General features: G+C 40.9%; 1 protein-coding gene across 1 annotated transcript; it reads right to left on the bottom strand.

Moving 5' to 3' along the window:
- Positions 1-23,150: 23,150 nt before the first annotated feature.
- LOC149445015 (putative cation-transporting ATPase 13A4) lies at positions 23,151-142,405 on the bottom strand. Its single transcript, XM_089654308.1, has 30 exons — positions 142,340-142,405; positions 137,433-137,606; positions 130,025-130,159; positions 126,937-127,007; positions 123,136-123,216; positions 122,952-123,021; positions 120,468-120,602; positions 106,541-106,610; positions 98,609-98,740; positions 93,863-94,033; positions 92,696-92,853; positions 85,623-85,811; positions 84,640-84,701; positions 82,235-82,385; positions 73,864-73,950; positions 70,133-70,289; positions 67,969-68,086; positions 65,982-66,106; positions 58,343-58,506; positions 54,319-54,435; positions 51,039-51,118; positions 50,433-50,475; positions 48,148-48,257; positions 44,335-44,431; positions 43,513-43,585; positions 42,297-42,471; positions 31,522-31,694; positions 29,055-29,143; positions 27,185-27,265; positions 23,151-23,626 (listed from the first exon to the last, which is right to left on the bottom strand). Exons 1-30 carry the CDS (start codon positions 142,403-142,405, stop codon positions 23,378-23,380), a joined length of 3,603 nt encoding a protein of 1,200 aa, XP_089510434.1. The 3' UTR covers positions 23,151-23,377.
- Between the last annotated feature and the right edge of the window lie 1,774 nt (positions 142,406-144,179).

Raw genomic sequence — 144,179 nt, 5'->3', positions numbered from 1 at the left:
ATACTGTACCTCATGACACGGCAAATAAATTGACTTAAATAGTCAAGGAGGCACCAACCAGGGGCGGACTGACCATTTGAGCATTCGGGCACTGCCCGAGGGCCCGGGCTCAGTAGGGGGCCCCATTAGATGCCCCTGGTACCTTTCATTGGCTTTTTCATAGGCTTTTTTGGGTTTGGGCAAGGACACAGGGGCCCCATGATCCCCTATTGCCCGGGGGCCTCATGAGTTGTCAGTCCGCCCCTGGCACCAACTAAGCAGGCAGCAACAATTTGCCCAATTTGAAGCTCAGTAAGCTCTGACCTGATTCTGTACTACTAGCAGCACACGCAGTGAATGACGAAAATGAGGCTTCCCTCCTAATAGCTAGGACAAGGGTTTCAAAACATTAAGCTATACTAGCTATTAAAAAAGAATACGGTAAAAATTATACATTTTCATTCCTTACAAGGAAAGCTGCATTTTAATATATAATTGCTATAAAATCACTTTTTATACTTTATCCTGAACTTTATTTTTTTAACAAAGCATCTATTTAGAAGAAGTATATAATATCGTTTTTAAGTGTACCTTCCTTTATATATTTCAAGTTAATTTTGTTTTTAAGTGATAGCGATGTTCAAGAAAAGGTCTAATTATTAAAACATTAGGCCTCATTCACATCTGCGTGATGCGGCAAATTTTTTTATGCTTTTGTTTTCAATGTTTGTTGTGCGACAGTATAGGGCAGCCTATTCACTTGAATGGGCTGTCCTATGTGCGACAAACAAGCCAGAGTAGCTCCTGCAACTTTTTTGGCAGTGAGCCTCATGCGTTTTTGCAGTGCAACAAAACACACATCTCCAATTACTAATAAAGGCACTGCAAGTGTGATATATGCTTTGGTGCATTTTTCACACATTTCTTGGAATGCCTGTTTCCAAAATGCAAAGAAGTGAATGGAGCCTTACAGCTGTGAGACTCTGGCACTTTATCAATGTCATACTGTCACTCCTATACATTCAAAGTCAACAAAACATTGTTATACTGACTTATTGTAGAAAAAAAAAATATTTAAGCCACATACTGTAAAACACCATTCTGAAATATAGTGGCAAGAAAAAGTATGTGAACAGAGACCGCATGTGAGGGAATGAGAGCTTATCTGTGCAGGATCACAGACTGTGTTTATATATTGTGATTTTTACAGTGTCCTACCTGTCATGCAAACCGTTGCAGCCACATTAGAGCCCTGATGAGCCATGTATCTCATCCAAACCAGTGCAGCCACATCTGAAACCTGATCAGCCATGCCAGTCATCCACACCAGAGCAGCCTCATCCCTGTCCTGATCAGCCATGCCAATGCAGCCATGCCAGTGCAGCCTCATCAGTCTCCTGATCAGCCACGCCAGTGCAGCCTCATCAGTGTCCTGGTCAAGCATACCAGTGTAGCCATTGTCAGTGCCCTGATTCAGCCACATAAGTCCCAGTGTCACTATCACAGCAGTATGGTGTCACCAGAGCCAGCCATGTCCAAAAACATTTTACACAAGTAAGAAGCCATTTCAAATCCTAACCATGACAGATGAGAGCAGTAGGGAGATTTCACTGTCTGATTTGGATTAAACCAAATTAAAAAGCTCCGACTGAACTCCGACAGACCCAACCCCCCTTTCAAATCCTGGCAAGACCACCCCTCAATGTTGCGTACTCCAATCAGGTAAGTAACCACCCCCCCCTTTACCTCCTGCATAAACTCCCACCCAAAATACACGCTCCGCCTCGTCTGCACGCCCAGTCATGCTGGCCCTCCCTTTTAGCTTCGCTCAGTCCATGCCTTGACTGATGAGAGCAGTAGGGAGATCTCACTGTCTGATTTGGATTCTGAGCACAAACCCATGGAATGCCATACTCAGGAAGAGTAGCAGAATGTATTTTGGTGTGTAATTTTTACTATGTCCATGCTGTGTGCTAGAAATATCTTATAACTTGACAAAAAAAAAAAATACGTTTTCATTTTCTTTTTATATTTTCCAAAAGCTTGTGCAAAAATTGACATTTTCAAAAGACTCATTATGCCTCACAGGAAATATCTTGGGGTGTTTGCTTGAAATTAGACCAATATTTTAGGCATAATGTATGCTCATTGAAAGCCCAAAGGTGCTCCTTGGATTTTGGACCCCTCTATGCATCTAGGCTGTAAAAAAAAGTCTCAAACATGTGGTACCCCCTTATTTGTAAGGAGTAGCAGAATGTGTTTTGGGGTATATTTGCATGTATGCCTATGCCATGTGTGATAAATAACTTGTTAAAATGACAATTTTGTGGAAAAAAAATACTAATTTTATTTTTTTTTTATTGTAATTGTTTTTCCAAAGAACTGTTGGAAAAACAATTACAACTTCAAAAAGTTCACTACACCTCTTACTAAATGCTTTGAGGAGTCTACTGTCCAAAAGGGGTCATTTGGGTGATATTTATACTATACTGGAATTTTTAGGGCCTCAAGAAATGAGGTAGGCAGTCAGTTGATTTTCAAATACTGTATATATACTGTAGCTTGTAAACTCTATACATTTCACACAAAGTAACCAAAATGCACTAATGTGGGTTGGTTTTTACCAAAGGAAAACAGCAGAATACATTGTTGCTTAAATTTATGAAGAAAGATTAATTATTTGCAAAATTGTAAAACAAAATGTTTTTTCAAAACATTCAATATGTTTTCATTTACAGTATATAGCAATAAATTAAAAACCCGGTGGTGATTAACTACCCCCAAAAGAAAGCTCTATCTGTCTCAAAAATGTAAAAAGTTTATTTTGGTTGCAGTTTTGCATGCCCAAGTAATTGTCATTTAAAGTGTGACAGCAATGAAATCTGAAAATTGGCCTGGGCAGGAAGGGGGCAAACGTGTCCGGTATTGAAGTGGTTAACCACTTGCCTACCGGGCACTTTTACCCCCTTCGTGCCCAGGCCAATTTTCAGCTTTCAGTGGTGTCGCACTTTCAATGACAATTGCGCAGTCCTGTAACACTGTACCCCTATGAAATTTTTATTATTTTTTTCACACAAATAGAGCTTTCTTTTGTTGGTATTTAATTGCTACTGGGTGTTTTATTTTTTGCACTATAAACAAAAAAAGAGCAAAAAGTTTTTCATTGTTTCTATTATAACATTTTGCAAACAGGTAATTTTTCTCCTTCACTGATGTGCGTTGATGAGGCTGCACTAATAGGCAGTACTGATGAACACTGATGAGGTGCCATGGACAGGCAGCACTGATGGGCACTGATAGGATTCACTGATGCGGTGGCACTGATGAGGTGGCACTGATGATGCTGCACTGATATGCAACAATGATGGTCACTGATAGGTGGCACTGATGGACACTGAAAGGCAGCACTGATGGGCACTGATGGGCGACACTGATGGGTGGCGCTGACCGGCAGCACTGACTGATGGCACTGACTGGTGGCATTGCTGGGCATTGATGGTCTCCACTGATGGGCACTGATAGGCGCCACTGATGGGCACTGATGGACGCCCCTGCTGGGCAGCACTGATGGGTGGCACTGATGGGTGGCACTGCTGAGCACTGATGGGCACTGGTGCTAGGCATTACTGGGCACTGGTGGGTGGCACTGCTGGGCACTGGTGGGTGGCACTGCAGGGCACTGATCATCATTGTGGCATTTACTCTGTGACAGCTGCCGGTTATTGGCAGTACTTTCCTCATGCTATGACAGCGTGAGGAAAGTGCTGCCGATAACCGGCAACTGTATTTACTCCGTGATCTGCTGTGTCATTGGATACAGCTGATCACGTGATAAAAGACCGCCGTGATTAGCCTTTTACCTCATCACGAGATCAGCTGTGTAGGACAGAGCAATCACGGAGATCGCCGGGTGCATGCCCAGAACTGGGTAACTGCACTGTAGCCGTCATTTGGCTATAGCACGGCTAGCAAGTGGTTAATACTGTGGCTACTTTTCCTAGAAGTGAGTACCCAACCAAGATGACTCTCAAGGCACAATGCAGAATCCTCAATGAAGTAAAGAAGAACCCACAACTAATAGCTGAAGGCCTCAAGACATCACTAGATCTGGCAAACATCCCTTTTTCATGAGTCTACCATACAAACGGGCAAGGTATCCATAGTAGAACACCGTGAAGGAAGCCACTACACTCCAAAAAAAAAAATTGCTGCAAGTCTGAAGTTTTCCAAAGAGTACCTTGGCAAACCACAACCCTACTGGGAAACTGTTTTGTGGACTGATGAAACAAAAGTTGAATTGTTTGGGAAGAATACTCAGCACTATGTATGGAGCAAAAATGGTACAGCTTACAAACATCAAAACATGATCCCAACTGTGTAGGGAGCATCATGCTTTTTGGGCTTGCTTTGTTGCCTCAGGGCCTGGACCACTTGCTATCATCAAAGGGAAAATTAATTAATTAATTCATTACCAAAATACTCTACAGGATAATGTCAAGGTGGCTGTCTGCCAGCTGAAGCTTAGTAGAAGTTGGGTATTGTGGCAGAACAATGACCCTAAGCATCAAAATAAATCCACCACAGGCTGGCTACAGAAAAAGAAAATGCACCTTTTGGAATGACTCTGTCAGAGCTCAGCTTTAACCAAATAGAAATGCTTTGGAATGACTTCAAGAGAGCTGTTCACACCAGACATCCTAAAAATGTGTTTGAACTGAAGCTGTTTTGTAAGAAAGAATGGTCAAAAATTCCTCCTGTATAATAATTTGCTTTAAGTCATTGCTGCTAAAGACGTTTTGGCAGCTATTAACCCCAAAGGTTCAATTACTCTTTCTGCAAATATTTAATGGGTGTGTTCCACAGAAAAGGCTTACAGGATAGAGACTACGAGAAATGGATGGTCCAAGGTGGCCTCTCAATGAATAATCAAAAATACAAATATATAAAAAATATCAAAAAGTATATTTAATAAATTCTCATAAAAAATATGTACCCATACAAAAAGGGTTTACAATCAATGTGAATCATATGACCATATACACAGTAAAGACGTAATATGTACTGTATATAAAAGCAGTAATTCTTAGGTTACACTATCAACATGTTTTGCAGTCAGACACCACTTCTTCAGGACCTCGTATTCCCATATGACATATTAAACATGTAATTTTTTGGTTGATTAGAAACAAGGATTAAGCATGAGAAAAAACACATAAAGGAGTGTCATCACATCTGTCCGGGCTGTGGGGAGGCCAATGGAAACCAATGAGGAGAAATGAACACGTTCCATATAATTTAGAACCGATCAGGCAATCCCAGTCTGCACCAGGAAAAGAGTCAAATCCTCAAATGCCATCAATTGTTCATATAGCAATGGATCAAATGAGAGACTAGGATCTTTCAAATCAATATGGCACATCTTAATGTATCCTTAACATTAATAGGAAATTCAAAAGTTGATAGATGTAATGTTGGGAGATCTCCAAAAATGTTCCACTTGCATATCCAGCCGTTGTTATGATGGTATCTTAGAAAGAAGTAGCATGGACTTTCCTTTCATATCAACACATAGACTAAACACCAGCCAGCCATTTCTAAAGAACAGGCACACTTTACTAGTTTACACTATTTAAGTTACATGCAAAACGCAAGTGAAAATTCTTTCTCATTAGTTATAATACAAAAATGGTTTGTATAGAGATACACAATGTGATCTGGTCAAGGACAGCCATGAGAAAAAGAAGCAGATTTAGGCCTCATGCACTCTTTTTTTTAACTCTCTTAGAAGCTTTCCTCCTGGCAGCAGAGTTTTTGCAGAAAAAAAAAACCTACCACTTGTACTAGGGTCTAATGCTTTTACAAGGTTTTACGTGCGTTTACAGGAGTCAATCTCTTAGGCGTTAATTTGTTTCATGGGCCACATTAATAATTGAACCTGGGTTTATACTGATGTGGTGCGGAATTTGCAGCGTTTTCTGTGCAAATTCCGCACCGCATCATAATCGCACCCCGTTCATGCGAACCACTGCAGGTGTGTATGTTAAGTTAACAACACCCCGAAATTGGTCTGCAAACCGCAGTGTGATGTGCAGAATTGGATCGCATGGGTGGGAATACCCATGTGATCCAATTCTAATGCGGACCAGAAAAAGGGTCTTGCACCTTTTTGGAGCCATACAAAATGTATGGCTCCAATGGCACCGCACACAATTCGCATGTGATTTGCACAGGAGTGCAGTGCGATTCCTGTGCGAATCACATGCAATATACCATACCACACAAGTGTGAACCCAGCCTTGTTCTGGCCATTTAATGAATTAGCACTGAAGTACAAAACTTGCCTGGAATTAACACACATTTACAAACATCAAGCATTTTTTTCTGCCAAAACGCTGCTGCTCCTGAACACACTGACAGTGGAGTTTCTTTCTTACTTCTAATCTCTCCTGCTATTAAAAACTCCTAAAAGTCTATGAGTGCATGGACACATAGGCTAACACGGAGGGATGTTTGAAAGCAGCAATGAAAAACCTGACAACCCTCAGAGGCAGTAAAAACTTCCTGTGTGCATAAGGCCTTAAAGGACGGAGGAGTTAAATGTAATAAGTTTTATGTTATAGATCAGCCTTTTTTGGCTGTCACTTGAGCCCGAGCTCCCTATCCCCAGCTGCACTGTACATTAGCACTGGGAGCCGTCACACAGCTGAGCAAAGTGAAAGCAAAGTGAAGTGTCTTCTGTGCTCTCTGCCTCCCCCTAGAGTGTGTGATGGAAGCTAAGGTACTTTAACTTTTTATAGGGCTGTATACGTGTGTGTGTGTGCGTGTACATGTGTATATGTGTGTGCAGGGGCGGACTGACAATCTGGAAACTCAGGCACTGCCCGAGGGCCCGGGGTCAGTAGGGGGCCCCATGAGATGCCCCTTGTACCTTTTTCATAGGCTTTTTTGAGTTTGGGCAAGGACACAGGGGCCCCATGATCCCCTATCACCCAGGGGCCCAATGAGTTTTCAGTCCGCCCCTGTGTGGTGTGTACATGTGTGTGTGTATACATGTGTATGTGTGTGTGTGTGTGTGTACGTATGTGTGTGTGTATATGTGTTTGTATGTGTGTTTGTTTTTATATGTGTGTATATGTATTTTACTTTTAATCTTGACCCCCTATTCCGGTCCTTTCAGAACTGCTTTATTAGGACTTGTTTGTAATAGCAGCAAGGACTGCTGCTCCTCTCAAAAGCAATCCATGCTCAGATTGCAGAGGCATTTGATAGGTGGTAAAGAGGCAATATGTTGCCTCCTCACCACCTGGTTTAAAAAGCAGCATCAATCACCACACCACAACTGCGTGTAATGTGCAGAGTGGTTGTAGTTCAACCCCATTCACCTGGAGGCAGGGGCGGACTGACAACTCATGGGGCCCCCGGGCAATAGGGGATCATGGGGCCCATGTGTCCTTGCCCAAACTCAAAAACTCAAAAAAGCCTATAAAAAAGGTACCAGGGGCATCTCATGGGGCCCCCTACTGACCCCGGGCCCTCGGGCAGTGCCTGAGTTTCCAAATAGTCAGTCCGCCCCTGCCTGGAGGTATACTTCCAGCTGCGGCAACAACATGTGTATTTCCCCAGCTGCTGTTTCTGCAGTAGGAGGTAGTAAAAGCAGCTTAATTGCGTGGTTTTACTGTCCTCCAACCTCACAGGTGAACAGGCCCTTACTTCACATCTGTGTGGCTGTTTGTAGGGCAATCCATTCATTTCAATGGGCTGCCTTACCTTCAGAAATGCAGGGAAAGTCGTCACTGAACTTAGTTTTAAAATTGCACCACACCAAAAACACCCAGTGTTTGCCAATGTTTGGGGAACCCCTAAAGAGCAGAGCATTTGTCTGCATATCAAGAATGAGCGTGATTTTGTGTGCGTTCTGCGACACACAGTAACGTGAACCAGGCCTTGGACAGGGGTGCCTTATGACTGAAAATACTTTTCAAGGGTGCCCAGACTGGAAAAAGGTGGAGAAACACTGATAAAGATGATGTCCCATACATGTTAGTGTTAATTCAAGATGCAGAGAAAAAGAAAATAGATGAGCACAAAACCTGGATGGTCAGATGATGAACCGCATTGAATTATTCTGATATAATGATAAATGATATGAAACATCCAGCCTGATTGTGGATACCTAGCTGATTGTAACATTTAGAAGAGTACAATAAATAATCCCCCTTGTCAAAGCAGTAAAATGATTTTATATGCTGAAAAACATTCACTAGAATCCAGTTTCCTTATCCTTGATCACACTTCATTACTTCATTATTTATATGAAACAAAATGGGAGGTAAGGCAATTGGAGAACAACCAGCAACAATTGCAAATGTATCAGACTGCTTGTTAAGTACCCTCTGCAGTAGTAGTAACAGAAAATCCCAGATTTTAGTCTTTTTGGAATTGATCAGCAAGCACTGTCTGTTTATAAAACAAACTGTCACAAATAATACCCGTAGCATTTGTAATATGTGTGAAGTGTCAGTCTGTAATTGTTGTCTTTTGAATGGTGAATGTAACATTCTCTAAATATTTCCTTAGAGAAAATAGCCTTAAGAACAATTGACCAATATTGAAAATTGTCCTATAACTATACAGATAAAAGTAAATGGTGAGCGCTACAGAGTTAGGAGCAACTTGCACTAAAAGAATGTGACAAGTCTAAGTGCATATATAAATAACAAACCAGTGCAGCGCATAAAGTGTCTATCCAGACATGTATACCAAACCCATATTCCAAATCAATGAGTAAAAACATGCAAATAAATGTTTTCCAAAAGTGCAAAAGCATAAATATATATATATATATATATATATATATATATATATATATATATATATATAAAAAACAATTCTTCCAGTGTAAATTTGTATGCTTGCAGTGCCAACCAAGACAAACTGTGTTCAATCCCACCAAGTGCTCCTCTCCAGTGCAGGGTCCTCTACCACCATGCACTCACCAGAAAGCTACTTGGTCAGTAGCATATACCTCCTCATTAAGGGATCCTGATTATCCACTCTATAGCGCTGTTTCAGACCCGGCTTGGACCTTGGAAAAAGATGCTCACAGCTCATAAAAACATTACATGTAAAAGAAATATTCCACGTGGAAGAAAGTTAACAATCGTGGTCACACATACCAAAATGGACACCGATTCGATCCACGGATCCCATGGGTGTGCCCCTGAGGACGTGCATGCGCACGAAACGTGTTGGATGAACTCTACTTGTCGATGTCACGCTGCCATGTCTGTGGATCAGAGAGTTGGCCATTTTGGTATGTGCGACCGCAATTGTTAATATGTGTTCCTTGATCACCTATACAGTGAATGAAGATAGAAGCAACAATGATTTTAACACTTCCGGTTTCAGAGCTGTCATTTCCTGGCTGATGCAACCAGGGAAGCAGTTAACAAAATATGATCTGTGCTTGGTTAGCTACTTTGAAGGACAAGGGAAATATTGGGAATCTAACATACCCCAATGCCTCCATAGAGAGTTCCAGTCATCTGCTCAATGCTATCACATGGAGCTTGTGGCTTGTTAAACCCCTTGTGATAGCAATAAAGTTAAATTTAAACAAATAAAAAAATTATTGTGTAATAAAATGTATTTAAAAAAAAACAAAAAATAAACAATACTCTTGTTGCCCTGCACACATCCACAAATTCAAATTCAGTACAGGGTACACTGTAAACTAGGATTTCATCACATGTGTATCACACAAACATCAGACTGAGAGCAACAATTCTAGTGCCATAGATCACAGTTAAAGAATAGGTTAATCCTTACCTAGTAAAGCAACCAATTCAGTTTAAAATAGAAATGATATGCAAAACACTTATACAAAAAAAATTATATATATTTTTTTCCTTTTTTTCCTTTTTGTATAAGTGATCACATTCCCTCTGTCCTCAGCTGCTTTAAGTGCTCAGGGAGGAGAAACAGCAGCACATTGAAAGGCTGGGCAGGGGGATGTGTCAGGACAAATCTGATCATTGGAGGAAAGCAGACTGAGGGAACTGACAAAGCTGTGTTCTCCTTCCTAGTGTGGTCAGTTTTCAATAGGAAAGCAGACAGGTTGGCAGGAACACCAGGTATTTCACACAGCAATACAAAGAGAACATGACACTTTTTCATACAAGTAAGTGGTACAGCAGGCACATACCAGGAATAGCCAGTAGGATAATTGGCACTGAGAGGGAACTCTTGTGATAAGATAAAACTGGATAAACAAATGTAGCAATAATAGGACAACAATAAACCATGTAAAAATGTATAAAAGGTAAAAATATCACATGAAGTCCATAAGGTCCATTGAGTCCATATTGGAGGCACTAGCAATGGCAGCTCCCCTTAGAGCAAAGCAATACTCTGTAGGAAATATAAAAGGACACAAGGGAATGTCAACCTAAATACAGAGGATTAAAATAAATTATTACAAAAACAATAGCCTATAGCTACTCACAAAGGTAGGAGAATGATAAGCAAGTATGTCAGTCCTCAGCTTGGCCAGTGGAGGGCCGATGGTGACAGTCAGAGCCCTGGTCCCTTGGGATAGAGAGGGATGGCAGCCGTCAGTTGTCAGCTGTTGGAGAACAGCGCCATAACCAGTATAGAGCACACAGAAGTCCAGACCAGGCGGGCAACCAATGAGAAGGCAAGGATGGGTTAGGTGACTCATTTCAAAGCACCTGCTTCTTCTTCAGACCTGATTGGATGTTGGGGATGTCACTCTCTTAAAGGAGTAGGACCGGACAGGGCGGACTATGCGGATAGATGGACAGTGGTGAGCTGGAGGCAGAGTTAGCAACACAGCTCGGCAGACGTGCTTGGGAAACAGCAATGTATATAGTGCACAGTAATAATGACAAATTTAAAAAACATAATTACAGTCACTGATCAAGAGACATGAACTGCGGCAGACATATATAAACATTGGTGAGTGGCAGATAATATACTACTTTGGCAGTTTCAAAGACCATAATAATATATAGTATATAGTACAATGTCGACTGAGATTGGCTATTCACAGAAGAATATACAGTATATATATATATACTGTATATATATATAATGCATAAGATAAATGCAGTGCCAGTAAGTTGGAGCTTTATACAGGTATATGAATAAATAAAGGTACAAGTGGGCACAAATAAACAAAGAATCATAACATGGTATGGACCTCAATTTCCTTATTTAACCCCGTGGGGGCCAGTGTATCTAGGGTATATATCCAAAAAGATTCTTGCCTGCATATTCGCTGAAAACATTCAGCTGTAGAATATATATCAGGTATGGAATCAATAATCCATACTTGGAGATCATGGATGGATTTATTATGAATTTCAGAAAAGTGTCGTGGGACGCTATGTTTGGGTTTACCACAGGGACGGAAATTTTTATTTACCATATTTCTCCAAAAATTACGGACACATGAAATTTTAAGACTTGACATGTTTGGTGTCTATTTTTTGACATAACCTCATCTTTTATATTTTGCAAATTATATTATGTACATTTGCACTAAAATGTATTTAATTTCATTTTTTTTCCTTAAAATATGTGTTTGAAAAACATTTGCACAAATATCATTACAAAATTGCAACTACCATCTGGTATTCTAAATGGCCTCCGCTTTTGGAAAAAAAATATATACTGTTGTTGGAGTTTCAAGTAATTTTGAGGAAAAATAATATAGATTTTATATATTTGCAACAAGTGAAAAAAATGCTCTAGAGATGGACTGGTTTAACTACATGCCTGGGGGATGTCCTAATCCTGCCTGTGACGGGACACGTATCTGTGCAGTACAGAATGTGCTGCAGCAGCACTGACATTTACAAAGGAAAAAAATATTTAACATTGATTGTAAATGTCATTGACAATTTCTTTGTTTTTTTTTATTTTTTTTTTAAGCAACACATCTCTATGGCTCTACTATATATTGTGGGAGATTTTGAAAGGCTTTTTTTCTTTGTTAATGGCATTTTTGCTGTAGAACATCCTACAGCAAGAATGACAAAAAGTCATTAAGGTGTCCGTTTATGAACCAGCGGTAAATGATCGCTGCTCAGTTCTCTGGCATTCTTGGAGAACACAGTTCTCCTGTGAATGCCTTTTATGAAGCAGTGTAGATCAGTTCTCCGAACAAAGGGAGAACGGTCTACAAACGCTGGAGAACGGTCTACAAATGCTGGAAAACGGCTGATTTTACTATAATCCCACGAGATTACAGTAAAAGATCAGTTTACTAAGCAGAGGTAAATTATCGCTGCTTAGTTTGCGGTCCCTCCGATTCTCCAGCTCTGGGCTGGAGAATCTGGAGGGAGAACACAGATCTCCAGTGAAGGGCTGAACATGTTCTCTGCTGATCTCCTGAGTGTTATAAACTGTGAATGACCAGAGAGTAGGTGTGATCCTCAGCTATTCTCTGTGTCATAAACGGACACCTGTGTGCCTCAAAATAGATATAAGAACCCTTGAATATTTTATGGATTTTAGGAGGGTACCCCATGCGGACCTTTTTGGACCTAGTACAGATTTAAGGGGGACTCCAAGCAAAAAAAAAAGTGTGAGTTTCTCCTAAACAGCAGACACTTAACTGGTTGGCCAGGAAAGGTATGTATTGCAGACAGTCCTTGGTCAAAGCTGATTGTAACAAAACAATACAAGAAATAATCTCCTTTGTCAATGATTTTATTTTCTATGTTGAATAGCATTCACTGTTATTGAGTTTACTTATCCTTGACAACACTTCCTCATTGGCTTACTGGCTGTGATTGACAGTAACAGGAGGCAAAGGCTACTGCTGATGTCTCAGCCAGTGAGGAAGGAGAGGATGGGGCTCAGGTAAGTTTTCTTTTTTTTTTGGGGGGGGGGGGCTGCACACAGAAGGTTTTTTACCTTCAGGTATAGAATGTTTCAAGGTCAAAAACCTTGAGCCTTTACAGCCACTTTATGGTAAAAAAATCTTTTGTGATTAGAACAACTTTAAATCTGAATGTTCCCAAGGCTATTTTCTCTTAGGAAATGGTTAGGGAATATCACATTCATCCCGCAAAAGGCAACAAATAGAAACTGACATCTCACACATATTACAGATATTCATGGCCAGTACTAGACTATTTACACCCTAGGCAAGACCACCTACTTGCACCCCTATAAAACTTCAAACAAAACTCTACACAGAGCTAATCCTTGCCAACATTAGCTCCATATGGAAGTGGACTGGGGAGCTGAGAGGAAGCACGGCTTGTGCAGCACCTCATTGGCTGGATATCAGGGGCAGACTGACCATTTGGAAACTCGGGCACTGCCTGAGGGCCCGGGTTAGTCAGGAGCCCCATGAGATGCCCCTGGTACCTTTTTCATAGGCTTTTTTGAGTTTGGGCAAGGACACAGGGGCCCCATGATCCCCTATTGCCCAGGGGTTCCATGAGTCATCAGTCCGCCCCTGCTGGATACCTATTCTTCACAGGTTGGCTGAAGTTTGCAGGAGATGGCTTAGTCTCCAATTAACATCATCCAATCCTGTCTGGGGACAGTGATACCAGGACCCAGAAGTGAGGTTTTACAAGTTGTTTCTGGGTCATTAACAGGAAAGGGAGATCAGTGAACAGGTGTTTGCTGATCTCCCTTCCTTCTATTGGTGGCACCCACCATGCAGGTCCCAGGTTTCCTTTTGGGAGTGCAGAGCCTGGGAATCATTGCAGGGCACATGGGGGTTGTGGAAGTGATCTGGAGGCTGCACAGCTATTGGATCATTTACACCTGACAATCAGCCTGTCAGATTTATACACACTCTATGAGATGCTTCTTGTTCTTATTTACACTTGCATTTGAGGGGCATTAAAAATATGTGGCTGAGCCACATTTTTACTACCCCCAACCACTCCCCATTATGCTGCAAAGGCACTGCCACTGTAGTACGGCAGCAAGGAGTTCTCCACAACATCCCACCACTATTACCATTCTATGGTGGCAGTGCCTTTGCAGCATAATGGGGAATGGTTGGAGGACAGTAAAAGTGTGGCTCAGCCACATATTGTTAATGTCCCTCAAACTCAAGTGTAAATAAGAACTAACAGGAAGCATCTCACTGTGCTTATGTGATCATCATCATTGACATGATGATAATCACACAGTACAAAAGGTGCTGTCTGTCGGTTTGTCAGCATCTCTGTCTGTGCCTCAGAAAACAGAAATTGTGAGCTTTTCTTTGCACTGGGTTCCCATTGTTCCCTGTGCCCTCAGCAATCACCTACTGCCAGCGGGCTACAGCCTTCACCTACCGACCTCCAGAGGAGGAAGGGATACTCACTTTGGCAGTGAAAGGCTGTGAGCATCGCAAAACACAGTGCGACTTTAGCCCCCTGTGCCCAAAATAAATTAAAAAAAGAGTCCATGCCTCCTGGGCCCCTCTGGTGAACTGATGGGGCCCAGGGAAAATATATTTAACCCCTTGACACTGACAGCACACAACTATGCAGCCTCACGGAACTGGGCTTTTTTCCATGGGGCCACATATTTGCGTACCTGTCTTTGTGCTGGGAGCGCGCCGCTCCCTAATGTTCTAACGATCGGGATCCGGGACTCCTGATTCCGGGTCACATGATCGCTGTGATAATCTCTGATTGGCTATCACAGTGATCAGTCACTGTGCAGCCCGACCCCTTGTTTTTTCTCTCTCTATGAATGAGGAAGAGAGATACATTGTATCTCTCTAACTCCTGACATAGAGAGATAAAAAAATGATTGTAAGAAAAAAAAAAGAAGATAAATAAATAAATATTAAAAAATAAAATAAAAAATAAAGAAAAATACCTAGATCAAGGTTTGATCTAGTTCAGTACCAGGGTTAGTGTTTGGGTCAAGGTCAGGGTCCAATGTCAAGGTCAAAGGTCAGGGTCAAAGGTCAGGCTTTAAAAAAAATTGGTATCAGTGTCAGTTAGTGTTAATGTCAGTGTCAATGTGTTTTAGGTAAAAAAAAAAAAGACAATAACAAAATGCGCACTATTGTTTCTGGGCTGTACTATGGGTACAAACAACAAATAACATACAAATATATGGTATCACTGCGATCGTCAAGAGCTGGAGAATTTATTTTGGGTTGTTCTATGGAGGTAGGTTATGGTCGTAACAAGAAACACACAGCTAAATTAAAAAAAAATGTTTTTTTACTATTTTGGACCAGTTTTCCTTTGATAATAAAAACAAAATTAGGAGATATCCATTACCATTTACCACCAAATGAAAGCCCAATTTGTCCTGAAAAAACACAAGGTATAATCCACCTGGATGTACAAAGTAGTTGTGATGATATGTATGGTTTTACTAACACATGTCAACCTTGCAAAATTGTGCTTAGGCATTTAGATTTGTTTTACCCTTTGGCGTGAAGGGGTTAATGTTACAGCAGGGCCAGCTGTACTGCCCTCTCGGGCGCCCCTGGCCATCCCTGCTCCCTAGACAGCTGCCTAGTTTGCCTAGTGGTAGCTCTGGTCCTGCGGATATTATTTGTGACTTTTGTTTGAATGCTGAAACATTTGCACTTCAAGTCTTTAATAAAAATATCCCTGTGTGAAGCGTTGCCATGCTTCCTCCTGTGAGGGTGTTACCTGCATCCATTCTATCTCTTTTAAGAGTATTGATACACAAAGTGATACACAAAAAACAATTATATGCCCTTTTCAAACTATATGAAATTATGGTACCTGAATATAGAATGCAAAGTTGTAGGAGTATAACACAAGTGTGGTACGATTTCATAAATGTTTTTTTTGTACACCAGTACAGTTACTCTATATGCCACTGCTTCTTTCTGACCTCTTTCCCCAGCAGATGTATACAGTATATACAGTAACTCAGATCTATGAATATATCTCATGTAAATAACACATGTTGTGGTTTTGAAGTGGTATACTGGGCTTAACGCTAAAGCTATCAATATTTTTTTTTTCAGCAGTCGTTTCCCTTTCACATAAAAGCGATCCGAGTGGTTAATTAGCGAGCCCAGGATCTGATCCAGCGGTTGCGACAGCTAGACACAGAGGTGAGGCCAGAGCATCTTTCCTCACCTTTATGATCTAGGAGGACCAGCGTGACGTTGTGACGTCACTTACGGTCTGGGCCAGATGTAAACATTTTTTTTTTCCAAACATAAAATAAATCTTTTTTTTTTTTTTTTTTATCATATGCTATTAAAGGTAAAGGAGAGATGTTTGTATTCCTTGTGATAAGAATAAAAGTGATTAAATAAATAAATACATAAGGAGACAGTGTAAAAAAATAAAATAAATAATAATAAAAAAAGCACTCCCATCCCTCTGTGCTTGCGTGTGCTTCTACTTGTTGCAGACCAAAGTCTGTATCATGGCTCTTCCTTTTCCATCTCTTCCATGGAACACCTTTCATAATATTTGGGCAGAACAGTGGCCGATTGATTAGCACTAGACATGTGCAGAACAAAAAAAAAATTTGTTTTGTTTTGATATGTTATGTAAATAATTTAGTTTCTTTTAATTTGTTTAATTCATTTTTGGAATTCGTTTTGTTCCATTTTGTTTTCGAATTCAATTTGACCGAATTCAAATTGGCATTTATTGGAATTTGAATTCTAATTATTCAATTCAAAATTCGAAGTTTGGAAGATGATTATATTGTTTCATTCTATTCTATATTTTTTCCATTCTATGCTCTTATTTTCTATTCTTTTTTATTCTATTCTTTTTAATGTATCTGTTCCTGGGAGATTGGTAATGACCAGCTGAATGCTGAGAAGGATCATGGTCTATAATTTAAAATGGCAAATGACCCTCCTTTTGCAGTGGGGTCCATGATATAAGGTGAGGGGATACCCATGAAGTGTGGAAAAGGGCACGGTGGTGTTTGTTCATGCTAATGGAAGTCATATTGCTGTTCTGACAAGATAACGTTCTTTAGTTTTTTATGCTTTAAGAGTTATATATGTATTTTTTGCACATTTACAAAATGATACTGAATACTGGACTGATCTGTTTATGATTAAGGGTATGAGGATATACGATATTTGATTAGTCATGTCATATTGGAAGTGCATCACCAGTATTTAATTTAGATTCATTAATACAGTGGAGTGATTGCACAGTTGGGTGGCAGCTGTTTTCCTGATTCAGTTTGACTTAAAGTGTACTAAACCCACAACAGTAAAATCAGTCTGTATATGCAGTGAAGCATGATTATACTCACTGTGGAACCTAAGGGGTTAATCCTCCACATTATGTAATAACACTGTTTGATCCTGACTTCTCTGATCTTCCCCTTCTTCCAGTGCCCCCTTCTTATCTCCTGATACGACAGATCATGTGGAGTCACTCTGCACATGCTCAGTTTGATGTGTATTGCTAGAGAGTTTTTTTTTTCTTGGAAGAGTGCATGTGATCAGCACAAGGCCAATCAGCATTGTCCAGCCATATGCCAGGGGTCCTGCATCCTCCTAGAGCAGAATGAAAACTCCTCCTACAAGTTTTAACCAGTGCTCAGCTGGACACTGATAGAAATCACAAGACTGCTCTAACTGCTGATGAGAAAAGGTTTTTAGCAGTTTACATCTACTAAAATAATTGCATTTCCATGTTGTGTTTACTCTGGGAGACCAGATTTAGAGAATGCAGGGTCCTGGGTTTAGTGACACTTTGATTTGACTTATTTATTTATAGTTGTTTTTATAGAGTACTTAGCCTCGGTTCATGCCACTGCAACTTGGGTTCCGACTTGTGAGACCCGAAGTCGCATGACATGTGAAATCCCATGTTAGTCAATGACAGCTGTCTTAATTAGCACTACTGAAGTCGCTTTGACTTTAAAAAAGGTTCCTGTACTACTTCAAGGCAAATTCTATCAGACTTGTGCCCATAGACTTTAATGGAAGTTGTCTTCAAGTCGGATCCTCGTCTATATTGATGTGATTTGGATTCGATATCACAGGAATATCACCCAGGCATTCCCTGAAAGTTGCTTCGAAGTTGATTCAAAGTAGTACTCAAGTCGCTTAACAAAGTCGCACTGTAAGTTGCGCGACTTTCAGGTCGTAGTAGTGTGAACCAAGTCTAATAGCATGTGGTTTTTTTCTATTTTTATTTTGTATCTACACACTCAACGCTTAACTTATTACCCAACTCATGTTGGTTAGCTAAATAAATATTGTTCTACCCTTACCCGACTTGTCCTACTTCTCCCTCCATGTACCACACAAATATATTTTTGAAATCCACTAAAGATACCTTAAATCCATATTTCTTCTTGCCACTGGTTTTTAGTACTGTTGCCCTGTCATTAGGTGTCAGCCCTGCTCTCTTCAGATTTGTATTGTGAACCAAGGCTTACATGATGACACTCCCTCAGGAGATGAGTATGGCTGTAAAAGCTGTTTTGTTTGTTTGTGTTTTGCTAGACTAATCATTTTAGTTTATTTCCTAAAACTGGATTTCTCCCTGAAATATAATAATTTCCATGTAAATATGTATTTGTGCAGGTAACCTAGGAAGTATGGTAATAAATATGCAAATAAGAAGTTGCAGCTTCTCATTAAAGTGTGTAGCTACATGCCCACCGGCTGTGTGAATACCCAACTGCCCCCTCCCTCGCTACTGTACTACTTGTAGAGCAGCTCATCCAGGGGCTGTGTGTGCCTACTCGCTCTCTCTCTCTTCCCTTTTCATGCTGCACTGCTGGCTGTGAGTGTATTGGCTCTGTGTGAAATTCTCTCACTCCTTTCTTTACTTCCCCCAATAGCAGTGGCAATGAACCAATCAGTGGGAGATCATTGGACATGTGGTCCTTAAAGGAGTGTTGTTGGAGGCTATGGGGTGGCAAGCTACAAGGACCAGAATTCTCTGTATGCTGAGAAGAGAGGACAGAACTATTCCTAGGCAATTTACCAGAGGTCTGGGCAGTCTAGTGAGGGGAGCCAGAGGGTGCAGAGCCTGCGTGGAGTCAGGGGTGCCTTTTCGGTGTTCTGTGCGACTGGAGAGAGAGTTGACTTATTGCTGTGATGGCTGTGTTGACATCAGAGACAGAGATACTGAAAGTTCTCCTGCCTTGCTGGGACCCAAAGCTGGAGGGACCAGTTACTATATGTGCCTACAGCCAGCGAGAGCCTGATCATGACTGCTGAGCCTACTGTGTCAACCAAGCATATAGGACTGCAGCTGTGGTGAGCGGAACAAATACTGTCCTGCCCACAGTTAATCTGTAGCCACCCATCAGCCATCTATTGGGTACAGTCTTTAAAGAACATGCACCACCTTGCAGATAGGCCTCAATGATAGTTGGCTTAGTTTTGCTAAATAGATGTGTACAAAAAAGCCAATAAAATGGTTCCATCGTAGTAATCCATTGTCAGTCACGTCATCCAGCGTTGTCACGATGACGCTGACTTGCCAAAAAAAAACGTTGCCGGCCAACATGTCCACACACACCAAGCACTCGCTGCAATCTGACATTTTCTGGTCAGATGTAATCAATTGGGCAAAGCATGAGGTGACGTCATCGCTAGCTCCTCAGTTGTGCTGTGATTGGCCAAAGTCAGGTGCGTTGTTTTGGTCAATCACAATGCACTGTGAAAGCACTCTTCCATTTGTGCGTTCGCAGGACACATGAATGGTCAGCCATCACTACTGATGGACAAGGAGAGCGGTGAGCTTAAGTCTGCTGAACTGAGAGGTGAAAGGATCAGTGGTGCTGGCTCTTTCTGCTATGCTCTTGTAGATGATTTTCAAGTGAGTATTTTAATCCTATATTTTTTTCAAATAAACAATGGTGAGCTTATGTTTTATATGTGACACACCTGGTTCATATCCTGAATATTGGATGGCTCTGAGGGATCACTGTAAAGGCTGTATTGGTATCCTTAATTTCCCTTAAAGGGATACAAGCACTTTTTACCTCTTTTATGTTATTAGGTCGGGATTCAAAGTGAGCAGCCTATTTTACCACTATTTTATCATTGGTGGTGGTTGCACTAAGGATGTATGCATGAGAAGAAAGTTTTTTAGTTTATGGTAGCGCTGCACTATTTGGGTAAAGTTCGGTTGAGTGCGTGGGCACTGCCCTGGGGAATATGTACCAATGCAAAAACCTTTGGCCGGGTGCAGTGATTTCTAAATGCTTTAAGTGAAACATTGAAATGCCTAATTCCTTCAAATAATGTGCCTGGAGGTTGTCTTCTTCCTGCTTGTGAAGGGGCACATCTTTGTTATGTACATATGCCAATTAATCCAAGCATGCAATCTGGTTGGCCAGGAAAGGGGGGGGGCACAAGCATGAGCCTCTCCTCCTAAACCATACCAGCTCATATTCCCTCAACATGTTGGGGTCCCATGTTGAAGAAGACAAGGACCTCATCTCCGCAGCCCTGGCCGGTGGTCGTTGGAGTCTATGGGAAGTGGGTTTATCAAAATGTGGAAGCCCCCTTGTATAATGAAGGAGCACCCAGATCACACCTCCTTAATGTGAATAAGTATGGGGTATATAGTACCCCTAGTTAGTAATAAAAAAAGATGTAACTAGACATAAAGACCACTAACTGAATGATAGTTCCCCAAACTGTTACCAGCTATATAAGGGAAGGAATGGTATAGTGGTGACATCATTGTCAATGTCATTGCCCAAATATGGAAACTGGCCATATTTGGTGATAATGTTACTACTATCCCCTTCCCTTTCAGGGTACTGTTTATCAGTGCCCTGGTTATTAGCGCAACCCCAAAAGTGCCCATCAGTGCACAACAGTGTTGCACATCAGTGGTGCTGCTAATCAGTGCCCAACAGTACTGCCCATCAGTGCCCAGTGGTGCTGCTCATCAGTGCCCAGCAGTGCCGCTAGTCAGTTCCATCAGTCAGTGCTGCCAATCAGTGCCCTTCAGTGCCGTCTATCAGTGCCCACCAGTGCCCCCTATCAGTGTGCATCATTGCTGCCTATCAGTGCCATTCGGGGCCACATATCAGTGTAGCCTCATCAATGCCCACCAGTGCCGCCTCATCAGCACCCATCAGTGCTGCCTATCAGTGTCCATCAGTGCTGCCTACCAGTGCTTATCAGTGCAGCCTCATCAACGCACATCAGTGACGGAAAAAATATACTTGTTTTCAAAATTTTATAATAGACAAAGAAAAACTTTTTTAAAAAACATTTTTGGTCTTTTTCCTTTTATGCAAAAAATAAAACACCCAGTGGTGATCAAATACCACCAAAAGAAAGCTCTATTTTTGTGCATATTTTGTATATGGGTACAGTGTTGCATGACCGAGCAATTGTCATTCAAATTGCGACAACAAAAATTGGCCTGGGCAGGAAGGGGGTAAAAGTTCCCGGTAGGCAAGTGGTTAAGTTTCTCTAGTCTCTTTTCTACTTGGTTTTCAGTCAATCAGAGTGGAACCTTTGGTGAAACTCTATTAATATTACTGTTAAGACTATAAAACCCATCTTTTTGGACATTGAAAAAAATTTCTAACACATCTTCCTTTTCCTTGTTGTTTGTGACCAGCTTGCTGAGTTCATCTGTTATGAAGCTTATCTGTTCTTTAATAACCTTTTGCAATGAATATTGTACAGGATGTGTACTAGAAGTCAGGTATGTTTCCCTGTTATTTGGGTTGCGGTTCCTATGGGTGGGAAAGAGCCTCTAATTCTGATTACAGGGACTGATTTTCAAAGGGTTACCCTGTCTGGAAGGAAGGCCTGAAAGGAAGAGGAAACATCCAGCAGGTGTCTGTGAGGTAGTGTGGAGTAGTTCACAGCTGTGGGGAAGTGTGGACCCTTTGGAAATGGAGACACAATTTTGCTGAGCTCCTGCAGCTTTTGCAGTACCACCAAAGCACATAGGAACCCTAAACCCAAGTGTGGGACTGGTATAATGGCGGCAAGCTATTATGTTATCTTAATTAAACCAGGATTATTGACTGTTTGCTTTGTTTTTGCTGAAGAAAGCTATTTTTGGTCTGTTTGCTTTGAGGTTCCATTAATGACTGTTAATTTTACAAGTAGCTGGGTGGTGATCTTAGGCTCTCCATATTACAACTTGTTTTAAAAAAAATGGCATTTGTTTTACTTGCTGTAGCAATGTGTTTCTTTTATTCCTCCCTGATTGCGCCCTTGCATTTTTATGTTGCATTCATTGAAATCTAGAATGCCAAGAGTGTCCTTTCTACTTTGTACTTTTAAAAAGCCTGTGTTTCTTTATTTGTTTTTTTTACACTAGTATTTAGCCAAACAGGGTTTAATTTTGTTATTTTCTGCTTGTTACCCAATAGAATACAGTGACTAATACACTTGTTTAATTCACCTTTAAAACACTCTTTCTTGCCTTGTGTGCTCTTCGTTGCAAATATTTGGTCCCATTGAATATTGTGCAGTAAGGACCTCAGCTTATTGAATTTCCTTTTGTTGAAATTAAGAGTTCTTGTCATACTAACATGCTTCTCTTTCCTGTAACGTATGTATATGTGATTATACCATGATCACTATTACCCAAGTTGTCACTATTACCCAAGTTGTCCAACAGAGCATTTTTTCATGCTGGGGCTTCCACCCCCTGTTCCATGAAACTGTCCTGCAATACATTTAGGAAATGGCAAACCTTTGCTAACTGTGCAGTTCCATTTGCCCAATTAGTATCGGGATAGTGAAAAGCACCCATGATATTAAAAACATCAACCTGCTTCCCAGCCATTTGAATCTGTGAAAGGAGCTGAACCTCTTTCTCATTATTTATGTTAGTAGACCTATAACACACTCCCACAAGTAATTTACTATTTTCTGTAGTGCTATCAGCTCCAGCCAGAATGACTCTGCACCATCACAGTTCTCGTTAGTGATATCATCTCTCAAACTCACCTGCAGTTACACACTTTCACATACATACATACCCCTCTACCTTTTCTGCCAATTCTGTCCCTCTGCAATAGAGTGTACCTCCTGATATTATCAGCCCAGTTGTGTGAGCTGTAAAACCATGTTTCCGATATTCCAATAATGTGCTCCTTGGACAACAGAAGTTCTAGAACAACAGTAGTGACCAGGAGTTTCCCAATCTTTTTTTAAGGATGGCAACAATGCACCTATATTGTCATACTTATACAGAAAAGACATGCTGTTTCAGAAAATATTGCTTTATTTGTCACTATCCTATTATTTTAAAACAATATGTGTATTGATCATTTGCTGACTGGAGATGGGATTTGTTGCTTATTTTTTTCTTAAGATCATTTATAAAACAAAATATGCATTTATAACTTTTAGAAAACAATTGTGTTTTTTGTAAGTCCAAAGATGAAAATATTATTTTTTTTTTACTAATTTGTTTTTGTCTTTTGCTTACACTCATAAGTCTCTATCACTAATACAATTTTTTTGCTTTTCTGTTGCTTCATCAAATGCTGGGTTTTCGTAAGTTTGGCTTTGTACATCGGTTTGACACTCCACTTGGTCAGAGTAGATAGTTTCATTTATAGGTGGCCATTTTGGATCATTTTTTACAGCTCTTTCTAGATTTCTGTACTGGCTTTTTGAGTGGTAGTTGAACCATGTCTTCAGTAACAACCATAGCTTTCTGTTTTCGATAAATCCTTCCTGAAACACAATAATTAGTATAGTTGCATATGTAGTAAATAAAGGTAACAAACCATTTAAATATTACAATTTCAGACCATTACAAAGATTTAGCATTCTAGATCTGAGTTTTAAAATGATTTATAAAGTGCAGAAAAGGACCTTAAATATGTGTAGACTGCATATTTATTTTTCTATGTAGGCTGCTGTGAAGAATATGATCTCTGAATAAAATGTGTAATAGTTCTTTTTAGTTTTCTGATAATAAAAAAAAGGATAATAGTTGAACTATTACTTATTTAATACTGTAACAGAATTATAGTGGCCATACAGTACATCACCTGTTTATTATTGATTGATAGCCAAATAGATCCTTATCCCTTCTAACTTCTGTATCACTCTCTCATACACATATAAAGTGTAAATCTCCCACCTTTTGTACGTCTCCCCAATCCCTCCCTTATACCCTGACGGTCTGAAAGCTTCTCCGCATTCTGTACTGTTATTTTCTATTGTTTATATCAACATTTTGCTTCGCAAGGCCCAAACAGCCTTATTTTTTATTCTCATCTTTCTAAAATAATTATTCCTCTGTATAAATATATTTCTATGTGCACATACACTGCATAGCAATTTTCATGATTTATCGCACAGTTTCGTCTGTACAATAACATACAATATATAGCCATTGGCAGACTACGTAAACATTGAGCCCCTATAACCATTTTTTTGAGCAAAGAAGATCAATAAGACCTGAAATAACAGTCACATGGCTGAAAGTAAATTAGTACCATAATTAATGTTTAGTGAACTGAATCTTTTATTGCCAGATAAAATAATGAATTATAAAACTTCAGGAGTTAAATTCCCTTTCTATGGAAAAAAACTATTTTAACAACTGAACAAAATTTCTGTTTGCAAACAGATTATTTTAGGACTAAATAATTATGATAAAATAAAAACTAGAATTAGAATAAGTGATCTTAATCAGGCAATTGCTTTTGCTACATTAATGGTCAGGGTAAACACTCTGTTTACATTATTGGTCAATGTACATACCCCACTTGCATTGTTAGTTAGTGTAAATCTTCCCACCCTTTACTTTGATGCTCAGCAAAAATACCCCCATAACATTTGGTTTAAAGTAGAACTATAGGCAAAACTTTTTTTTTCCATTTTGGATAGAGTAAAGGAGGGTTATATCCCCTGTCAGATTTTTGTCATCTATATCCCATTGGGAAGTTTTACCATCATTTCCTGTCACACAGCCAAACAGTAAATGAGAGGAAATCTCTGCAAGTTAAGAGAATCCCGTGGGTCCCCCCAGGTCACCAGAATTAGTTTCCCCATTGGAAGATTTACCCTCTATTACTTTTCTGGGGACAACCCAAAATCTAGGATTTTCTTTTACTTACTTTTTTACATGGAAAATATAGAAAGTGAATCTCCCTAATGGGAACACAGGCAATCAATTAAAACCTAATAGGTGTTCTAATCCATCTCCACTTTGTCCAAAACAAAAAAAAAAGTTTTGCCTTTAGTTATGCTTTAAGTGTAAATACAATAAGCATACAGAAGGGACTCTGATGCCATTCTAGCTCCACACTACAACATTGTAGGCACCTTCACGTAAGTCCACAGTCTGCCTATTATGGGCCTCAGAACCTAAAGGCACCAGCATATCTGATATATCTGACCTGTGGTCAGACCCCCTTTTTAAGCTGAGACCTGTCTGTATCAGGTGAAACTGGTACAGAAAGTGGGGATTTTTCTCCGCAAATAAAGCAGTATCTTTTTTCTTCAGAAAAATGGCTCAATTCTGCTGGCTTTTTGAAAGGTGATTATCAGGACAGTAAGGCAGTCCTCAAGGGAGATAGAGTTAGTAGCAAAGACCTGACAAAATTTCTAATCTTTACCCATTATATTTAGAAATAAAACTATTATATGAGCTTACTGTAAGAGAGCAAATCAGATCAGGATTTTCTGACCCAATCTAACATTTGTTCCTTTCATTTGGCTATTTCACAGTTTCATGAAATAAACTCTATGCTGTGGCCCAAACTGGTCTTTTAAACTCCATGCTCAGTTTGTACCTTTTATAAATGTGCACCCAATGACTGATATATTTAACTAGAGATGAGCGAATTATTCAAAAATTCGATTTGGCTGATTCGCCGAATTTGCGGAAGAAATTCGATTCGATGCGAATTTATTCGCTGCAAATTTAACTTATTAAAAGGGTTTCTAGGCTTCAGAGAGCCTTTATATTAGTGCAGAACACTATACCTTTAATTTAAATGCCCTTGGAGTCTGCTGGGGAAGAGAAATAATACTGTCAGTCAGTATGACATGCAGATGAGTGCCGTCGATCTTAGAATCACCGCACACTTCACTCATTTGGGCAGTCACGGGGCACGACGAAGAAGAAGAAGAAGAAGAAGAAAGAAGAATGAAAAGAAGAAGAATGAAAAGAAGAATGAAAAGAAGAAGAAGAAGAATGAAAAGAAGAAGAAGAAGAATGAAAAGAAGAATGAAAAGAAGAATGAGAAGAATGAGAAGAAGAATGAAAAGAAGAAGAAGAAGAATGAAAAGAAGAAGAAGAAGAATGAAAAGAAGAATGAAAAGAAGAAGAAGAAGAATGAAAAGAAGAAGAATGAAAAGAAGAATGAGAAGAAGAATGAAAAGAAGAAGAAGAAGAAGAAGAATGAAAAGAAGAAGAAGAATGAAAAGAAGAAGAATTCCAGTACAGCAAAAAGTGTATCTGCAGAGAGCTCCGCTATTTCTGACAGTTCTCTGACAGTTCCTTCACATTTACAGCGGTTGAAACATTGTATCTATTTGTTTCCAAATAAAAACATCTGTATCCTAAATGGAAACAAATAGATACAATGTTTCAACCGCTGTAAATGTGAAGGAACTGTCAGAGAACTGTCAGAAATAGCGGAGCTCTCTGCAGGGACACTTTTTGCCGGCTGTAGAAGGGATGAAAATCGGCCGATCGGGAAAAATTCGATTCGTGCATCCGAAGTTTGCTAATATTCGGATTCGGTGCAAATCGAATTTTTCCTAATATTCGAAACGAATTCCACTTCGCCAAGTTCGATTCGCTCATCTCTATATTTAACCTTTAGATAATGATATATTATCATGAAATCTCAAGGAATTCCAAGGAAATAAATGATATGTTATTAAAAAATAGAATGATTCTGTAGGCTAACAAAAAAAAAACCTGCGATTGCAGAAAATGTTTTCGAAACAGAATATGGACACTCTTTGCACTGCCTAAATAAGTCTGCAGTTCTTTTTCCTTTTTTGTATATGTATGAGTAGGAAACCCTATTCAAAGCTTAGATCAAATGGGTGGAACATGTTCTAGGGTCATGCAGGGTGTTCTAGATTCATGTACATGTTGGGGTTTGTGGAGTAAACAATAATAACATCAGTACTTGCACAAATCAGACTGTTTCTAATATCTAATAAAAAAGAACGAGACTAAATAGAATCTTTATGCCTGCTTTTACATATATGTGAAAATATTAATAAAATCTGAATGTGAAACATAATTTCATGAAACATTACCTCAGCTAGGTATGAAATGACAAAAAGCACGGCCACCATAATAACAGTGTTCCACCTCCAGTAATATGGTGTACAGACAAGCTATAAAGAAATAGAGCAATAATAAAGAGAAACATTACTAAGATTACTAAGAGTTAAAGTGGTTGTAAAACCAGAAAGGTAAAAAATCTTCTGCATGCAGCTCCACATCCCCCATTATACTTACCTTGGACTGATCTCCATCCAGAAATGTGCATGATTGCAGCAGCTCTCTTCGCTCTCTTACTCCTCATTGACTTAGAGACAGCAGCAGGAGCCATTGGCATTGGTGAGAGGGCAGCAGGGGGGGGGGGGAGGGCTGGGCAGAGTCGCGCTCTGTGTGTCTTATGGACACACAGAGCAGGGCTCTGGAGTGGGCACTCATGAGTGCGCCAACAGTAAGTGGATTTTGGTTTATTTTATTCATACTTATGTAAATTAGGGTTTATACAAAAGAAATAATAATAGTACACGGGGGTACAGTGCATTTATATAAACATATTCAGTTGTGTGTTCTCTTGCATTCCACTTTGTATGTGCACAGTTCATTTAACACAACATTAGAAAGGGAAAGATGCATGATTAAGCAAGTTCAATCATGGAACAAATGTTGATGCCAGATGTGGTAGTAGTAGCATTTACAAAGCTGCTGACCTTTTGGGATTTGTATGTGCTAGAGTTTACAGAGAATGAGATGAAAAAAGATCCAGCAAGCAAGAATTCTGTGGATAAAAGTACCTTGTTAACAAAGCAATACAGAAGAAAATCTGTTGAAGCTCAAAAGAGGATCATAGTTTAAAAAAAAAAAGTAAAATGTTTGTACTGTGTAAAATATGTACAATTTTGTTTATACGTGAGACAAGATGACTTTTTACATGGAGCAGTTTTTTTTATTAAATAGAATTCTACCTATGCTGTGATGAAAATGACTTTTTGTAATTGGAATTCTATCAACAAATACTTAATCTTGTCACATATGCGGGTGCGTTACCTAAAACTGGATTTTATATGATAAACTTTGATATTTAAGGACAAAATCTTTTTATGTATCTCTTTTCTTCTTGAAAAATCCCATATTTTGCATTGAGCACCGCACTGCCCATGTGTGTTTTTCCTCACTTTATATTGTATACTGGAAGCAGCATTTGTGATTAAAGATTTCCACTGGTAAGTGAGCAGCTCTCTTTTTGTATTTTTTGGAGTTCCACTGGGGTGATCTTCCTACTACAGTTTCTGTCTCAAAGCCCACCTACTAAGTTTTCTTACTGTTTCTTCTACAAAATAGATGTTCCCTCCAGAATTTCATACAGAAAGGGTGGGCAGGTAAGTGGGCAGACCTGAGAGGTCAAACACAGAAGTCTTGACATCAGAGTTCGTGAGAGTGACAAAGAAATGTTAGTAAGTTTTATTCTCCAAAATCCAAGTAATTGGGATATTGGTTTTGAATGAACTGACTGCCAGTTCACCCAAAATGTTATGCGTGGGATTCATCTTCTGGATTTGTGTTTTTCCTGGGCACTACATGAATGAAAATTTCTTGTCAAAATATCTAATTTTTTTATCATATACCACAGACCGTTGCTCCTGCTTATGCATAAGAGGATTGTCGCTCCTGTATAATGAATCATAATTGCAAAATCTAACAGGTGAGAGCAACCCCCTTGGATTATTTTCAGCAGGCAGGCAAAAACCAGAAACTCAGCTACAGGAGTCTGGCAATTCAGTTGACCAGGGCATGTAAAAAACTAAAAATGCAGCTTTATGTGGATTCAAAAAAAATCTCATTGTCTTTACTAACCAACCTCAGATGTTTCTTGTGGTATTATTATGTCTATTTATGTGGCAGACTTACCTCCATAATACGGTACACTGATTCAATATTAGCAAAGTACACAAAGAGATATGCAGCCAGTTGTGCAATAAGTAATATAGTAAAGACATCTGTAAGAAAAACATGAAAATTGACTTAAGATCTCTAGAAATGAAACTATCACCATTAGTAGCAGTAAACGCAGTACAAAAACATATAGTTAAAAAAATACAATAAGAATTGCATTCCCAATTTGATTTAAAGTAAATTTGTTCTATTAGGGTCATTATCATCATGGAGATAATGTTTTGTCTTTCTCTTTCTGTATTTTTGTTCTGTTTCTGGGTAAAAATCTTTCATTAAGCCATTTTTTGTTGTTGAAAGTCAATTCCCAAGTACATACATGCTAATCATTAAGTATTTGTTGAGTGCTGCGGAGTATATGATCTCTTTATAAACTATTCATAAAAATACCGATAACATATGTTGCACTAACAATATAACAAATGCCAAAAAATGTGTTGTGCTATCACTTTAAAAGGTCATACAGCCAAATAGCATAGATATCATGCAATGGTAAACATTCAAAACAGTGCAAGTGCGTGCCCAGTGCAAATTTCTTAGTAGGCATTAATCTATATTAAAAAAAATTGTGAAAAATGTTCACTTTCATGGAATTAAAAAAAAAACTGGTGTAAAATACAGCCAGTGCAGCTCTCCTCCACCAACATGAAATAGCATGCCTCTTACCGGAGATTAAGACCCCTTAGTTATAGGAGGTCTGATGCGCTTCCCCAGACGATGGGTGAATAAAAATTGCAAACAATGGTAGGTTCCTCTTCTCTGCTAGTAACCTCTACAATGTCAGATTATGCAATAGCCATATTAGGAGAGAAAAGGACTCCACATAGTGTAATACCGTAAATAACTCGCAGATTTATTAAAATTATGGATACTCATGAGCAAGGCAAATGAACAAGCATATATGAAAACGTTGCGCCGCTCAGCATGTGTGTACATTCATGCCAGATCATATGTTCTTCCCAATGCATTTCATCAGAATTGACATAATCAGAGGCTGAACTAACTCATTATAAAAGGCATACAGAACCATGGAGAAGCATGCCTTTCTCCTCAGTAGTTCACATAGAACAATTAGGAAGCAAAGCCTCCTAAAGGAGGTGGAGGATCACACAAGGTGTGGAGCAAAGAGCCACAACAGTGAGTGTTGAAAGAAGTTGTATAGCATGGAACACTATTGTCTGTAGAGTACTGGATATTCTTTAAGCATGAACACTTTATTAAGCACAGACACCTTTTTAAGCATGGACCCTTCAATATTTGTAATCGCAGTCATTATTTTTGCTATGGTTTGAATATATAGCACTGTATGTATAAGTTGAGTTAAGACACTTTTTGTGTTAAAATACAGCAGCTGTAAATTATTTTTAGGATCCGATCATGGGTGTGTTTGAGATAAGCTATATAGAATGTGTGTTTAGGCAGAGACACTGATTGGCTGGATCAAAGGCAGACTGACCATTTGGAAACTCGGGCACTGCCCGAGGGCCCGGGGTCAGTAGGGGGCCCCATGAGATGCCCCTGGTACCTTTTTCATAGGCTTTTTTGAGTTTGTGCAAGGACACAGGGGCCCCATGATCCCCTTTTGCCCAGAGGCCCCATGAGTTGTCAGTCTGCCCATGGGCTGGATAATCAGCTTTCTCAAAAATTAACTTAGGTTAGTATTTCACAGGATTTTGAGCAGCTATGATGATGAGGGGTTATAAAATAGGGTAGACTTAGTGTTTAGTTATGCTTTGCATTTTGATCAGATGGAGTGTTTTTAACACTGGGCAGCTGTGTTGAGAAATGAGGTTTAGTCTGTGGCAGGGCAAGGCTATGCCATTGTGTAAACTGACAGTCTAGGTCAGAATTTGCCGAGAATAAGCACACTAATGGTGCAGGTGTGTGCTGAGGTCATAGTAGAATCAGAATCAGATTTCAGTGTTCCACTCTATTGGCAGTCAGTGAGTGTGTCTGCAAGGAAGCAGAGAGGTACATATCTTCCCCAGGACAGAGACAGGCCCAAGCCTAAAGAACGTAGCAGCAGAAACCTTCAGGAAAAGAGACAAGTTGACAGAGGTACAGCATTTGTGCATGAGCACTGGACATTGTGTTAGATGGTCAGGAGGACCAAGTTATGAGCTGCAGCATTGCCAAAGAGAGCCAGGAGGCTAAATACTATTTTGTTCATTTTGATGGTGGAAGCTGTGTGGGCAACTGATATATTTTGTTGAACCTTTGAGTTTTAAATAAAAGTGGAAACAAAAAGCTCTGAAAAGACACTTCTGGCGTGGGATAAACTCTCTGTTATGCACAACCATTGAGTTTAAACAACCCCAAGTTGTCACAAGATACTGTATATAGACATTTTTAAGAACCTATAGAAGTTGTTCTCTATTTCATGCTTTGCAGGAGAAAATAAGTCAAGAAAGAATATAGTACTTACAGTTTGTATATATTGGCTTTCTGAAAGGCCTTCCTTTGCAGAACACAAATTCCACAATAATAAGATTGATTCCACTTACAAACCACAATGTAGTTGTATTAAAATTTCGATTAACTAGAAGTTCTTCACTTATTGTGATATTTGGAGCGCTGTGATTTAGTGGAAGACATCCACTGCAGTAGACAAAATAAAGTAAAATTAAAACTGTGCCCAGCTTTACTGTGCCAAAATACAACATAAATACAAAACCTGCTTAGGTTGAATATTAAACATTTCATTCAAAATGGACTTGTTTTAAGCAGAGATGACAAAAATGCTCATAATATTTTTTGTCAAGCCATCAACAGTGCATTAAAATATAAAACACATAAGGTGAATACTGCATTGTGATCTTGAAGATGTACCCCCCTACAAGAATTACTGCTACACTTCTTTGATATGTAAGTAATACCAAAGCTGTATTTGTTTAAATAGAATATAAAAGGGTTAGAAATGGTGTCTGTTTTTTATTGCTGTTTGTCTCCAGTGGAAATGCCTATCATTTGACCTACAACAGCTTGTCTTGGTGAATAGATTTCTTCTGAACGCATACATTAATAGTTGCAAGACTACTAAATAAAAGCTATTCTGTCATAAAACAGTAAAATAGATAGTAATTTAGGAATGAGCCAACCTATCCTGGGTTTGGTTTGAGTAGGGTTTGGAGAACTTCATGTTTGGATGCCAAACTCAAGCCCTGCTGAGCTCAATGGGAGCTGAATCCGTCCTATATTGATGGGCATGTTCCCCACAAGCCTGGCTGGTGATTGTGAGGGTCGATGTGAATGAGTGTGGGAGGTACATAGTACCCCTACTCAGTCACAAAAAAAGAATTGTAACCTCAAAATAAAAACACCCAAAAAAAAGAATTGTAACCTCAAAATAAAAACACAAATATTTAAAAAAATAAAAATCCTCAAAAAATGTTCCTCATTTTCAATCCATTGTCAATCACAATGCCCACCAACTCACCAAAGAAAAAAACACAGAATTTGGTGCACACAACTTATCCTGATGGTACTTATAGCCAAATAACAGATTGCGGACTTGTTATCATAGCCATGGCCATATTTAGATAAAGTCATTGCCCATATATGGCCAGTGAGCAAAAGTTCAAACATTTGTCCGAATGCCCAAACAGCCAAAATTCAGTCCTAACCTAGGTTGGGGACAAACAGTCAGCTCATTCATTATAGCAACCAAGCCCACAACTCTGAAACTTAGAATTTAATTCAAAGTTTATTATAATTTGAAATAGTTCCATTATATAACTTTGCAGTTGCTGTGTGTGCTTTGGTATACTGTAGTAGCATTAGCTACATGCAATGTGCAATGCTGTGTTCCACAGCAGTATAGGTAACTTTCCCCTGGAACTGAGTCAAGGTGAATGCGTCTCCTCCATTGGTTTCTTCTGATTGGCCAAGGTGTAAATTTAGATGTCATCTGCCCACCTCTCCCCTTCGGCCAATCAGAGGAAGCATTCATTGCTAAAAATACAAAGATTCTCCTGACAGATTCTCCCTTGGACACAGCTCATCATTGATCGTGGTAAAGAGCCGTTGGCTGCCGTTCATTACCACGTGACAGGCTGTGTATTGTCAATTACAGCCTGTCACAAATGTAAACACAGAGCAGTAACTCACTGTTACCAGCTTCCTTTCCTCACACACAGATCTTGTGTGAGGAGAGGAATCTTCTAACAGAGAGTTACAGCTGTTACAGTGCATACACATATTACAGCCCCTGTTACAGTGCCCATTAGTAAAACAGTCAGACATCAGCGTAGCTGTCCCCATCAGTATACCGGTTGCCCATCAGTGTACCTGTCGACCATCAGTGTACCTGTCACCCATCAGTGCCGATCAACAGTGCACCTTTCACTCATCAGTGCCCATCAGTGTACCCGTCACCCATCAGTGCACTGTCACCCATCAGTGCCCATCAGCATTGCACCTGTTGCCCAGCAGTGCACCTGTCACCCATCAGTGCCCATCAGTGTACCTGTCACTTCGACCAGCAGTACACCTGTCACCCATAAGTGCTCATCAGTGTACCCGTTGCCTATCAGTGTACCTGTTGCCTATCAGTGCTCATCAGCAGTGCATCTGTCACCCATCAGTGGCCATCAGCAGTGCACTGATCACCCAGCAGTGCACCTGTTGCCCCGTAGTGCCCAGCAGTGCACCTGTCACCCATCAGTGCCCATCAGTGTACCTGTTACCCATCAGTGAACATCAGCAGTGCACATGTTGCCCATCAGTGCCAATCAGCAGTGCACCTGTCGCACATTGTCTATTATTGTCACCATCAGCAGAGTACCGACACACGGCCACAATCAGAGTACCGTCACACAGCCACCATCACCAGGGTCCCAATCCTACAGCCAACATCAGCAGTCTACCTGTCCCAGTGCCACCAGAGCCAGCTATATCAAAACAAGTTTACACCAGTTCAAAATCCTCAGTATGACAGATGAGAGCAGTAGGGAGCTCTCACTGATTCTGATTTATTGTATGAACTCATCGAAAGCAATGGATCAGCGACTGAATCGGATGAGGAAAGGGTCCCTTCTAAAAGGATACAGTGCTCTGAAAATGAGGCAGCCACCAGCAGCGCCATACACCCCAATGGTCAATCTGCAGATGCCAATGGCACTAAATTCATAGATGAAAGACCCAGTACCAGCACTAGAATATTCCATCAACCCTCAAGAATCAGGGTCTAAACATACCTCCCAGATGTTCTTGCCAACCCATTATGGCTGCCCTCCAACTCCAGAGCAGCAAGCATTCCCCCTTTCACTGCACAGCCAGGTGTGCAGGCCAACACTGAGAATTTTTCAGAAATTGATTTTTTTTAGTTTATTTTTGCCCAACACATTACTACAGTTTATTGTGGACCAGACAAACCTTTTTGCCCAAAAATTCATTACTAACAACCCCAGTTCATGCTATTCCTGTCCATTTGAATGGAGACCTCTTACATTAAAGGAATTTAAGATTTTTTTTGAGCCTCACCCTTAGCATGAGACTTACAAAAAAAATGAAGGACATGCATACTGGTCCACACACCCAATCCACACATGCCAGTTTATTCTGCTGTAATGCCCAGGTCACGCTAATAGATGGACATGCGTTTCTTTGATTTCAGTGACAATACCCAGTGCCCTCCCAGAGATCATCCCAACTATGACAAATTATACAAAATTTCCCACTTCTTATTTTTTTTCCCAAAGATTTGCTGAACTTCTTGTCCCTGATAAAAACGTATGTGTACACGTATACCTTGTCCACTTCACTGCCCGGCTAGGAATTAAGCAATATAAATTCAAGTAAGAGGGCGAGATATAGAGTAAAGCTGTACAAGCTTTGTGAAAGAGCCACGGGATATTTGTACACTTTCCACATATATGAAGGCAAAGATTGCCAGCTCCAGCCCCCTAAGTGCCCAACCTACATTGAAACAAGTGGAAAAATTGTCTGGGACCTGGCTTATCCACTTTTACAAAAAGGCTATCACATTTACATGGATAATTTCTATACCAGTCTGCCCCTTTTCCGACACCTGTACTGTGAGAAAACCTTGGCCTGCGGTACTTCCTGAAAAACAGGAAGGGCTTCCCAAAATCTCTAGTGAATACCAGGCTACAAAGGGGGGAACCAACAAGCCTAAGAAACAACAAAGTGCTGGCCCTGAAGAGGAGGGATAAGAGAGACATTTACGTCCTGTCCACCATCCATGACACCTCGGTGGAATTTACTGTAAGACAAGGTCCAATTCAAAAGCCTGCGGTTATCCAAGATTATAATCTCTATATGGGGGTTGGATTTTAATGGTCAGATGTTGCAGCTCTTTTTAGCAACAAGAAGGTCTCATTTATGCTATAAAAAAGTTGCTATCTATTTTATTCATTTAGTTATTTATAATGCGCATATCACCTACACCAAATCCACAGAAAGACCCAATGCCTTTCTCAGATTTATAGAAGTTGTCACCTCCCTTATCTATCAGCAAGGATCCCCCCCAGAAAGCATTTGTTCTGATTCTGTTGGCAGACTTCATGAGTGCCACTTCCTTGACAGCAATCCACCAACAGAAGCAGGTTGAAGATGCCAAAGACTGCTTCCAACATTTTCACGTTACTAAAATATTAGCCCATATTTCAAACAGCCTGCCATTTCCTGTTTCAATTTCTCTGCTGATCATTTGACTGCTGCCTCAACCAACCATGCCACTAACTTCTACCTTAACTGGCCCCGGCCTTTTATCGACTATGCTTCTGCCTGCCATCTGAAATATCAACCATGTTTATTCCTTTTTCCTGGACTGACCTCAGCCTGTTAATGACCATGTTTTTTGCCTGCTGCTTGAATTGATATTTTGCTCTTCTATTGTAGTAGTAGGATTCAAGATAACGCAGGGGTCTCAGATATGTGAGGGGCTTCAGAGTAGAGTTCTGAGTAGGGAAAACCAGTTTTTTGTTTTCTCCAGGTTTTGTAATTCCCAGAACATGGTCTGTTTGTCCAGGGGCTTTGAAGAGATTAGGTGGGGCAAAGCTTCTGCCCCTGCACCCTGGTCCTACCTGCCCGAGGCCCTAAGCCTGATGTTCCTGCCTGCTGCCTGGCCCAATGCTTTGGCTGTGCTGACAATATCTCTGCCTACTGCCCGTACTGACTAAGGACCTTTTATGGACCTTGTTCCTGCCTGCTGCCTGGACAAAAACTTTGGCTGTGCTGACCATATCTCTGCCTGCTGCCTGTAATGACCCAAGACATTTTATGTACCACATTCCTGCCTACTGCCTGGACAAATACCTTAGCTGTGCTGACCATATTTCTGCCTGCTGCCTGTAATGACCCAGGACATTTTATGGACCATGTTCCTGCCTGCTGCCTGGACAAATACTTTGGCTGTGGTGACCATATCTCTGCCTGCTCCCTGTAATAACCCAGGACATTTTATTGACCATGTTCCTGCCTGCTGCCTAACCATACTTTGGCTGTGCTGACCATATATCTGCCTGCTGCCTGTACTGACCCAGGACTTTTTATGGACCTTGTTCCTGCCTGCTGCCTGAATGTCAGCCTGCTGCCTGTACTGACCTGGACTAATACTCTACTCATACCACAAGTAATATTTTGTTTAAATTGTTTTCTATACAGTATTTGTTAATTTTTGTGTTACACTTGTTGCAATGTTGGGCACATAATCGTATTTGTATTTTGATGTGGGAAAAATGAAATGTTCAAAAGACTCATTATGCCTTTTAGAAAATACTTTGTGGTGTTTTATTTCCAAAATTGGGTCATTTTGTGGGTGTTTCCACTTTCCTGTTGCTCCAGGGGCTTCAAAAACGTGATAGGTTGTCAGGAAATTAGATATACAATTTTTGCCCCTAGAAGGGGCCCCTAAAGGTGCTTCTTGGATGTTGGGCCTCTCTATGTGGTCAGGCTGTGGAAAAATGGCAGACATGTGGTATCGCCATAATCAGGAGAGGCAGCTGAATGTATTTTGAGGTGTAATTTTTGGTATGTACATACTATGTGTAAGAAATATCTTATAAATGGACAACTTTGAGTTAAAAAAAATACATTTTCATTTTCTTTCCACATTTTCTTAAAACTTGTGGGAAAAGAAGACATGTTCAAAAGACTCACTATGCCTCACAAAAAATATGTTGGAGTGCTTTCCAAAATGGGGTCATTTTGTGAGTGTTTCCACTATCCTGGTGCTCCAGGGCCTTCAAAAACATGATAGGTTGTCAAGAAATTAGATGTGTAATTTTTGCTCCTAGAAGGCCTAAAGGTGCTATTTGGATGTTGGGGCTCTCTATGTGGCCAGGCTGTGGAAAAGTCTCACAGATGTGCTATCCCCATACTTAGAAGGAGTAGAAAAATGTATTTTGGGGTGTAATTTTTGGTATGTACATGCTATGTGTTGGAAATATCTTATAAATGGACAACATTGTGTAAAACAATATACATTTTCATTTCTTTCCACATTTTCCAAAAACTTGTGGAAAAAAATGACATGTTCAAAAGACTCATTATGCCACACAGAATATACATTGGGGTGTTTTGTTCTCAAAATGGGGTCATTTTGTGGGTAATTCCATTGTCTTGGTGCTCCAGGGCCTTCAAAAGTGTAATAGGTAGTCAGGAAATGAAATGTGTAATTTATACCCCTAGGACATGTCATGGTTCTCCTTGCATGTTGGGCCTCTCTATGTGACTAGGCTGTGAATAAGTCTCACACATGTGGTATCCTCATAGTCTCACACATGTGGTTTCCTCATCCTCAGGAAAAGTAGCAGAATGTGTTTTTGGGGTGTAGTTGCAAGTATTCATATGCCGTGTGGCGTATGGAGAAGTAACCTTTTAATAAGACAATTTTGTTGAAAAAAATAAATAAATCTTCATTTTCAGAAGAATTGTGAGCAAAAAATTACAACTTCAAAAAACTCACTATGCCTCTGACTAAATACATTGGACTGTCTACTTTCCAAAAAGGGGTAATTTGTGGGGTATTTGTACTATCCTGGCTTGTTAGTGTCTCAAGAAATGAGATAGGACATCGGTAGATCAGGTGTGATCAATTTTCAATGATTGGTGCCATAGCTTGTAGACGCTATAACTTTCACAAAGACCAAATAATATACACAGATTTAAGTTATTTTTACCAAAGAAATGTAGCAGTATAAATTTTGGCCAAAATGTATGAAGAAAAATTACTTATTTGCAAAATTTTACAACAAAAGCAAAGAAAATGTGTTTTTTTCTAATTTTTTGGTCGTATTTTTTCATTTATAGCGCAAAAAAATAAAAAACCCAGGACAAAGGACAAAGATTTCATATGGGTACAGTGTTGCATGACTGAGTAATTGTCAGTCAAAGTTTGACAGTGTTGAAAGCTGAAAATTGGTCTGGGCAGGAAGAACCCCACAATCACCGGGCCAGGGTTGTGGGGAAGAGGCCCACGCTGAGGGCATGTGGCTCGGTAAGCTGCGGAGAGGGGGGCGCTCAATCTTCCCTCCCTTTCCTGCCCTGCCAGGCCTATTAGGCATTTAGGGGGGACCCCCCGATTCCCCCTTCCCATTTTTGGGGGTGAGTTTCCTCTTAATAGGCCTACCAGGCCTAAAGGTAGACCTGTGGTGGTGAGTCCCCATACCCCTTTTATGGCCAATAACTTGCATATAAACCTTCAAAATGGGTAGTTTTGAATTTACAACTTTGAGGGCCATAGACTTGCATTGAGTTCAAAGTTCTCATTGAACATTCATTAGGTTCAAATGTTAGACCACGAACCAAACATGGGGTGTTCGGCCCATCACTGTTGGGGATACCAGTTTCTGCTTCCATCACAGGTTCCACCACAGGTCTACCATTACCTCTGCCATATGGATGCCCCTTAAGATTTAAGGAATAATATTTAAGGAATATTGGGTGTCAATAACCCTTAAGGAGTTGAACTGGGTATATACAGTACTCAGGGGCGGACTGACCATTTGGAAACTTGGGCACTGCCCGAGGGCCCGGGGTCAGTAGGGGGCCCCATGAGATGCCCCTGGTAACTTTTTCATAGGCTTTTTTGAGTTTGGGCAAGGACACGTGGGCCCCATGATACCCTATTGCCCGGGGGCCCCATGAGTTGTCAGTCCGCCCCTGACAGTACTACCAGACGCTAATAGCTTTCTCTCATCATGCTTGTTCATCCTCTTTTCTCTGTCTCCCGTCCCTCCCAGCTCCCCCTTTTTCCCTTCTCTCTCCCCTGTTCCTGTAACAATAGATAGCTTTTCCTACTACTTATATTTTGCCCTTTTGTAATTGTTGCAGTTTACACTTTCTACTTCACAAACAGTCTCCTTTTAATCTTCACCTTTACACAGCTCTGTATCCACCCTGCACATTCCTAGACAAATCTCGGAACCTTGTCAGCTGTGAGCCTTTTATAAATTCCTAGCATTGCACAGATGGGTGTTTCCAACCTTGATCTTTGCATTTTTTTTCTATAAATCTTTTGAGTGACCGCTCTCATTCTAGATAACAGAATTTTTTTACCTACTAGTTTGGTTTTGATTTGTGCGACCTTCTCCTCTTTCCCCTTCCTGTGGGGCTTCTTTGATATGGCATCATATTTGCCCCAGGGAGACCCCTTGTTAGTGTCCTGTCCACGGCAGAAGTTCTGGAAGATCTGGCATTTCTGCCAGTACTCTGCATGGCCGCAGAAGGACACATCAGCCTCAGTTTGGTGCCAGACGGCCTTTATAAGGAGGCTCATCACTTCCTCAAGTTGCTGGATGATCTCTAGCTCCCCGTACCCTGTTCCTGTTTCCTGTGACTTTGACCCATGCTTTCCTGTTACCGACTTGGCTTGCTCCTAGACCTGTCTACTCTTCCTTACTCCTGATCTGATCTCGGCCTGGCATATGGATACTCTCTCTCTCTTGCTCCCCTGTGTATGACCTCGGCTATCCCATCTGACTATGTCTGCTCTGATTCCCACCTGGTACCTGGCCTTGGCTTGAACCAATCTCCAGACCTATCTCCATGCACCATCTGTGCTTCTGAGTGGACCACCAACCAGCACTCCTACAGGCGACCTGTGCAACTTTGGGCCTGACTCCCGCTGTCCCACTCTCAGGGTGGCCGCAAGGGAAGCCCTCTCTCCATTGGCCTACATCACCAGGTACGTGATAGTATCATCCAGCCAGTATGTCCGAGGCCGAGAGAGGCACTTCCGCACTAGAGGCCCTGTGCCAACAGATGACGGCACTTACCCAAGCGGTGAAGGATCTACAGCAAGGATACTTCCAGCTAGAAGGGCGTCTTCACTCCCTCTCTACCTCCGTGGACCAGGATCCCTCCGCCGGTTCCAACCCAGTAGCCGCACCTGCCAGTCAGTCTCCTGCCACCACTCCTGCTATCGTGTTACCACCTCTGGAACCCAGAGTTCCTACTCCAAAACATTTTCTCAGGGATCAACGTAAGTTCAGAGCTTTCAAGAATACCTGTGAATTATATTTTGCTCTGCAACCCAGGACCTTTTCTCTGGAAGCAGTAAAGGTCGGGTTCATCATCTCCCTCTTGTCTGAAGAACCTCAGTCTTGGGCACACAGTCTTCTGGGACAAAAGAGCCCAGCACTCAACGCAGTTAGTGAATTCTTTGAAGCCATGGCTGCCCTCTATGATGATCCCCAGAGGACCTCCACTGCTGAGTCCGCCCTCCATGCCCTACTACAAGGTCGGCGGCCTGTGGAGGACTACATAGTGGAGTTCTGTAAATGGTCTGCAGACACCAGTTGGAACGATGTAGCATTGAAGTACCAGTTCCGCCTAGGCCTGTCCGAGTCCCTCAAGGACGAGTTAGCTAGGGTGGAAGCTCCCTCCTCCTTGGAGAACCTTATCCTACTCGCTACTCAGTTGGATTGGCGTCTACGGGAAAGACACGCTGAGCGTACTCAGACCTTTCGGCCCACTTGGGTTCTGCCAAAAGTTCCAGGACCAATGGCTCCTGCCCTTGCTCCACAACCCATCAACAATTCAGAGGTAGAACCTATGCAAATCGGCCTTCTCCGACCTTGCCCTAACTCCGCAAGAAAGGCTGCGCAGACAGCAAGGCAACCTCTTCCTTTACTGTGGGACCACTTCCTGCTTAACTGCCCAGTACACCCAAATAAGTCCATCCAGCCCCATCCTTCGTACCTTCAGCTTTATTCCCACCTGGTACCTGACCTTGGCTTGAACCGACTACCCAGTAAACATCTAAATCCTGGAAGGGCTTGCATACCACGTACAGGCGCCTCCTGTCTGCAGACCTATCTCCATGCCCCAGCTGTGCTTCTGAGTGGACCACCAACCAGCACTCCTACAGACGACCTGTGCAACTTTGGGCCTGACTCCCGCTGTCCCACTCTCAGGGGAGTCCGGAACTTAACCGCAAGGGAAGCCCTCTCTCCATTGGCCTCCATCACCAGGTACGTGATACCCCTCATTGTGGATTTTCCCACCTGGGTAACCTACAGCCATGTTTTTAGTTAGTCCTGGGTGACACATTGTTGCATTAATTGGTCTATACTTCAATACTTTATATCTACAAATGTATAAAATGATTTAGATAGATATATTTATTCACTATTTGTTTGTCTAAATATTTTGATCCCCCACACCTCCTACCCTCCTGATGAAATGGTTTATTATTCAAAACATGTTGAGGAACTTTGGATCCCCTTAACAGCTTCTACAATGAAATCTTGATTCCAGAAATGATACATAATAGACCTTTGTGTCTCAGTGGATCAAAGATGACATACATTGCTGATTACTGGGGACCCGTTTATATCTGAGGAGATTCATTTTGTTTTTCTTTTGTATTATTGCATTAATGCTATTGTATTTTATTGCCTTGAATTTATATTGAATGTATTTGTTATATTTTAACCATACTTTTGTGTTTGTTCTATTGGTACCTAAAAAGTCCAGTTATTGCATGAACACACACAATTTCCTATATAGATAATGTATGTAAGTAGGACAAGACATTTTATTTAAAATTTGATGTGCTTGCTTAAGTCTAGATATCTGATCTAGACAAAAATAAAGACAAAAGGAAGGTGACTGTAATGTGTAGTATGCTAAACCTGCAAATCATTTTTAAAATAAATTCTGTAAAAATAAATAATCCAATGCAATATATTTTATAACAAGAGTCCTACAAGTTATATCCTGAGACAGAATTACCTGAATACATCATATTCATCATACCAAGGCTGCTGTTGAACCTCTGTGAAAGCCACTGTCTGCACAACCAAGGTGAATATGAAATGAAAAATCATTGACAGTAAGAGAGGTGGTGACATTAGCTGTCCAGATGGTCTGTATGGAGCCAGTTTAGGTGATGGACCAGTTAAACTCACTTTAAAAATAAAATAAAACACATATGTTAATAGAGTTACACAGCTTTAAGCAAAGTAATATGAAATGTGCCCATTACAGAATTACAGGACATTTGAAATCAAAGAGTGTATATATTTTATTTTTGTAAGCTGTGGAATGCTTTGTGTGCAATTAATTCTAAGATATATGTGAGTGGGTTTCTTTGCTGAATGTCTATAAACATGCCATTGATCCTCCAAGCTTGTATATAACTAAAACATTGCTTTTGTCATGCTGAGGAGATCTTGCCATAGATTAATCAAGAGATGGATATTATGTTATAGAGATCAAACTGTATCCCAACCAGTATTTGAATTTACAGAGTAACTGCATAACAGGGGAGCAAAACTAGCAGCCAGTTGATTACATAGCTCTGTGTTTTTTATTAAATTTCTGGAGTGGAGCTGCTGCCCAAATTTAAAAGTTACAGCACACTACTAGTGATACTACTACTATCTATTACTACTACCAAAGAGTCATTGCTTTTAACATTATAGGTCCATGACCTAAAAGTGTTCTGAAGGAGGTTCTTTCATGAGTGGACTAATATCATGACAATCAAAACTCAGTGCGAGATGCCTGCAGGTTAGGTACCCCTGCTGAGAGGGAGGGAACCTGAAAGTGGGGTTGTAACAGGAATCTTTCAATGTGGACACTAGTTCTGGTGACAACCAGAGATTCCCTTACTTTGGGGGAATTTCCTCACATTTCCAGTTTTGGCTATGGTGCAGGAAATGAAGGGAAATCTCCCCAATGTGACACAGACAACAAAAAACCTGAAAAGGGTTATAATTCTGCCTCCTAAAGTTTTGCCTTTATTCTACATTAAGCTGACAATAATTCTAAAGAAATAATACACTTTTGTTTCTCTGTATTATTCTTATTATTTAGTATGATAAAGCATAAAATGGGGATTTGCTTTCAATGGTATTTTTCATAGTGTTTACTACAGTTTGGCTTATTAATTTACACAATATGTTAGATTTCAACAGGTAGAACAGTAAAACATGTAGGTACTTGCATGTTAATATGACTGTGACAGTTATGGCCACATCCTGCAATAGATAATGTCGAGTTCCAAGGAGTTCCTTTTTCTGTATTTGATTAAAAAAAATTTCAGATTTATGGGGAACAAATTGATTAATCAAAATATGATCAATCTAAAGAAGGCTAACCATTTTACCCAATGCCTGGCTAACATTATACAGCAATTAAATATCACTGTAATCAGTGCAAAATTGATCTGTCATCCAGAGACCATATTTCCATGGACAGAGAAACAATCTTCATAGTTAGCATATATGAAATGTATATATTGGGGTTGATTTACAACAAGAGTAGAAGCAAATCAATTAATGCTAGTAAGTAAAGTGAAGGTGTGTTCATTCTGAATGCCAAATTATGTTCTAGTAAAAATCATATTTTTAAAATTTCCCTTACACATAATTGGCTATTCAAAATGAGTTCACTCTATTTACAACTTACATCATTAGGGGCTTGACTGCATTTCAAAAAGAAGCAGAGGGAGGTTTAATCTCCTGTTCATCACTGCTGTAGAACATCCTGATTTATCACCTACCTCACTCCCAGCATAGCAATAGTAATTTGAGAGCTAAGTGAAAGCTGAGCTACTTCTTTCACCAGATTAGGTGTGGTCTGTGTATTCCAACAGAAAATTCACTAAAGGGTACCATAATTCAGTGTTTCAGGGATATACCATAAATATTTAGGTGTTGCCCAAAGAGAAATCCTTTTTTGTTGATTTGGTAAATAAATTATTTCATGCTGTTTGCAATTTTGTTGTATAATTATACATTTTATATTGTATGATAGATAATCTTACCCAAAACAGGAGCATCACACAAATTAGTTCAATCATGGCATACATTGCTATATACTTGAACATACAGAATGAAGTGACAAGTGAGTTTCGTCCCTCTCTGTGATAGAAAAAAAAAAACTTTGCTTAAGCAATTAATATTTATTTTTCATATAAATATAATATTGACAGTTTTAATAATCCCTGCACCATCTGTTTTGCATGTGTGTACATCAATATGTCTATATATTTTACACTGTAAATAAAAAAAATACAGAGGGAAAGAGCCATGTCCAAGGTGACAAGGAAGCAATGCAAGAATCATGCCATGAATATGTTGCTTAGCCAAAATACTAATAGACAGCCTGCCATGTTAAAGGCACACTGAAATACTAGTGACTGCAATGCATGACACACCGCTGCTGTAATACAACCTCATACGGATTTTAGGGATGATGTTTGGGTTCACCACTACCATGTGATTTAGGCGAATCCTGAAGCTGAAGATTTTCACCCCAGGTGAATTGTAGAATCTCCTATTTTGTAAAACCATAAAGCATCACAAGGCATTTGAACTATTGACAACAGGCTTGGAAGCTTTTTTTTTTTTGGGGGGGGGGGGTGGAGGGGGGGGGGTTAAAATATTTTTGAGGTATAGTTAGTGTTTTTTTGCAAGTAAGCAAAGAGGAGCATTTGCTTGTTAGTGAACATCTGCTCTTGGATTTGCCTTTTGTTCACAGCAAGCCACTGCAGGGGCGGACTGACTACTCATGGGGCCCCCGGGCAATAGGGGATCATGGGGCCCCTGTGTCCTTGCCCAAACTCAAAAAAGCCTATGAGAAAGGTACCAGGGGCATCTCACGGGGCCCCCTACTTACAGTGCCCAAGTTTCCAAATGGCCAGTCCGCCCCTAAGCCACTATATTGTTTGAAAGAGCCTCATGTTATAGCAATAACATTTACCATACCTCCAATCCTGGTAGATAAAATAAGATAGATAAATAGATAGATTACAAGTTGGGCGCACACCAGTTAGACCTACTATCCATAAATAAGCCTGTCCTGCTGCTGGCCAATTTTACACTAGTGTATAATCTGCAGTCCTTAATTCTTGCAGTAAAACACCTGTGTGTGTTCCTTGTCACTACTTCATTTTGGCGTATTATCCTTGATTAAAACTTCCCTGCTACTGGCCAGTTTTACACTACTATATAATCTGTAGTCTCTCTAAATTCTTTAATGAAGTTCCCAGCCTGTGCTCATCTCCAGTAAATTTAGGCCTAGCCTGTGCTCATCTCCAGTAAATTTAGGCCTAGCCTTGCTATATTAATTTTACACTGCTGTATCACCTGCTGTTTTTAATGAGATCCTGGTATAGGTTAAAAGCAGGAAAGTTTAGGGAGAGCCACAGCGAACTACTGGGCAATTTCTATCTGCCAGTTAAAGCACAGAGCATCCCCTATCCTCCTTTTATCAGGTCACCCCATAGGTGCTCCTGGCCCCTCCCCCTTGACCAGTGCCCCCAATAGAAAGCCACTTTCTATAGGGGCACGGGTGCATGCCCACTCCCAAGCCCACAAGACACAGATCCGTGGCTTAGCCCTGCTCCCTGCTCTCTCCTCATTGGCTCACTGGCTGTAATTAACAGCAGTGGGAGCCAATCGCTCCCTCTGCTGTGTCTCAGCCAATGAGGAGAGAAAATCCTGGGACAGCCAAGGCTCTCGTGCACATCACTGGATCAAGAGGGGACTTGGATAAGTACTGGGGGGGGAGGGCTGTGGGGGGAACAGCACACAGGGCATTTTTACCTTCATGCATAGAATACATGAAGGTAAAAAACCTTCATCCTTTGCAACAACTATTATTGCTTGTTGGAAAAGCATGTGTTGCTGATAAAGCTACCTGCAAAAAAAGTTTTTTTTTTAAACTGAAAATAATAAAATTGGGGTGTTGTTGCTGTATGTAAGCCAGTTGTAAGAGCTTGTTCATACCAGGTGTGCTGGGACTGCTCCACACAACTTTTCCTAGTGCTGTCCCAGAACAAGACAAAAGGCCCTGTTTCCTTCATGTACGCAGTACTTTTGTTTTTCATCAGAGCAGGTTGCAAGGCTCATTACAGTGTTGTAATGCAACAGTGTGAATGGAACCTTATAAAAGGTCACTTTTACATTTCCACTTGAACAAACAAAATGTAAACAGTATGGTGCGTCGGGACCAATGCATCTGTACTGTTCCTGCCAGTGCACATGAGCGGTTGTGCGATCAGTGTGGATGTCTGATGTAATTGAGTCCTAAAAGAAAGAGATCCTTTTTTTTTCCACATCCAAATATGCACTGCTAGGGTACACTGATGCTGAGACTGTATACATTTTACTTTTCAGTGAAACCACATTCAGTTTACAAATTATGTAAACCCAACATTTCATGTTCCTTATATGTGCATGCTGTATTACGCACTTGTATGAAAAAGTATCCTGTTCTCTTTGTATTGCTTCCTTTGTGTTCAATCCCTGGTGTTCCTGCCAGTCCCTCTGCTTTCCTATTAAAAACAAAGTACACTAGGCAGGAGAGCACAGCATGGTCAGTTCTTTAGCTGTTCTGGGAAGTCAGTGTGCTCTCTTCAAATGATCAGACTTGTTCTGATACGCCACCCTCCTGCACAGCCTTTCAGTGGGAAGTTCAGTGTGCTGCTGTTTATTCTCCCCTAGGTCTTATGCAGCTAAGAACAGAGGGTATGTGATTACTCATAAAAAAGTGAAAAAAAGTGTATATAATGTTTTTATATCTATACACACATGTTTTCCTTTCATTTCTATTTTAAACTGAATGGGTTATTTTACAAGGTGAGGGTTTATGATCACTTTAAGGCATTCCCCAAGCATGTTGTTTAAAGGAGTTGTGTATTTTCAGTGTTGCTCTTAAAGCTGCAGTAAAATAGCCTCTCCCCACTGTACAGTATTTTATTTTAAATAATTTATTGTATTTGTACATGTCCCTCAAGGCAGTGACTAGCCAGTCATTGTACTTCCTGCCTTCCCTTGCTTGGTTGTGCTAGTGTTTTAGTAATCCCCAAATCCTATCTAGTGAATTGCACACTGATAGTAAATTTGTATAGCGTGGTCTTAGCTTGAACATCCAAATAATGCAGCTTTAATGCCTTCTGTTCCCATAAAGTGCAAGAAGGCGTGTCAACAATTTACTATTAAAAAAAATGTGACTAGTCAAGCAATGAAATGGGCATATTCCAATCAAAGCAGTAAAGGTTTTACAGCAAAGCAAAAGACACTTGGGGGAGATTTACAAATACTGGAGTGTACAAAATCTGCTGCAGTTATGCATGGAAACCAATCAGCTTCCAGGTTTTATTGTCAAAGCTTAATTGAACAAGCTGGAGTTAGAAGCCTATTGGCTAACATGTATAGCTGCACCAGATTTTGCACTCTCCAGTCTTTGTAAATCAACCCCTTGCTCTATCTCCCATATCATAAGCATGTAAATACGAAGAATATGATTTGGATGTTCATGCGCAATCAACATGCCATAAAAGCACATAATGCTGTCAGGTATGATAGAGCCGTTTGTGCATATTAGCTAATTTCCCATTGCAATACATGCAAGTACTGTAAATTAATTCAGTTTACTGATTTCAACAACTTTGCCTTTTAAAACAATATTCTATTGTTATACTTTAGGCTGGATATCATCAAGCATGTTTCACACATGCTAATTCTATCTTTTTTTCATCACCTTAAAAAACAGTCTCATGTTGTCAGTTCTAAGTCTGTCTGCTGAAAAAACTGCAACATGCTAAGATTAATAAAGTATAAGATGAACTTACTTGATAAGCTTTGGAACACATTCAATATTGGGGGTTTTTGATGTAAAAGGTGAGGCCACAGAAGCCTCTAGTTCTGACAGTGAAATACCAGCATGAGCCATTTTCAAAGCCTGCAAATTACATCAATAAAAATGTTGATCATATTGAGTTGTTTGCTGTTTTTCTTTTTCTTCAATGTTTTCCCAAATTTACATATTTATTTTAACTTGCCATTGAAACCACCACACCAAAAACATCAAATGCAGTTTTCAAAAGCTGATCGATAGACAGTACACCATCTTGAGCTAATCCAACAGTCAAGACCATACAGTTATTTAAAGCAAACCAGATTCTCTACTCACTTTAATGCTATATTTATCTTGTGATCAGAGGCCCAAAAATTATATAAGAAGTCACTGCAAAGAGCCACAGAGCACAGTATCCCATAGCAATAGCAACTATGGTAAATAATAGATGCTAAGTAGTTTCTATTACCACTTTTTACATAAATAAAGAAACTTGTCATGATGAATTGTCTGCCTTTTCTGCACTCACCTTAAAATTCTGAGCTTTTAACTTCCATGCTGATCAATTGGATTTAAAACATCAAAACGCCACAGGCATAGATCTATCTTTCTAGATTAGGAATTCTAACTTTACTTTATTTTGTACTCAATGTAACAGTCTTGAAGTCCATTGGGGGACACAGGAAATATTCATTGTGAGGTTATGCTGATGTTTGCAGGAGTTATGGACACTAGTAAACAAAATCTGTAGGGTAGCCCAGAATAATGACTCCTTCTAACAGTATTCCTCAGTTTTGTAGCAAGCAATACCAAGAGTATGATCAAAACACAAACGGGTGAGACCTGTGTTCCTTAGATAGATGAGAAACAAATTTCTTTCTCATCTATTGAGAAAGTCATCACCTTTGGGACATATGTATAAAAAGCAGTCCCACTGAAGACTGGACAACAATCAACAACTATTAATGCAAACCCCTACCTGATAAGGAAAAGGAAAAACATTATGTCTGATGCCAGAATACCAAGAAAAACATTTACTAGTATAATAGTAAAAAACATGGGAGTGAAAAAAATAATTACAGACCAAAAGCTCGAAAGCTGGTCTACCTGATCCAACCAGAAGGAGGAAGAAAAAAAATATTTCCCAACAGGGAAGGACTCATACCCTAAACAACTGTCAAAAATCACCTTTTTAGAACTGGAACCAGACAAAAGGATCTGAGAATAATTTATTGGTAGAGGGTGACCAGAGTTACCCTAGGTTAGAACATGCCCTAGGCTATAGCTCACCTGATCCTATGAGGTTAAAGAGAAAAATTGGATCCATGCATGGAATGACTGTCAGGTCGGACCTTCATCTAGATAATGTGATGACTGCCAGGGGGGAAACCTAAGGATAATGGTGATTTCTGAGCCCACCTAGGGAAACAAAATTTGATCCCACAGAGTAAGCCTGACAAGCTAAATTACATGGGAACTCCCCATACAACTGTAGACAAGGGATAGAAGGTAGATCTCCCCACCAAACTTTAGCAAGGAGGAACACACATCTGATAAAGTTAAACACTAAGCCCAGCTCCCACCCATTTTCAAGCCAGAATAAGCACCCAAAGGGAAAATGTGCTGAAATGTCTTGCGTATCCTAGGGCCTTGAGGGCTTGAAATGCGTCCCCAATAATGCATCAGTCCATAGAGCAACTATGAGAAGTCTTATCAGAAAGAACATTCACCTGGATTAATGCAAAACAAAGTTTACCAGAAAGACTTTCCTTTCAGATCTACGAAACAAACACAGAAGAAGGACCTAGACCCATGTATGCAGATCCCACAGAGTCGGTAGAGCATTTCCTGCAACTGCCAGAGGATTCCTACATCAGGAAACCTATTTGTTCAGCATGCATATGGCCCAGGGTACAATGAGGCATTCCTATGATGTTCTCCTTCTGCAATGCAGACTGTAAGACATACATTGGTGTATGGACTGCTATGTATAAATGGATGCTGATGGTACAAAGATTTTCTCTTCAGTCTCCCAGTTAATCAATTTGAAAGATTTCAGCAAATGTATAGGTACTGCCTGCCTTCATACTTACAATACAAAAACAGGTAAAGATCAGCAACTGCTGTACATATTTGACCTGCAAGAGCTTCCAGCAAAACTGGAACTTCACTATAGGAAATGTAACTGTATTGATATAGATATCCTGCAAACCAAATACCCATACAGCTTTTAGAATCTTAGTGCAGACTAAGACAGAAATTATATTAAACATTACTTACCCCACAGTCATTTGCTCCATCTCCACACATGCCAGCATAGTAGCTAAATAATAAAAGAGATATCAGGAGTCCACCTTAGTAAAATGCCTTTGCATTTTCTATATGAATATGTAACAATGGTGAATTGTGAATTTTCACCAGGCTGGAAGCATGACAAGTTTTTCAAGATTATGTCTCAATTGTCAGAATCCAAATCACAAAAAAAGGAATGAACCAGGGAGCAGTGTCATACAATCCAACATCAAACAGCTGGAAAGAACCTGAGGGCAGTAGCAGAAATCTGGATCGCGCACACAGTGTGAACAGCATGTTTTATACAAAGCTCTGACAGAATTCCTCCCAAAAATCGGAGAGCAGTCCATGAGAACTATTACACATTCAAATATGGCAAGATGCATATGTATTTGTGTGCATGTGCAAATACTCACAGTGCAGCACAGGGAATCACACATATTTACACACCGTTATCTCTGCAAGACTAATGAGATAGCAAGTGAAATACAGTAGTGCTGTGGTTCATATTTCCTTGATATAAATGTTATTTATCTCTGTACAATTATCCATTTAATTTTAAATATTTAACATTGTTAATAGTTAGGAACTTACTCTATCTTCTGAAATTCCTCGATAAGGTTGGACTTTTGTCCTGGGCTCATTCTAGCAAATATAGTTCCATTTAGAAGAATCTGTAACCACATTATGATATATTTCATAAATTGAACAAGTGAATTTGACATTTCTGTTAAGATTTGTTTAAGCTGGGCAGAAAAAAAAATGAATTTAAGTATTGCAGCTTTCCCTCCTTTAGTTTCGGATTTCAATGGTTAAAAAACATTACAGCCAGGCAGGATGTGGCGAGGTAGGCTAAAGGGAGCAGAGAAGCACAATAAAGCACTTGTTATGTTGGGATCTTTTGGTTAATTTAGCCCATACCCCCAGTAACCTGTCTGGTTGTACAATCTTGTCAGTTCATAAGCCCTATTCCATAGAAGTCATAATTTTCTTAAACTACAATGATGATGGCCAACTAGCATGAAACAGTATTGTGCAGTGAAGAATAAATGGCTCTATAATAGTAAGTTATATCTGTCTCATATACCAGAATTTCTAGATATATAGTTGTTTCCAGGGACAAATAAAATAATAATTTACATGCTCTGCAAATAAGGACAAAACCTCAGAGTGTTTTTGGTTTAAGAAAGTTCTAGGCAAGTATGTGGCCAGGAAAGATGAAGGTCAATGCATATTTTTACCAGACTAGTATACTATCTATGACCTTCTTCATTCTGGGTGGCATTAGCCTTGTTCTTTATTTTTGCATAGAGCAGTGTTTCTAAAGTTTGATAATCAGTGACCTTCAACAGTGCAGTATTAAATAGCAAAAGCTTAACATGTATATAAACTCAAAGTATGTTTTTATACGCCTGTCACCATAGTTTATTGTATACAGTTTTCTTAAGCAAATTGTTTTTGTGAAACTCTTGCAAAGTTTCTTACTCAGAGATCCTGCCAGTAACATCATTTCCTGATGCAACTTGACAGTGCTATGGTTGGCTGTTAGAGTTTTTAATTTAGCCTGAATTCAAAAGATTCCTCCATGTGCAGTCCTTCAGTTAACTGTTGAGCTGCATATCAGGCCTATCTGCTATGCAGTCTGAGGGCCAAGTGAAGGAGGTCACAGAGTAGGTTGACTATGCTTATTGTGAGGCAGTGTCTTAATATTGTCATCCTGAAACAGAAGCACTATTACAAACAGGAATGCCAGGTAAGAAACTACAAAAAACAGTTTCCTGAGGATAACTTAAACCGTTGAGGTCTGATACCAATCATACAAAAAAAATACACTTTAATTTCATGTAGATGGCCAATAAAGCAGTCATCTGAGGCAGGGTACAGTAATCTACACAAAACCTAAAAGCAGATCTCCAATTATTTATTCTGTAATTTCATAAAGGGAAATGGAAAAATCATTGCTAGTCATGGTAAAAGAGCACTGATAAATTTCCACAGAAGTGTCCAATTTCTAATAATAATTATTTTCCCTGGTACCATTGAACAATGAAAACATCACCAAGAAGCTGTCTTGCCATTTTGCAAGGCAATGGAAAAGCATTACTAATGAGTAGGAATGAGCCAAACTTTCCTGGGTTTGGTTCAATCAGGGTTCAGCAAACTTCAAAGCAGTTCATATGCTAAACCTGAACCCATCTAAATCCAAATCTGTCAAATCAAAAATGCCCCTTTTCTGATCCCATGGGCAAAGATTTGTTCAAGAATAGCTTGGGGTGGTTTCTGCCTTGGGGTACATGTACCAATGCAAAAATATTTGGAAAAATTTAATTCAGCCCAGATCAGTGATACTTTTTTAAGAAAAAATTGTATTTAATTGCCAGTAAATTACATTTCCCAGCCGACTTCTTAAAAATAAAAGGCACATCTTCCTCTAAAGGTCCCCAAAAATACAAAGCAGTCATGTGCCATCAATTTATCCTTTAGTTTGTGTTTTAAATGCCGCTTTTGCTGTATCAAATCCTGCAAGAATGAAACAAAATTGTCCCCCCCCCCCTCCACACACACACACACAAAATGCATACCAAACCCCTTGTGTCTGGTACAGATTTTAAGGGGTACCCTACACGGACAACAAAGAAAAAAAATGCATGAGATCCCCCAAGAAATCCACACTAGATCCTTCTGATCTTGCATGGATTTTAAGGGTATCCCCATGCAAAAAACATTACAAAGCATGGGCTACCCCCCTTCCTGAAGCATAACAGGACACATGCCCTCAATATGGGGGACCATCTTGGACAAGGACCTCTTCCCCACAACCCTGACCCAGTGGTTGCAGGGTTTTGTGGGTGAGGGCTTATCAGAATCTGGTAGCAACACACAGATATCATGTTTCAATGTGAACCAGTAAGGAGTACATGGTACCCCTATTTGTTTACAAAAATTAAAGTGTAAATAAAAACAAAGACAGTCTATTATTTAGAAAAAAAATGAAAAAAAAGTCCTACGATGTACATACAATCATGAATTCCAGCAATGTAGAGTGTGCACCCCCCTCCTGAACCATACTAGGCCACATGCCCTTAACATGAGTGATACCTTGAAAGGGGGGACAATATCCTCTTCCCCACAACCTAGTCTCAGTGGTTGTAGGGGTCTGCGAGCGGGTGATACATAAAATTGTTTTTTCTTTCGGCAGGTCGGCAGACATTGGGCATCATGATTAACATGGATATATGTTGCTGAATGATGTGTTTAAGGATGCATGTACAGTACCTTATGGCAATTTTTTTTTTTTTCATTAAAAGACTTGTCAAAAACTCCAAAGGTACCCCTTACTTATTCACATGTGGGCGGTGTCTGGATATCCCCTTATTGTTAAGGGGATTCCAGATTCCTATAAGAATTCATACCATACCCAATGACATTTTTTAAACTATCCCTGCCTCTTTTCTTACATGGCCAGAGATTTCTGGCCATGTAAATGAATGGGGCTAGTGACATCACTGGTTGTTAAGGACTGGCCAGTGTCTGCACCCACTGGCATTCTTAACAACTATTGTCAGTGATAAGCTTTCATGTATATGTGTGTAATAATGGAAGTACAGCTATTATACATGACGCTCAGGTCCAGCTGAGTGGGAAAATGTTCAGGCGTTTGTCCAAATGCTCAAACAGTTAAAGTTCAGTCAAAACTTGTATTCAGTCCAAAACCTGAGCTCACCCTTACTAATGAGCAACTAACGACTATCATATTTAAATTCAAATCTGTCCCCCTGCATTGCTTGTGCATTAGACAATGACCTACATTTGTTACATGTATATAAGATTTGAAATACATTAAAATATTTTCTATTTACATTTATTTACCTACTTTTGGAAATAATGAGTAGAAATGGTTCACAATTATTTGATAGGATTTTCCAGTCATAGCAAAATGAAAATATTTGGTTTTGTTATCATCTGTTTCACTCATATCAATGTGTAACACCTGTCAAGCAAACATATTTATTATTAACATATTTATTATTCACAGCCAGTGTAAACACGTCTTTGATGTTTTTTTTAATTATTATTTTGTTGTATATGCTATAGTATTTTGTATGTATGCACTTAGTGTTTAGTCTTTATTTGTAGGCTGAGAGTACTGCATTAGCATATATTAATTCATTAATTTATTAATTTGTTTATAGCTGTGTGTGAATCACAATTAGGTGCAAGCTAGCTTCCAGCTAGTATAATTTTTTGCACATTTATTTATAAGGTAGCACAGGGATATTGTGACTAACTAATATAATTTGAATTGGCTGCCTAATACACCACAATGTGCCAAACATCATGCATGCACCCCTATCTGATTAAGTTTAACTTGATAACAAGTTTCTTTTTAGGTGGTTTTTGCTGTGACACATTTTTTTCCAGCAGTAATCGGTCAAAATTAAGCAACTGAAGTAGTAGAAAGAACACACCAAATCTATTGGAAGTTTTTTTTTCACTTCAAAATAAAATAACCCTAAATCCCTCAACTTCATAACAATTGCGAGACAGTGGCAAAAACTGTTTCATAGTATAGTATATGTATGTTTTCTTCTTTTAGTGCAGTACCACACTATTTTCCACAAAGTTTTGTTAAGAGTGTACAAAAACACCTCAATAGTCATAACCCCACATTCCAGAAATTAGGCAATTGTTAAAGTGATTGTAAAGCCTCAAAGTTTTTCTATGCATGAAGGTAAAAAACCTTCTGTGTGCAGCAGCACGCCACCCCCCAGCCTCCCTAATACCTGAACCCCATCTCAATCCAGCGATGTGCACGAGAACCTCGGCTGTCAACAGCAGCGGGAGAATCTGGGCTGCTCTGAAGAGGAGGATCTGGGCTGCTCTGTGCAAAACCACTGCACAGAGCAGGTAAGTATAACAAAAAACCTGAACCTTTAGTATTGCATTAAGAAGGTCACATTTAAAGAGGGAGAGACAAGGCATCTTTTTATTAACAAAACATGTGCACTAATATTATGTGGCATAAAAAATTGCAACTATCACCACTGCATTCTCCAGAGTCTCTGATTTCAGAAAATATATAATCTTTGGGGTATATATATATATATCTTTGGGCCTAAAATGTGCATTTTAACATATGTGCAAAAAAAAGGTTCTAGTAGACAAGTGGTTAAAGTTTGTCAAGTGTATAGCATGGGGAGTTGGCTAATATATAGATTTTTTTGGCAAAAATACATTTTTATTAAGTTCATCCTTTTCATTAAATCTAGTGGTTGATTCAACCATTGTTTAGTCTTTGCTTGAAAAGAGTCTTTATGTGGTGAAAGGTTATTTGCTATATATTGAGAAGTAGGTGTTTTAACATCTATGCCAAGATACTTACATTTTTAAACAAATTTCAACTGGGAAACAGAATGTATATTAGATGTAGTTTCAGGATCAAGGAGGAAAAGAAGTTATTTCTCTGAATTGACTTTAAATCCCGAGAATACGCCATACTCCTTTTAGGAGATCTAAAAGGTATAGTATAGATTGGCTAGGGTCCTCCAAAAAATCAGTATGTCTTCAGCTTAGAAGAAGACATTTTCCTCTGGTAAGTTTATAAGCAGATCTAAAACATGCATAATAGTACAAGAAAATCTGAGCAAAATCACAAGAGGCAATTATTGTTTTTGTGCAAAGGTGCACCTAGTGTGGGATTTTGCATTTGTATGTGTGTATTAGTGGAGGTGGAATGCTTTAAATATTTTGTTACTTTTATTTTATTAAACTTTCAATTTTTTTTAATTAGTGGGCTAATAAGACTAATGTGATAGCATAGTGCAAGTGACAGATACTCTTTAAGAACACATCTAATGTCACCTATGCACTCTTTTGAAGCAAACCAAGCATAGGTCATGCATGGGAAAATGGTCAAGCAGCTTATAGCTGTTCAAATCACTGCTACAAGATAGCCAACAGCTCACTGTGAGCAGATAAACAAGACAACTATAGAGTCCGTTTACATGTCAGTGTTTCTGCTGGTGTAGGTCCTACATCAGTGGCAGCAAAAGGATTAAATTTGTTATGCCAGTCTGCAAGGAAATTTTTTAAACCTGGGGTATTTATTGAGAGGTTATTTGTAAATTTCTTCCTTGGATAGGGCATCCTCCATTTCTGCTTTCCATTAAGGAATCAAACTCAGAAAATAAACCACAGGAAAAAAGGCTTAGGGCTGTGTCTAACTAAGTTATAGTGGAGGTGTACAAGGAAGTGTGGAAGGACACAGAGGCACCGAACACCTCCTGTGTTCCTGTACATTCTAAATCTAGAAGCAGGGTTATATTTAAGTTTAGTGAAGTGGGCAAGTAATTTCATAGCTTCATAAAAAAATTCAAAATATGTTAATTGGTTGTATGGCATTTTTTCATTGCTTGGGTAAGAATAAATGATTAATGTGTTCTTTTTGCCAACCAATCACTATAATTAGGCATAGTGGGATTAGATGCATAATGGGCCTTGCCCAAAACCATGGCAAACTCTGTCTCAGCTACCAGTACCCTAAGTCTCATGGTACCTATCATGGCTATGAAAGAAGCATAAATTGTCACCTAAAGGCTTCCTATTTAATGGATCGAGTCAGTTCTGAACATTGACTTTAGAACATTAAGTTGCTGCAATCTCCTCATCCAATCAGAATTAATTTAGCCTCCAGAGATGGGGTCCAATACTACAGCTATTTTGAAGTTCAAGAGCTAAAGGTGCATGCAGGGGCGGACTGACAACTCATGGGGCCCCCGGGCAATAGGGGATCATGGGCCCCTGTGTCCTTGCCCAAACTCAAAAAAGCCTATGAAAAAAGTACCAGGGGCATCTCAAGGGCCCCCTACTAACCCCTGGCCCTCGGGCAGTGCCTGAGTTTCCAAATGGTTAGTCCGCCCCTGGGTGCATGGTACTATTATTATACAGGATTTATTTAGCGCCAACAGTTTGATCAGCGCTTTACAATAGAACGGGAGACAATACAGCAACAATACAGTACAAGAGGGAAAGGAGGGCCCTGCTCCTTGGAGCTTACAATCTAGGAGGGAGGGGTACTAGATCCCCTTGTGAAGGTATTCATCTCTGGAGACACAAGGGAGTAAAGTATCAGTACCAAAGACCATGCCTGTATGAGATAGCATGAATCAGAGTGGCATGAATATGCCGTCACGGTTGAAAGCTTCCACCACTAAAGCTCTAACAAGTCAAATATTTGTTCCCAGTCTTATTACCAAGCCTCTAGTCTCCCCTCACTACCCAAGCGTCCATGAAAATATTTGCGTGTTCATTTGATTTCTAACTACATCAAACATCCAGCAGCAAAGTCCAGTTTATCATTTATTTAACTAAATGAAGTCACTGAAATCAGTTACCTAGAATGCGTATGAAGGTCAAGGGTTCTAACTTAACTGGATGCAAACATGTTTTAAATCAGTGATAGCCCTGACAGTAAAGACAAAACATCAGCTAGACAATCTATGGCTCATTCAGATGTGTCATTCACACTTTATTCTTTGCAGTATAATGTCAACACATTGAGGTTGATTCACTTTGAATGTATTCACTTTGCAAAGTTAATATTCATTTTCAAAGGGAAGTTTTACTAAGCTTAGTGAATGAGTTGAAGCTAAGTGAAAATCCACTTTGCAAAGTATACTCAATTGTGTTCAAAGAAAAATAAAAAAAAATAGGATTTTGCAAGATTGGATGATTGAAGTCAGTCCAGTTTAAGTTTAAACGTATTCACTGAACTACAGTAAGTAAAAGAAGTAAAGAATTCACTTTGTAAAGTCAGCATGCTGTACTCATAAATTATTTCATAAATTAACCCCATTACATTTCTTTTCATAAACTGAATCTTTTTGGGGTCTACATACTTCTGATCCAGGTTCATCTTGTTGATTATCTTTCATTATTTGGAAAGTGACTGATGCAGGACAACATCCTTCAGGAGCTGTGGCTTCTATTACAATCAAGCTACTGCCACTGGGAATCATCCCTGAAGATTTGCCAACAGTGCAGGCAGTCTGAAGGTTATCTCCTGAATATCAAAAATAAATGGGCAGTAAAAATGAAAGTGTTATGGTAGAAGAATTACAATTTCACAATACCATTGGAAATATATAAATACACAAGTCAATTGTCACAAGTATCCTGTATTAAGTCAACATATACTACTTGCCTATGAATACCCACATAACATTAATCAGTTAAAATGCAAAATACTTCTCTAATGAGTAATTAAAAACTCTGTAATTAAATGTTACAAGAACATCCCAGTGATCTCTCCATGTTTAGATGGCTTGAAATGTGAAACTGAATCATTGCATTATGCAGTGTAACTGTAATGACATAGTTCTACCTGTTACGGAGTCACTTTGGGTGGGGGCCCATGGAACCCATCTCACTTTGGAGAGGTGGGGAGACCCCTGTCTCAGCTCAACATATCCCTCTTATGTGTAAATCGTCCTGTGCCTGTTAGGGGTATAACCTATGTCCTAATATTGTGTAGGCTTTGCCTCAGACTGTGTAGACATGTTTAGGAGATAGGTGGGGTGAGGGTTGTTGATTGTTTAATGTTATGTGGCTGCATCACGTTGTTATATTGTTTGTCTGGCTCGGGAGCAAACTATTATGGGATGTATGTGTTTATGTGTATTAGCTTAGTGGGGGGGGGGGGTCTCCAGCAGCCCTCACTCCTGATGGGACTGTCTGCTGGTGTAAAGTTTGAATACCTGTGTGTCTCCTGTTACTAAATGTAGATTGCCCCTCCCTGTGTCATTATGCAGGGAGGGGGGATTGTCTCCTGAGTGTATATATCTTGTATCTGTGTTCAAATAAACTAGTCTACCTGTCCACTTAAATCTGGTGTTGTCTGGATCTTGGGGTAGCAATAGCCAGTTCTTGACAGAGATACCCAGTCATGGGTGTCTGGGATCCGTTACAGTACCTTTGTCAGTAAATTCATGTTACCAAATAGCTGCCTTGATTCAAAATCGAAAAACTGGAGTGCCAATGTCCAAAAGGCATCTGCTTCCTGCCCCTTCTACTCTCTTTAAACTTATGTCAACTTTTTCATTTTACAAAGCCATTTCAAAGTCCTTGGAAATTGGTAAGCATTGGGAATGCTTAGTGGCAGTCCTTTAAAATTGTTCCATTCCTGCAGTGTACAGTAGTTCTGCCTATTGAGCAGGAAGGTGTAATGTGCACTGCATTGCCATTAACTTCTAAATTGCCATTGGGGTCTACCATAAAGAAGCTAACAGAGTGCAGTACACATTAAAACTTTTCATGTATCACTCTGCATGAGGGGAGGAAATGTGATACTCACTTCACTGACTTTTTACATTCACAGGATATCAAGGGGGTTTCTATAAAGGAAACAGAATAAGGAGAGGGGTTGTAGGGGTAGGTACCCCAACATAAACTGGAGAGGTTTGGTATTGTGAATATGACTATGCAAGGAAACCCATACTGAAAAAGAAATGTAAGATATCACCACTGTACTTTCTTTTCGAAAATGCTGGTGTCCTGGGAAACATTGCTATTTAAGGACATCAATACAATATGAGTCTCCCATGCCACCTTTCTCACCCTTCTCCTCCTCCTAGCCGCGGGAGACATCTCCCCGAATCCTGGCCCTCCACCACCTCCCTCACCCGCACAACACCCTCCCGCCTCCATGTCCTACCGCAACCTAGTATCTGTCCCCCTGCTCCCTAAAATCTCCCCCCCGTTTTCATGTGCACTCCTGAACGCCCGATTGGTGTGTAACAAGCTTACCGCCATCCACGACCTCTTTGTTTCCCGCTCCCTCAACCTCCTGGCGATCACGGAAACCTGGATCCAGCCCACTGACTCTACCTCCCCTGCTGCACTCTCCTATGGAGGTCTCACCTGGACCCACTCACCCAGACCTAACGGTCGTAAAGGTGGTGGGGTTGGTCTGCTCCTGTCACCGCAGAGCACCTTCCGAGTCCTCCCAAACCCCCCCTCCCTATCCTTCTCCTCCTTCGAGGCCCACTGTGTCCGACTATTCTTCCCAACCCCCCTGAAGATTGCTGTGATATACCGGCCTCCTGGATCCATACCCCGCTTCCTGGAAGACTTCTCCTCCTGGCTACCCTTCTTCCTCTCCTCTGAGCTACCCACCATCATTCTTGGGGATTTCAACATCCCTGTCAACCGTGAAAACCCAGACACAGCCCGTCTCCTCCACTTAACCTCCTCCTTTGCACTTGCACAGTGCATACAATCCACCACCCACTCCGACGGGAATATCCTTGATCTTGTCTTCTCCAACCGCTGCGCTCCCCACAACCTCACTAACACCCCCTTCCCTCTCTCTGACCACAACCTGATCACCTTCTCTATCTCCTCGTCCTCCAACGCCTACCCCTCCAAATGCCACACTACTACCAGCCGTAACCTCCGCAACCTTAACCCTGCCCCCCTCCACTCTGCAGCTGATCAACTCCACGACCGCATCCTCCCCCTGTCCTGCCCCGACTTGGCTATGACTGCCTACAACAACGTGCTGACAGCAGCCCTTGACTCACTAGCGCCTTTAACCACACGCAACATCAGACTCCGACCGCTCCAGCCCTGGCAGACTGATCACACCAAAACCCTCAAACGACGCAGTCGTGCCCTGGAGCGACTATGGCGCAAAACAAAATCCCAACGAGCTTTCACCTGCTACAAATCTGCCTTCCGCACCTACACCTCCTCCCTCCACGCAGCCAAACAAGCCTACTTCCTGACCCTCATCAAGGCCCTCTCCTCCAATCCTCGCCGACTCTTCTCCACCTTCAACTCTCTACTCTCTCCACCCCCACCTCCACCCAGCACCTCACTCACCGCCCTTGAGATTGCCAATCACTTCAAAAACAAGATTGACACAATTCGCAAGGACATTGCCGCAACTCACACGCCCTCTCAACCCGTCCCCTCTCACACAGCTACCCCCTCATCCCCCCTCCCCCTCGACATTACCCGCAGGGATTTCGTCACTGCTCAAACTCCCTCCAACCCCGTTCCCCCTCACTCAGCTACCCCCTCATCACCCCTCTCCCACGGCCCCACCACTGCTCTGACCTCCACTCCCACCCCACCCTACATTCCTCATACTGAAGCTCCCCCAACACTCCACACCTTTGACCTTACTACCATCGAGGAAGTCTCCAAGATCCTCTCTGATGCCCGCCTCACCACCTGCCCCCTCGACCCTATCCCCTCACAATTCCTACGACCTCCCTCCCCCTCCATCCTACGCTCCCTCACCCATATCTTTAATCTCTCCCTCTCCTCCGGCACTTTCCCCTCCCCACTGAAGCATGCACACATCACCCCCATACTTAAAAAGCCCTCCCTGGACCCCAATGACCCGAACAACCTCAGACCCATCTCCCTGCTCCCACTTACATCTAAACTCCTCGAGCGTCTCGTCTACACCCGCCTATGCTCTCACCTCAACGACAACAAACTCCTCGATCCCCTACAGTCTGGCTTCCGCCCCCTACACTCCACCGAAACCGTCTTACTCAAACTCTCCAACGACCTTCTAACCGCCATAGCTAATGGCCACTATTCAGTGCTCCTACTCCTTGACCTCTCTGCGGCCTTCGACACAGTTGACCACCCCCTCCTCCTCAAAATACTACACTCCCTCGGCCTCAGAGATTCTGCTCTCTCCTGGCTCTCATCCTACCTGTCACAACGCTCTTTCAGCGTTACCTATAATGCTACCACCTCCCCCTCACTCCCCCTCTCTGTTGGGGTCCCTCAAGGCTCTGTCCTTGGGCCCCTTCTCTTCTCCATCTACACCTCCTCCCTTGGCCAACTCATACACTCTCACGGCTTCAACTACCACCTCTATGCCGACGACACACAAATCTATCTCTCAACCCCCCACCTCACCCCCTCGGTCTCTGCCCAAATCACACACCTACTGAGCGACATATCAGATTGGATGTCGCTCCACTTCCTTACACTGAATCTCTCCAAAACCGAGCTCCTTGTCTTCCCCCCAGCCCGAACCCCACCCCCCATTGACTTCTACATCACATCCAACAACGCCAATATCAAACCCGCTCTGCAGGCCAGAGTACTTGGTGTCATTCTGGACTCCAACCTATCCTTCCAGCCCCAAGTCCAATCTTTAACAAACTCGTGCAGACTCCACCTCCGCAACATCGCCAAAATCCGCACGTTCCTAACCCCAGAAACCACTAAACAGCTCATCCACTCCCTCATCATATCACGACTCGACTACTGCAACTCCCTCCTCACTGGCCTGCCTTGCCGCTGGCTATCCCCGCTTCAGTCGATCCTGAATATGGCTGCCAGACTCATTCACCTTTCCAACCGCTCCATTTCCGCCACCCCCCTCTGCCAATCCCTCCACTGGCTTCCGATTGCGCAACGGATCAAATTTAAAATCCTAACACTGACGTACAAAGCTGTCCACCATACTGCCCCGAACTACATCACTGACCTAATATCCAAGTACCGCCCAGCACGCACACTCCGCTCCTCACAAGACCTCCTTCTCTCTAGTTCCCTGGTCTCCTCCTCCCATGCCCGCCTCCAGGACTTCTCCAGGGTGTCACCCATCCTCTGGAACTCCCTGCCCCAACCCATCAGATTATCACCTACTCTCCTCTCCTTTAGGCGCACCCTGAAAACCCATCTCTTCAGGGAAGCCTACCTCACCCCCTGCTAACTTGCTGACCTCCTTCACTCTTCCTACCACTCCGTCCCCCACAGCTATCTCCTCCTGTACCACTGCCCCATCCCTTCTAGATTGTAAGCTCGAAAGAGCAGGGCCCTCGATCCCCTCATGTTTTGCATTGTATTGGTATTGTTCTGTCACATGTTCTGTCCCCCTTTGTAATGTACAGCGCTGAGTGAACTATTGGCGCTTTATAAATACTGTATAATAATAATAATGAGTTACCCGCCAGAAAAGTAAATTAGGTCTTTATTTTTACTCTAACCTCGGTGGCAGCATACTTGTTCTGTGGCAGTGACCTGGAAAGTAATGAAGCTATAGACAGAAAAGCAGGTGGTCAGCTACGAGAACCATTATGTTCTTTGGCTCTGTTTAATAAATGTTGAAAAATTACCTTTGCTCCTCAGAATGGTTCCCTATACAAGGGCTATGTCTAACTTTTTTCCTTATCAATTACCAGTCCTATATTGTATCTCAAATAGATCATATCACAAAGGAAAATGCAACATTTCGGAGCTGCTCAGGACCCCTTCGTCATCACATGCCTGACGAAGGGGTCCTGCGCAGCTCAGAAACATTGCACTTCCTTTGTGATGTGATCTTTTTTGAATAAAAACCTTTTTTGGACCATATTGAGATCCGCGGTGTGCTGGTGAATATGTACGTTTACCTATGATGTTTCCAATCCCAGCTGGTAGTTGCTACATCACCCTCCATTGATGATCCATACTTCAAGGAATGTGTGTGAAGGGAATATAGTTATAGACTATACTGTATCTCTTCTGATTTAAACAGAACAGAGAAGCAACAACAAAAAAAAAAATCAGCAGACCCAAGATTATGTGATTTCAAACGTTCCTCTTCAAAGAGATATTTGTTTTATGCCAACAGGGTCCTTGGATGTAAATCAATGTGTTTTGGGCACCACAAAAAAAACTTTAAAAGTGAAAATTCAGCCCAACAGCTAATACACAGGCAAAACATGTATATGCATACTATTTTAACTGCTTCAAAATTTGTAATTCTATACTGACAGCCTGTTGATTTACATAGCTCTGCTACTCTGCACATAGGTATTTTCACACAACCAGGAAATTCAGTTGCAGGTCTCTTTTTACTAGTTGTTGCATCAGCTCTACTGTTTCCTGAGTAAAATCTGTGCTGATTGAAAAGATGTGATCATGATAATCCATTGTTCAACAAAAAGGCTAGGACATGGAGGTGATTGCTAACCAGTCTAAGGGTCCTTTCACATGGGCATTCTGTTCTTTTCATCAGTTCAGTCACTTTTTTTAAAGAAAAAATGGATCAGTTCACATCAGTTTACATCAATTTACATCCCTTTTTCATCAGTTTACATCCATTTTTTACATCCTTTTCCAATGCAAAAATGGACTGTATGTCCATTTACATCCATTTACTTTTGTTTTTCTGTCTTTTGTTTTGGGTTTTTTTACAGAAGAAAAATAGTTTTCCTCCGTTCAAAAAACAGATGTTGATGGATGTGGACATTAACCGCTCTCTGACCGCCCTATAGCAGTTATACTGTTACAGGGTGGCAGGGGTGCGCAAAATCACGTTTACATACGTGATTTTGCATTTCCGGGTAGGAGAAATTCATGGGCATGGCTGTCAATCACTGAGTCCCAGCCGGTGATTACCCATCGACGCCCGGTGAGCATCTCCAATGGGGAATAGGACTGTTTTGTTTACAAACAGTTCTCCTCCCTGTCAGCTCAGGCACATTGCTCTGGATGGCTGTGCACAGTAAAGCACAAACACACCGCCCCCTAGTAAAACACTCTCTGAACACAGTTAACCCTTTGATCACCCCTCATGTTAACCTCTTCCTGCCTAGTGCCATTAGTACAGTGTCTACTTTTTTTTAGCACTGATCACTGTATTGGTGTCACTTGGGATGTCAGTGACACCAAGTCAATTCCCCCCAGTGTCAGAATGTCCACTGCAGTCCTGCTATAAGTTGCTGATCGCCGCCATTACTAGTAGAAAACAAAATTCCAGTATCTATACCTCCATTTGTAAACGCTATAACTTTCACGTAAACCAGTTAATTGACACATATTTTTTTCAGCAAAGACATGTAGCAGAATACATTTTGGCCTAAATTTATGACGATATTAGATTTTTAAAAATTTTTTACTGGACATGTTTAATAGCAAAAAGTCAAAAATATTTTGACTCAAAACTGTCTCAAAATTGTCAAGCTTTTTGTTTTTATAGCGCAAAAAATAAAAAAAATGCACAGGCAATCAAATACTGTACCACCTAAAGAAAGTTCAATTTGTGAGAAAAAAAGGGTGTAAATTTCATTTGGGTGCAGAGTTGCATGACCGTGCAATTGTCAATTAAGTTAAAGCAGTGCCTTAATGCAAAAAATGGCCTGGTCAGGAAGTGGGGTAAATCCTCAAGAGGGCAAGTGGTTAACGGACGTAAACAGAGGATCATCCATTTACATTCGCTAGTCCATAGAAATACATGGGTGTCCGTTTTTCATCAGTAAACGGACAGATGAAAAGCGGACATATGGAACACCTGTTTGAAAGGGGATTTTTAACCAATAACCTGTGTATAATCTGCCTGGCTGTGTTACCAAGAATATAAATTGTGCAGCGCTTGTGCAGCAGTGTGTAAAAAGCAAGATAGGGTGCATGGAATCTTTTTTATGTCAGGTAAAATTATAAACATATAAGTATTTTAACTGTGTATTTAACTCTTTGCCTTTAGTTGTGCTTTAACTGTAAATCTGTATTTAAAAAACATACCTGTTATCATAACTGTCCTTATTCTGGCTGCCATAAGCTCTTGCAAAACAGGCTTTGTTTCAGGTTTAAGTTTATTTTCCATTATTAGCAATCCGAGAAAAACAAGGTTAGATTCTATATCCTCCCTGATACAAAACAATAGTGACAGTGTAATTCAGTGTTTTAAAATAAAATATACTTTATAAACAATTAAATGTTGAACCATCTCCAATAATTCCTCTGTGAGTAATAACCAATGTCTGTAATTTGGTGTTCTATGTGTTTTCAACAATCATCATTTAAATGGAAAAAGCTATCAACCAGGGGCGGACTGACAACTCATGGGGCCCCCGGGCAATAGGGGATCATGGGGCCCCTGTGTCCTTGCCCAAACTCAAAAAAGTCTATGAAAAAGGTACCAGGGGCATCTCATGGGGCCCCCTACTGACCCCGGGCCCTCGGGCAGTGCCCGAGTTTCCAAATGGTCAGTCCGCCCCTGCTATCAACCAATCATAAACAATAAAACAGCAAAAGTCTATATATTGTGAATGTAGTATTCCCATACAACTTGTGATATACAGTATCTCACTCCCAGGTGACAGTTGAATATGGGAACTTTTTAGTTATATATGCTCATGTTTGATCTTATTACACGTGAGTGGCTTTCTATTTTTATGCTTTTTTTAAAATAAAATACCAGTGAGCACTATATAGATTCTCATTGTCTTTTAACATGTAAATGCACACTGAATGATCCATCCACCCTCCAGAGCTGCTGAGGTTCTCCAAAAGTCAAAGTCTGTACTGATTAAGAAGTAGAGGAGTCCATCTGGTGTTCATGATTACATGAACTTTTGCTTATTGTTTAAGATTGGTTGATAGTTTTTGCTGATTAATTGATGATTGCTGAAAACACATAAAACACCAGTTTACAGACATTGGTTATTACTCACAGATAAATTATTAATCTAAAGTCATAAAGTTGACCTGAACTCAAAATGTTAAGATTTGCTATTTAAGAGAAAACATCTAGAAATGTTTCCTAGACAGTGCCCTGAAATATCTACCTTTTGTTTTGAATTCCTTCTGATAAATAGCAGTGTACTTCCAGTGCCTAGGCATTCTCAAGCATCATAATTCTATATCTGTAGTGTGAGGTCAGCTAAGGAATAAACTGCCTCTGACAGCTTCTCTCACAATACTCTGTGTGAGATCTTGTGATTCCACTACTTTGCTGCTTACTGTTCTCCTTGCTGAAGAGGAACCTGTACATGAGGACCTGCAATGCACAGATCTCTTGGCTTCTGCTTCATTTATTCTGTAGATCTGTTTTTTGCCCTTCTCCTGCTTCTAAATTTAATCTTACCTTACTAGTCATGATATTTCTAGTGAGGGCACCAATAAAATGATAAAACAAGGCTCTGCTACTCTACCAAGATGACTACCTCCACACATGGATAAAACATGGAACTCTTTATGGTACGTAAATACAGAGAAATGATCCGCTGCAGGGATTCTACAGGCAATACTTGTAACTATTCTTTTGCACTGTGCGTGCTTTTCTTTGGGCACAGCTTCCACAGTTTAGCTTCACCATAACAAGGTTATATAGGCAAAATAGAAGATTTTATCAGCAGTGTTTCTAAAATCTGCATCAAAGCTGCAAGGTACTAACATATCAGGGCAGGATCATTTAAGAAGGCATGCATCTTTACTATTTTAGCAGGAGGTATTATTTCTAACAAGTATGTCCTACAAGCGAATGGATTTCTAAAGTCTTTAGTTCTTTCTACAGTTAGAAAAACAACATAGACAAAAAACAATAGTGGAGGATCAAATGCAAACCAGTGGTATAGATTAAGGGAGCTGTTGGAGGCGTGTATCTATGTGTTATTTTAAGGTGATAGGTTACAAATTGCAGCAGTCAATATACATGCTGAGACCTGCAAACGCTAACCAATAGTCAGTTGGCATGCCAGGTTCCAGTCTAATATTGCAATATTATTACCTGTCAAGTCTCTGAAGAATATCTTGGCCATTTACTTCGACAGTTTTATATGCCAATGCAATTACTCGAAATCCTTGCAAAGTATAATGTTGAAGTTCATTTGGGAAACAAAGAGGAACTGTATTTGAGGAAAAAAAAGTTTCATGATTACTTCTATTCTGAGGAAGGATAACTGTTTTGGTGAATTCAAAAGGATTTAAAGATTTGTATTCTTCCATTTAAAAACATGCTTTATATATACAATAAGTACATATTAGTCTTGCAAATCAATGAATGCAGGCACTTAGAATTGAACATGTTAGATGTAAAGCTTTCATTTAAAGTGATTGTAAAGACTGAAGGTTTATTACCTTAATGCATTCTATTCAAGAAGGTAAAAAACCTTCTGTGTGCAACAGTGCCCCCAGCCCCCTCAATACTTGCCTGAACCCCATCATGATCCATGGATGTGCAGAACAGCCTTGGCTGTCCTGGGTCTCTGTCTCCTCATTGGCTAAGACAGTAAGTGGGAGCCATTGGCTTCTGCTGCTGTCAATCACAGCCAGTCAGCCAATGAGGAGAAAGAGGGGGCAGGGCAAGCCACAGCTCCATGTGTTAATGGACTCTGCACAGAGGGTGTCCCCATACAAGCTGCTTGCTGTGGGGGCACCCGATAGGAGGGAGGGGCCAGGAGAGCCTGCGGGGGACCAGAGAAGAGGAGAGTCCAGGCTGCTCTGTGCAAAACCACTGCACACAGTAGGTAAGTATAGCATGTTTGTTATCCCCCCCCAAAAAAAAAAATAACCTTAAGCCTATCCATTTTACTTTTAACCAATATGTTATAACTTCATAACATAATGATCATTCCAAATGTGTCATGTGTCTTTCCCTGTACACACTCTATAATGGGAAGCCAAGTTTTATCTTACATATCACAAGGTTTAACTGGTAACATCAATTCTTCGAAGGTTAATACACCAGAAGCTAATGGGTTGCTGGCTTAATTGCAGCAATATTATCTGATCTTGTATCAATTATATGGAAATTTTTCTTAACTTCTTACTTAACCTCTCTAAATCAATTGTTTAATTATCTGGCTGCAGGTTAGTCCACATTGCCTCCCGTTTTGATTTGTTTGACAATCCTAAAAGGGTGTCCTAAAGGGTGACTAATTAAATTCTAATTATTGTATAGGTTTCAACATCATAAAAACTACTTTCACAGCATGGTCCGATAAAAATGGTGTAATGCAGGGTATATTACCTTAAACAATGGTGTGTAATCACCCAATCAAATGTAAAGGAAATTCCAATTTTATGACATTCCTCCACACCTGGGCAGAGCACTCAACGTGTACTCCAGTCAATAAAAACATATTTCTTTAGTAAATGACTCCCAATAACTCTTCATTTTCTCCAAAGCATAGGACCTTTGACACTAGCATTTCTATGTCACAGCAGTTTTGCCATTTTAGAAGTTAATTTCCTATGACAAATATAACTACAACATTCAATAATGGCAAGTAAATCTCAATCAAATTAAAGTGTTCCTAAACCCAGGACCCTGCATTCACTATATCTGGTCTCCCACAGTACACACAACATGGAAATGCAATTATTTTAGTAAATATAAATTGCTAATTACTGTTTCTCATCAACAGTATATAGCAGTCTTGTGACTTCTATCAGTGTCCAGCTGAGCACTGTTTAAAGCTTGTAGGATGAGTTTTCAGTCTCCTCTCACTGCCCTATGAGATTGCATAACCCTTGACCCTCTGTCTGGGCAGTGCTGATTGTCCTGTGCTGATCACATGCACCCTCCCAAGAAAAAGAAAACAACTCTCTAGCAGTACACACCAACCTGAGCATGTACAGAGTGTCCCCGTGTTCCATCAGGAGATGAAATGGGAAACATGGAAGAAGGGGAGGATCAGGATCAAGCATCATTTTTACACAATGCAGAGGATTAACCCCTTAAGTTCCACAATGAGTATACCAAGCAAGCTTTACTGCATATACAGGTGGATTTTACTGCTGTGAGTTTAGTAACACTTTAAGAAAAAAACCAAGAGAGCTTGTGATTTAGGTAGCTTTTTGGCTAATTTGTTTCTAAATCAAGAGTTTGAAGAGACATAATAGTATTATCACCTTTTGTGTTATTAAGTTTATGCTGCAGGTAATCATACCTGTTTCAGATTTGCAGAACTGAACTACCATTTCTGGAGCTCCCTTCATAAATACCAAGTGTTCATCATTTCCTATGACCTTAGCAATGACGGACATGCGCTGTAGACTAGATGAGAAAGGAAACTGGTGTAGAATGATCATGGCTTCCGCTGGTATCTATATTCAAAATAAGGATGTGTGCAAATCCTGTTATTACATGCCTTTTTATCTCTTCAAATATGTGCATACACAAAAACATTAAAGTGCATCTAAAGAAAGGTATGGGAAAGCTAATGTTTTGAACCTTCACAAGAACAGGAATAGAGGAGGAATCTCTCAGCGGTAATACTTGCTGTGGTGACCACTGCCTATGAGAGGAGTGATTCCTTCACTTTGGTGAGATCTCTTGCTTCCTGTTATGTCTCCAGGGCAGTAAGCGATGGAAAAATTGTTGTCAATTAGCAAAAAAAAAAAAAAACTGAGAGGGGTTTAAACCTTCCTCATGTTATCTAAAACACTTTTGGATGACATAACAAAGTAATGTTTCCAATTTATTAGGTAAAAAAATGTTGTACAGATCTTCCACATGGAATACAGCAAAAATTCCAGCATAAAATCAATCATAAAAACAATGTGGCTGAACAGCACTTACTAAGATGGCCGCCAGACCTTTGTTTCACTTAGTATTATGATTCTGATTTATTGGTTTTGAGATCACTTATATATCCATTTTTGGGGGTAATTACCCCTGACATTAATATTATTTTTATCATTATAATATTTTTCTAAATAGGTATTTTTTAATCTATTCTTATTTATATTTGTATACTAGCCCATGGCATTTCATTTGAGATACAGGGAGTTTTTCACAATTTTTCAGAATGGACATTTTTGAAATGAGATCAGTGAGATCTACAATCTCAGATGATGTGTTTACCCTCAATAATGATGCGGATGACCTTCATGGTCTATTTTTACATCTTCAAAATTTGACGATGTCTGAAAAAAGGACACTCTGGGACATCTCCTTTTTAGAGAAGTATGTTAAGGAGCAAATGGTCCCTAGGTCCTTACGCTGGGATATCCTCCCCTGAAACAGATGACGTCAACAGTGAAGTTGAGTGGTACCAGTTTTTTAAATACCGCCGGTTTAGATCTGCTTAAATTCCTTATTTTAAGAAAAAAGAAAAAGCTCATCCATTTAGATACAGAAATAAACAAAGTACGTGAAAAACGGGTTCCCTATAAGATGAAAGATGATTATATCAAGAAAAACAGAGTAAGTGAGCGCTTGAATGAATATACAAATAAACAGCAGCTGTACACCAAAAAAGGCACCGTATCCAACCTCCAGAGACGTAAATGTATAAAAAGAGGGGGAGGTGCAGCGCTATGTAACCTAGCAGACAATAATAAAATTCAAAATCAAACACACATAATAAACAGTGACTGTGTGCTAAAAAAATAAAGCCACTGGATGGTGGCTATGAAGTGAAGGAAGTGCAAAATAAATAAAAGAGTCCAATGGAGGGGTGCTCTTAAGATCCAAGATGATCCTCAGACGTCCAATATTAGGAACCGCCAGGTGATAAGAAATGTAAAGATTGCGCACTCACCAGATACGCAATCTTTATGCGCATTTTTATATAATATCACTGGACCTCCGGTGTCATCAACCTGGTCTGGTCAGATCTGGTCAGCATGTCTTTCACTGCCTGGTACTCGGATAGATGCGGCCGTTCTGTAGATCTGGCTGGTTCTCACCAGGACTCAAATAAACAGAGAGGGCCACATAGTGTGATATCCTTAAAGTATCTTTATTATATACAGGCACAGGATAGCAGAAAAAATCCAATGAAACAAAAATTGTACTGACCCAGATGCAAACAAAGATGGCCGCCGGGGCCCCTTGTGGTGCTGGCGGCGTAGCGTCCGACCTACTGTAGCTTTCACTGACGCGTTTTGAGCAAAAGCTCGTACTCATAGGGGTGAAGCTGCAGGGGGCACTCTTTACATCTGAAGGAAAAACAAATAGAATCTCCAAAAACTGAAAGGTTTCTTCACAGTAAGAGCTGTGAAAATGTGGAATAGACTCCCTCAAGAGTTGGTTCTGGCCAGCTCAGTGGATTGCTTTACAAAAGGCCTGGATTCTTTCCTAGATACACATAATACAGCTGGATACTAAGACTTATAGGTAAAGTTGATCCGATTGCCTCTCGGGGAATAGGGAAGGAGTTTTTTTCCCCTGCAGGAGCAAATTGGATAATGCTTTGCTGGGTTTTTTTTGCTTTCCTCTGGATCAATTGTGTATATAGGATTATAACTTTTTTTTTCTTATTGAACTGGATGGACTTTTGTCTTTTTCTAGCCAGACTAACTTTGTAATTATGTAACTATGATGTCATCCAGCAGCCTTTTTGCCTCAGCCAATAACAGAAAGCTTTGTAATCATATAAAATACAAAGCTTCCCATGGATGGCTGAGCAGCTCTCAGCCCATCTTTATTTTGTTCCAGGAGTGGGCAAAGACGTTCCCATCCCACTGCCAGAACATAGTGATGTACAGTGTATGTAGCTGAGGCCCAGAAAGTGCACCTGTTATTGCAGTATAGTTATTGTTTGGGCCAGCTTGGTCCAAACTGTTTAAGGGAAATTATATGTGGAGTTAGGCTTTACTAGCAAATAAACATCTCTGTTCTTTAACCGTTGTTGCTCAAAAGCTGTGTATATATGGACTGGGCAGCAAGCAGTTAAACCAAGAACATGGCTGTACCAGGGTCATGGCTACATCAGTTTTTTTCAGCTGGCAATCAGCTTTCCAGTAAAAGTGACACAAATGGCTTTACTGCCATCAGATCACTTTCATTGTGCTTCCTGAGCTCTCCTGTTCCACCAGACAGCTAGGGACTGCTGTAAGTGGTTGGGTTGGCTGTGCACAGTGGTAATAGAGAATCACCTGTTCCCTGTTTTTTTATGTGACGAATAAAGCCAGAAACCGAAAGGATTTCATCACTTCCAGTTCCAGTTCTGTCGTTACCTGGTTGCTACAAGCAGGGTAACATCTGATTAAACAGATCTGTGTTTGATCAGATACTTTGAAGGGAAGGGGGGGACATAATAAGTCCCTAATGTCTCAATAAAGAGTACCTGTCACTGCTGAAAGCTATCACAAAGGACTTGTACATTCCTTGTGATAGTAATGAAGGTAAATGAAAAAAAAGTGTTAATAAATTTAAATAAAAGTAATAAAATAATTAAAAACAACCTAGTACCCCCATGCTTGCATGCAAATACAAATGCACACATGCGAAAGTCAGAATGAGCACAATAATTCTAGTAACATAGCTTACATTTACTTCTAAACAGATAATCTGTAAATGCTTTTAAAGCATTGCCTATTGGAGTTTTTCATCATTTAACAGGTGTGTGCAATTTTAAATATTGACATGTGTGGTATCTACTTATACTCCACAACATCACATTTTATCCTTTACCAAAAAAGTGGCTTTTATATTGTATTTGTAAACACTAATGTTTATTACATGGTATTTTTCCTGAAAATGTGTGTTTGATAAAAAGCTGTGCAAATATTGTGTGACAAAAAATTGCAACATCCATCATTTTATTCTCTAGAGCCTCTGCTTTCCGAAAAAATATAATGTTTGGATGTTCTAAGTCATTTTCTAGATTTTAATATGAATGTAAAAAATGTTCTAAAATTGCCTTGGTAGGCAAGTGTTTAAATGATGTACCTCTTCAGCTTCTGGTCCTGGTTTAATAATGGTACATTGAGTTGATTCCTCCCCCTCACTTGTTTCAGCATTACTGTCCTGCAAATACTGTAAGCAAACAAAAAAGAAATGTTATCATGCACATACTGTATATTTATATTTATTCTTACATCTTCATTTAGCAAAGCTTCTGGTTCTCTTATTTGACTACAGGTTTAGCGCAATATCATGCTTGCTGTGGGCCATTTCTCGTAATCCCCCCAACAAAAAGAGGGCTACACTTGTTTACACATTGGGGGTTATTTGCTAAAATTGCATGGTGCAAAATCCTGTGCAGCTTTGCATAGAAACCAATCAGCTTCCAGGGTTTATTGTTAAAACTTCATTGAACAAGCAGAAGTTAGAAACTGATTGGCTACCATGCACAGCTGCACCAGCTTCTGGGTGCACCAATTTTAGTAAATCTCTGTCATTGTCAGGTTGTTCTTGCCCAGCACCAGTAAAACTGATAAATGAACTGAGAAAAAAGTGGATATCTTAGGGTTATTTGCAGGGAATAAATCTGCATACCTGAAGTGATAGCAATCTGGTCTTGACTACAAATATGCTCATATGGATGCATTGCCTAACCCACATTATAGTTGGTTAGGCTTGCCATAGACATCACAAGGGGACAGGTGTATTTGGGATTGCTTTGTCTATTTTGCAACTGTAAGTAATTTTAGTATTTTTTGAGGGTTTTTTTGTGTGATGTTCCCATATCACCACCAGACCATTTGGTTTATTTATTTTTTTAAATTTAGAATCCCATATAGGAGGTTTTCAAAATATTACATATATGATGTTGTTTTATGGGTCAGTCACATACTCATGCCACGTGTGTTCATTTTATATACCTTTTATTTATTTGTGGTTGAGTGCACTGATATACTTTCTCACATTGCCAGTACAATCCTGGCTATTTTTGGGGAAATAATAAGGCTTTGTGTAAAACATTTTACATCTCTCATGGCTAAAACCTTTTTTCAAAATTGTGCTGAGGCCAATGCCAGCATCGTGCACATGATGTCATGACGTTGCGTACCATTTTAAAATAATTAAACACACATGCTTGGCAATGGGCTGATTCTGACACAGCCAGTCTACCCCAGCAAAACCGGTGAGGCGATACCCCCATCATATGCCCAGCCTCTCCCAGGAGATACTCATGCCAGGGCTGATAAGTATATTCTGTGCATGATGCATATGTGGGCATTTATCAGGTGGCTTGTACCTCTAGTGATCTTGGATGGCTTCCTCCATACATTTGTTCCAAACTTCTTCTATTGACATCCGCTGGTATACAAGGGAGGTGTTACAGCAATTACTCTACCATGTGTTTACATACCTAGGGGGTTGATCCCTATAGTTAAGTTTTCTGTAATTTATTTGTGCTGTACCCTCCTCTGGACCTTAGTGCCCATTATCCACAGTAAGGGCACCACCAGTACAGGACTGGAGCTTTCACTGGGAACCTTTTAGCATCCATCATACAAATCTAATAAATAAATTACTATCCTGGAACTTGAGTGTGGCTGGACTTTAAAGTATACTTTAAAGGATTATTGAGCCACCACTTTTTGCCCTGAGACTACTTTGGCCATTGATTACATGCTCTGTACTTGATTGATTTATTTACAGTCATTTGGGATCTCCATAGATGTACAGACTTTAACATATATTGGTATTTTATAAGTTAATTATGTATGGGAGTGAATATGAGAGAGGGGGCACCTATAAGATGATTTTAATTGTCTTTTGTATTGGGTTTCATTTTAATGGTTTGGAATAAATAAAGTATTGTATTATACAGTGGCCTGGTGGAGTGTTGATATAAATGTTTATAGTATTCTTTGTTTGAAGGTTTCATATTTCATAATGAGGTGGAGTCTAAACCCAGCTTTTATTATAGTTGTCCGCTTGCTACAGCCATCACATTGGATCGGATACAGGGGCGTCCCTAGGGTTGGTGTCACCCCGTATAGGTTGCAAGCCGACGATCCCCTCTGGATGGATCAGATCTGTGGATTGAGCATAATGGATCGGAGTCCGATCCATTATGCTCCCCAATCCGCAGATCCGATCCATGCTGCGGGGATTGTCAGCTTGCAACCTATACGGGGTTAACTGATCTCTCCACAAGCTGCACAAAAAGGTAAGTTTTAAAGCAAGCCAATGATCCCCACAAGAAGGATCGGGTCTGCGGATTGGGGAGCATAATGGATCGGACTCCGATACATTATGCTCAATCCACAGATCCGATCCATCCTGCGAGGATCGTCGGCTAGCATTAAAACGTACCTTTTCGTGAAGCGGGTCTGGTGTCACCCAGTGCGATAGGTGTCAACCCCCGCACCTGCCTAGGGACATCACTGATTGGATATGTACCTAGGTATACAGGTAGAAACTGAGTACAAAAATATTTTTTTCTTTTTCATTACCATGTACGAACTTGCAACCTCACTATTTACCTGAAGGGACATAGGTCAGGGTTGACTCCTTGGGATTTATTTACTAAAGCTGGAGAGTGCAAAATCAGACTGCATAGAAACCAATCAGCTTCCAGGTTTCATTGCCAAAGCTTCATTGAACAAGCTGAGGTTAGAAGCTGATTGGTTTCTATGCAGAAGGGAGTCTGATTTTGGACTCTTCAGCTTTAGTAAATAAACCCCCTTCTGTCTGCTGATAACTAAATTAAAGACTATTTTCTCACAGCTTTTAGATTCTGTGCATAAATACCTCAAATACCACCATGTGTGTTGAAATAGTACCCTATTATTCCCCTTTGGTATGATTTTTTTTTCTTCAAAAGTTCTCAGAACTTTTAGATACTATTAGATATTAGCAATCTCATTTGCCTAGTCATAGCTTAAAAATTGGATACATTTGCTCCAAGCAAGGGTCTAGTTACCAGATTGAGCCAATGGGACTGTCAAGGACCTGCAGGCCTCTACACTCTGGTGATCCTGTATTTACTTGGCAGCATTCAGTGGCAATGGCATATGTGACATGATAGTACAGGTGAAACTCGAAAAATTAGAATATCGTGCAAAAGTTCATTTATTTCAGTAATGCAACTTAAAAGGTGAAACTAATATATAAGATAGACTCATTACATGCAAAGCAAGATAGTTCAAGCCGTGAGTTGTCATAATTGTGATGATTATGGCTTACAGCTCATGAAAACCCCAAATCCACAATCTCAGAAAATTAGAATATTACATGCAATCAATACAACAAGGATTGTATATAGAACAATATTGGACCTCTGAAAAGTATAAGCATGCATATGTTCTCAGTACTTAGTTTGGGCCCCTTTTGCAGCAATTACTGCCTCAATGCGGCAAGGCATGGAAGCTATTAGAATGTGGCACTGCTGAGGTGTTATGGAAGACCAGGATGCTTCAATAGCGGCCTTCAGCTCTTCTGCATTGTTCGGTCTCATGTCTCTCATCTTTCTCTTGGCAATGCCCCATAGATTCTCTATGGGGTTCAGGTCAGGCGAGTTTGCTGGCCAGTCAAGCACAGTAATCCCACGGTCATTGAACCAGGTTTTGGTGGTTTTGGTAGTGTGGGCAGGTGCCAAGTCCTGCTGGAAAATGAAGTCAGCATACCTATAAAGCTCGTCTGTGGAACGAAGCATGAAGTGCTCCAAAATCTCCTGGTAGACGGCTGCGTTGACCCTGGACTTAATGAAGCACAGTGGAACAACACCAGCAGATGACATGGCTCCCCAAATCAACACAGACTGTGGAAACTTCACACTGGACTTCAAGCATAATGCAGTGTGTGCCTCTCCATTCTTCCTCCATACTCTGGGTCCTTGGTTTCCAAATGAGATGCAAAAGTTGCTCTCATCAGAAAAGAGGACTTTGGACCACTGAGCAACAGACCAGGTCTGTTTTTCTTTAGCCCAGGTAAGACGCTTCTGACGTTGTTTGTTGTTCAGGAGCGGCTTGACAAGAGGAATACCCATGTCTAGGATCCGTCTGTGTGTGGTGGCTCTTGATGCACTGACTCCAGCCTCAGTCCACTCCTTGTGAAAGTCCCCAACACTTTTGAATGACCTTTTCCTGACAATCCTCTCCAGGCTGTGGCCATCCCTGCTGCTTGTGCACCTTTTTCTTACACACGTTTCCCTTCCACATAACTTTCTATTAATGTGCTTTGATACAGCACTTTGGGAACATCCAACTTCTTTTGCAATTACCTTTTGAGGCTTTCCCTCCTTATGGAGTGTGTCAATGATGGTTTTCTGTACAACTGTTAGGTCAGCAGCCTTTCCCATGATTGCGATTCCTACTGAACCAGACTGAGAGACCATTTAAAGGCTCAGGAACCCTTTGCAGGTGTTATGGCTTAATTAGCTTATTAGAGTGGGACACTTTGAGCCTAGAATATTGCACTTTTTCACAATATTCTAATTTTCTGAGATTGTGGATTTGGGGTTTTCATGAGCTGTAAGCCATAATCATCACAATTATGTCAAATCACAAACTGAACTATCTTGGTTTGCATGTATTGAGTCTATCTCATATATTAGTTTTATCACTTTACAAAATGCAAGGTGAGAAAACAGAAAAACATCTAAATCAATATTTGATGTGACTGTTCTCTGGTTTTAAACCAGCATCAATGCTTTCACTTGCACACTTTGTACACTTGTATAAAGTCCGGGCTTTTGTAGGATTAGAGTCAGATATATGATTAACCAATTATACCGCACAGGTTCTAATGATCATCAAATTCATACGTAGGTTGAAACACAGATATTAACTGAAGAAACAGCTGTATGGGAGGTTTAAGACTTGGTGAGGAACAGACAAACTCTGCTATTAAGGTGAGGTTGTGGAAGAGAGTTTCATGTCTCAGGTCATAAACTCAACTGTTTATGTCTCAGGTCATAAACCATGGCAAGACTGAGCACACAACATTATTATTATACAGGATTTATATAGCGCCAACAGTTTGCTCTGCGCTTTACAATATAACGGGAGACAATGCAGCAACAGTACAGTTAAATGCAAGAGGGATCGGAGGGCCCTGCTCCTCAGAGCTTACAATCTAGGAGGGAGGGGCTAGTAGTACAGAAGGTAGTAACTGTGGGGGATGGACTGATTGGAAGAGTAGAAGATTCCATTGTTAGCTGAGGGCAGGATAGGTTTCCCTGAAGAGATAGGTTTTCAAAGATCGCCTAAAAGATCTCTGAAACAACAAGACACAAAGTAACTGCATAAGCAAGCTCTCTCCGAGACAAAGATTTCAAAGCAGACTGGGGGTTCCCGCTGTGCTTTTCAAGATCTTTTGAAGAAACCAAAAAAATTGAGCAGCATTGAGGACCATAGATGCAGTGATTGACCAAGGAAACTCAATGCAGCAGATCAAAGACACATCATGCTTATTTCTTTTTGCCATCAGAAGATGTTCACCAGTGATCCTCAAGAACTGGCGGAAATCATACCTCTAATGTGGAAACAAGGCTGACTCAACTACTCAAAGTAACTACTCATGAAAACATTAAAACTGGGGTGCAGAAAAATGGCAGCAGGTGTTCTGGACTGATAAGACAAAATATTTGGCTGTAGCAGGAGGCAGTTTTTTTGCTAAAGGGCTGGAGAGTGGTACAATAATGAGTGTCTGCAGACAACAGTGAAGCATGGTGGAGATTATTTGCAAGTGTGGGGCTGCATTTCTGTAAATGGAGTTGGAGATTTGGTCAGGGTCAATGGTGTCCGCAATGCTGAGAAAGGCAAGCAGATCCATCATGCCATACCACAAGGGAGCCATTTGATTGACCCACATTTATTATGCAGCAGGACAATGACAACAAACATGCAGCAAATGTCATTAAGAACTATATTCAGTGTAAAGAATAAGGAGTACTGAAAGTGATGGCCTGGCCCCTACAGAGCCCTGATCTTAACATCATCAAGTTTGTCTGAGATTACATGAAGAGACAGAAGTATCTGAGGCAGACTACATCCACAGAAGATCTGTGGTTAGTTCTCCAAGATGTTTGGAACAACCTACCTGCTGAGTTCCTTAAAAAAAACTGTGTGCAAGTATACCTAGAAGAATTGATGCTGTTTTGAAGCCAAAAGGTGGTCACACCACATATTGATTTAATTTGGATTTTTCTTTTCTGTTCATGCACTTTCAATGTTATTAATTGATAACATAAACATTATTAATATGACTATTAACACTTTTTTTTTCTAGTTTTTGCCTAAACATTTGCACAGTAGTGTATATATATATTTTTATTTCACTTACCATCTAACAGGCTTTAGTTAGCACTCTTTAGCTTTGTTAGATTCTTGTTGATTGAGTGGAGACATTTATAACATTCTTTTCGATTTTACATGTTTTATAGTGTGAGATCAAATGTTTTATTTATATATTTCTTGGATCTCTATCACCATCTACTGGACTGTTTAGTTAGCCTTTTTTTGTTTTAGTTTACTGACTTTTAGCTATACAAGTTCTTGTTCTACTACTGCAATCTTTAATTTTGCAATTGTTTTGTTAATTTTGTTTTATTTTTGTGTGAACAGCTTATTCAGGAAGCTTCAGAGACCATAGGCATGATTTCAATAGACATGCAAGGAAATTAAATTAATTGTCATGGATTGAATGTGTCTACCTTAAATATCCAAGAATGTATACAAGAAGTTCCATTTTTTAAATTCCCCTGCACATGATTGGTTGTTTCCTCACTGTATTTTTCCTTTTTTCAAACTTATCAGTATGTCTGGCCAAGTGCTGGCAGTCTACTGCTTTTTTTAAAATACTTTTATAGATGCTTAATAAATGAAATAATTGTGAATAGAATACCATGCATAGAGAAAACTTTATATTGATATTTGTATATACACATGGTTCATTGGTTCATTGGTACCATATAAATGTGGTTCATTGATTTCTGTTTTTTGGCATTTTTATTATAATATGATTTTACCATATTATGAAATGGTTCTTTTTTGTTGTTGTTTTTATTCACCATTAAAAAAACCCCTAATTTTGTTAGGATTTATGTGTAAAAATATTTCCTTGTATTGTGAAATAAAAGTAAGATTTTATATTTGCGCTACACTATTTCCTAATTTCTTGATCCTCAGAACTTCAGTTTGCCCCAGTGCTGGCCTCATGCAGGAGACAAGTTGAAAGTTAGATTGTCATGTTCTGCGTCCTGTGGAAGAGACTTTGGTCTCAATTAAAATTTCTCTTTGCTTTCTCTCATGAGTTTATTTGATCAGACTTTTCTATAAAGCAAAATATCAACAGTATGTACTTGTCAGTATGTCAACATAATTTTTAAAAATAAATGAGTGCTTACAATTTGACTTTCAGTGGTTGCAAGGTGATCTGCTATTCTTGTGAATCCTATAGAAATATATTTGTCTTTGAGGCTGCAATGCATTAGTATTGAACTTTTTCTGTATTATGCTGCTTCTAAAGCTGGCAGAATATTATTATAAACTTGGTTTGATATGGATCTGTGCATAACCATAACAAACAACAGTTTTACTCATTACTGGTCAAAACAGATGAATGTGTTTTATTTAACAGCACAAGTTAAACCTAAACTATATCTAAAACCAAACCTTTTTAAAATGTTACATAGAGTAGAGAATTACTTTAGATACACTTTAATAATGTGTATTATATTCTCTGATACTTTTAAAATGTCCCAGCTCACCCTCTGATTTGTATACAAGTTGTTATCAATACCTCTCCAACCTGCATTCAGTCAGCAGAAAACATTATTCCTTTGGGTTACAAAGGAAATAGAGTGTTAGGATGACTATGTATATGATGGGCAGATCTCTCACCACGGGGACTGCCTGTCTTCTCATGAAACAATGTTTCCTTCGAGACCAGTCCCTCTCCTTCCCAGTTCAACCAAATGAAAAGCTTCTTCACTTTTCTTCATGTGAAAAGGGAACAACTAACAGCCTGTCACTTATAGATGTTTTCCAGATTTTTTGCAATCCTTTGTGTAGTGTAACAGTCACTTATAAGAGAAATCCTTCAAATTGTTCTTCAGTTAATCCAGTGTTTCTCAGTTCCAGTCCTCATGGACCCCCAACAGGTCATGTTTTCAGGATTTCCATTATTTTGCACAGGTGATTTGATCAGTTTCACTGCCTTAGTAATTACCACAGCTGTTTCATCTGAGGGAAATCCTGAAAACATGACCTGTTGGGGGTCTATGAGGACTGGAGTTGAGAAACACTGAGTTAATCCATTAACAGCCTAATTATCAACTGTCTGTATGCATTGTATCGTTTCAGCAAGACATGAGAATCCATGCATTATATTATATGTAACAATTGTATTTTACTCTCCTTACCCAGCCTGTTCCTTCAAACATTTTCAGGTCAAGTGGGTCTCCTTGTAGTTTGCCATTCAGGACAATGAGAGAGTGACAGCTGACCATTGCTCCTAACAATGGACCCCAAGGCAAGTTGTTCCCAGGTATAAAGCAATGTACATCCTGAAAACTATATGGTCATATCGTGCAAACAAATAATTATTAAACACAAAAAGTACAAGCATTTCTCATATAGTAGAATACACCATACAATGCAATATCTAACAATTGTAAAGGAAGATTAAAGAATCACTCTTGATAAAATTTATGGGATATAGAACACTCTTGATACTGGGGCAATTAATCCACATTTGACTTAACCACAATGATAACCTCTGCAATCAGGCAGAACCTCTTTTGATCCTCGCCAGGAACACCTTAACTGCTTGATTATTAACATCCCTTTAGGAGTCTCATTTTAGTTGATTGATTCTCTTCAAACAGGTTGTTTAGGTACATGTCAATGTGTATAAAAACCTTCAGCGCAATAAGTCCTCCTAAATAAATGTGCCGCTACCATATAATGTGTTCCCACATATAACAAAATTATAGAGTGAAAAAATGCAGCGCAACAATAAATAAATAATAAATTACAATAGTGCTAACAATCTGAAACGTGATTGTGTCCATAGTGATATTATTATTATTATTATTATTATACAGTATTTATAAAGCGCCAATAGTTTGCTCAGCGCTGTACATTACAAAGGGGGACAGAACATGTGACAGAACAATACCAATACAATGCAAAACATGAGGGGATTGAGGGCCCTGTTCTTTCAGGCTTACAATCTAGGAGGGAGGGGATGGTGGCACAGGAGGAGTTAGCTGTGGGGGATGGAGTGGTGGGAAGAGTGGAGGAGGTTGGTCAAGTTAGCAGGGGGTGGGGTAGGCTTCCCTGAAGAGATGGGTTTTCAGGGTGTGCCTAAAGGAGAGGAGAGTAGGTGATAATCTGATGGGTTGGGGCAGGGAGTTCCAGAGGATGGGTGACACCCTGGAGAAGTCCTGGAAGCGGGCATGGGAGGAGGAGACCAGGGAACTAGAGAGAAGGAGGTCCACTGTGCTCATAAGGGTCAACATATGCTACTCATGATATCTTCTAAAGCATACATACACACTCCTGTGTAAACTGCACATAACCAGTGCTGTAAATATACCATAAATAGTGCACATACATACAAAAAAATCTTAATAGTGATCTTTCCCTTTAAATTCTAAATCATATCATGCAGATCTGTGTGGTATACTTCCTATATACCGTGATACAAATACACCAAGAAAAAGTCTCTCTATAGTGGTGAACCTTCCCTTTAAATCTGCTGTACTGTAAGTGAACTAGTGTAATTACACTGCTGTATAAACGTGTACGGTGCTCCTGTGTCACCCCTTAGTGCTCTTCCACCTCCAACACACTATTGCGCTCACCTCCAAGTTTGACCCATAATGACAAGTCAAACTTCACTTTTCCCTTTAACCTGGGAGGGTATAATGGTACACAGATCTCCACTTCTGTTTGCCAGCACTTTTAGGCAAATCCAGATTGCTCCATATCCATGTAAAACAAATTCTCAATATAGTGCAGTATTTCTGCTAAATTAGCCTTTATGAAAACAATATATGTTCAACTCACATTAAAATGTGTCCTCCTGGGACACTACAGGGTTGGAAACTCAGTATACAGTGTGTTTAGCCAGATATCCCTATTTCAAAATGGCGGCACGTGGCCTTCCAGTTAACAGCTTGACGTCATTGGCGTACCCTACGCGTTACATCAAAACACATGACTATTTATGGTATATTTACAGCACTGGTTATGTGCAGTCTACATGGGAGTGTATATGTATGCATTGGAAGATATCATGAGTAGCATATGTTGACCCTCATGAGCACAGTGGAGTTATTATCACTATTGACACAAGCACGTTTCACATTGTAAGAACTATTGTAATTTATTATTTATTTATCATTGCGCTGCATTGTTTCACTCTATAATTTTAGGTACATGTCAGCCAATGACTCTACTTCCCACCAACTCTCTCAATATGATCATGAATGCCACATGGGGGTTGATTTCCTGTGGCAGAAAAGCTGTTGACTTTGCAAAAGAAGTTGCATGTTGCAAAGGAATTTTCCCCAGAGTTGAATGTTGTGAACCTTCACTTTGCAAAGAATAGTCAATTATGTGCAAAGAAAATGAAAAACAGTATTTTTGTTGGCATTACTGGGGGATACAAGTCAGCAGAGCAGAGGAAAAAGGGCTATTTACCATTACAAAATCAACCCACCATGATATGTACCTAAAACTATATTGTGAAATATTATGAAACAGCTTAGTGCAGAACAGCTGTCATAAACCAAAGTCACATGTACAATGTTAAACTTACAATGATCCTCCCGACGGAAGGATGCCCCATAGTTCCATGCCATCCTCTGTCATGGTACCTGTCTGCATTTAAAAGAATATCAGATTGTTTATTATATTCTGTACACAGATCTATCTATCTATCTATCTATCTATCTATCTATCTATCTATCTATCCAATAGTGCTTTATATGTATAACAATTATAGGGTGGACAACACCAACAGGAAAACAGCACATAAAGCAAAATGTATTGCTTCTAATTATGCATAATCTAATATCTTCAGGCATTCCTGCCCTTTTCATCATTGACCTGCACTTTGCAATGAAAATGGAGATATGTGTTAGTGTCCTAAATGGCTTCCATATATATAATACATAAGATACTATAGAGGCTAAACCAGATACTCCATTTATGTGACATTTACCCAATGGATCAGACATAAATGTGCCATATCTGTTTATATCCATTTATTTCTACAAAAACTAAAAAGGATGCAGACCTTTTTGTTCTGAGGACATAAACTGACTCAGATGTAAACAGATGTACTTTGGACCATCTTCATACCCATACATTGTTGTTCAGCCTGGATCCCTCTGAAAAACTGGCAGATGATCCAGACTGAACACTGAAAGGGCCCTTTACTGCTGAACTTATTTGGTAAAAAGTGCAAAAACACAACTACTAACCTGAAACAAATCTGGTGACCTTAGATTGGGGAAGATGGTGATACTGTATAATGTATTTCACCAAAATATACAGTATAACCCCATTTGGCTCTGGCACACTCAGCCCCCCAAAAATATTTTGCTTTGAGAGTAGGGTGTTTCTGAACAAAATAGATAACTTAAACAAAAGTGAACATTGAAGAGGATTTGGATAAAAAAAAATATTGGTAATGATTACAAAAACACAACATTTTCAGGGATTACCTATAAATATGTTGTCTACAACATACATAACAAGACTTTGTAGGCCAAAATTGTTCTGCAGGTGACTTCTTACTTTATCAAAGCAGACGATGTTAAGTTGTCCACACATATTAATTCTCTGTGCACTTAAACAGAATATGTTGTTTTTCTTAAGTCTTGTTTGTGAGTACAATGTACAAACTGTCAGAGAAGCTGGTAGAGCTGCTGGAATGCTGACGGTGATTAAAAGTAAACACCATAAGACAGTCATGCTGGCAGAGCCCTATAGGATGTCAAACAAAAGATAATTTTCAGCATTCAGTTTTTACATATATATTAGGTGTTCTATAATATGCATGGACATAGGGACTTATTTATCAGGGTAAAAAAATAATATATTTTCCTGTATGTTCAGGGAAAATTGTATTTTTCCAACAATTTCACCTATTCATAAACTGCTCTGAATGATTTAGCTACATTCCAAGTGTCAAATCAGTAGCAGTATATAGAAAGCAGTACTTATAATTCCAAAATTTCAGTTTACCGCTGCTGTTTTGACACTTGTACCATTGATTGGGGACTTTGTTTACTCTATCCAAGTGACACCACTTTCACTGTGATTTATATTTCAGAAAATTTCTTCTGGATGGAGCATATTACACAGCCAATGGATAAAGTTATATTTTACACTATAATTTATGCTTGTGACAACATTGCTTGGAATGAAGAGGTTAACATGAATGGCGATCAAAGGATTAGCTGTGTGCTGGGTGTGTTTTACTATGGGGCGATGTCTGTGTGCTTCACTGTAAGCGCACTGCTTTGGATGGTTGTGCTGTGCTCCTCCCTGTCGGAGATCCTCGGTAATCACCGGGCGTCTGTGAGTAATCACCCGCTGGGACCCGGTGATAGTCATGGCGGCACGGGTAGGGCCCTAACCGGAGATGCAAAATCATATATATAAACGTGATTTTGAGCACCCATGCCATCCTGTAGCAGTATTTCTGCTACAGGGCAGTCAGGAAGCGGTTAAAGTGGAACTTTAGTCAGAAAAGTAAGTCCTGCTAGATCACTTCAGGCTGGCCTCTTTTGCAGGTATAGCTATGTAAAACATATATAATAAGTGCCTATGGTGTTTAAAATCCAATAATACACTATCTCACTCTACTCTGCACATGCTCACTTGCTTTCTATTTTTAGACTGCCAAATTTGTAGAGGCTGATCTGCTGACATCCTTAAAGTGAAATTAAATCCTCCTATGCTTTACAGCCAAGGAAGCTCTTCTGTTTGATGTGCAACTGCTGTGGTGCTGCACATGTGATCAGTTATGACACCAGCCATTTGATGATTTGTTAGTTTGGTTGTGGATAAAAGCAAATGTTACAGTTATCAATCCTAGCATTCCAGGAATGTAACTGTTTTTTTAAACTTAAATCGATGGGTTTAGTTCTGCTTTATGATTTACTGCTGTTCAGGGGCTCTGGCCTTCAGCAAAATGGCAGCCTCCAGCAAAAAGAAACAGGAGCAATGCTGGAGGCAATTTACAGCACACACTAATTTTGGTAGCATAATTGTTAATGAGGAATGTATTTTCCTTGTTAAATAACATTTTTTAAATCAAGTTGTTATGGGTAAAGCTCCGCTTCAATGTAACCTTTTTCTACTGTAAGACAATAGTTCGATATGAATGAAGAAATGTAGTCTTCACAATAAAGTGTTCATTAGGTTCTTAAATTACACTAAGACCTAAATATACCCTTATGAGTACTTTAATAGTAATGTAGTAAGAAGTATTTAAATGATTTTGAAAAAATGCTACACTTGGAAATGTCAGGTTTTGATTATAATTGTTTATTTTACTCCCTTAACCTACTAGCAATTATAGAAACCTTGCTACAAGCATCAGATTCTGCTTCTCCCACAGCACTTTCATATGGAGACCTCCACCGGACTCACTCACCTAGACCCAGTGGGCAGAAAAGAGGTGGAGTTGATTTGCTTCTATCCCCACTAAGCACCCTTCAAGTCCTCCCTACACCTCCCTCTCTATCCTTCTCTTCTTTCAATACTCACTGAATTCCGATGTTTTCTCCCATTTCTCTGATGATTGCAGTGTTCTATCACCCTCCTGTACCAGTGTCATGATTTCTTGATGACTTCTCTGCCTGGCTACCGTACCTTCTCTGCTCTGAAATACCCACTATCATCCTTGGAGATTTTAACATCCCCATTAATGTGAACAACCCAGCTACTTCACAACTTTTCAACCTTATCCTCATCTTTTGCCTTAACACAATGGACACAGTCCTCCACTCACTCTAATGGGAATACATTAGACCTTGTTTTCTCCCATCTTTGTACTCCCTACAACCTCACAAACACCCCCTTTCCTCTCTCGGATCACAGTCTCATCACCTTCACAGTGTCCTCGTCTTCAAACACCTATCCCTCCAAGCAGCAAACAATTGCCCCCAGAAACCTTCACAACTTGAACCCTTCTCTTTTCTACTCTGCAACTGACCACCTCTATGACAGAATCTCTCCCCTGTCCCACCCTGACCTGACCTGACCTGGCCACTTCTGTCTATAACAGCTCACTTTCATCCACACTACACTCACTTGCTCCTAACTACACAAAGTATCAGGCCCTGACCATTGCAATTTTGGCAGACTGATGACACCAGAAATCTTAAGACATAATCGTGCACTGGAGTGATTGTGGCATAAAAAAAACTCACAGCAAGCATTCACCCTATATAAATCTGCTTTCCTAACTAGCTGCCGACCGCAGATAGCCGAATGATGGCTGCACTGCGGCCGGCCAGTTCTGGGTGGAGGTCATATGACGTCCTCCCAGAACGCGCTCTCCTGCGCACCCCAGGGGGCGCGCACCCGGCGATCTCCGTGATCGCTGTGTCCTACGGACACAGCTGATCACGTGATGTGGTAAAAGGCCAATCACAGCGGCCTTTTACCACGTGATCAGCGGTGTCCAATGACACGCTGATCAGAGGGAAATGCAAGTGCCGGTTCTCGGCTGCACTTTCCTCACGCTGTCAGATCGTGAGGAAAGTACTGCCGAGAACCGGCAGTTGTCAGAGCAGGGATCGGCACCGATCATCAGGGCACTGATGATCAGTGCCCTGATGATCGGTGCCCAGTAGTGCCACCCACTAGCTCCGCCCACCTGTGCCCAGCAGATCACCCACCTGTGCCCAGCAGTGCACCCACCTGTGCCACTCTGCAGTGTCACACACCTGTGCCCAGAAGTGCCACCTACCTGTACCAAGCAGTGCCACCCATCTGTGCCCACCCACCTGTGCCCACCAGTGCCACCCACCTGTGCCCACCCACCAGTGCCAACCACCAGTGCCAACCACCAGTGCAGCCCAGCAGTGCTGCCAGTCAGTGCCACCAGTCAGTGCCCAGGGGTTGTGCCAGTCAGTGCCGCCAGTCAGTGCCCAGCAGTGATGCCAGTCAGTGCCGTCTATAAGTACCCATCATCAGTGTCACCTATCAGTGCCGCCTATCAGTGCTGCATATTAGTGCCGCCTATCCGTGACACCTCATTAGTGCTGTCTATCAGTGTCGCCTATCCGTGCCACCTCATTAGTACTGACTATCAGTGCCCTTTAGTGCTGCCTATCAGTGCCCATCAGTGCCGCCTATCAGTGCCCATCAGTGCTGCCTCATCAACGCACATCAGTGAAGGAGAAAAATTACCTGTTTGAAAAATTTTATAATAGAAACAAAGAAACTTTTTTTTTTCTCAAATTTTTTGCACTTTTTTTATTTATAGCGCAAAAAGTAAAGTGCCCAGTGGCGATTAAATACCACCAAAAGAAAGCTCTATTTGTGAGAAAAAAATGATCAAAATTTCATATGGGTACAATGTTGCATGACCACGCAATTGTCAATCAAAGTGCGGCAGCGCTGAAAGCTGAAAATTGGCCTGGTAAATAAGGGGGTATAAGTGCCTGGTAGGCAAGTGGTTAAAATACAATTCCTCCCTCCATGCTGCCAAATAAGCCTACTTTGTCACTCTCATTAACACCTTTTCATCCATTTGTCTCTTCTCTACTTTTAACTCTCTACTTTCTCCACCTCTACCCTGTAACTCACTCACTGCTTACGAGATTGCCAATCATTTCAAAAACAAGATTGATGCAATTTGTAGGGGAATCTCCACTATGCAGACATCTATCCCACTTACCATATCTTATACTAAACCTTCTTCAACACTTTCTTCTTTTGACCTTGCCACTACTGAAGAGGTCACTAAAGTTTCCTCAGAAAACCATCTCACCACCTGCTCCCTGAATTTTGTTCCCTCACAACTACTATGGTCACCCTCTTCTCCTATCCTTTGTTCCCTCACTCACATCTTCAATCTTTCCCTCTCTACAGGCACCTTCCCCTCCCCTCTAAAGCATGCACAGATCACTCCCATACTTAAAAAGCCCTCACTGGACCCTACCAACCTGAACAACTTAAAACCCATCTCCCTGCTCCAGTTTACCTCTAAACTCTTAGACGCTTAGTCTACAATTGCCTGAGCTCCTACCTCATTGACAACAACCTTCTTGACCCTTTACAATCTGACTTTCACTCACTACACTCCACTGAAACTGCCCTGCTAAAACTCACTAATGATTTACTAACTGCTAAAACCAATGGCCACTACTCCATACTCTTACTATTTGACCTCTCTGCAGCTTTTGATACTGTTGACCATCCCCTCTTCCTAAAAAAACTCCACTCTCTCCTAGATTTTGTTCTCTCCTGTTTCTCCTCCTATTTATCGCAGCGCTCCTTCAGTGTCACTGTCTCCTTTGCTCTACTTCCTCTTTCTGTAGGGGTCCACCAAGGTTCTGTCCTTGGACCCCTTCTCTTCTCCATCTACACCTCCTCCTTTGGTCACTTGATAAACTCCAATGGCTTCAAGTACCATCTCTATGCCGATGACACACAAATCTATTTTTCTACTCCTTACTTCACCCCTCCGTCATCTTGCACATTACTAACCTACTAAGTGACATATCAGCATGGATGTCACTTCACTTTCTCAAACTAAATCTTTCTAAAATGGCGCTCATGCTATTCCCTCCAGCCCATGCCCCCTCCCCAGACTTCTCCATTAAGGTTAATACAACCATCAGTCCCTCCCCTCATGCCAGGGTACTATGTGTAATCCTGGACTCCCATCTGTCCTTTCACCCCCAAATCCAATCACTGTCCAAATCTTGTAGACTTCACCTCCACAACATCTCCAAGACATGCCCATTTTTAACCACTAAAACCACTAAGCAACTTAATCACTCCCTTGTTATCTCTCGCCTTGACTATTGTAACTCCCTCCTCATTGGACTACCTAATCACAGGCTATCCCCTCTTCAGTATATCATGAAAGCTGCTGTCAGACTCATCCACCTTGCCAACCATTCTATATCTGCCATCCCTCTCTGTCAATCCCTCCACTGACTTCCTATTGCCCAATGAATAAAATTCAAAACATTAACAATAACATATAAAGCCATTTATAACTCTGCTCCAAATTACATCACCACTCTTACCTCCAGATATCACCCAAACCGTCCTCTTCGCTCCTCCCATGAGCTCCTGCTCTCTAGCTCTATTGTCTCCTCCTCCCATGCTCATCTCAAGGACTTCTCCAGAGCTTCCCCTATCCTTTGGAACTCTCTACTCCAATCTATCTGACCATCGCCTACTCTGCCCACTTTTAGGCGATCTCTGAAAACCTATCTCTGCAGAAAAGGCTATCCTGCTATCCTGCAGGGCTTCTGACATCAGCAAGCTGCATTGTCCTTGGTGATGTCAGAAGCCCTGTGTGCAGCAGAACAGAGGCTGCGGGGACTGGTTTGTTCCTGTAGGCTCCAACTACATTGCTAGAGTACCAGTGGTCTAGGGTCCTGACATCATCAAGCAGGGTCCATAGCCTTGCACTGTACATGAAACGACGACGACAACTTCACTGCCACAGCATGGGGGAGGGGAACATCAGGAGGCTTGACAACTCAACTGTCCTGAGTTCTTAGCTCATAGTGGGAATAGATTGAATCAAAACCGGTTTTGCAATTTGTCATCCTGTTTTCCGGCAAGCTTCTATCTGATCTCCATGACAACTCCAGGGTTTCATTCCACAGCATGGACAGCATTGTCAGAAAGAAAAGAGTTTCCTTGGTGACCATCCCAGTGCCTGGAAGAGGTTGATCAATACATCTCTTAAAGGGAACCTCAGGCTTATTTCCATCCTGTACTTCAGATGAAGGATACCTAACTCCAGGCTGTATCCGGTACCACCCTAGAAGGGATCCCTGACAGACCACCATTTACTGTATACAACGCGCTTTATATATTAGCATCTGGTGAGTGCGCATTTTACCTAAATCCTGCACTTCACCGGAGTATTGAATCATATATAACTGGGAATAACAGAGTCACCTAGGTCACAATCCTTGATGTTTATTTGAACTATGATCATATCTATTTGAACTCTTTTGCATTACCAGAGTATTCCCTTCAACACACATTTAGTTACTGGACACCCTCTGGAGTTATTCATATCTATATTCATATTATTGATTCCTTGTACTGATTTATTTATGATATACCTTTTAGCACTGCACTATTATTTTAATTGTTTCCTTGAAGGCATATGGTTTTCCTTTTAGTGCAATAGCTGATTTTTTATCTAGTGCTCGCTGAATATTTATATGCTATATAAATCCTGTATAATAATAATAATTTTAATGTATTAATATTAATAAAACCCAGACATAAGCTGTATTTACTTTAAGAGTGCAGTCTGCACTTTCTGGTGCTTCTTGGGGCCTTAACTTTCCCTGCACAATAATATCACAACTACAGTGCTGTCACATGAATAGAACTGTAACATACCATAATGTAAAATTGGCGTCCTACATAGAACAGTATATTTGTGAGGTACTCTGCTATCCTCTGATTTGCTATTGCCATTTGTCATTATGTGCCAGTATACAGTAAATTCTGTATTTTACCAAAGGTGACACCCAGTTGTAGAACAGGTACCTTCCTCAACTACATTAAAATTAGCTGCTGGTACAGATAACCATGACCAAGTAGCAAATAGCAATAGCACAGATTTACAAATGTGACCAGAAACTTACATTATTCTTTGTATTCACAATAGCAATATAAATTACTCCAACCACTGATATTATTACAAGTCCAATTAGGAACCTGATGGCATCTCTGTGAAGTTTAAAGTTAACAGGTTTGGGGTAGAGGATGGATCGAACAAGGTCCCCTTTAGCTGTGTTGAATCCTGAAGATAAAATAGTATTAATCAAAAATCATCAAACTCAGCACCATCATTGTCATCGAATACTGGCCATTACTTCAAAATTATTCTCATAGCAACATTGTACTTAACATACATTTAACATTTACTGACCATCAGTATTGAGCACAAAGAAAGTGCATTACTATGTAATTACTAACAAAACTGCACACAGTATATCAAAAGTAATTTAACAGAGATTAAATGTTCATTGTAAAATAAAAGCTACTCATACATACGTGAATTAAAAGGATGCATAGTTTTCTGTGAATGGACAAACGGAGAAGTAGGGCTGACAAACTACACTAGCACTTCTGTGAAAATTCCTATGTAGTAGGATGATACAGTATATTCCCATTGTTTTTCCCTTAGTGATATTTCTATGTAGTTTACACTCTAGCCACTAGATGCCCCTACCTGCACATATTTCCTTTAGTTCAAAATTAAAGGGAAAACCCAGCATTGGACAAATGTGTCCTCTATGATGAGTCTCCAGTGGATATCTTGGAAAAGCCTTTATCTGTGATAGGCATAGAAATTCCCATGAGATTTTGGCAGCCATTTTGGTGTGGCCATGATATATATCACGTGCTTCATCACATGGGGTCTTTTGCATGGGAGCAGATAAATTAAGCAATCATATTATGTGAGTGAGTAGCTGAGACACATGGCATCCCTTTAAGGGGGAAAGTAAAAGACCCCCCCCCCCAAAAAAAGTATGCTTTATAAGTACCCACCCTGAGAAGGGCTTTTAGTCCCTTTATGGGGAAGCTTAGTAGAGTGTAAACAGTATATGGGGGCCTTCAGGAGAAGCAGGATATCTCCCTGGCAAAGACTAAAAAGAAGTGACTAGTGTAACAGAGAGTAGAGTCTGGGAGTTACCTGAACTTGAGGCTTGTCCTTCAGGAGAAAGTCAGGACTAACCCTTTGTGAACCGTGCCCAACTGACTAGGATGTAAAATCTAGTAAGGGCCTGTGAATGACATGTACTTACCCGTTCTTAACACAACAGCTTTTACTAAGTCTTTATGGCTGCTCTGTGTTTGGATGACTTCTGTGCCACAAAACAGCACATGTCTCTTGTAATCCTCACCACTGTACTCCTTCCAAGCAAGTGAATTATCAACAATGGGCAATGGTGTCTTCATCACTGGAACACTTTCACCTAAAAATCAGAAGGTGCTGATTTAGTGGTATAGTTCAGAAATTGTTTCATGTATACTTTATCAGTAAACAATGCGTGCTTAATAAGCATACTGTATGCAACATAAAATATATTGGGATTGATTTACTAAGACTGGCGAGTGTAAAATCTGGTGCAACCGTGCGTGGTAGCCAATCAGCTTCTGGCTTCAGCTTGTTTAATTAAACTTTGACAACAAAACTGGCAGCTTATTGGTTTCTATGCAGAGCTGTGTGAGATCTTGCACTCTCCAGCTTTAGTAAATCAATTCCCATAGTTTGATTCACTTCCAGCTGTGCGGCAATATAATTCTGAGGTCTGCTACTAAGACTGGCCATAGTGTATTAAAAAAAAAAGAAACCTTGCGCTAATATAAAGCAGCCAAACACTAAGGATTTTGATACTAATCCAAACAATAATAGTGAAACAAAGTTCAGCACTGGCCATAGGTATGCAATTTTCTTTCCTTCAACCACAGGCCCTACTGAAATAGCCAAATCTATGGCCAGCTTAAGTTATTTTCAAAGAAGTAGTCAGAGCCAAACCAACTGTACTTTTGTTTTCAAGAGTTAGGATTCAATTATTATTGTTTTTTTCAATATTAACCACCGCCCGCCATATAGTCCAATGACGGGCGCAAGGTGGTTCTCTCATTCTGAGAGGACGTCATATGATGTCCTCCCATTCTCACCACGCATGTGCGGCTCAGGGAGCGCGCAGCACGGCGATCGGAGGTGCGCTGTGTCCCTCGCACAAAGCGGATCACCGATCAGGGAAAGAGCCGAACATGTCGGCTCGGTCATGTGATCAACTGTGTCCAATCACAGCTGATTATATGTAAACACGGAAATGCCGGTTATCGGCATTTCTCTCCTCTCAAGCTGTCACGCTGACAGCTCGAGAGGAGGAGAGCCGGTAATCGGCTTTCCGCGGAGGGGACATGTACACTGATCATCAGGGCACTGATGATCTGTGTGCCCTGATGATCAATGTAACCCCAGAAGTGCCACCTGCCAAAGTCCATCAGTGCCAGCTGTCAGTACCGATCAATGCCGCGTGCCAGTGCCTATCAGTGCCACATCAATGTCACATATCAGTGCATACCAGTGCACATCAATGCCACATATCAGTGCCCATATGAGCTGCCTTTCAGTGTCATCCATCAGTGCCAGTCAGTGCCACCTATCAATGCCAATCAGTGCCATCTATCAGTGCTGCCAATCAGTGCCACCTATCAGTGCCAGTCAGTGCCGCCTATCAGTGCTAGTCAGTGCAGCCTATCAGTGCCAGTTAGTGCCGCCTAACAGTGCCAGTCAGTGCCGCCTAACTATGCTATATATCAGTGCCATGTATCAGTGCCCATCAGTGATGCCTGTCAATGCCCATCAGTGCCACCTACCAGTGCCTCCTCATCAGTGCCCATCAGTGCCACCTATCAGTGTCCATCAGTGCAGCCTATCAGTGCCCATCACTGCAGCCTCATTAGCGCACATCAGTGAAGGAGAAAAATCACTTATTTACAAAATTTTATAACAAAAACTAAGAAAAAACTTTTTTTTCAAAATTTTCAGTGGTTCTTGGTTTGTTTAAGAAAAAATAAAAATCCCAGAGGTGATTAAATACCACCAAAAGAAAGCTCTATTTGTCACAAAAAAATGATAAAAATTTCATATAGGTACAGTGTTGCATGACCGCGCAATTGTCATTCAAAGTGCGACAGCACTGAAAGCTGGAAATTGGCCTGGGCAGGAAGGGGGTATAAGTGCCCAGTAGCCTAGTGGTTAAACACATTAATCATACTTTATGCAAAGCAGAAGTCAGCACTAGAGAGAATAATGTTGGCAGCTAGCAACGCAGGTCAGTATACATAAATCTCTCAAATATTATACTTTTATAGGGTGCAGGGCTAAAATATAATGTAAAAACAAATAAACAAATAAAAAGAAAAGAGCAATCACAAAAAAGTAATTCACCATAAACTCAAGTGAATATACAGTATAATCTTTAAAGTGTTACTAAACCCAGGACCCTGCATTCACTATATCCGGTCTCCCACAATACCCAGAACATGAAAACTGAATTATTTTAGTAAATATAAACCGCTAAATACCTTTTCTCATCAGCAGTTAGAGCAGTCTTGTAAATTCAGCAGAGCACTGGTTGAAGCTTGTAGGAGTTTTCTTTCTGCTCCAGGAGGATGCAAAACTCTTGATCCTCTATCTGGACAGAGCTGATTGGCCCTGTGCTGGTCACATGCACTCTCCCAAGAAAACAAAACAAAGCTATACACACTAAACTGAGCATGTGCATGTGACTACAAGTTCAGTCTGTCTTATCAGGTGGACATTTGAACAAGAGGAGGGGCAGAGAAAACAGAACCAAACAGCCTTTGTACAAAATGCAGAGATTTAACCCCTTAGGATCCACAGTGAGTATAACAAGCATGCTTTGATTCATATACAGGCTGATTTTACTGTTGGGGGTTTAGTAACACTTTAAGAGCAAATATCATATAATGTAATATAATAAAGTCCACTGATTAAATCCACGTATCTGTGTATTTCTTGCACCAAATAAAGGATATGACACCACTGTGTTATCCAGCCACCATCAATGCACACTAACCTATTTCTAAGCTGCATGTATGTATGCAGCAAACAATGCATGTAGAGCTTAAAGCCAACAGCTCATGCTGATGTCTTGCTGCCACTCCCGTTCCCCGGACCAGTGGTCACCTTATGTGGATGGCTTTCTGTAGAGGAGTTTCCCTCTGCTTCTGTAACTGCGCAAATCCTACAGAGGTCATTATATCTCCTGTAACCTCCTCTCCAATCCTTCTCTGAACTTCCACTCTTTTGATGCACTTCCTGTGTCTACACACACTATGTACTATGTACCTTTGCCGTCAAATTGATTGGCTTTCAGAACTTTTAAAGGTCATCCTTCTTAGAGTCATAATTTATGTTACTTGTTTTTCTGTTTAATTGGTGTATTCTTTTTTGCAGACTAAGCTTGTCCAGCCTTGATCGAAATTCTCTTTTTCTGAACCTTGACTTTAATTCTTTTTTACATACAGTATAATTTTAGATGCACAGTTTATGGACTTTCTGATACTGACTCTTGCCTCTCCCCTTAAAAATGCTTCTGCTCGCCTCTTGATACCTTCAATATCCAGCTGACCAGGTCCCTTTATTCTTTGTTTAACTCTTCAGTACTGCTCTTACTTTTCTGCTTAGCCCTATAGTTGTCAGGGAAAGAAACGAGGAAGCCCTGGCAAATGCGACAATTCCCAATATGGCTGAACTAATTTGCGCAAAAATGTGCGCATAGGTGCACGGCACGTAATCGCGCATCCATGTGCGCAAAAGCATACTGGCACATGCAGGGTGCGATAGTTGCTGGCATTCAGTGGCCTTTATAAGGACTGCAGCTCCTCACAATAACTGCTGGATTATCGTCAGCCTCCTGTTCCTGTGTGTATTCACTTGTTGATTATCTATTACCGACACGGTTTGACCCTGACCTGCTTTGGTTCCTATCTACCTTGGTTTGTCCCTCTGATTTGCTCCTGCCTACTCCTGATCAACCAGTGTATGACTCTGGCTTGATTCTGACCTTGCTCCTGATTGATGTTCTGTGTTTGACTGGCTCTGACTTTGCTTCCTGCTTCGCCCATCCACCTGAAACCGCCAGTCCTCTGGAGGACCCCCACCCGTATCTGGTCCACCCACGGGTATCGTCTCATTGGGCATCACCAGGCAAACATACCATTGGCAACCTTTGCTTCTTTGGGTACTGCACCTCCTGTTTCCACCTTCAGGGGTGCATTGCATTCAGCCATAAGGGGAGCCCTCTCTTCACCTCAGCCTCTGGGCAGGTATGTGACAATAGTCTCCTAACACCCGTTGGGAAAAGAACAATTTGTTCAGAACAACTACAGTCCAGCACTTAATTCCTGAATACACCTAAATGCTGGACTACACATATAAAGCACATCTGAAAAGTGGCTGCTAGTGATGAAGCATGGCATATAGATGATCCATATACCCTTTGAACTTGCATTATTGTATTTTTGTTTACAATGTTCTTAAACCATCCTGCAGGTAATACAGCTTCAGATCATTTACTAGCATTTCTACTTTACATTAGTGTATCTCATGTTTGCTAGTGCAAAACATGTACAAGAGTCCCAATACAAATTCTCATATATATTTACATATATACACTTACATACAGTATACTGTACCCTATGCCTTCTTTGTTTAAAATGTAACCTTTCATTAGAGAAATGTGGGGGCAACCATTGCTGGCCTCTTTCTCAAAATGCTATTAGTTTGGCTCTCATGCTGACCTACTATTCTCAATCAGAGGCTGAGGGAGGTCAGTATGACAACCAGGTAAATAGCATTTTCAATAGGATAAATCAACCACCATGATTCTTAAAAAATCTCTTAAAAGCTCATAATAATTTAAGAAAAAATGAAAAAAAAAAGAATAAATTTACGGTTAAAAGGCTGGACACAGATCTTTGGAAAAGCAAGTAGTATTTTGTCATACCTGTTAACATTCCTTCATTTACAACACAACTCCCTGTTAGTAGTACAGAATCACAGGGTAAATTCAACTTTTTTCCTGTCAAAATCATGACATCTCCAGGAACTAAATTCTGCGATTCAGTTTCTTCAACAACTAAGGAAAAAAAGAATATAATAACTATAAAACAATCCTGTGTTTGTGCTTTATATTTATTTTTATCAGTATTACTTAAAGACATGTCAGTATACTAATGGTATAATATATTGTCTTGTGCTACTATGGTATGGCACTAGCTTATTGATTCTTTTTCCCAAATTATGTACAAATAATATACAATATTTACAGCATAACCTGGTTTCATCATATTAACCCCCTTACAACAATGTTACAAATACAGTATATATAGTGGCAAGGAAGGTGAGAGTTAATGCCCAGCCTCTGCATAGATGCATTGTTGTCATGTTTTCGGGCATGCTCCACTGGCACCCTCTGAACTGAGACCAAGCTGTCACTAACAGACCACGGTCATTTATTGCTTATTGGGAGCTGGTAAATGTTGCTTCCAAAGATGTCAGCACTGCAATCATTCAGAGGTGGGCATGATTGAGAGCCCTGGCTACCAGATCCAGGCATTATAGCCATTAACGTAAGCCAGGTTGCTGCCTCTGTGAGCTTCCCAGTGTCTCTTTCTCTCTCTTCTTCTGTCAAGGTGATTCTCCTATTTTCTGGTTCAGCTTTACAGCTTCCCTTGTCATTCTCCTGTTTATGTTTTCCTTTATTTTCATCTGGTGATCTAGCCAGTAAGTCTGTTCTTTTTCAACAGAACAAGCTGCCCTGACAGAGAGGAGCTTGATCATGTCGCCAACAAGGTGCTTGATGTGAGAGCTCTGGAGCTACAGGGCTCCAGAAACCCACCAGTGATTGTCATGTTCAGGAGGGATTGAGATACCTGGGTGCCTTGGGCTGTCCTGCCTGGGGGTGTCCTGCTCCTGTGTCATGTCCCTCATCTTGTTGACATCGCAAAGAGAAGATTTGACAGAGATAATGAAGAAATTGTTCAACACAAAAATGGACAGAGCAGTAACAGAGCAACTGAAAATCAACAGAAAACATAGAAGAGAAAGATCCCAAGGAACTGCAAGTGAAACTCAGAGATGTGATTGTGCGATTTCATCATTACAAAGACAAAGTAGACCTATGGAAGAAGATAAGAGGGATACCAGTAATAAAATATGAAGAAGCAAGCTTACAAAATTTTGCTAATATAACATCAGAAACATTGGCCAGAATGAGAACACTGAAACCATCACTGGAACAGATGAGAAAACAAAATGTACGATAGAGCTGGGGATTTCCAGCATGCTTAATTGGATGGAGAGATGGTTGCTCTGCAAGATTGAGGTTCCCAGAAGATCTAAGAGATTTTTGTGAGGGACTAGAACTAGAAGACTTCTTTTTTTTTAGCCTCCCTTTTTTCTTTCTCTTTCTCTTCCTCCTAAGGGGGGTTAACTTTAGGATGAGAGCTTTATAAGACTGGTGGGAAACAGGAAGTCACATATGCATGCAGACACGTGACCCATGGGTTGGGAACGCGGTCTACTTGGGCGTATGTGGTCAGAGCTCCACAGCAGATCAGAATCGACGGTGGGACTAGAACCACAAATTATTCAAAGGCAAGATAAGTGCCTTGTGGGATGGTGGGAGGGGTGGGAGAGGGGGGGATGGGGGATAGGAATTATGGTGGGGATATCTTCATGTTCCTATGGATGGATATCTGTACTGTCTTTGGGACAAATACGGTGGGAGAAAAAGGAAAATTTGGGAAATTGAGGAGGTTAATTTTATACGTATAATGGAAAGGGCCGAATACCCCAGTGAAGAGGCATAAGATCTTTAGAGAATTACTGCAATGATCTATTGCAGTAGTGTTCTTACAGGAGACTCATTTATTACAGGAAGCAAATGTTAAGTTATATTCTAAATATTATCCAACCTGGTTTTATGCAGATTCACCAACTAAACATGCCAAAATGGGTAGCAATTGGCATAGCAAAGAATGTAAGATTTAATATGTAAAATTAGTTGGTGGACCCAGAAGATTGTTTTTTGTTCTTGAGGGGGAGATTACAGGAAATAGAATGTACAATGACAATATTTATTCACCTAATAAAAATCCAATGGCCTATTTTAAATAATATACTAAAAAGGCTTCTGGATTTTAAGAAGGGCAAACTAATTGTGGCAAGAATATTAATTTTTGCATGGATCCTCAGGTGGAGACATCATCACATGTGCAGAGAGGTGGAGGTAGATGTTTGAAATCTATGCAAAGAATGCTATATGAGTATCAACTTATAGATTCCTGGAGAATTATATGTTCTATTCCCCTGCACATGCAACGTACTCTGGATTGGACTGTATATTGGTAAAGCACAGACTCTTGGAGTCGTTGGTCAAAGTGAATATAGAGGTTATAACAGTATTGGACCATGCACCTGTCACAATGAAGTTACAATGGGAAGAGAACAAAATAAGATAAATATTAATGGAAACCGAATGAGATGCTCCTTCAGGACCACAAGACGGAACTGAGAATAAAAAAAGAAATAGAACAATATTTTAAAACAAATGAGACTGAAGGAGTCTCAATCGTTACAGTGTGGAAAGCACATAAGGCATATATCAGGGGAATTTTGATAGATATTGGAATGGAAAAAAGAAAGAATGGCAAAAGAAAATAAACAAACTAATAAGGGAACTACATGAACTAGAACAATCATACAAAAAAAGAACAGTAAAAGATATACCGCTGAAAATAATCAAAAAAAGAGATGAATTAAATAATTTAACGGAGCAAAAAACAAGGAGAATATGTAACATGATGGCAAGAGAAAGATATCAGTGGGGGAATAGACCTGGTAAATATTTAATGAGAGCACTGAGAAATAAGAAATCGAGGAACTATATGGAGAGAATTAAAGATGATAATGGAGAAATGGTATATTCAACCACTGACATCGCTAATGTATTTTAAAAATATTATAGTAAGTTATACAATGTAAACTTGAAAAATCTATAAGAAGGGGAAGCAGAAAGAACTAGAAAAAAACAGATGTATTTAAAAGAGGAGGGATTACTGAGACTGGGAGAGGAATGCCTAGCATTCTTAGAAAAACCAATAACACAGGAGGAAATCCAGGAGGCACTGAAAGGCACAGATGCGGGGAGGAGCCCTGGGCCAGACGGGTATACAGTGAAATATTACAAGAAATTTAAAGAACAATTAGTGCCTAAACTGAGTGTATATATGAACGCACTAGGATATGAAATGGAAATGAGGGAGGAGTCATTGCAAGCACACATTATAATCATACGCAAAGAGGGGAAAGATAGGACCCAATGCATTAGCTATAGGCCTATATCGCTGTTAAATATTGCTACGAAACTACATGAGAAAGTTCTGGCAACCAGGTTGAAAGAAGTAATGCCAAAATGGATTCATTTAGATCAAGTATGATTTATCCCTGGGAGGGAGGGAAAAGACAATGGGTTAAGATCATTGATCCCCCTACAAAAAAGAGAAAAAAAACCCTCCTATTCATTCTATGGATAGATGTCGAGAAAGCTTTTGATAGAGTACACTGGGAATTCATGATGGATACATTAGAGGTTCTGGGAATCAGACCCAAAATGAGAAAGTGGATAGGAAAGCTTTATAGACAACCCTCAGCAGCATTGAAGGTTAACGGCTTGTTATCAAATTTCTTTAAAATCTATAATGGGCTAAGGCAGGGGTGTCTGTTTTCACCCCTGTTCTGGCAACAGTACAAAATAGTCTGGATGTAAAAGGGATACAGGTAAGGGAGATAGAACACAAAGTTGCAGCATATGCCGATGACTTGTTATTCTATGTGATAAACCCTAGGCTGTCACTTCCCAATCTAATGAGAATAATGAAATACTATGGAGACTTATCGAATTTAAAAATTAACCCATCAAAATCAGAGATCCTAAATGTTAATGTCCCAATAACAGAAAAACAGACTTTACAGAGAGAATTCTTTTACATGGAGAGAAAAATAAATAAAACATCTGGGAACAAAATTGACCTCGTCCTTTAAGAACTTAAACTACATTCCATTAATAAATGAGATAAAAGATGAATTGAGGAGAATCTCTATAGAATCATTCTCCTGGATAGGGTGAATAAATATGGTAAAGATGATAATAGTCCTGAAAATCCTATATAGATTTCATATGTTACCTATATATCTACCAGAAACATATTTTAAAATAATTTAAAAAATGATACTGAGGTATATTTGGGGTAATAAAAAAATGAGAATAAGTTATGAAGTGCTGTGCAGAGACAAAGAAAAAGGAGGTTTAAATGTACCGAACTAAATAAATATTATTACTCCATATTAATGTCACAGATTTTTGATTGGACATGTAATGCAGTAGGATTAATATACAAAACACATTAAGTGAGACACAATTAGATAGGATTGTGTGGTTGCCACATCAGTATCGTAAGCTGGCTGAAAGAACAAGCACTTACACACGAAATGTAATAAGGGTATGGGAGGTAATTCACAAACAAATGGGATGGAAGTATAACTCACAGTTAATACCACTGGTGGGAAAAGATTTCCTCCCGCCAGGGAAAGAGAATATTTTTGGTAAATGGATAAAAAATACACAGTTAAAAGATACAATGAAAAAAGGAGAAATATGCTCCTTCCAGGAGCTAAAAAACAAAAAGGAGGTGTTTTTTATGTTAGATAAGTGGAGATATTTTCAATTAAGACACTTTGTTTCAATGCTCCCAAAGCCACTAAGGACAATGAAGGATTTGAATCCATTTGAGCAATTGTTTAAAGCAAGTAACATATGGAAACATGGTACTTCCCATATCTGATATATTATTTATTGAGCAGCAAAAAAATAAAATATTTAGATTAACACATGGGGCGGTAGATATGAAGGTGGTGTAAATGAATTATACATGTTTAGCTAGGTGGTAGATTACACCAAGTGTGGCACATATGCAACAAGCAGAGAAATCACTTATGTGTTGGAAGGGGTGTGGGATTAAGGGCACAATGGCACATATATGGTGGGAATGCCCTAAAATACAGGCTTATTGGGAAGAAATAACTCACCAAATACAGGAGATCCTGGGGACTAATATTTCAAAGGACCCAGGAGTATGTTTATTTCATAAAACTGAGATTACAGTAGAAAAATATAAGAATATGATGATATTTCATTTAATAAATGCAGCAAAGGGATTGATACCAACATTTTGGCAGGCACTGGAGGCACCAAAAATAAAGGATTGGATAAATAGGGTAGATTATATATATAGGATGGAGGAACTTTACCACATCGTAGAAGATAAAATGGAGAAATGGAGAAAAAAAATGGACAAAAATGGGAAGAGTTTAAAAGATCAAATAGGTACGTTGAATTATTACGAATAGAGAATGATGAGAAGAGGGAATATGTCTAAAAAGGTAGAGATATCAAAGTCTAGAGGAAAAGAAGGAGGAGCAGGAAGTTCCAGAGAGTAATGATAGAGAGAGGAGGAACAGGGAGATAAGGGGAAAAGAAATGGGAGTCGATAGAGGAGGTGTGGATGGGGGGGGGGGGTATGGGGGAAATGTGAATAGGAAAAAATATTTTCTTGTAATGATGAGTAATGTGATCATTCATTTTTGTAGCGTTGAAACCAATAAAATATAAAAACAATTAAAAAAATTAAAAAAAAACCTGAACAAGCTGCACTGCAGAAGTAACAGCCAAATGGTGTAGACAAACAATTTAATGCTAACAGTGGTGCTTACAATCACCAGCTTTTATTTATTTATGTAAAAGCCTTATCCCGATCTGCAACTGGAAGTATTGTTGCTGGCGGGATCTGCAAGTAAGAAACTTTGCTACTGATTCACAAAAACTATTTGCTTAAGTAAACTCCATACAATGAGGCATGATGGCAAACATATAAAATAGATTATTTGTTTATTTTTCATACTGTACATTGCTACAGTTCACTGCATTGATAAGTTGACAGTTAAAGTAGATCTAAACCCCACAAAAATGTAATATATTGCAGATTACCAGGGCTCAGATGTGGTGGCTGCATTGGTTTTCACTTTTCAGACTAAGAACATTTTCAATAAGTACAGAAAATATATGGTGAATTTGCTTGAAATGCAGTGCCCTTGTCACTTTCTGTGAGCTAAGGAAAAGCACAAGGAAACGTATTTTTATTGTATTTTAGTAGACACAAAGACACAGGAAGTGTGGTATTTGCAGGATCATCTGGTAAAAATAAGGGGATAAAAGCCTGGAAAAAAAACTAATGAAGCCACCACATCTAAGGACTGGTAAGCTCAAATATATTACATTATTTTAGAGTTTAGATACGCTTTGAAAGTAAGATATACTAAATAGTCCATTATTATTGTTTTTGAAGGTTTCAGGAAACATTTAATAATGTTTGTCCTTTAGAATGACATTTGGAAAGAAAAGAGGCATGTTCTGAACGTGAAAGGTAACTACAAAGGGGTGACCAGATTTTCAAAATGAAGGTCACCCTTCTGACCATTGTCCACTTTTATTTGGGGTGGGCAGAGACAGAGGTGGAGAGATAATAGAGGCACACTAAATATGCTACACTAAATGTTGGGTCCAAGTTGTGCTAATAGTATGAGTGCTATGTTTATGGTTTAATAACACGTAAGCCAACTTTGCTCTGGGTCAATAGTGCATAACATATACAAGTGTAGAAGTCAAAAGTAACAAAACAAAACAAATATTCCTCCCTCCTTCCAATACACTGCCCTACTCCCTCCCCAATGACAATGCCACCTCGAGCAGAAATTCCCCGCTCCATGAATTGTACTTCTCAGACCTTGGCATGGTATTGCTGGTGACTCTGCACAGTCCAACATCTACTGGTGAGTTCCCTTCCCTCATTTCCAGTGGTAGAACTTGTACAACTGCAGAAAGCACCATAAACATGTAGGATGGGTAGGGGTTGGTGGCATCAGATGGAGCATGTTCCCTCTCCAGCATCTTCATGCCTGTATTTAGAGGTAGCTACCAGCAAAGAACTCTTCAGTCACAATCGCATTCAGTATAGTACTGTCATGAAGTGTCATTGGTGTATACTGCTATTGACTTAATTTGCCACACAGCAATTGCTCCCTTCCTCTAAAATACTAAAATACTGTGCATGGGGCAGCTGCTCCTACTGGATGCCCACCTGCCCCCTTGTTCCCACTCTGTACTGCTCCAGGCCCAGACCTGCAATGCAGGTCACCATCACCAAAAAAAGCAAGGTGGCAAATAATCCATATGCTTTCCTTTTACAAAAATGTCTACAGAAGCCCAGAAGGGAGAGACTGGGTAGACTACATGATATCAGCATGTGACATCATCAATACCCCCCGACACAGCAGGGAGCAGACACACTCCTCACTTACCTCCTTCAATCCAAACACAGAAATGTTGCTATGATCCATTATCCTGCAGATTCCAGGTACAGGGGCACCATTGTTATAGCAGGAAAGAAATCATTGACACATTCCTTTAACTGGGGCAAAATCAGTGACAGCCCACTAAAATCAGGGACTGTCTCCTGAAACCAGGGACATCTCTCCTTAAACTGCAATAGATGAGAGGGGAAGGCTGTGCAGTTTGCAGGCTACATTTAAAGGAATGCTTATATAGAACTAGGTATGAGAAAGTTTTGTATATCAAAGTTAGATGTTACAACTGTGTTCTCTGTAACTGGCATCCATTCCCTTTCTCTCTTTCTCTTTCTCCCTGTTCCTTACTTTACTAATACCCCCTTGCATTTCATCTATTCCCTCCCTATCTGATCTCCTTTGCTCTCTCCAACATTTTTTAGGCAAAGACTGGTAATATTATTTTTGAACTCACCATTTTTCTTGAGAATAGTAACCATTGTATTGTTATGAGATGCAACCATCTTGTGCAGTTTCACAGATTGCTTAAAGAAACATATAATAATAATTGCAGTATTAAAGTATATGTATACCCAATCATTAAAATCTGAAATAAGCTTTAACATGTTAATGCAATCTCAAAAGTAATTTTCACTATTTTCAAATATGCATCTTTAATACAACAATACTGATCCCACCATAAAATGTCTACATTTAGGCAGTTTTTGTCAGGGTCAACGTTGGGAGTGGGCAAACCAGGTAATAGCCCAGAGCACCTGGTCCAAAACAGCCCCGAACTCTTATGTCAGAAAAAAAGCAGATTGCTTTATACTGCTTGGCTGTTGGCCAGGATGGATGGCATCAGTATCATCCTTTCTCTTTCTCTTACGCTCTATGACACTGCCCGCCAGCCCTTCTCACAATCATGGCCAGTAGTTCCATTCTGTTTGCAGGTTTTACTGCTTACCTCTTGGGAGCAATGTACCATGCAGCACAAAGTCAGCACCTTCACTCAGGGCTGAACTAGTTGCTGTTTAACTTATGGAGGATGTGATTGGTGAGTTCCAGTTCTCCAAAACCACAGCAGGCACTGCACATGCTGTGTGGGGAAGAGTATTCAGAATCCAATCAGCTGGCTCAGGAGAGGATGATGGGGTTTTCTCAGCTAAACACACTTTCCTACCTGCATGTCTAAGGTAAGGGCAGATTATTTCCAGGATTTAAATACTACATGAATTATCTGCCCTTACTCAAGCAGGCCATGGTCAGAACTGCTAAGGCATGTTTTTCAAAGTGATTTCTCACCAAAATATAGCATGGAGACAAGGAGGGGTGATCTGATGTGATTATTAAAAATGAATTAAATAACATTTTTGGCTTGTGGTGCTCAGGTGCAGTGTGGTTACACTTAAAGATGCTACTAAAAAAGAAAGGGAAGGAGGCCCGTGTATCTAGTGGTCTCTCACCTTGCTACTGGATTTTACTGGTGCCACATCCCTTATTGTAAGAATGAAAACCCTAACCAGAATGGAACTTTTTAGGCACCACACCAACAACACTATATGTAAATATTATAAAAGATCAAAGCTTTATTTCACAATATTAAAAAACAATGATTGTAGTACAAAGGTTGAGCATCAAACAGCTCTATAGATAAAAGCATCTAACCATTGCATAATATACATGCATCAAGCCTGTTATAGATTGCTCCAGAATTCCACATAGAGAACAGATGTGTATATAGCTCCTATGTATCTCCTTTTAATTTTTTTTGACATGTTTCACAGGACAAAAGCCTGCTGCCTCAGAGAGACTTAACATACATCTCAGAAGATGATATCTAGTTCTTCATACAACAACCAGAAGACTGTGGTCACTCACTTTGGGAAGGACCTTTCCAGCAAAGATTGAAGAAAGTGTATATCAAATTAGGCTTAGCCACTCCTGTCATAATGGATGATCCTTCGAGCCTCAAATTTTGGTTCCCTTAGAGTTCCTAGAAGTTGTGCATATCATGGTATAGAGATACAGAGCTATTTGATGCTCCACCTTTGTACTACAGTCATGGTTTTTTAATATTGTACATTAAAGCTTTGAACTTTTATAACATTCTATGCTGTGTTGTTGGTGTGGTGCCTAAACAGTCCCAGTAGTTTTATTCTGCTTAGGGTTTTTATTCTTTCTGGCTCCACTTTAAAGGTTACAGTATATTGTGGATACAAGGACTTCAGTATATGCGTGCAGCATATACAGTGAGCAGGTTTGGATCTTTTTAAATATGCACTGTAAGCCAAACCTAATGCTCAGCGTCATAGGGCTAAGCACAGTAGGTGCCATGGCTTGATTCACACACCACAGTTTTTTTTGTTCTGTGTCCACACAGGACAGCCTTTCTGTTTGGCCTCAACTTTCAAAGCTGATCTGAAGAACGTATTCATCTGCCAAAACAAGTCATTTTATACACTAAGGAGGTGTTATGTTGAATATGGAGGGGTGTATGCTGCTGATTACTGAAGCTACCTTTCTATGAACTGCCCCACTTTTTTTTGTACAGTTCATGAGCTGTCTCTGGTTGATTTGTCTATGTTATTCTGCTGCTTGGGATGAGTTGTTATGTTGCTTGCATGTACAGCCTGAAAGATTTAGCTCTATTTAACTAATAAAGACACACACATTTTGCCTCTCCCATCTCACCAAGCACACGATACACATAGCTTTTTATATTTTTATTTAGACCCTCTTTCATTGAGACATCTTGCCACAGTGAATAGCAATTAAGTGTAGGTAATGGGTGCGTAATTTTGGGTTCTCTGTTCTGTTATTCAACTCTAAAAACAACATTGGCATCTCTTACACACCTGGTTCAATAAAATCACCACAAGCACGTATAGAAATTCAAGTGTGAATGCCTTTTAACTGGCTATGGGTTGCTATCAGAAAGAGACACACACTCATTTAGTGATTAAGGCACTTTGTCTAATAGTATGGGTTTTGAATAAATGGCAGTTAGAACAAAGAAGAGCACACAGATGGTAGATTTAAACACAATCAGCTAGACAGTAATAACTAGAGATGAGCGAAGAAATGAAAAATTCGATTCGACTGATTCGGCGAATTCGTGGACAATATTCGATTCGAGTCGAAATAATTTCGCTGTGAATTTAACTTAAAAAAGGGTGTTTCTAGGCTTCAGAGAGACTTAATATTAGTGCAGAACACTGTACCTTTAATTTAAATGCCCTTGGAGTCTGCTGGGGAAGAGAAATAATACTGTCTGTCAGTATGACATGCAGATGAGTGCCGTCGATCTTAGAATCACTGCACACTTCACTCCTTTGGCCAGTCACGGGGCCAAAACCAGTGTTTGGAGCCACAGTGTGGCGGTGGAGGCAGCAGCAATGGGAGGCCATACAGCAACCTATGACAAAATGGAAACCAGCAGGAGCGTGAGGAGACCTGAAAGTGGCACATGGCAGAGTGGGAGCAATGGGAGGCGGTACAGGGACCCAGGTCACACTGTGGGCCCAGCAGCAGCGTGACCAGGCGGTACGGGGGCCCATGGCCGATATGGGGCTTGGTGGCACCTATGGAAGGCCTGTAATCTGCCAGCAACCTATGACAAAATGGACAACCGCAGGAGTGTGAGGAGATTTCAAAGTGGCACATGGCAGAGTGGAAGCAATGGGAGGCCGTACAGGGACCCAGGTCACACTGTGGGCTCAGCATCAGCGTGACCAGGAGGTACGGGGGCCCATGGTCGATATGGGGCCTGGCGGCACCTATGGAAGGCCGCTAATCTGCCAGCAACCTATGACAAAATGGACAACCGCAGGAGTGTGAGGAGATTTCAAAGAGGTACATGGCAGAGTGGAAGCAATGGGAGGCCGTACAGGGACCCAGGTCACACTGTGGGACCAGCATCAGCGTGAACAGGCGGTACGGGGGCCCATGGCCGATTTGACCTCATTCATCCCATAGTCCTGCCGACTCACGAATAGCGTGGCCTCCTCAAAGGGCCTGAGCAAGCGCAGGTGTCACACATGAGCTGACAATGGCTGACATCTAAGTTATACAGGGAGTACCTTTATCCGCTTTTAACATCAGGAAATCTGTGATGGCCTTTAGCTGTTCGTAAAGGCGGTCTAACATATGTAGGGTTGAATTACACCTTGTTGCAACGTCACAGCATGAGGAGTCGGTACGGGGGCCCATGGCAGATTACATGTCTGGCAGCAGCAATGGGAGGCCCGTAATCTGCCAGCACCCTATGTCAAAAAATTAAACACACCAGCAGTGTGAAGAGACCTGAAAGTGGCACATGGCAGCAGAGTGTGGCGATGGAGACAGCAGCAATGGGAGGCCGTACAGGGACCCATGAGAGACTCTGGACTTGGCAGCAGCATGAGGAGGCGGTATATAGGGGCCCATGGCAGATTAGGGGCCTGGCAGCAGCTATGTGAGGCCCGTAATCTGCCTGCACCCTATGTCAAAAAATTAAACACACCAGCAGTGTGAAGAGACCTGAAAGTGGCACATGGCAGCAGAGTGTGGCGATGGAGACAGCAGCAATGGGAGGCCGTACAGGGACCCATGAGAGACTCTAGACTTGGCAGCAGCATGAGGAGGCGGTATATAGGGGCCCATGGCAGATTAGGGGCCTGGCAGCAGCTATGTGAGGCCCGTAATCTGCCTGCACCCTATGTCAAAAAATTAAACACACCAGCAGTGTGAAGAGACCTGAAAGTGGCACATGGCAGCAGAGTGTGGCGATGGAGACAGCAGCAATGGGAGGCCGTACAGGGACCCATGAGAGACTCTAGACTTGGCAGCAGCATGAGGAGGCGGTATATAGGGGCCCATGGCAGATTAGGGGCCTGGCAGCAGCTATGTGAGGCCCGTAATCTGCCTGCACCCTATGTCAAAAAATTTAACACACCAGCAGTGTGAAGAGACCTGAAAGTGGCACATGGCAGCAGAGTGTGGCGATGGAGACAGCAGCAATGGGAGGCCGTACAGGGACCCATGAGAGACTCTGGACTTGGCAGCAGCATGAGGAGGCGGTATATAGGGGCCCATGGCAGATTAGGGGCCTGGCAGCAGCTATGTGAGGCCCGTAATCTGCCTGCACCCTATGTCAAAAAATTAAACACACCAGCAGTGTGAAGAGACCTGAAAGTGGCACATGGCAGAGTGTGGCGATGGAGACAGCAGCAATGGGAGGCCGTACAGGGACCCATGACAGACTCTAGACTTGGCAGCAGCATGAGGAGGCGGTATATAGGGGCCCATGGCAGATTAGGGGCCTGGCAGCAGCTATGTGAGGCCCGTAATCTGCCTGCACCCTATGTCAAAAAATTAAACACACCAGCAGTGTGAAGAGACCTGAAAGTGGCACATGGCAGCAGAGTGTGGCGATGGAGACAGCAGCAATGGGAGGCCGTACAGGGACCCATGAGAGACTCTGGACTTGGCAGCAGCATGAGGAGGCGGTATATAGGGGCCCATGGCAGATTAGGGGCCTGGCAGCAGCTATGTGAGGCCCGTAATCTGCCTGCACCCTATGTCAAAAAATTAAACACACCAGCAGTGTGAAGAGACCTGAAAGTGGCACATGGCAGCAGAGTGTGGCGATGGAGACAGCAGCAATGGGAGGCCGTACAGGGACCCATGAGAGACTCTAGACTTGGCAGCAGCATGAGGAGGCGGTATATAGGGGCCCATGGCAGATTAGGGGCCTGGCAGCAGCTATGTGAGGCCCGTAATCTGCCTGCACCCTATGTCAAAAAATTAAACACACCAGCAGTGTGAAGAGACCTGAAAGTGGCACATGGCAGCAGAGTGTGGCGATGGAGACAGCAGCAATGGGAGGCCGTACAGGGACCCATGAGAGACTCTGGACCTAGCAGCAGCATGAGGAGGCGGTATATAGGGGCCTATGGCAGATTAGGGGCCTGGCAGCAGCTATAGGAGGCCCGTAATCTGCCAGCACCCTATGTCAAAAAATTAAACACACCAGCAGTGTGAGGAGACCTGAAAGTGGCACATGTTTGAGGCATGATTCATGGCGGATTTAGTCAGTTGTGTCAGGAACTGGTGGTTTGAAATCCAGACTAATCCACGCCTGATTCATTTTCACAAACGTGAGTCTCTCCACACTTTGGGTGGACAGTCGTGTCCTCCGCGGAGTTACAATACCTCCTGCCGCACTAAACACGCGCTCCGATGCCACGCTACTGGCCGGGCATGACAGCCTTTCAAGGGCAAATTCAGCTAGTTGGGGCCAAAGGTCAAGTTTCGTTGCCCAGTAGTCAAGGGGATTGTCTACCTCGGTTGGCAGGGTGCTGTCCAAGTAGGCCCAAGCCTGTTGTTTGAGCTCCTGCTCCAGGTCCACCTGATGCTGCTGCTGCTGCTGCGGCTGGTTAGTAGTTTCCTCACTGCGCTGGTGAAGAAAGCTACTCATCATCGACTGCAGACTGAGGCAGCCGCTGCTGGTGGAGCTGCCACTGCTCCTACCACCCCACCCCTCCCCTGCTGCCATGCCAGCGGAACGCGAGCGCACAGGGCCCACAGTGTCTGAGGATGGACGTTGGCGCACAAAGGCAGAGACCAACTGACTACATAGGTGGTTTTTATAGTACGTAATTTTGGCCTCCCTCTCAGCAGGTGTGAAAAAGGCCACCATTTTGGACCGGTAGCGAGGGTCCAACAAGGTGGACAGCCAAAAGTCATCCCTCTGTCTGATGGTTATTATTCGGCTGTCGCTACGCAAGCAACCGAGCATGCTATGGGCCATTTGTGCCAAGGAATGCGAGGGACTCCCTGCCTCCATCTCCACAGCATACTGCCACGGTGCGTCTGGGTCCTCTGTCTCCTCCTCCTCCTCCTCTACCAGATGCTCCTGCTCCTCCACTCCTGTCCGCTGAGTGGAAAAACCACCCATTTCACTCAATAATTCCTGAGCACAAATGTCCTCCTCTACCTCCTCCTCTTCTTCCTGTCCTGCCCCCACAGGGGTCATGTGGCGTTGAGATCTGTGCGCCACGTCTACCGCACCCTGACCAGCCATTGTTAACAGCATTTGTTCCAGGACGTGCAACAGAGGAATGACGTCGTTCATCCCATAGTCCTGCCGACTCACGAATAGCGTGGCCTCCTCAAAGGGCCTGAGCAAGCGGCAGGTGTCACGCATGAGCTGCCAATGGCTGACATCTAAGTTACACAGGGGAGTACCTTTATCCGCTTGTAACATCAGGAAATCGGTGATGGCCTTTCGCTGCTCGTAAAGGCGGTCTAACATGTGTAGGGTTGAATTCCACCTTGTTGCAACGTCGCAGATCAGGCGATGCTGTGGAATTCCGTTCTGCCGCTGCAGCTCAAGGAGGGTGTTCTTTGCGGTGTAGGAATGGCTGAAATGCATGCACAGTTTACGTGACATTTTAAGGATGTCTTGCAGTGGGATGGTGGATTTTAGGAACCGCTTGACAACCAGATTGAACACGTGAGCCATGCATGGCGCATGGCACAACCTTCCTTGACGCAGAGCAGACACCATGTTCTTTCCGTTGTCAGTCAACATGGTTCCGATTTTTAGTTTGCGCGGAGACAGCCATCTGTCGATTTCTCTGTTCATTACACTCAGCAGTTCCTCCCCTGTGTGACTACGTTCGCCAAGGCATACCAGGTGCAGCACAGCGTGACACCGTTGCGCCCTGCACATGTGATATGCCGGTCGGGTAATGGGACTTGGCACGGGGGTGGCGGCTGAGGACACGGCGGAAAAAGAGGTGGTAGAGGCGGACATGCTTGCTGGACCAAGGACGTGCAAACGTGGAGGCAAAAGCGTCGTGACCTGTCCAAGTTGCTGGTGCGGCTGTGCCGGCACCACGTTCACCCAGTGGGCCGTAAATGACATGTACTGTCCCTGACCGTAGTTACAGCTCCACACGTCGGCGCTGCCGTGCACTTTGGCAGAGACCGACATGCTCAAAGACTGGCCCACCATCTCTTCTACATGTGAATGCAGGGCTGGCACTGCCTTTTGGGCAAAGAAATGACGGCTTGGCACTCTCCACCGCGGCGCGGCACAAGCCATCATTTCTCGGAAAGGTGCTGAGTCCACCAGTTGGAAAGGGAGGGACTGCAGCACCAGCAACTTGGACAGGAGGACGTTCAGCTTTTGCACCGTCGGGTGCGTGCTCGCAAACTGTTGTCTCTTGGATACGGATTCCAAGAAAGACTGTTGACGGAATCCGAGAAGAGGAGTAGCAGGAGAAGGAGCATCTGAACGAGCGGAAGATGCCAACGAGCGACAACTCCCCTCAGCAGAGGTGTTGGAGCCTTGACTGGCTGATAGAGGGCGATTGACGACGTCGGGTGACGGAGCAAGTAACGGAGCGGGTGATGGAGCGGGGGCTGGGGCAGGCAGAACCGCCGTATGTTTATCACGGTTTTCCCAGGCCACCGAATGGTGACGCTGCATATGCTGACGCAACGCTGTAGTCCCAACATGGGCCCCCTGGCCACGCTTGCATTTCTGGCCACATAGTCGACATACGGCTACGTTTACTTCCTCGGGCGGCTTGAGGAAAAATTGCCACACCACCGAGTAGGAAACTTTGCCCCCGCTACTCTTCACTGGCTGACTGCTACTTCCTCCGTGCGCACCGGCACCACTACTGGCCGTGGTGGTAGGCTGCAGTGGAGCTGGTGCTCTACTCCGTGGACGTTTGGCTCCACTGACACTGATGCGACCCTGCTGCTGTCTCCTGGGCAACCCACCGACTGTTTTGCTCGCTGCCAAGCTGCCACCCTCTTCTCCTGATGATGCGGAAGAAATTGCCTGATGACGACGAGGCTGCCAAGTGCGATCAACCTCCTCATCATCAAGTAGGGTCTCCGCCTCACTACTAGCCCCCTCGGCTGCGTCTGGGTCAGGAGACAGACCTGTCTCTAGACCGGCTACCGAGCCACTCTCCTCGCCAGTACTTGTTCGCTTGGCTGCTGAAAAGGCCGATGTCTCCCCCCGTTCCTGACCGCCCTCTGTTAGCTCTTCCTCACTGTACAGTGGGGCTGAGCCCACAGCATGCGATACTTCGCTTGGTGAGGGAACAGCAAAGGACAGGGGCAGGTAGAGGACACGTGATTTCAGTGGGCTTGCTCCCGGGCCATGCCAACTAACGGTTGTGTCTGACGTACCCACCGACCGTTGGCTGTAGGTGTCAGAGGTGACCTGGGAAGAGGAAGACGACCGAGCCAACCAATCAATGACGGCAGGGTTGTCGGTGGAGACACGACCGCTGGATGACACCGGGAGCACTGGCCTCTGGCTGCGAATACTGCTGCCTCGACCCCTTCCTCTGCTGCCACGTCTGCTCGCTCCTAAAACATTGCCTCCTCTGCCACTCCTCTGCATGTTGTCTGACATACTATTTAATTCAACGATTAGGTGTCCCTGAGTAACAATTCTCTGGCACTCAGTAACAATTCTGTCTGTCCCTAAGTATGAATTCTGTGGCCCTGAGTAACAATTCTGTGTCTGTGCGAGTAACAATTCTGTGTCTGTGCGAGTAACAATTCTGTGTCTGTGCAAGTAACAATTTTGTGTCTGTGCGAGTAACAATTCTCTGGCACTCAGTAACAATTCTGTCTGTCCCTGAGTAACAATTCTCTGGCACTCAGTAACAATTCTGTCTGTCCCTGAGTAACAATTCTCTGGCACTCAGTAACAATTCTGTCTGTCCCTGAGTATGAATTCTGTGGCCCTGAGTAACAATTCTGTGTCTGTGCGAGTAACAATTCTGTGTCTGTGCAAGTAACAATTTTGTGTCTGTGCGAGTAACAATTCTCTGGCACTCAGTAACAATTCTGTCTGTCCCTGAGTAACAATTCTCTGGCACTCAGTAACAATTCTGTCTGTCCCTGAGTATGAATTCTGTGGCCCTGAGTAACAATTCTGTGTCTGTGCGAGTAACAATTCTGTGTCTGTGCAAGTAACAATTTTGTGTCTGTGCGAGTAACAATTCTCTGGCACTCAGTAACAATTCTGTCTGTCCCTGAGTAACAATTCTCTGGCACTCAGTAACAATTCTGTCTGTCCCTGAGTAACAATTCTCTGGCACTCAGTAACAATTCTGTCTGTCCCTGAGTAACAATTCTCTGGCACTCAGTAACAATTCTGTGTCTGTGCGAGTAACAATTCTGTGTCTGTGCAAGTAACAATTTTGTGTCTGTGCGAGTAATAATTCTCTGGCACTCAGTAACAATTCTGTCTGTCCCTGAGTAACAATTCTCTGGCACTCAGTAACAATTCTGTCTGTCCCTGAGTAACAATTCTCTGGCACTCAGTAACAATTCTGTCTGTCCCTGAGTATGAATTCTGTGGCCCTGAGTAACAATTCTGTGTCTGTGCGAGTAACAATTCTGTGTCTGTGCAAGTAACAATTTTGTGTCTGTGCGAGTAACAATTCTCTGGCACTCAGTAACAATTCTGTCTGTCCCTGAGTAACAATTCTCTGGCACTCAGTAACAATTCTGTCTGTCCCTGAGTAACAATTCTCTGGCACTCAGTAACAATTCTGTCTGTCCCTGAGTAACAATTCTCTGGCACTCAGTAACAATTCTGTCTGTCCCTGAGTAACAATTCTCTGGCACTCAGTAACAATTCTGTCTGTCCCTGAGTATGAATTCTGTGGCCCTGAGTAACAATTCTGTGTCTGTGCGAGTAACAATTCTGTGTCTGTGCAAGTAACAATTTTGTGTCTGTGCGAGTAACAATTCTCTGGCACTCAGTAACAATTCTGTCTGTCCCTGAGTAACAATTCTCTGGCACTCAGTAACAATTCTGTCTGTCCCTGAGTAACAATTCTCTGGCACTCAGTAACAATTCTGTCTGTCCCTGAGTATGAATTCTGTGGCCCTGAGTAACAATTCTGTGTCTGTGCGAGTAACAATTCTGTGTCTGTGCAAGTAACAATTTTGTGTCTGTGCGAGTAACAATTCTCTGGCACTCAGTAAAAATTCTGTCTGTCCCTGAGTAACAATTCTCTGGCACTCAGTAACAATTCTGTCTGTCCCTAAGTAACAATTCTCTGGCACTCAGTAACAATTCTGTCTGTCCCTGAGTATGAATTCTGTGGCCCTGAGTAACAATTCTGTGTCTGTGCGAGTAACAATTCTGTGTCTGTGCAAGTAACAATTTTGTGTCTGTGCGAGTAACAATTCTCTGGCACTCAGTAACAATTCTGTCTGTCCCTGAGTAACAATTCTCTGGCACTCAGTAACAATTCTGTCTGTCCCTGAGTAACAATTCTCTGGCACTCAGTAACAATTCTGTCTGTCCCTGAGTATGAATTCTGTGGCCCTGAGTAACAATTCTGTGTCTGTGCGAGTAACAATTCTGTGTCTGTGCAAGTAACAATTTTGTGTCTGTGCGAGTAACAATTCTCTGGCACTCAGTAACAATTCTGTCTGTCCCTGAGTAACAATTCTCTGGCACTCAGTAACAATTCTGTCTGTCCCTGAGTAACAATTCTCTGGCACTCAGTAACAATTCTGTCTGTCCCTGAGTAACAATTCTCTGGCACTCAGTAACAATTCTGTGTCTGTGCGAGTAACAATTCTGTGTCTGTGCAAGTAACAATTTTGTGTCTGTGCGAGTAACAATTCTCTGGCACTCAGTAACAATTCTGTCTGTCCCTGAGTAACAATTCTCTGGCACTCAGTAACAATTCTGTCTGTCCCTGAGTAACAATTCTCTGGCACTCAGTAACAATTCTGTCTGTCCCTGAGTATGAATTCTGTGGCCCTGAGTAACAATTCTGTGTCTGTGCGAGTAACAATTCTGTGTCTGTGCAAGTAACAATTTTGTGTCTGTGCGAGTAACAATTCTCTGGCACTCAGTAACAATTCTGTCTGTCCCTGAGTAACAATTCTCTGGCACTCAGTAACAATTCTGTCTGTCCCTGAGTAACAATTCTCTGGCACTCAGTAACAATTCTGTCTGTCCCTGAGTATGAATTCTGTGGCCCTGAGTAACAATTCTGTGTCTGTGCGAGTAACAATTCTGTGTCTGTGCAAGTAACAATTTTGTGTCTGTGCGAGTAACAATTCTCTGGCACTCAGTAACAATTCTGTCTGTCCCTGAGTAACAATTCTCTGGCACTCAGTAACAATTCTGTCTGTCCCTGAGTAACAATTCTCTGGCACTCAGTAACAATTCTGTCTGTCCCTGAGTAACAATTCTCTGGCACTCAGTAACAATTCTGTCTGTCCCTGAGTATGAATTCTGTGGCCCTGAGTAACAATTCTGTCTGTGCGAGTAACAATTCTGTGTCTGTGCAAGTAACAATTTTGTGTCTGTGCGAGTAACAATTCTCTGGCACTCAGTAACAATTCTGTCTGTCCCTGAGTAACAATTCTCTGGCACTCAGTAACAATTCTGTCTGTCCCTGAGTAACAATTCTCTGGCACTCAGTAACAATTCTGTCTGTCCCTGAGTAACAATTCTCTGGCACTCAGTAACAATTCTGTCTGTCCCTGAGTAACAATTCTGTCTGTCCCTGAGTATGAATTCTGTGGCCCTGAGTAAGAATTCTCTGGCACTCAGTAACAATTCTGTCTGTCCCTGAGTAACAATTCTCTGGCACTCAGTAACAATTCTGTCTGTCCCTGAGTAAAAATTCTGTGGCCCTAATAACGTTTCTGTGGCCCTAAGTAACAATTCTCTGGTACTGAGTGAAAATTCTGTCTGTCCCTGAGTATGAATTCTGTGGCCCTAACTAGCGTTTCTTTGTCCCTAAATAACGATTCTGTGGCCCTCATTAACAAGTCTGTGTCCCTGAGTAATGGTTCTCTGTCCCTAAGTAACTTCTCTCTGTCCCCAATTCTCGTTTCTGTGGCCCTAACTCTGTCCCTGTCCCTAGTACAGAGCGGTCTGCCTCTGTTCAATGACTGCAGGCAAATGAAGATTTCCAAAATGGCCGCTATATATACCTCGACCATTACACAGTGCTGGCTGGCTGGCTGCTGATTGGCTGATGCGATCACATGTCGTTGAGGAATGCATTATGGGGCAGCGCGCCTTGTCTGCGCGCCTTCCCCGACATCCCCGCTCCGTCGCCGCACATGTCAGCCGCCATTTTCGGAAAAATTTCGATTCGCGCGTCCGAATTAGGCTGTTTTTCGGATTCGGCACGAATCGAAATTTTTCCGATATTCGACTCGAATTCCACTTCGGATACTTCGATTCGCTCATCTCTAGTAATAACTACACCAAAATGGTTAAGATCGGGTTCCATATCACTAACTGAAATCAGTACGTGAATTTGAAAAATAAGCAATAAACAATGTAAATAAACATTAAATGCAGTATGAGTGATACTACTATTGGTTTGGAGCGCACTCTGAGGAATTGGCTGTGGTAGAATGCAATGTCTCCTATGAGGTTCCTCTTAACTAAGCAAAGGCGCTAAAGGTCTCTAAGTACCAACTGTAAGGAGGCAGCTTTTAGTGCTGACTCTGCAGCTGGACAAATGTTGGGGCTCAGTAACTGTTGGCGCCCTTTAATGGCAGTCAGTAGGGCCTGACTGCCATTAAAGCCATAAGGTCGCTGGTTAGGTTGTTTCTAAGTCTCAGTCTCTAGCGGTGGTAGCAAGTAATAGCCACAAAGCCCCCTCAACAAACCCATTAATATGGCAGCAGTTGTCCCTTTAATTGGTGTCTGCTCACTCTGGAGACTGGGGCGAATCCTGTCTGTGGTACAGCAAAGTCTGTATTCTGGCAATGCCTCCATCTTTCCATGCTCAGGATATGGCTCTGACTCTCTGGTTCCCCATGTGGTACTCGCTTGGTGACTTTTTCTAGCGACGCAGTCTCTCTCTCTGGAAGGGCACTGTACCACATGTTCCACACATCCTGAGAGGTTGCCACCAAGCAAAGTTCTTCTCTCTCCTCCTCTGATCCACAAAACTAGATGGTGGCTAAAGTCCCTTCCTTATTGACTCTAATGGACAGTACACTCTCCGGGACTACATGACCATGCCGGCATCTCCTTATAGTCCCTCCTAACTGGTTCTGCTGCTGTTTACTTGCGAGGAGGGGGTAAGCGGGTGGAATGATCCTCTGTGAGAGCTGTTCTGTCTCCTTCTCTGCAGTGGCAGTGGAAGAGGGGACCAGAAACATACAAGCAAACAGCCCAGTCTAGTTCCAGCTGCTCTCCCCGCTCTGTGCAGTGAGTCCACCGTCACTGCATGTCGGGGGGGTAGGGAGCAATAGCATATGGGACCCCACTTTTATTTTTACTTAGAACCTTAGACCCTGACATGTAACATGGACTTCCAATGTTTTTCTCATCAAAGGTTTCTTTTAGGGCATGATTTACAATAATATCAGCTAAATGCACCTACCTTTCTGAGACTGTAGACTGTGGCCAAAATAGACAAGAGTGTGATAACAACAAGAATTGCTGAATATTCAGTATAGCCAGTAGCAAACCAAAGACTCAGTGAAAAGGCTTGGAAAACGTAGAAAGGATTTAAAACCTGTGTAAGGCATAAATTAAAGTCAGTGTTTATATATATTGAAACTGCAGCTTTGCCAAGGAGAAAACAGTCCACCCAAGGTGCCAATTCCTCTATTGGCTGCCACTCACCCAGTGAATTAAGTTCAAAATATCCACAGCTTTGCCCCCGTTATATCACTAATCCAGTCTCAAAATACCAACCAAATCGTTCTCTTCATTTCTCAAGACCTCCTACTCTCTAGCACCCTTGTCACCTTCTCTCATGCCTGCCTCCTGGACTTCTCCTGAGCATCTCCCATTCTATAAAACTCCCTACCCCAATCTGCCCATCTATCTTCTACTCTGTCCACATTTAGGCGATGCACCCAATAACTGTATTTCCACTTTCTCCATCAGCTCATCCCCCACAGTAATTACCTTTTGTATCACTTGACCCTCCTTTTTAGATTGTAAGCTTTAACAAGCATATATATATATACACACACACTCACTGGCCACTTTATTAGGTATACCTTGTTAGTTCCAGGTTGGATCCCCTCTTTGCCTTCAGAACTACCTTAATTCTTCGTAGCATAGATTCAGCAAGGTGTTGGGAACATTCTTCAGAGATTTTGTCAATATTGACATGAGTTACTGTTGCCTATTTATCCTCTCAAACCAGTCTGCCCATTCTCCTCTGACCTCTGACATCAACAAGGTATTTTCATGCACACACCTGCCGCTCAATAGATATTTTCTGTTTTTCAGACCATTCTCTGTAAACCCTAGAGATGGCTGTGCGTGAAAATCCCAGCAGATCAGCAGAACCATGCCATGTTCAAAGTCACTTAAATCTACTTTCTTCCCCATTCTGATATTCAGTTTGTATTTCAGCAAGTCAACTTCACCACATCTAGATGCCTAAATGCATTGGATTGCTGCCATGTGATTGGACGATTAGCAATTTCTGTTAACAAGCAATTTAACAGGTGTACCTAATAAAGTGGCTGGTGAGTGTATATAGTAGAGGATCAACCTGGGGCTGAGTTAAGAGAGGGTTAACTGAAGAGGGCAGGTACTTCCCTTTCAGGCCTGATTATTAAGCAGCTAGTCAGAGGAAATGTTTTATGGCTGTTATGCTATCAGTGGTGAGGAGACTTGAATTCGGTTGGCAGGGCTCCATAAGTGGATTGTGACCTGCTGTAGCTTTAAAGCTGAAGGTAACCTGCTGTATGTAGGAACTGTATTTTTTAAGTTAAGTTAAGATTTTAAATTGAATGAACTGTCTCCCAGCCACCGGATTACCCCTCTCATTCCTACAATATATACACTATGCGGAAATAGAGGAGCCTGGTTGAAGAAATTAACTAAGGACTTAATGCAATTCTTGCTACCCCTGGATGGGCACCCCTATACTGGGTTATGAGAAATGTCTTATTGCTTTTGGAAGGGGTATTATTTTATTATGGTTTGTTATTATTAACTACCTCTAGTACAAAAAAAATTGAGTTGTACCAAGCCTCTGGCTGCTTTGAAGTGATTTAAGTGGATGTTTGTTACCACTGGAGATGTGATTTGGGGTAACATACTGTTGGATAATAATGCTAGATTGATGCACCTCATGGATGAACATATGGTGGGAACAGTATCCCAGAGAGACATCACTAGTGCAAACTTGGTTGGACTGGGGCCGATGGTGGAGAAGAGATGAGATCCCCCTTTTTTCAGTGAGCAGCTAACCCTCTCCTTGCAGCATGCAGCAAGTGACCTGGGCCCCCATTTCACATGGGCCTCAAGGTGTCTGGCAGACTGAGCAGCATCGTTGTATCCTGTAACCATGAGGAATATGCAAGGCCTTGCTGAGTGTCCCCCATTAGAGGATCATTGCTATATTGATCAGGAGTATAGTGAGTGAAGGGTTTATTACCCGCCATATGTGCACACCAGCTGCAAAAATGGAGTTCTGCGTAGCCTGTGGACTGTGAGTGGCCGGTGAGTTCAGGCCTTAGTTAGCCCTCTTCTGAAGCGAGCCCCTTAGTGGAATGAGTGGGTGAATCTGTCATGGTTGGCCCTGCTTTCAAGCTAAACAATAATAATTTTCTGAGAACCAGCAGCACCTTTTATTTCAGGATGAATAGAGTCTTTTATTGCTAGAGCAACAAGTGACAACTTTGATAATTTATATTGCTGAACACTGATTGCTAGCCAGGTGAAAATGGTGGAAGGGAATTCACTAAACACTTCTTAAATCTTGTGCATGAACACTGTTTATAGGATTATCCGTGCATTACTACACACCTTTATTTAGACATGATTGATACTGCTCTGTCTGTAAATACGGCATTGTTCTCATGTAGCAATATTGTTCTTCTGTTCAAAAGTCTCTCACCTCTTTGAAAAGCAGCTTCCAGATTGGGGTAATTTCTACATCAATTGCATTTAAGCCACATATTTGCTTTCTGTTTATAAATGAGACAAGTTATATTAATACAAGAAAACACAAAAGATTGACTGATATGTTGCTCACTAACTAGTTATATTATAAATGAATGCATATTGTCTTAAACGCTTACCGGATCTCTTGCTCCTCTTGAGTGAAACCAGAGCCAAAATGTGTGTGTAAATCTGAGCAAGAGTACTCATCTTCTAAAATGCTGAAATATGAACATATCAGGAATTATACCATTAATTGTATAATTTAAAGTAAACAGGTATGGAGGTTTTCTACATGGTTTCTTTGTTTATTATGGGCAGAAAACATTCATATATGTTTTATTGTTTTAGTAAGGTAGATGGGATTTATTGCATTATTCATTTTAGCCAGCAAGTGGAACCTTAGACACCTATTCATATTTGTAGGCTTTGCTTTATAGCATGTTGTTTACAATAAGAAGTGGAAAATTCTGAGCCATCAGCAGTGACTCTTTCTTTATCAGCTAGCCAGTTGGAAGTTCCAGTTTTCTGTGGAACAAAAGGGAAGTATCTTTTGCTAAAATATATGTGCATATGTATATACAGTTGTGATCAAAATAATAGCAGTCAGACATCACTAACCTGATCAATCACTGTTTTTGGTAGAAATGATATTTCTACATGGCAAATAATTTACTAGCAGGTGTAGTAGAGTAATAGAAATCCAACAGACCCAACAGTCATGACATGCATGCTGCTGATTCTGTGTAATTGGATCACTATTTGAAAGGGTCATGTTCAAAATAATAGCAGTGTGGAGTTCTATTAGTGAGGTCATTCATTCTTTGAAAAACAGGTGGCAATTATTGCCCTTATTTAAGGAAGGAAGGCAGCAAATGTTGTACATGCTGTTTACAGTGCATTTCCCTCTGAAATTCTGAGGAAAATGGGTCGTTCCAGACATTGTTCAGAAGAACAGCGTACCTTGATTAAAAAGTTGATTGGAGAGGGGAAAACATATAAAGAAGTGCAGAAAATGATAAGTTACTCAGCTAAAATGATTGCAAATGCTTTAAAATGGTAACCAAAATCTGAAAGATGTGGAAGAAAGTGAAAAACTACCATTCAAATGGATAGAAGAATAGCCAAAATGGCAAGGACTCAGCCAACAATCAGCTCCAGGAAGACCAAAGAAGGTCTAAAGCAGGGGTGGACTGACCATTTGGAAACTCGGGCACTGCCGAGGGCCCGGGGTCAGTAGGGGGCCCCATGAGATGCCTCTGGTACCTTTTTCATAGGCTTTTTTGAGTTTGGGCAAGGACACAGGGACCCCATGATCCCCTATTACCCGGGGGCCCCATGAGTTGTCAGTCCGCCCCTGGTCTAAAGTTGCCTGTGAGTACTGTTACAATTAGAAGACGCCTATGTGAAGCCAAGCTATCTGCAAGAATCCCCCGCAAAGTCCCACTGTTGAAAAAAAGACGTCCTGAAGAGGTTACAATTTGCCAAAGAGCACATTGACTGGCCTAAAGAGAAATGGCGCAACATTTTGTGGACTGATGAAAGTAAGATTGTTCTTTTTGGGTCTAGTGGCCGGAGATAGTTTGTCAGATGACCCCCAAACACTGAATTCAAGTCTCTGTACACTGTAAAGACAGTGAAGCATGGTTGCGCAAGCATCATGATATGGGGATGTTTCTCATACTACGGTGTTGGGCCTATTTATCGCATATCAGGGATCATGGATCAGTTTGAATACATCAGAATACTTGAAGAGGTCATGCTGCCTTATGCTGAAGAGGAAATGCCCTTGAAATGGGTGTTCCAACAAGACAACGACCCCAAACACACCAGTAAACCTGCAACATCTTGGTTCCAGACCAACAAGATTGACGTTATGGAGTGGCCAACCCAATCCCCGGATCTTAATCCAATAAAAAACTTGTGGGGTGACATCAAAAATGCAGTTTCTGAGGCAAAACCAAGAAATAGAGAAGAACTGTGGAATGTAGTCCAATCATCCTGGGCTGGAATACCTGTTCACAGGTGCCAGAAGTTGGTTGACTCCATGCAACACAGATGTACAGCAGTTCTCAGAAACAGTGCTTATACAACTAAATATTCATTAAGTGATTCAAAGGAAAGAAAAATCTTCAAACATTTTTCAGTTTATATAGTGAATGTTTGAGTTTGTAAAGAAGAATACAAACACTGCTATTTTTTTGAACAGTCTAATATTCACTTTTCTTCAATTTTTTTAGAGGAACAACACAAATTTGATATATTTTTCTTCATGTTTTGATTTGGAATAGAATGTGTAGTGTTCCCAATGCATTTGTGTGTATGGAAATAAAAGCTATTAGAAGGATTTTGAGCTGTATTCACTTTTTTCAACACACTGCTATTATTTTGAACACAACTGTGTATATATATATATATATATATATATATATATATATATATATATATATATATATATTGTGACATGGGGATGTTTAGCTCTGTGGTAGATGAGATTTCAAGTGAGTGCACCCCAGTCTGGAACTATATTTCAGGGCTTGGTAGCCCACTTTTATTAAAAGGAAAGGCGAAAACAAAAGTCCAACAAAGGGTTTTCCACACAGGGGTTCTTCTCCAGTAAAATATATGCAGTCCTAATTAAAATGCTAGCCCACCTGGCTACTCTTCAGCAGCACTGCTGCTCTAGACACTGGTCCTTCCAACCACCAGCTCTTCCAGGCACACAGCTTATAGCTTCTCTGACACGCACAGCTTCTCTGGTCTACTCCCCAGGCCATTAGCTGTCTCTTGCAGACAATCATACTATGACTGCCACATGCAGCCTTTCTGACTTCTGTTGGAGACCTTCTGTCTCTGTTGGGCGAAGCCCTGAGGTGTTTCTTAACCTCCATTATAAGGGCCCTGTGAACCTGCACACACACCCTGCTCTAGGATGTTTACACCTAGACCGCTTTTCCAAAGAAGTCTAAAAGTATCAATGCTACTGTGTCTTCTAAGTGACAGCTGTCACATTCATTGTGCAAGTTAAATTTTCAGAAATATAAATATCTAAAAACTTGAAAACAGGAACCCACTATACTGATTCTCCTTTAAAATAAAATGGTGCCAAGTCAGTCTTCTTCCTGAAATCTAGTATCAGTTCCTTAGTATTTGCTGTATTGAGACATAAGTTATTGGAACTGCAGCTAATGATAGTGATCAGTTAAATATCTTTGTAATGAACCCTGCAAGTTGATTTGCACAGGCCTTGATCACCCTTTTTTGGGACACCATCTGGACCAACCTATTTCCTAATATTCACGGACCTGAATGCCTGTCACACCTCGTGTTCATGCACCAAGAGTGCAGCATCATCCAGATTCAAGCCTAAAGAATGTGTTTGCCCAGAGTCCGCAACCTTGAAACATGCAAAAAATCTATTTAGTTCCTCAGCCAGTTGGGTACTGGCCTTTATGTCCATATCTGGATTTTCACTACGATTTATAATACACTCTATCCATTTCCAACCTTCCCTTGTGTATATACAGTACATACAGTATATATACAATTACCATAAGTACTGTATATACAGTATATACATTTTTGCACAGTTTTCAATAGAATGTCAGAAAAACCAAAAACATAAACTGTTGCAGATATAAATTAAGAGCATTTAGAGATACTTACAGTAGCGTCAAGAACTTTGTTGTTAGGGGCAAATGCCATTTCAGTTAGGCAGACAATGCATTATTCCTTGTTCTGTCACTACAATATGCAGTCTCAATGGTCACTAGTAATGTGCAAGAGTCAGAAGAACACAGGCAAACTTTGGCATTAACAGAGTGGACAGTCTGTCATTTGACAATAATGGCAAAGTTTTGGAGCCTGCTACATTTTTGGTCTCTTCACAGAATGTCTTTAACATACATTTTCTCGATAAAATTTGAACTGTTTGAACTCACCCAATTTTCTGAAAATTTCTTTCCAAAGTGTTCCAGACATATCTAATTTTCTGTACTGTTATGCAACGCACCTATGGTTTGAAGAGTAACATATACTAACAACCGTATGTTAACAAATATAACAACATCAACAATATTGTTTTCCTTAATATGCAGAATTAGAAAAAATGTCAAATGACCTACTGTATTAGAGTCCAACATTTTAATGTTCTATTGTTTTGGGGCACAAAGATTCATACTTGTTGTTTTTCTTAGAATCCAAGAGATAAGGTTCTCAGTACAATGACTTTCACATTTGTGAGCCTGGGTTGCTAAAAACTATGGTGTGAAACAGTTGTCTAGAAAACCAGCTACCATGTCTGGTGAAACCATCCTTCTCCACAAAGAACAATGTAGCTCCTTGATGAAGTGTAAAGCGGCTGATGTATGCCATCACAATGTTTCTAGCTGTATAATCTCTCTAATATTTGTCCTCTGGATAAAGTTGTAAAGCTTTGCTTTGGGTGGCATTGTAGTAAAGATATGTTCTGTATGAGTGTTATAAGGGAAATGTGGGGCTGATCATTAGGCAACTTTTCAGAAAATACATCATCAGAACCTTTGTATTAGGAACTCAAAATATGAGTGGAGGGTACCCAAAACTGTTAAAGAAATAGTAGAAAATACTAGTTTATTCATAACTTATTCACACCATTTTTAAAGATATGCTACAAAAGTTAATATATTGTAGGGATCGTGCCATAAGCTACTGGTGTCCCTAATCTACATTTAGTGTCACAGCTAAGTTAGGTTGCAGGCAGCTTGAACTTGAATAGTTAGTTCTGCTTTCATTGTAAGCTCAGAGTATTGTTTTGCTTATGCCTGTTACAGGGAGTGTTAGTGTAATAAGAGGTGATATTGCTGAGTTGCTAGGAGGTTTATTGCCAGAGGTGCATGCTGGGGGCACTGCATAATAGCAGAGTAAAAGAACAGCAACAGAATGGCACTTGTCCATGTGAGTGGATCTTTGTTTTGTTTTGTACAGTTGTGTTCAAAATAATAGCAGTGTGTTGAAAAAAGTGAACACAGCTCAAAATCCTTCTAATAGCTTTTATTTCCATACACACAAATGCATTGGGAACACTACACATTCTATTCCAAATCAAAACATGAAGAAAAATAGATCAAATTTGTGTTGTTCCTCTAAAAAAATTGAAGAAAAGTGAATATTAGACTGTTCAAAAAAATAGCAGTGTTTGTATTCTTCTTTACAAACTCAAACATTCACTATATAAACTGAAAAATGTTTGAAGATTTTTCTTTCCTTTGAATCACTTAATGAATATTTAGTTGTATAAGCATTGTTTCTGAGAACTGCTGTACATCCGTGTTGCATGGAGTCAACCAACTTCTGGCACCTGTGAACAGGTATTCCAGCCCAGGATGATTGGACTACAATCCACAGTTCTCTATTTCTTGGTTTTGCCTCAGAAACTGCATTTTTGATGTCACCCCACAAGTTTTCTATTGGATTAAGATCCGGGGATTGGGCTGGCCACTCCATAACGTCAATCTTGTTGGTCTGGAACCAAGATGTTGCAAGTTTACTGGTGTGTTTGGGGTCGTTGTCTTGTTGGAACACCCATTTCAAGGGCATTTCCTCTTCAGCATAAGGCAGCATGACCTCTTCAAGTATTCTGATGTATTCAAACTGATCCATGATCCCTGGTATGCGATAAATAGGCCCAACACCATAGTATGAGAAACATCCCCATATCATGATGCTTGCGCAACCATGCTTCACTGTCTTCACAGTGTACTGTGGCTTGAATTCAGTGTTTGGGGGTCGTCTGACAAACTGTCTCCGGCCACTAGACCCAAAAAGAACAATCTTACTTTCATCAGTCCACAAAATGTTGCGCCATTTCTCTTTAGGCCAGTCAATGTGCTCTTTGGCAAATTGTAACCTCTTCAGCACATCTTTTTTTCAACAGTGGGACTTTGCGGGGGCTTCTTGCAGATAGCTTGGCTTCACATAGGCATCTTCTAATTGTAACAGTACTCACAGGTAACTGTTTAGACCTTCTTTGATCTTCCTGGAGCTGATTGTTGGCTGAGTCCACACTCCACACTGCTATTATTTTGAACATGCCCCTTTCAATTAGTGATTCAATTACACAGAATCAGCAGCATGCATGTCATGACTGTTGGGTCTGTTGGATTTCTATTACTCTACTACACCTGATAGTAAATTATTTGCCATGTAGAAATATCATTTCTACCAAAAACAGTGATTGATCAGGTTAGTGATGTCTGACTGCTATTATTTTGAACACAACTGTACGTATTTTAATAAATCCTATTACGCTATGGGAGGCATCTGTTTTCTTTTTGTATGTGTATTGTCATACACGTTATGAGTCTAAGGAGGAGATCTTGGAGAGACTGGATTCCCCTTCTATATTGCCTGGTCTGTATGGTATGTCTGAATTGGGTCTGGAGATCCTGATGGTACCTGTATTGCTTGATTATATGAAAAGCATGGATTGAGATTGGATCTGGTAAGCCTCCCATTCTACTGCACGTTGGTGGTGAAGAATTTATTTGTTTATTATATTGGACACTGGTGTCGGGTTAATAATTGGATCATTTATAGTTCAAAAGGACTTTTAATTGTTGTATGGCCACTTCACAATGTTTTGGATTGTACTATATAATTATGTTCATTTACGGTATTGCATCACTGCTTATTTGTTGATCACAAGGGTTTAGCGCCTTTTTTATTAATATTGATAGCAAAAGGATATTTTCACTCTATATAAGTGCTGCTTCCCTTATCACTATTTTATTTTTCATTTTTTAATACGAATATGTAGATGTGGATGGCGCTACCTATTGTATCGATTTATTAGTATTAGTTTTTGCCTATGTTTCACCTTTAACAGTGTGTTTGAAGAAGTTTTTATAATTTTACAAACACATCCGTTGTTCAGATTTTTGTAAGCGTATTTCCATTAAATCATTGTATTCATGCATGAAGTTCATGCAAATCTTAGAATGCCATATGTTTGTGTCTACTGTAAATATGAAAATAAATAAATAAACTAACCTTATTCTCTGGCTCTATTAAGGCTTTACCGATAACAGATCTCCTATCTGTAAATGTCTCAAATGTATTTTTGTCTCCTGTTGTGAAAGGGTGGACCAAAAATATTTTTTTCTTTGAGTATTTTTTAAAACTATCCTTTAGAAGAGAAAAAAGAAGGATTTGTAATAACAATGATTTGGAATGGATTGTAATTAACCCCATACTGAGAAAAGTACAACAAATCTTAACTTTTAGTCCTCATGTACACAACATTTTTACAGCTGCTGTTTTTGGCTTTTGACGTTTTTTTCTACACCTAGTAAACCCCCCAGCATGTTATCTTATGTGTCCATGCACACATAGACTGTAATCAACGTTTTTTGGCTGGTGAGTTTTTTGGCTGGAAAAAAACCCTAGGACTGGTGGGTTTCTAGAGGAGTTTTTTAGCTGTAAAAATGCTCTAACACTGAAAAATGTGGTAAAACATAGCAAAACGCCACAAACAGGCATTTTTTGACCAAGAAAAAAAATTTTTTTCTTGGTAAAAAAAATGCTTAAAAATGCAAACGAGGAAAAACGTGGGATAACGCTGCTAGTCGTGGCAAAACGCCACTAAAAGCTAATGCAAAAACGCTAAAAAAAGCTGAAAAACTCAAATTTTTAACATGACTTTACACAGCTAACGTTACCAGCGTTATCAAAACATCCGGTGTGCATGGAGCCTAAAACCCAGTTTTGTAACTTTAGCATGGGTTAGTGAACTTTCCATATAATCATAACTACTTAGGCTTGGTTCACATCTGTGCGGGTGGTGCTGTTGTGGGACCAGCACAAATACCTGCAGCCGTACCACCCACATGGGAACCTTGGTTCCTGTGTGGGCTGCGATTTCTGAAGAAGTGCAGGGACTTCTTTCCTGCGTGTCACAGGAGTCCATTCAAATGAATGGGCTGTTGTGCCCGCGCAAATCGCAGCTCACATAGCTGCACATAATCACATCATCCAGCAATGCAGGTCCACGTCAGTTACAAAGAACCACACCTGCCGATTCATCGATAGAACAAAAAACACATGTTGTCTCAGTGCTGGTGGTTCATGATTGAGCACATTCTTAGTACAAACACAGGTATGCACATAAGTGGCAGCATGGCATACAGCCACATATATGCATACAGCTAGCTGGAAAGGGTTAAAGACACACATATCCTTATTTTACAAATAAACATGTGATAAAGAATATACAGTTGTGGCCAAAATTATTCAACCCCCAATGCTGTAAAGGGGTTTAGGGACTATAGTGTACATTTGGAATTGTATTCAGAATCAAATCCTACAAGGACGTTGTAACTACCCAAATGCAACTAAAATGACATCAATTGTTTATGTAATACAGTAGTAAATGGTTCTTATGTGGTTTCTTCATTGCCACAATTATTCAACCCCTTAAAGACTACCACTCTGAAGAACAGAGGTTCATACAGGTGCTTTCCATCAGGTATTGAAAACACCTGTGGATGTCACCGAGCAGCAATCAAGCATAATAAGCACCAATTAGGCAGCTTTAAAATGACTGTGATACTCAGCTCCTTCTAGACATTTACTGGTGTGGTTACAAACATGGTGAAGGCAAGAGAATGGTCCAGGAAGACAAGAGAAGAGGTGATTTCTCTTCACAGGAAGGGCAATGGCTATAAGAAGATTGCAAAGATGTTAAACATACCAAGAGACACCTTAGGAAGCATCATTCGCAAATTCAAGGCAAAGGGCACTGTTGAAACGCTACCTGGTCGTGGCAGAAAGAAGATGCTGACTTCGACTGCTGTGCGCTACCTGAAGCGTAGAGTGGAGAGAAGTCCCCGTGTGACTGCTGAGGAACTGAGAAAAGATTTGTCAGATGTGGGTACAGAAGTTTCAGCCCAGACAATAAGACGCACACTGCGTAATGAAGGCCTCCGTGCCAGAACTCCCAGGCGTACCCCCTTGCTGTCTCCAAAGAATAAGAAGAGTCGACTGCAGTATGCCAAAAGCCATGTGGACAAACCACAAAAGTTGTGGGATAGTGTTCTGTGGACTGATGAAACAAAATTAGAACTGTTTGGGCCCATGGATCAACGCTATGTTTGGAGGAGGAAGAACAAGGCCTATGATGAAAAGAACACCTTGCCTACTGTGAAGCATGGTGGAGGGTCAATCATGCTTTGGGGCTGTTTTGCTTCTGCAGGTACAGGGAAGCTTCAGCGTGTGCAAGGTACCATGAATTCTCTTCAGTACCAGGAGATATTGGATGGAAACGTGATGCAGTCCGTCACACACCTGAGGCTTGGGAGACGTTGGACCTTTCAACAGGACAATGATCCCAAGCATACCTCCAAGTCCACTAGAGCATGGTTGCAGAGGAAAGGCTGGAACATTTTGGAGTGGCCATCGCAGTCACCAGACTTAAATCCGATTGAGAACCTCTGGTGGGACTTAAAGAAAGCAGTTGCAGTGCGCAAGCCTAAGAATGTGACTGAACTGGAGGCCTTTGCCCATGAAGAATGGGCGAAGATACCCGTAGATCGCTGCAAGACACTTGTGTCAAGCTATGCTTCACGTTTAAAAGCTGTTATAACTGTAAAAGGATGCTGTACTAAGTACTAAGATTGAATGTCACTTGGGGGTTGAATAAAACTGATAATGCTGTGAGCACAGAAAAGACATTTGTGGTTATTTCATTATAACTGTTATGTTATATTTGTCTGACCTACAAGTGCCTCTTTAATGTAAATGTAAGCAAGATGACTGAATGATCAAAAGCAATGTCAAACTGGCCAAAACACTCAATTTCAGTGGGGGTTGAATAATTTTGGCCACAACTGTAATTGTTATGATGCACTTTAAATATATTGTGACAGTGTGGCGATCTGTCACCCTGGATTCTCAACAAGGCAGGTTGAGGGGCTCCAGGATAAAGGTTTGATACGGAGGAAACGGCTTTTCACTTTCCTCCTTTGTTTGTAAGGTCTGTTTTGGGATCTGGAGCCTGGAGATTTCAAAGAGATCTGGGAGGGATGAAATCTCCAATCCTGGGACCAGGTTTTGGGAATGGCCAGGAGACTGATTGCACAGGTGTGTGCAGGCCTCTTCATAGAGTCAGGACCAGGGTTCTGGGCTCCACCCCGGCAGATAGGAGTCAGGAGGGCTCCACTTGGAAGGCAGGAGGTCACTGCCTGGAAGTCAGGTGGGCTTCACCTAGGAGAGGTGGAAGCCAAAAGCAGCAAGGGGCTGCTAGAGACTAGCTGTGTGCTAGTGGCCAGTGGTGTGCAAGAGCCATGTCTTGAAGAAGTCTGCAGGAGACAGACATCAAGCTGAGTATAAGCCAGGAGGCTGAATCGTTGTTTTGTGTGATGGTGGATACCCCTGCGTGGGAACCTCTTATGTTATTGAACTGTCATTTAAATAAAATTGGGCAAAAAGGCCCTTAAAAAAGAAGCGAGTAGCTGTGTGCGTTTAAAAGCTCTACCACTTTGAAGCGAGTTCCCACAATATATATATATATATATATATATATATATATATACAGTATATATACTATTTACAAAATGCAAAGTGAGCAAACAGAAGAAAAATCTAAATCTAATCAATATTTGGTGTGAATACCCTTTGGCTTCAAACCAGCTTCATTTAACATTTGCACACTTGCACAAAGTCAAGGATTTTGTACGATAAGAGTCAGATGTATGATTAACCAATTATACCAAGCAGGTGCTAATAATCACCAATTTCATATGTAGGTTGAAACACAGTCATTAACTGAAGCAGAAACAGCTGTGTAGAAGGCTTAAAACTGGGTGAGGAACAGCCAAACTCTGCTACTAAGGTGAGGTTGTGGCAGAAAGTTTAATGCCCCAAGTCATGCACCATGGCAAGGCTGAACAGAGCAACACGACACAGAGAAGTTATACTGCATCAGCAAAGTCTCTCCCAGGCAAAGATTTTTAAGCAGGCTTGGGCTGTTCAAGCTCTTTTGAAGAAGCACAAAGAACTGGACAACAATGAAAACTATTGACTCAGTAGTCAGCCAAGAAAACCAAATGCAGCAGATTAAAGATTCATCATGCTTATTTCCCTTTGACATCGGAAGATGGTGACTGTCCAGCAGTTCCATCAGTACAGAACTGAAACCAGTGATATGCAGATACACCCATCTATTGTCCAGAGAAGTCTAGCCAGAAGTGGTCTTCATAGGAGAACTGTGACCAAAAAGCCATACCTCCGACGTGAAAACAAGGCTAAGTGACTCAACTATGCAGAAAAACATTAGAACTGGGGTGCAGAAAAATGGCAGCAGGTGCTCTGGACTCATGAGTCAAAATTTTAAATATTTGGCTGTAGCAGGAGGAAGTTTGTTTGTTGAAAGGCTGGAGAGCAGTACAATAATGAATGTTTGCAGGCAACAGTGAAGCATGGTGGAGGTTCCTTGGAAGTTTGGGTCTGCATTTCTGCAAAAGGAGTTGGAGATTTGGTCAGAGTTGATACTCATCCATCATGCCATACCATCAGGGAGGCGTGTGATTGGCTCCAATTTTATTCTGCAGTAAGACAACAATCCCAATCATACAGCCAATATAATTAGTAACTATATTCAGTGTAAAGAAGAATAAGGAGCCCTGGAAGTGATTTTGGGCCCACAGAGCACTGATCTCAACATCATTGAGTCTGTCTGTGATTACATGAAGAGACAGAAGGATCTGAGGCAGCCTACAACTGCAGAGGATCTGTAGTTAGTTCTACAAGATGTTCAGAACAACCTACATGCTGAGTTCCTTAAAAAACTGTGTGCAAGTGTATCTACAAAATTGATGCTGTTTTGAAGGCAAAGGTTGGTCACACCAACATTTTTATTTGATTTGGATTTCTCTTCTGTTATTTAAATTTTGTTAATTAATAAAAATAAACTAACACTTTTATTTCTGAAAGCATTCTTAACAACTTTCTGCTTGGCCTATTGCAAAATGATGACCTGTCAGGACGTTCATCGTTCCGGGTGGATGTCATATGGCATCCTCTCGAAACACGGTCTGCATGCAGCCGTGCTACGGGCATAGTCTGTCACTGGCTGTGTCCACCAGACACAGCAGGTGACAGGTCACTGCCAGTATCATGTGATTGCTGTGACCAGTCACAGAAGATCACATGACAATTGTACACAATGAATGGCTTTGATATATGCCATTTATTGTGTATAATTGTGTTGCTAGCTGTGATTGGTCACAGTGACCACATTTTACAGACAAGGCCAATCTGTACCATGTGATTAGCTGTGGCCAAATGCTTGTAATGCATGCGTGAAATTCCCTGCTATAAACAATCATAATGTGTAAAAAAAAAAATTCTGATCACTTCTCCAGAGTAGTACAATGTTACTATGGTAACAGTATATTGCTCTGGTCACAGTGTGTTAAAAAAGGAATGAAATAAAAATATTTAAACAATTTAAAAAAATTTAATTTACAACAAATTGTTTGTTTTTTGTTTTTTTTTCATGCTGTCATCAGCAGTTGTCCCTGATCACCACCACACCAGTTATATTGTGACACTGAACTGCACTGGTGACAGTTTTTTTTAATTTCTTCATATTCCAAAAAATGATGACAAAATGTACAACTTCAAAAAAATCGCAATGCCTCATACTAAATACTTGGGACTATCTACTTAGTCATTTAGGGGATATCTGTACTGTCCTGACATTTTTGGGCCTCAAGAAATGAGTTAGGCTGTCAGTACATCACGACTGATCGTTTTTCAGATATATACCATAATTTGTAGACTCTATAACTTTCCTATAGGCAAAATAATAAGCAGTGATTTGGGTTATTTTTACCAAAGAAATGTAGCGGAATACATTTTGGCCTAAATTTATGAACATTTCTTTTTTGCTAAATTTTATAACAGAAACAGAAAAACATGTTTTTTTTAGCAAAAAATTAAAAACCTACTGGTGATTAAATTCCACCAAAAGAAAGCTATATTTGTGTGAACAAAATGTAAAAAAGTTAGTTTGGGTATAGTGCTGTTATTGTCACTCAAGTGTGACAGCTCTGAAAGCTAAATATTGTCCTGGGCAGGAAGGGGGTAAAAGTGTTCAGGATTGATGTGGTTAGTTTACAGCATTTTTTCAAATCTGCTAAAACTTTTGCAAAGGAGTGAGTGTGTGTTTGTGTGTGTGTGTGTATATATATATATATATATATATAAAAGATATACTTAGATATACTTAAAAGTACTTTTAAAAATATACATTATATATTATGCATACATTTTATAGGTAATTAAACACATGCACAGTCATCTTCTACACATGATTGGGTACAGGGGTGGACTGACAACTCATGGGGCCTCGGGGCAATAGGGGATCATGGGGCCCCTGTGTCCTTGCCCAAACTCAAAAAAGCCTATGAAAAAGGTACCAGGGCCATCTCATGGGGCCCCCTGCTGACCCCGGGCCCTCAGGCAGTGCCCGAGTTTCCAAATGGTCAGTCCGCCCCTGATTGGGTATTAAAAGTGAGCAGAAATTTGCTTTTTGACATTTCAGGACAGATGAAGTGAAAATCCTAAACCCAATTATGTAAGTCAGCCTTAATGTTAACCAGTAGATGGCACTGTGTGCAATATAATGGCAACTAATATTCTCCCTTCAGCATATTGTGAAACCAATTGATGACACCTGTGGTTTATATGCTTACCACCTGTATTTACTCTGCAAACACTAAGGTAAAACCAATGTCTGTATTATTATTATTATTATTTTTTAATAACTAGTGCTTTTGTGTTACTGGTTGTGAAAATACAAGACCCTACTATTTAGACATTTTTGTGTCTGAAAACTGACTACAAAACAAAGATATGCAAAAGCCTTTAAAAAAGCATTGGTGACCACATTGGTGTAGTTATAAAAAATCATATAGCTGTCCACCTATCAAAACTGCATGTGAATTAGTTCTGTGTGAATTGGGCAACATCAAATATTCTTTAGATAGCAAGCTCTATGAGCAGGACCCTCCTATTCCTTCTGTATTGAACTGTACTGTAATTGCACTGCCTCCTTATTTTTGTAATGTGCGGTGCGAACTGTTGGTGCTATATAAATCCTGTATAATAATGGTATGTGCAATTCAAATGCATGAATCTGGAAAATACCACATTATGGTCATTAAATAGCACAGAGGAGCACAGTATAGAGTGCTAGAATAAGTGTGCTCCTCAGTGTCATCCAGTGGCCATAATTTAGTATTTGCCACATAATATGCAGTGGCTATAATGCAGTATTTTCTGTATTCATGTCTTCAAATTACAGAGAATATAGCCAGAGAATGTTTGATTTTGCCCCATTTGCAAAGAATGAAATTTGATGGAGCTTTGTTACAACATGTTGCTGCAAGACACTCACCGTGGTTCTGAGTAATATAACATCAGCTTTTTCCAGGTCACATGAAATACAATGACAGTAGACATCCCATTCTGGTTTCCAATAAAATATAAGTAGAAGGAAGCCAAGAGAGAAAATGTACCCAAAAATGCAGAAGACTTGCCTCCATATCTCTGATCTGAATCCAAAGAGCTCCTGTTAAATTAAATACACCACAACAGTCACTGGCCAGGGTATTGCCTAAGATGAACTTAATGAGGCTGGTAAAGCCAGTCCAATAAATTACAATACATTTTTGTTCTTTGGTAATATATACAGTATATATATAAATATTATTAGTGTTGTCATGTTCTCAACAAACAGGTTAGGCATGTTTGGTGATACTACTGCTATCAAGCACATATAGTAGGACATGTTTTTACTGCTAGCTACTACATTGGAGTGGTCCACGAGATAATGTAGATAATGTAACCAGGTGCTGGCTATATCATCATTCCATTCAGGGAAATTTCCCCTTAGTACCCGATACTGGAACTGCTACATCACTTCTTGTTAGAAGATTGAAATTAGTTCTTCTGATAGCATATGATCTTGCGACCTGTAGTCCTATAGTCAATACATCCTTTATTTCTGAGTGCGGACTGAACTACAACTACCAGAGAGATGGGGGGCGAGAAGGATGCTGGGAAACATATATATTCTACAGCAAGGGACTGGCTTGCTCTTTTGGTGTGGGATTCAGAGCCGAATACAAGGGGACTGCTGTTCTCCTCCAAAGACAGATTGCTGGCCTACTACTGCACATCAGTTCAGCACAGCGGTGATGGCAATCGCCACACTGGGATCGCATCAGTTTCTCTGCATTAGGACTGTCACTGTCCAGTCTTCACACAAATATATCTGCTTGCTAAACTGACAGGCCATCAGGCAGTAACTCTGCACATTCCTGCAAACAGAGTCTGGGCAAGAGCTCTCATTCCTAGGAGACTGTGCTATCCATAGGATTGGTAAGTGGGCTGATGCCCAACCTCTTTCTGTCATCGCTCTAGAGACACTGCATGCAGACACCTTTACACCTCAGTTACCAAACGACCTTTGCTTTGAGCAGTGCCAAGGCTTATCTGTTTAAAGTAATTTAATTACCAGTATTCACTCCATGCGGTGGCGTGATGTCTGGGGTATGCTGCTCTTACTCTAGCAGCATACCCCAGACATCACGCCACCGCATGGAGCGGCGGCCATCTTTGTACATCTTTATGGTCAGTTTTGTTTGTTCAGTCCTTGTCTTTGTTTTGGATCAATAAATTTCTCCGTTTAAAACGATATCACACCATCCTGGCTTTCTTTCTTGGGACCCTGCTGAGTCCATTACCCACAGAGCCACCTGGGGAGACAGCTGAGAGCTGTTTTAGTGTGGAAACACACGATCCATAAGGAGAACTCGGACGGACAGATGTGCCTAGACGATGATCCTATGATGCCATATCCGATTTTGAGATAACTTCGCTTGGATATCGGGATATCATCTACATGCATATTTGAATTAGGCATCTGGTGAGTTCATGATTCAATTGATTTTGATCACCGGAAGACGCACGTTTTTGAATCACCATTTTATTATTTATTATTTTTAAGGACTTTTTAATGCTTTTTTGCACAATGTTTGGCACATATTAATCACACATTCTTGTATATTTTCTTGCCATATGTTGCTATAGGTATATGTATCAGGGATAATTGTATTTCTCTTAGCGCTGCGCCCTCTTTTCACAAATTATAACACCTGTTAATATATTTTTGTGAATTATTATTGACAAAAAAAATAACAAAATTGATGAGGAGATAACTTAATAGGCTTTTCCAGTAACTTCAAAGCAGAAATTGTGCTAGACAGGCTCACCATCATTTGCTGCCTATAAACTAATAGATTTTTTTGTTCAGCCTGCCAGCCATATTTTGTTTTAGTTTTGTTCTGGAGAGTTTAGTCTGGTTTAGATTTGATGTAGAGAGGGATTAGAAGACCTGTCAGGTTTTATTGCTGTCTGTACCTCCGTTAGAAAGTTTCACTTTGCTATTTTTCCTGTTTACCGTTATCACTGAGATTGAAAGTGAAAGAAAATCCCAATTTTGGGTTGTCCTTAGAACAATAAATGAGGGGAAATCTTTCAATGAAGACACTAGATTTGGTGACCATGCTGACAACCAGGGATTCACTTACGCTTTAGGAAATTTCCTCTCACTTTCTATTTTGGCTATGGGACAGGTTATAAAGTAGAATCTCCCTAACAAGACATAGATTGCAAAAAAAAAAACAACTGTTATAACCCTTTCACACAGGTTCTAAGGCCCATACATCATGAACGAGCTCTTTGTCGTTGTAGTCTAGCACCCTCCTAGTTAGACTGCTAGGTAAATTTTAGTTTTTTGGCTCTTCTGTAATCAAAGGAGCAGTGATTGTTTTGTCTGGTCTATTCAGGGCTTCACAGGCTGGGAGTTTGATTGTTTCCTCCCAAAAAAATTCTGAAGCTTAAGGAGCTAGGCAGTGAAAATTAACAGCCTGAATATTGAGCAGAACCTAGCCAATCCCTGGGATGATGTGCCCTGATGGTGCCTGGAGTGCTGTTAAATAGTCTGGGGCCCTGAGGAGACAATCCCTAGACTTCTTAATAAGCCAGAGCGAACGGACTGTTGCTGTGTGCCTGACTACCTCTGTACTGCATTGGGAAAAAAATCTGTGAATTCTCAGTGGCCCTTTCGGGGGTAGTGCTACAGTGGCTTGGGACTACAGGTGCTGTGTGCCAGTGGCCCATTTAAGTGTATGAGATGGGGATGCAGCGGTTGCATGGACATAGCCACTTGTCCTAATTTGACAGGTGTAGAGGTGCAGGAGAGTGTCCCTGAACACACTCTGTGTTCAGGGCCATTCACCCCTATACTTGTCAAATTAGAAATTGCAGTTGTGTCTGTGCAGCTGCTGCGTCCCCATACACTTACATAGGCTGCTTGCACAGAGCACCCAGCTGCTCAAGTCACATTAACAAGTTAACTATTCATGGGGTATGAGTCCCAGCAACCATGTGAATGAGGCCTTACTCTATTCATAATGAAAAGAAAAGTTTTCCCTTTAGTTCTATTGAAAGCATATTTAAAAAGGAAACTTTGTTTTAAGTATTAAGTTTGAAAGTGTTTGACAAATCAAAGGAGCTGGGTGGAAAATGATTGGCTGAACAGTGACTTCTTTCAATCAAATGCAGTCACTGTTCTGACATCCAGCTGGCAATGGAGAATCATCCATCCATACTATTTAGTGTGGATGGGAGAATCTATTACATTTCTGTCATTTAACTGGAAGGATGAACTAAAGAAATCTATGTGTTTATAGCTATATTAAAGCTTTTAGTGCAATCTGTGCTCTCACTGCCGAGATTCTCCCTCTCTATTTGTTCCAGTGACCATAGGAACTGAAAATGAGGGAAAATCTAAAATTTTAAGTTGTTACCAGAACAGAAATATAGGTTAAATATCTTAATGTGGACACTTGCCTATTAACACTTGTCTAAAAGGAAATTGTCTATTGGAGGGATTTCCTCTCAATTTTTGTTTTATCTAAAGGGCAGGAAGTAAAGGGAACTCTTATAAATGGGACACATTAAAAAAGCACACAAAAAAGACAGGGCTCTTAGACTCTTTGACTTTATACATACTATAGAGAGACAGCAGAATATCAATTTGCATTTTACCAAGTGCTCAGGATATGATGGCTCCAAGAGCACCATGCAGAAACAAGTTTATAGTAAGATGCATCAATTGGTGCCTGGGTGACATGGGTAGGCTTGCAGTTATCAGCCCCAGATGCCTTGAAAAAAAAATTAGCTAAGTCTACTTAGTGTGACTTGTTGAATTCTCATGTAAATCACAAAACATACATGAAAATAAAAAAAATCACCAGCACTCCAAATAAATGCATGTTGCATTCCCTTTTTTAAGCACAACCTTAAAGAATAAGTCCACTTTCCTGGGGAAAAAAAATAGCAAAACAAAACAAAACAGAAAAAAAAAAAATATATACACATATATATATATATATATATATATATATATATATATATATATATATATATATATATACAGTATATATTACACAAATTGTGACTCAAGTCATACTGTAATTGAATGTTATTAAAAACTACTTTTCCTTTTCAATCTGCAGTGCTGTAATTTTCTGTAAAATGCAATGCAATATGGCTACCTTCAAGTGTTCTATGCACAATGTGTGTACAGCACACCCACTGAAAATGTCCTTTCCTGCTTGTGTCATTGGCTCACTGATTTAAATCTGCACTGATGCATTTTGGCACCCCCTGCAAAAACAATGTCATGTTTGGTTTGGGAAATCATGTTTAAAGAGATGCAGACCTTGCCAAATTCTCGATTAGAGCCCTGCAGGTGCAGCAGCTGACTGATAATTAGAAAACCACTCCTATACAGATTCATTGAACACAGACAAACAAACAGCTATTTCTCAGAATAACAAAATGTAGGAATGTACAACAAAGTTTGTTAAAATTCCTGCAATGCACATAAATCACCCAGATGGGAACGTTTTTTTCTCAACAAAAATGGAGTTACTCTTTAAGTCGTAAGAAACCCATGTTTTGAGACCTTGTTCCTGCCTCAAAGAGATATTCTTCTCTTACGAATTCCTCAAGGCAATGTAAATCCCTGTTGGTGGCGTTGTATGTGGTTGTGGCACAGCGCCATCTGTAGCAATCACAAAACTATCCACAGCAATCACTTTGAGCTTTCAACAAATATTTAAAGGTTAAATACTGTGTAGCGTGAAGCTTCTTTTTGGACTGTATCACAGTACATACAATTCTTCTCTAACCAGTGACTTTATAATACATCATTATACATTATTCTCATACCATCTCATTCTCCTCCCCAGGATTAATCAAAGCACAGCTGCCTGTCTTCTTTTTTTTGCCATTCATTTTTGGTTTCTTCTCAGTAGTTAGTTCAAAAGAAGTAGCAGGTAATACTTTCATCCCAATAGTTCTGTATACACTAATCTTCAGTTCTTCTTTTTGCATCTTCGTTTGGCACACGCCCTTATGATTCAAGAATCTCTGCCAAGATGGCCCCTAGGATTGGATAATGTATTTATAGATATTGCATCAATTTAAATATAAACTTGTTGGTCTAGTTAAGGTAAGTGAACAATGTTTTGAAAAGTTCATGTGCATTCTGGCTGGCAGTCAAGTTCATGCAAACATAAAACTGGATAATCTATGATTCTATCTGGCACACCTATTAAGATGTAATAGAGATTACAGAAAATGTGTACAAAGGTGTGCAGAATGACTCATGGAGCCATCCCACCTCTCCAAGGTCTCAACATATATTGTAAATAGAAAGTTAGCACATATACAGTAACCCCTTGCAGACCGCCTGACCGTAATGTACTGGGGACAAGTGGCAGCTCTAGGTAAAGAGACGTACCCATACGTTACAACCTATTTCCGGATGTGCACGCACATGTGCGCTATCCTCTGCTGACCCCCGCTGGAGCAGTTAATTGGCAGGTTCTGGCCAATGATTTTTGCCTTGTAAAACACAAGCATAGGATTTAGCTGGTTCTTCTCTTCCTGGACCCTTTTTAGTCCAGGAAGAGAAGAGAGACACATCACAGTGAGCAAAAGTAGCACACTTTACACACAGACATTAGATTAGGCACATTTAACCCCTTGATCGCCCTCATTAACCCTTTGATCACCCCTGTCATGCAGCCAGTGCAATTAGTACAGTGTCATTGTATAGTATGTTTCACTGATCACTGTATTACTGCCACTAGTGACATCACATAGTGTCAGATAGCATCAGCGTAAGTTAGCGTCCCTCTCAGCCAGGGCCAGCTTGTGTTAGTTTGCCTGCACACTATCACACTCATGCTATAGGTTGCTGATTACCACCATTGCTAGTATAGTGTCAGTATGGATCAATATATTAATCATGAACAGAACTATACTAGTGCCCCCCTGGTATAGTGCCCCCAAAAATGCAATATTTGCAGGATCAGCCCTGTTTGCTGCCAATATTTGTGTTTAGCCCCTCCACACCCCCCTCCCCCTCAAGTGCAGTGTCAGCAGATCACTATCACCGGATACATTTACACAAAACCGCAGTGTTAGAAAGATCAGGCCTGATCTCTGCTAGCACAAGCAGGTGAATTTTATTTCTAGCAGTTCGGACAGTCCCTGACAGCCAAGAGCTCTTTTTCTGAACATATCAGATGAGAGTAAAGGGGAAAACTCTCTGACAGAATCTGCCTCAGAATATAAACCTGTAGAGAGCAGCAGGGCCCTGTCAAGGAGCTCAGATGATGGAGTAGAGGTCTCTGTTAAGATCAGGCTTACCCTATCCCAGGAAGCTGAAGTGCTAGGAATGCATGATTTGTCTAATATGCAGCAGAGTCCAAGTACTAGTAATGCACTACCTTTTGGAAATCTGGCAAGCACCAGTGGCCTAGTACATCCTGACATTTTGAACACCAGCACTGCAGTATCTCATGGTGATGTGGCGAGTCCCAGAAGTGCAGTCCAAGATGGTGAGATGGCTATAACTAGTGGTGTCTCACAGCCACTAAGAATTTGAACACAGGTCCTTAGAGCACATAGTATAGTCCAGATGTCCTTCCAAATCTTTATTGGCAGCCCAGAGATTCAGCAGCATGTCAGGAATCTAGGAGTGACCAGAAAGGTGTGGACT

The sequence above is a fragment of the Staurois parvus genome, unplaced genomic scaffold (genome assembly GCF_062004578.1).
Source record: "Staurois parvus isolate SC_StPar_1 unplaced genomic scaffold, SC_StPar_1.0 ptg000750l, whole genome shotgun sequence".
Lineage (NCBI taxonomy): Eukaryota > Metazoa > Chordata > Amphibia > Anura > Ranidae > Staurois > Staurois parvus.
The sequence above is the reverse complement of the archived record's forward strand: the minus strand, read 5'-3'. Positions and strand labels throughout refer to the sequence as shown.

Coding starts and splice junctions, on each gene's coding strand:
- LOC149445015 (XM_089654308.1), bottom strand. CDS start 142,405: ATGAATGGCAAAAAAAAGAAGACAGGCAGCTGTGCTTTGATTAATCCT. Junction 73,951..82,234: donor TGTTTGAAGGAACAGGCTGG/GTAAGGAGAGTA, acceptor GTTTGCTTACAG/TATTTGCAGGACAGTAATGC. Junction 27,266..29,054: donor CAGTGTACCGTATTATGGAG/GTAAGTCTGCCA, acceptor ATTTCTTTATAG/CTTGTCTGTACACCATATTA.